Source organism: Budorcas taxicolor, chromosome 23 (genome assembly GCF_023091745.1).
Source record: "Budorcas taxicolor isolate Tak-1 chromosome 23, Takin1.1, whole genome shotgun sequence".
Taxonomy (NCBI): Eukaryota; Metazoa; Chordata; class Mammalia; order Artiodactyla; family Bovidae; genus Budorcas; species Budorcas taxicolor.
The window spans coordinates 17,009,629-17,153,807 of record NC_068932.1 but is presented as its reverse complement, the minus strand read 5'-3'; the positions used below and the strand labels follow the sequence as shown (position 1 = coordinate 17,153,807).

General features: G+C 39.0%; 2 protein-coding genes across 4 annotated transcripts; both read right to left on the bottom strand.

The window, feature by feature from the left end:
* Positions 1–20,364: 20,364 nt before the first annotated feature.
* CCNJ (cyclin J) lies at positions 20,365–35,260 on the bottom strand. 3 transcript variants are annotated; one of them, XM_052661095.1, is made up of 6 exons: positions 35,135–35,260; positions 34,372–34,481; positions 29,135–29,345; positions 21,650–21,949; positions 21,403–21,562; positions 20,365–20,776 (listed from the first exon to the last, which is right to left on the bottom strand). In XM_052661095.1, exons 2-6 carry the CDS (start codon positions 34,438–34,440, stop codon positions 20,365–20,367), a joined length of 1,152 nt encoding a protein of 383 aa, XP_052517055.1. In that variant the 5' UTR covers positions 34,441–34,481; positions 35,135–35,260. The 3 variants fall into 3 exon arrangements, with proteins under 3 accessions (XP_052517055.1, XP_052517057.1, XP_052517056.1); XM_052661097.1 differs by having other exon boundaries at positions 21,403–21,526; XM_052661096.1 differs by lacking the exon at positions 35,135–35,260 and adding an exon at positions 34,594–34,697.
* A 12,142-nt stretch (positions 35,261–47,402) lies between these two features.
* CC2D2B (coiled-coil and C2 domain containing 2B) lies at positions 47,403–138,984 on the bottom strand. The gene is made up of 34 exons (XM_052661168.1): positions 138,943–138,984; positions 136,875–136,935; positions 135,368–135,444; positions 134,921–134,985; positions 133,268–133,364; positions 131,825–132,023; positions 128,675–128,811; positions 128,446–128,574; positions 123,311–123,520; positions 119,013–119,110; positions 113,770–113,910; positions 112,445–112,550; positions 112,130–112,248; positions 109,551–109,728; positions 106,822–106,972; positions 104,651–104,798; positions 100,874–101,012; positions 98,984–99,187; positions 91,312–91,404; positions 87,490–87,581; positions 84,288–84,458; positions 82,787–82,883; positions 81,878–81,987; positions 77,761–77,857; positions 72,730–72,828; positions 71,061–71,243; positions 70,725–70,922; positions 68,911–69,000; positions 65,346–65,459; positions 60,646–60,780; positions 60,152–60,274; positions 52,250–52,308; positions 50,047–50,224; positions 47,403–47,591 (listed from the first exon to the last, which is right to left on the bottom strand). Exons 1-34 carry the CDS (start codon positions 138,982–138,984, stop codon positions 47,403–47,405), a joined length of 4,329 nt encoding a protein of 1,442 aa, XP_052517128.1.
* Positions 138,985–144,179: the final 5,195 nt, after the last annotated feature.

Below are 144,179 nucleotides of genomic sequence, written 5' to 3'. Positions count from 1 at the left end.
CTTCAGAGACTACAGTCTTGCACTCTTGTCCTTTTGTGGCACCTATCCAATAAAACCCAACCCAACATCAGAAATAATAATAATAGCTAACATGACTCTATACAGTCAGCAAAAACAAGGCCAGGAGCTGACTGTGGTTCAGATCATGAACTTCTTATTGCTAAATTCAGACTTAAATTGAAGAAAGTAGGAAAAACCACTAGACCATTCAGGTATGATCTAAATCAAATCCCTTATAATTATACAGTGGAAGTGACAAATAGATTCAAGTGATTAGATCTGATAGACAGAATGTCTGAAGAACTATGGACAGAGGTTTGTAACATTGTACAGGAGACTGTGATCAAAACCATCCCCAAGGAAATTAACAATAACACAATAATAGTGGGAGACTTTAATACCCCACTCACACCTATGGATAGATCAACTAAACAGAAAATTAACAAGGAAACACAAACTTTAAATGATACCATAGACCAGTTAGACCTAATTGATATCTATAGGACATTTCACCACAAAACAATGAATTTCACCTTTTTCTCAAGCACACACGGAACCTTCTCCAGGATAGATCACATCCTGGGCCATAAACCTAGCCTTGGTAAATTCAAAAAAAATTGAAATCATTCCAAGCATCTTTTCTGACCATAATGCAGTAAGATTAGATCTCAATTACAGGAGAAAAACTATTAAAAATTCCAACATATGGACGCTGAACAACATGCTGCTGAATAACCAACAAATCACAGAAGAAATAAAAAAAAGAAATCAAAATATGCATAGAAATGAATGAAAATGAAAACATAACAACCCAAAACCTATGGAACACTGAAAAGCAGTGCTAAGGGGAAACTTCATAGCAATACAGGCATACCTCAAGAAATAAGAAAAAAGTCAAATAAATGATCTAACTCTACACCTAAAGCAACTAAAAAAGGAAGAAATGAAGAATCCCAGGGTTAATAAAAGGAAATAAATCTTAAAAATTAGGGCAGAAATAAATGCAAAAGAAAAAAAGAGACCATAGCAAAAATGAACAAAGCCAAAAGCTGGTTCTTTGAAAGGATAAATAAAACTGACAAACCATTAGCCAGACTCATCAAGAAACAAAGGGAGAAAAATCAAATCAATAAAATTAGAAATGAAAATGGAGAGATCACAACAGACAAAACAGAAATACAAAGGATCAAAAGAGACTACTATCAGCCATTATATACCAATAAAATGGACAACGTGGAAGAAATGGAAAAATTCTTAGAAAATTATAACTTTCGAAAACTGAACCAGGAAGAAATAGAAAATCTTAACAGACTCATCACATGCATGGAAATTGAAACTGTAATCAGAAATCTTTCAGCAAACAAAAGCCCAGGTCCAGATGGCTTCACAGCTGAATTCTACCAAAAATTTCGAGAAGAGCTAACACCTATCCTACTGAAACTCCTCCAGAAAATTGCAGAGGAAGGTAAACTTCCAAACTCATTCTATGAGGCCACCATCACCCTAATAGCAAAACCTGACAAAGATGCCACAAAAAAAAGAAAACTACAGGCCAATATCACTGATGAACATAGATGCAAAAATCCTTAAAAAAAATTCTAGCAATCAGAATCCAACAACACATTAAAAAGATCATACACCATGACCAAGTGGGCTTTATCCCAGGGATGCAAGGATTCCTCAATATCTGCAAATCAATCAATATAATATACCACATTAACAAATTGAAAAATAAAAACCATATGATTATCTCAATAGATGCAGATAATGCCTTTGACAAAATTCAACATCCATTTATGATTAAAAAACTCTCCAGAAAGCAGGAATAGAAGGAACATACCTCAACATAATAAAAGCTATATATGACAAACCCACAGCAAACATTATCCTCAATGGTGAAAATTGAAAGCATTTCCCCTAAAGTCAGGAACAAGACAAGGGTGCCCACTTTCACTACTACTGTTCAACATAGTTCTGGAAGTTTTGGCCACAGCAATCAGAGCAGAAAAAGAAATAAAAGGAATCCAAATTGGAAAAGAAGAAGTAAAACTCTCACTGTTTGCAGATGACATGATCCTCTACATAGAAAACCTTAAAGACTCCACCAGAAAATTACTAGAGCTAATCAATGAATATAGTAAAGTTGCAGGATGCAAAATCAACACACAGATATCCCTTGCATTCCTATACACTAATAATGAAAAAATAGAGAAATTAAGGAAACAATTCCATTCACCATTGCAATGAAAAGAATAAAATACTTAGAAATATATCTATCTAAAGAAACTAAAGACCTATATATAGAAAACTGTAAAACACTGGTGAAAGAAATCAAAGAGGACATTAACAGATAGAGAAATATACCATGTTCATGGATCGGAAGAATCAGTATAGTGAAAATGAATATACTACCCAAAGCAATCTATAGATTCAATGCAATCCCTATCAAGCTACCAACAGTATTCTTCACAGAGCTAGAACAAATAATTTCAAAATTTGTATGGAAATACAAAAAACCTCGAATAGCCAAAGCAATCTTGAGAAAGAAGAATGGAACTGGAGGAATCAACCTGCCTGACTTCAGGCTCTACTACAAAGCCACAGTCATCAAGACAGTATGGTACTGGCACAAAGACAGAAATATAGATCAATGGAACAAAATAGAAAGCCCAGAGATAAATCCATGCACCTATGGACACCTTATCTTTGACAAAGGAGGCAACAATATACAATGGATTAAAGACAATCTCTTTAACAAGTGGTGCTGGGAAAACTGGTCAACCACTTGTAAAAGGATGAAACTAGAACACTTTTTAACACCATACACAAAAATAAACTCAAAATGGATTAAAGATCTACATGTAAGACCAGAAACTATAAAACTCCTAGAGGAGAACATAGGCAAAACACTCTCCGACATAAATCACAGCAGGATTGTCTATGACCCACCTCCCAGAATATTGGAAATAAAAGCAAAAATAAACAAATGGGACCTAATTAAAATTAAAAGCTTCTGCACAACAAAGGAAACTATAAGCAAAATGAAAAGACAGCCTTCAGAATGGGAGAAAATAATAGCAAATGAAGCAACTGACAAACAACTAATCTCAAAAATCTACAAGCAACTCTTACAGCTCAGTTCCAGAAAAATCAATGACCCAATGAAAAAAATGGGCCAAAGAACTAAATAGACATTTCTCCAAAGAAGACATACAGATGGCTAACAAACACATGAAAAGATGCTCAACATCACTCATTATCAGAGAAATGCAAATCAAAACCACAATGAGGTATCATTTCACGCCAGTCAGAATGGCTGCCATCCAAAAGTCTACAAGCAATAAATGCTGGAGAGGGTGTGGAGAAAAGGGAACTCTCTTACACTGTTGGTGGGAATGCAAACTAGTACAGCCACTATGGAGAATAGTGTGGAGATTCCTTCAAAAACTGGAAATAGAACTGCCTTATGACCCAACAATCCCAATGCTGGGCATACACACCAAGGAAACCAGAATTGAAAGCAACACATGTACCCCAATGTTCATCACAGCACTGTTTATAGTAGCCAGGACATGAAAGCAACCTAGATGTCCATCAGCAGATGAATGGATAAGAAAGCTGTGGTACATATACACAATGGAGTATTACTCAGCCATTAAAAATAATTCATTTGAATCAGTTCTAATGAGGTGGATGAAACTGGAGCCTATTATACAGAGTGAAGTAAGCCCGAAAGAAAAACACCAATACAGTATACTAATGCATATATATGAAATTTAGAAAGATGGTAATGATAACCCTGTATACGAGACAGCAAAAGAGACACAGACATACAGAACAGTCTTTTGGACTCTGTGGGAGAGGGAGAGGGTGGGATGATTTGGGAGAATGGCATTGAAACATGTATAATATCATATAAGAGATGAATCGCCAGTCTAGGTTCAATGCAGGATATAGGATGCTTGGGGCTGGTGCACTGGGATGACCCAGAGGTATGGTACGGGGAGGGAAGTGAGAGGGGGATTCAGGATGGGGAACACGTGTACACCCGTGGCAGATTCATGTTGATGTATGGCAAAACCAATACAATATTGTAAAGTAATTAGCCTCCAATTAAAATAAATAAATTTAAATTAAAAACAACAGCAACAACAACAAAAAAATCCCCAAAGGGGAAAAAAGGCAAAATGGTTGTCAGAGGAGTCCTTACAAATAGCTAAGAAAAGAAGAGAAAGGAAAAGAAGAAAATGAAAGATATATTCACCTGAATGCAGAGTTCCAAAAAGTAGCAAGGAGAGATAACAAAGCCTTACTCAGTGATCAATGCAAAGAAATAGAGGAAAAAAATAGAATGGGAAAGACTAGAGATCTCTTCAAGAAAATTAGAGATATCACAGGAACAATTCATGCAAAGATGGGCACAATAAAGGACAGATATAGTATGGACCCAACAGAAACAGAAGATACTAAGAAGAGGTGGCAAGAACACAGAGAACTATACATAAAAGATCTTCATGACCCAGATAACCACGATGGTGTGATCACTCACCTAGAGCCAGACATCCTGGAGTGCAAAGTCAAGTGGGCCTTAAGAAGTATTACTATGAACAAAGCTAGTGGAGGCGATGGAATTCCAGTTGAGCTATTTCAAATCCTAAAAGATGATGCTGTGAAAGTGTTGCACTCAACATGCCAGCAAATTTGGAAAACTCAGCAGTGGTCACAGGACTGGAAAAAGTCAGTTTTCATCCCAATCCCAAAGAAAGGCAATGCCAAAGAATATTCATACTACCGCACAATTGCACTCATCTCACATGCTAGCAAAGTAATGCTCAAAATTCTCCAAGCCAGGCTTCAACAATATGTTAACCAAGAACTTCCAGATGTTCAAGCTGAATTTAGAAAAGGCAAAGGAACCAGATGTCAAATTGTCAACATCCATTGGATCATAGAAAAAGCAAGAGATTGCCAGGAAAACATCTTCTTCTTCTTCATTGACTACACTAAAGCCTTTGACTGTATGGATCACAATAAACTGGAAAATTCTGAAAGAGATGGGAATACCAGACCACCTCACCCGCCTCCTGAGAAATGTGTATGCAAGTCAAGAAGCAACAGTTAGAACCGAACATGGAACAACAGACTGGTTCCAAATTGGAAAAGGAGAATGCCAAGGTTGTATATTGTCACCCTGCATATTTAACTTGTATGGAGAGCACCTCATGCGAAATGCCAGACACGGATGAAGCTCAAGCTGGAGTCAAGATTGACAGGAGAAATATCAATAACCTCAGATATGCAGATGACACCACCCTTATGGCAGAAAGCAAAGAAGAACTAAAGAGCCTCTTGATGAAAGTGAAAGAGGAGAGTGAAGAAGCTGACTTAAAACTCAACATTCAGAAAACGAAGATCATGTTATCTGGTCCCATCACTTCATGGCAAATAGATGGGGAAACAGTGACAGACTTTATTTTCTTGGACTCCAAAATCACAGTGGATGGTGACTGCAGCCTTGAAATTAAAAGACGCTTGCTCCTTGGAAGAAAAGCTATGACCAACCTAGACAACATATTAAAAAGCAGAAACATTATTTTACTGACAAAGTTCCGTCTAGTCAAAGCTTTTTCCTGTAGTCATGTATGGATGTGAGAGTTGGACCATAAAGAAAGCTGAGGTGCTGAAGAATTGATGCTTTTGAACTGTGGTATTGAAGAAGACTCTTGAGAGTCCCTTGGACTGCAAGGAGATCACACCAGTCATTCCTAAAGGAAATCAGTCCTGAATGCTAATTGGAAGGACTGATGCTGAAGCTGAAGCTCCAATACTTTTGGCCACCTGATGGGAAGAACTGACTCATTAGAAAAGACCCTGATGCTGGGAAAGATTGAAGTTAGGAGGAGAAGGGGATGACAGAGGAGGAGATGGTTGAATGGTTATTACCCACTTGATGGACATGAGTTTGAGTATGCTCCGGGAGTTGGTGTTGCACAGGGAAGCCTGGTGTGCTGAAGTCCATGGGGTCACAAAGAGTCAGACACAACTAAGAGACTGAACTGAACTGAATGTGGACTGTGTGCTTACAGTACACAGTATTCCAGATGTTCTTCTAAGTTTAAGGAATTGTCTTTTAAAGTCTTCATGCCTTGTGAGGTAGGTATTTTTATTATTTCCATTTTGCAAATAAGGAAACTAAAGTGAAGTTTCTGTCCACTGAGTAATGTCTCTAGAATATGATGAACCCAAGCAGTTTTCTACTAGAACCCAAGCTCTTAACTACTGCTTTAGACTGTCTTCCAAACCAACTGTCTTCTCCCCCTGAGCCATTTTATGGACAGAGTAGGTTTGGCTAGATGGAGAGTATAGAAAGAACTCATCTTATCCCTGGGTTCAGTAAGTAACTCTCTTGACACTTTTCCAGCTAAGCCAGGAAACACAAAGTTTTCAACCATTTAAAAAAAAGTAAAAATATCCTTAGCTTTCAGGCCTAAGCTTGCCCAGCTCTGCTCTAGATGCTTCACAAGATTTTGCTATGCCCTTAGGTTATAGTGGAGTCACACAGGAATTCGAATCCCAGCTTTAGTACTTACTGGTTACATGGCCTTGGGCATGTATCTCCCCCCTCTCCTTTTTTTTTTTTTTTCCCCTCCCTTTTAAAGGAGATTTCCTGGAAGCCTCAAAGAGTGCTTCCACTTATATTTCATTGGCTGAAACTCAGTGATAGCAGTCTACCTAACTGAAAGGGAGGCTGGGAGGTTAGGCTAGGTGACCATATGTACCCATATCTACCATATGTGAAAACTGGGGTTTTGTTACTGAGGCTGCAGGAGGGTATGGGTGATGGGGTAGAAAACACAATTTGTCATACATTTCTTATCTACAGCCCTGTCTGAATATTCTGAGCCCTGGAATAGGCTGAATAGGTAGAAACATTTTGATGTTTCTACGTTATCCTGAGCTAATGTGTAGCTCCACTTATTATTTAGTTCTGCTGAAGCTGAAGTTCTAATACTTTAAGCCAGACACTGAACTCAGTCACAGCTACCTGCTTGGAAACGTGCCTCATGGAGTAATGATGATAAACTTATGTGAGAGAAACCAGACTTTAAAGTCCAAGTAGTCTCTGTACAGCCTGTGTAAACTCCTGTTAGCATTGACAAAAAGTGTCATCCCCCAAAGTTTTAGGATGCTGCCATTTCAGATTTCTTTTGTCATGTTGGATTTTCCATATTCTTCCAAAGTTCTGGATCAAATTTTAGCTTCACTGGTGGCTTGGCTGGCAAAGTTATGGATAGGATTCTGAGATTAACACATTTCTGGTGATGACAGTGCTTTGGAGAATGAAGTGTAAACATGGACTTTTTCTACCATTATAGTAAAAATTCAAAATAAACAGGTATGATGATCTTAAATATTTTGCATTAGTTTTTCTCCTCTAAATGCTTGTCTCCACAGTACCTGGGCTTTTTTAAAGTTGATAATGATGATATTTGAGTAAATGGTGCCTTGGTTGACCATCTCCAAAGGATTCTTGATAGGCTGAATCTTACTGAAGATCTCTGTCTTAGTATCTGTTATCAAAGTACTTATTTAGATACAAGAGAAAGTCTTCCAAAGTCATAAAAACAATCATGCAGAAATGGTTTCTACAGAGCACTTGGAGTTGTTGCTCAGTTGCTGAGTCATGTCTGACTCTTTGCAGCCCCATAAATTGCAGCATGCCAGGCTCCTCTGTCCTCCACTATCTCCCAGAGTTCACTCAAATTCATGTCCATTGAATCAGTGGTGCTACCTAACCATCTCATCCTCTGCTACCCCCTTCTCCTTTTGCCTTCAGTCTTCAAGCATCAGGGTCTTTTCCAGTGAGTTGGCTCTTTGCATCAGGTGGCCAAAGTATTAGAACTTCAGCTTCAGCAGAACTAAAGAATAAGGGAACCCACACATTAGCTCAGCATAAGGTAGAAACATCAAAATGAAAGATCAGAGGATATTCTTCAACTTAGAAATTCAGGTCACATAGCAAGAGCTCTGGTTATATTGCTGTAGAGCAGATTTCCCCCCCAAACTTAGTTCAGTTCAGTTGCTCAGCGTCCAGCTCTTTGAGACCCCATGGACTGCAGCACACCAGGCTTCCCTGTCTATCAACAACTCCCAGAGCTTGCTCAAACTCATGTCCATCGAGTCAGTGATGCCATCCAACCATCTTATCCTCTGCCATCCCCTTCTCCTCCTGACTTCAATCTTTCCCAGCACCAGGGTCTTTTCCAATGAGTCAGTTCTTCCCATCAGGTGGCCAAAAGTATTGGAGCTTCAGCTTCAGCATCAGTCCTTCCAATGAATATTCAGGGTTGATTTCCTTTAGGATTGACAGGTGTGATCTCCTTGCAGTCCAAGGGACTCTCAAGAGTTTTCTCTAGTGCCACAGTTCAAAAGCATCCACAGAACACACTGCTTTACAGATGCCCAGAAAATAGGTCATTACAAAAGATTATATGTATCACATCAAAAAATTATGGAGTGGGGGCTTCCCTGGTGGTCCAGTGGTTAAGAATCTTCCTTGCAATGCAGGGTACATGCCTTGTCCAGGAAGATCCTACATGCTGCAACTACTCACGCACTCTAGAGCCTGTGCTCCACAATGAAAGAAGCCACCACAAGAAGAAGCCCACAGACCTCAAATAGAGAAAAACCCTCATGAAGCAATGAAGACCGAGGGCAGGCAAAAACTAGAATAAATAGGAATTATTAAAAAATATTAGGGTGGCATGGGGAGTCTTAGGTTATTTGAATTTAGAGGGGTAAAACTTTCTATCTGGATGGAAATGACATGATTTTATACTGTTATGGAACAAAAAGAACATGTTTTATTTACACTATTTATACACTTTGGTTTTGTGTTTCTGACAGTTGGCAAAAACTATTTTGCTTTTGTGGAAATAGTGGGAGCACATGTCTGTCTGTTGGGCTTCCCTGCTGCTGCTGTTGCCAAGTCACTTCAGTTGTGTCCGACTCTGTGTGACCCCATAGATGGCAGCCCACCAGGCTCCCCTGTCCCTGGGATTCTCCAGGCAAGAACACTGGAGTGGGGCACCATTGCCTTCTCCGTGGGCTTCCCTACTTCAAAGCTGTTTTATGCTGAAACGTATCCTCTCCAAAGTGGAAAAGCATCATCTTCTTGAGGGCTTTATTTGATGATGTTATTATCACGTTAACCAGAGACATCTGGGTTTTATGTGTTTTGGGTCACCTAGAGTACCTATAGTTATAGAATGAATTGATTTATTGTGAAGTTGATATATAAATGACTTTTCTTGGATGCCTGCTGATTCTTTGCTGCTAAGTAATGCATCTTTGGACTTTGAGAATGGGATCATATTAAAAAGAAACCTATAGAAATACTTACTAAGGCTTTCATCTATAACTTCTTTGAGGGATAATGAAGCAGTCAGTCTATTTGATCTGAGGGGCTTTTTATTCTCTCTAAAAAGATAGATAAGCAAAATGCATTTTTCCCAGTTGTAAAAGTAATCCATATTTATTATAGAAAGTTAGAACACAGACAAAATTACAAAGGAAAAATAAAAATCATCCATAGGCCCACTCCCCAGCAATAACAATGTTAAACCCTTTGGCAAACATCCTTTGAGATGGTCAAATTAAATTATAATTGTCTTGGAACTAGTTAAACATACCCAGCGGGATACCCTAAAGTGATTTGTGGATAGGGTTGTTGCAGGGGAGAGGGAGGGCTGGCTTAGCCTCACTATTATCCAACAACTGCTCTCACTTCACACTTTGCTGGAAGGAACATCTGTAAAACATGAGTCTTCCTAAATGTACTAATTGCTAATCTTCAGCACATACCCAAGCAATCCTTTCAGTATGTGTTTGTCAATACTTTTTGGAGATATTTGGTTTCTAGGATGACATTTTTGTGATGCCTTGATAATAGGAGCAGTAGAGGCATTATTTCCTTAAAGATATGAACACATTTCCTTCTGCTGTGTGAGAGGTGTGACATTGAAGGATATGGTCCTATCATCTCAGATTATAGCAGCCACTTCCCTGCTTTCTGAAATCCATGAGGTCCATGCCAGAAGCAAAGACATGTAACATTTGCTGAGCCACTTTATTACCTTGGTGTGTCAGAATGGACATTAGTGGTGATGTTTGCTTATTAAAGTCACTCAGTCGTGTCCAATTCTTTGCAACCCCATGAACCCATGGAATTCTCTAGGCCAGAATACTGGAGTGAGTGGCCTTTCCCTTCTCCAGGGGATCTTCCCAGCCCAGGGATCGAACCCAGGTCCCCCGCATTGCAGGCAGATTCTTTACTAGCTGAGCCACAAGGGAAGCTTCCCTAGTGGTTAACCAGTGGCATCAGATATAAGAAATCCAGACTTTTAGCTGTGATTGTCATCCTTCCTGGATGTGATGCTAGCCCAATAACCTAACTACTAGGAATGGAGGTAGGTATAGGAATAATCCATAGACAATACAAGGGCATGGCTGCAATGTGCAGCCCTTTGCCACTTAACTCTGCCCTTTCTACCGTGAGGTGTCCTTCTAATGGCTAAAGGATGTCACCTGCTCTCTTGGGAACCTTCAGGAAAAGAAATGCATGTACAGGAAAAGTACTTTGTTTCTGCATTATATGAGGCATAGTTTTTCAAAGTGCAATCTCAAGACTGTCTGCACCAGAATCCCCTTTATTGCCTTATAAAAATGCAGGGTTCTAGGTGTTTGGTTTTTTTTTAATTTGACCGTGCTGAGTCTTTGTTGCTTTGAGCGGGCTTTCTCTAGTTGCACTGCGCAGGCTTCTCATTGAGATAGCTTGTTGTAGAGCACAGACTCTAGGCTGTGTGGGCCCCAGTGGTTGCAGTGCCCCAAGGCCTGTGGGATCTCAGTTCCTGGACCAAGGATCGAAACCATGTCCCCTGCACTGGCAGGCAGATTTTTAACCACCAGACCACCAAGGAAGTTCCAAAATGCAGGTTCATGATTCCCGTTCACAGTTGTGATAATGTTTTTTAAAGATACTCAGAAGTAAATATGAAAAATGTGTAGGATCTATCTGAAGAAAGCTTTCAAAAATTGTAATAAGAGTCACCAAAGAAGATTTTAGTACCTAGAAAGGTGTACAGTATCTTACTGTGTGAAGGAAGATGTACCCTCAACACTATACACTAAGTTGAAAGAGAATTTTAACTGGTAAAAATATTTGTAATAGATAAAATAGCTAACAGGCTAATTCCTGACTATATGAATAAAATTAGAACAACCAAAGAGAAATCAGCAAAGAAATCAAGCATTTCGTAGGAGAATTATAAGTGGCCAATAAACTTATTCAAAGCTGTTGAACTATATTCAGAATTTCAGAAATGCTAATAAAAATGAGATCATCTGTTATATTTACAAAGATGAAAAATTTGATAATAATACCCATTGTAGGCAAAGTGGTAAAGTATGTATTCATTAGAGCATTTTTTGTTTCAAAACATTGGGAAATGATTAAAATATTTTGTATCCACATGATTCAGTCCCAATAATTTTAAAATATATTTGGATATACTTTAACTTGAATATATGTTAATTTCATAAATCACTGCTGACCCATAATGAAACACAAAACTAAAAAATTACATGTTCATTATGCAAACCATGTAAATATTTATGTGTGTACAGGAAGGATACCCCAAAGAGATTATTAATTATGCTATTTTGCTTTATATTTTTTGTTTTTAAAATTTTCCGTGTTGATCAATCAGGAAAAAAAAAAGCTGTGAACATTAATAAACAAAAAGATACCTCATGTTATCCTGTGAGAACTGGTGTCATGGTAGAATACTCCACACTGATATATCTTGGAGATTGTCCACATTAGTTTATATAGAAAAATAGTTTGTTCTAATATATACAGTTATAATAGTAAAATGAAATCCTTTATTGATGAATATTTAAGTTGTTTATAATCTTTCACTCTTATCAACCATAGTAAAATAAATGATTTGTGCCTAGCTCATTTCACATGTATATAACTCTACCTATAAAGTCCTAGAAGTGGAATTTCTGAGTTAGAATATTTTTGTGTAATTTTGATGCAGATTGTCAAATTGCCCTTCATAGAATTTTATTTAATCAGACACTATCATAAGTCATGTAAGACAAAGCCTATTCCCTTACCAACACTGTCATCAAACTTAATAAGGTTAGAGATCTTTCCTTCAGAGATATTTGTATTTCTTTTTCTGGTGACTGCCTCTTCATGTCTCTCCCTCTTTGCATGTTAAGAAAATTAGTCCTTGCCTAGAGATTAGTTGCAAATACTTGACGCATGTGATTATTTCTCTTTTAACTTTAGCTATGGTGATTTGGGGGTTTCCCACGTGGTGCTAGTGGTCAAGAACCTGCCTGCCAACTCAGGAGATGGAAGACTCGGGTTCAATCCCTGAGTCAGGAAGATCCTCTGCAGAAGGTCACGGTAACCCACTCCAGTATTCTTGCCTGGAGAATCCTTATGGACAGAGGAACGTGGTGGGCTATAGTCAATGGGGTCGCAAGAGTTGGACAGGACTGCAGTGACTTAGCACATAGCACACATGGTGATTTTTGCCATGCTGAAAAAATTTTAATTTATATAGCTAAATTTTATTGCTTTTAGATTCCTTATACATATTTTTTGAGATGGGTATCAGTTTTTTTTTTTTTCCAGGTGGCAACCCACTGACCCAACTCAATTTATTGAATAATCATGTTTTCCTCCACTGATTTCAGGTGCTCTGTTTATCACATTAAATTCAATATATATGTAGGTTTATTTTTGGAATTTCTATTATTTCATTGAATTATCTACCAACTCATTTGCCAGTACTATAGTGTTTTATCTATTGCAAGTTTATGTTTTAATGTACCAGAGGGCTTATCTCCCTTCATTATCCTTTTCCAGAAATTCCCTTTCTTACTTGTTCAGTTCATTAAAAAAAAAAAAAAAGCCTGAGAGATTGTTAAATTTAACTTAAGAATTGACATCGTTATGATGCTGATTCATGTGTCACAAGTATTTTAAAGTTTTCTTCATATCAATCTTGCACATTTCTTGTATTTATTGCTAGGCATTTACCTTTTGGTGGCCATTGTAATTGAGTATATCTTTCATTAAATCTCACTGCTGGTTGTTTGTATACATGAAAGCTATTTTAATTATGTACCTAGACAGTGTACTGAATTCGCTTATTCTCTGTCATAAGTTTCTCAGTTGATGACCTTGGAGTTGCCAGGTGTTTAATCATATCTACAAATAATGCTAATTTTACCTCCTCCTTTCCAATTTTTAAACTATTTTCTATAGTCTGGTTGCAATGCATGCATGCATGTTTTCCATTTTTGTAATTCATTAGTTTCTGTTTTTACTTCATTCCTTCTTGTTTTTGTTTTGTTTACTTGTTATATCTCATACTTTTTCAGTTGGATGTTAATTTTCTTCTGAGCACTGTTCTAGCATTATTCTGATGTTCCTGGTTTCTAGAATTTTCATGATAGCAATTTTGTAGATACTCTGAAATTTTCGTTTGGATTTCTTATTTAATCCAAGAATTGTTTGAGATTTGGGGGGAGGTCCTATTATATATATATTTTGTTCATTTCTCTTTCATGAGAAAAGTCTCATGTTTCCTATCTTTACTTTTTGGAATTGATTGTTTTCTTTATAGATTAATTCAGTCAAATTTTATAGAAGTTCACATTAGACCTTAATATTATCAAAGAAAACTTAGATATAGATAATTATTAGTACACTATTGTACACACAAGAAACCAGTAATGAATCAGTTTCATCTAGCAAGGGAAAAAATGAGAATTTGTGTAGTTTGGAAACCATGGGTTTTATTTGGCGGTAGGGGTGAGCTGCAGATGAGCTGGCACCCAGCAAAAAGACCAGTCAAGGTATTCTGACCTTAGTCACTTTGATGTGTCAAAAAGAACAGTTGCAGCTGTTTAAGGCCTCTTCAGAAGACTGAGTTTTGCTGTTAGCATGGGTGCCAGGCTCTGTCAGTGTCCTTTGTTATACTGTCCATCTTAGTTATGCCAGGTTTGTACCATTTCCCTTCTCAAAAGGCATTTCTTTCTTAAGTTGCTCAGCTGTGTCCAACTCTGCTACCCCATGGACTGTAGTCCCCCAGGCTCCTCTATCCATAGAATTCTCCAGGCAGGAATACTGGTGTTGGTAGCCATTCCGTTCTCCAGGGGATCTTTCTGACCCAGAGATGAAACCCAAATCTCTTGCACTGCAGGGAGATTCTTTACTGTCTGAGCAACCAGAGAAGCCCATGTCAATTAAGTCTACCACAATATGTTAAGATTTTCTATCTTTTGTTTAATTACTGATCTCTCATGGACCAAGATGAATTAGTTTCCTCCTGTTTTATTTTTCCTTATATCCTTTATAGATTTTACTTAATATTGTTGCAAGGTTATTTGATCCAGAGTTCATAACTGTTCACCCTTATTTTGAATTGTAACCTTTAGCATTACAGAATGCCCCCATTCCACCCCATTTCCTGCTGATTTAGGCCTGAATCCAGCCACATCTGTTATTAAGAAGTTGCTGGTTGTTTTTCTCTCTTTACTCATCCTTCTGTCTTCAACTCTTGTGAATCATTTTGTTGTTGTAGGTCTTTCATATGGCATAGATTTGAGTTTTGCTTTGTGATTCAGTCTGAAATTCTTTTTCTCTAAATAGTTGAGTTTAGCTCATTTACGTTTATTAGTTTGATATATTTGCTCTTAGTTATGCCATAGTTATACTCTCCATATTTATACCTTTTAAAGAATTTTACTATAGACTCCTTGCTTTGTCTTTTGTGTGTAGGTTTTTGTGAGGTTTGTATTTTTGTTCCCATGGTTATTTACATTCGTAATACCTTGACTTTATAATATCCTCCATTTACCTATTTATTTAGTCAAACTGCTCTTTTTTGGCCATGCTGCATGGCTTGTGGGAATCTTAGCTCCCTAACCAGGGAGCAAACCTGGGCCACCCGTGTTGGAAGCATGGAGTCCTAAGCACTGGACTGCCAGCGAATTCTGAGCCAGCCTTTCAGCATCTGTAATTCTCTTAAGTGCTGACAGACTGATAAACTAGACTTCATTAAAATCAAAAACTTCTGCTCTGCAAAAGACAATGTCATGAGATTAAGAAGACAAGCCACAGACTGGAAGAAAATATTTGCAAAATACATCTAATAAAGGACTATTCCCCAAGATATACAGCAAACAATCTGACTTAAAAATGGGCTAAAGACCTTGACAGATACTTCATTAAAGATTATATAGTTGTCAGATAAGCACATGAAATGATATTCCACATCAATTGTCATCAGGAAAATGTAAATTAACCCCCACCTATTAGAATGACTAAAATTTGTAGCATTGACAACACCAAATGCTGGCAAGGATATGGAACAGAAGTCATTCATTGCTGGTGGGAACACAAAATGCTAGAGCCACTCTGGAAGAGTTTGGTAGTTTCTTACAAACTAGACATGCTCTTATCCTAAGATTCAGCAGTTTCACTCCTTGGAGCTGAAAACTTATGTCTCTAGTAAAACCTGCACATGGATGTATACAGCAGCTTTGTTCATAATTTCTGAACTTGGAATCAACCACAATGTCCTTTTAAGTGAGTGGATAAATAACTGTGATCCACCCAAACAGTGGAATATTATTCAACACTAAAATGAACTATCAAGCCATGAAAAGACATGAAGGAAACTTAAATACATAATTACTAAGTGAAAGAGAAGGCCACATACTGTATGATCCCAACTATGACATTCCAGAAAATGCAAACTATGGAACAAGAAAAAAAATCAGTGGTTACCTAGGGGTAAGGGGTGGGGATTGCATGAGGAAGAACCAGTGGGTGGAGCACAGACTTCCAGTAGTGAGACTACATGGTGGAACAGATGCTATTACACATTTGTAGGGCTTCCCTGGTGGCTCAGAGGTTAACGCGTCTGCCTCCAACGTGGGAGACCTGGGTTCAGTCCCTGAGTTGGGAAGATCCCCTGGAGAAGGAAATGGCAACCCAGTCCAGTATTCTTGCCTGGAGGATCCCATGGATGGAGGAGCCTGGTAGGCTACAGTCCACGGGGTCGCAGAGTCGGACACGACTGAGTGACTTCACCTTACCTTACCTTACACATTTCTAACTGTGCCATTGCACCTTCATAAATTTACAATGGTGATAGTAGGAATGCGCACCACCAAGAGTAAGCCAAACTGTTCATAATGGGTGACTATGTCGGTTCATCACTTGTAACAAATATACCATTCTAGTGGGGATGTTGATAATGGGGGAGACCGTGCATGTGTAGGGGCAGGAAGAGGTTATCTTCTCAATTTTGCTGTGAACACGAAACTGCTCTTAAAGAGTCATAAAAATTTTTAAAAAGGGGTGGTGGGGTTAGGAAGAGGGTAGAAGGTATCCTTCTCGTAGGAAGCAGGAGCCTGGTTTTGATGCTTTTAACTATTTTTTTCCCTTAATATAAGAGATTTTAAAAACCAAGTTGAGTGATCCCTTAACCAAGATAATTTTAAACTGAGTTGTGGATGATAAACCATTCTAATTCTTCAAGTGGCAAGTTAAATGTAAGCTGCTTGAGGCTAGGGAGATGTATTTCACTATGGGCTTAATAAGCTGAGTTATCGATGAATATAAACTTATCACATGGGACTCAGAATCAGCTTAATGCAAAGCTACCTGCCCCGGTTTGGAATGCTTGTTGCTTTTCTTAAATTCAGCCTTAAAAAACAATGTGTATGTGTATTAACAATGTGAAAACAACAACAAACAATGTATATTAACTGTTGCTAAACCATGCCACTGTGCCAGAGTAAGTGACATTACATAGAACAAATTAAAGAAATACTTTTGATGGATGTAACTTCCTAACCCTGCTAAAAATTTTACTCTTCAAAACAAATTTTATCTGTTAAATTTTAAATTGAATTAAGTAGCAATGATACTTAACTGAACAGACCATTCTCACTCACTGTCAACCCTGTGCCTTCTCACACCTTTGGCCATTTTACACTTTCCTACTTTTGAAATCAGACGTCAAATTTTCTACAGCTTGCATTATTGTTTTGCAAATTATACACTGCAATTCTAACATACTAACAACTATTTTGAGTTCAAAAGGCCAGAAAGGTAGTATCAAATACACTTCTGTGGGCTCTGGTCTCCGCTGTATGGAATACATAATCAATGGATAAATGTTTCCCACCACTATGGTGATATTCTTCATTGGGATAGCTTTTACTTCATAAGTGTAATTATGATTCCAAGTCTGACTTACATGATGACATGATTTAATGAAGCTGCAAATATACAAATTTATATTTAAAACAAAACACCAAAACCACTTTAACGAAAACTAGTTTTATTTTAAAATTAAGTGCATAGCACTCATCTAATTCCATTGGTGTGGACTTTAGCACCATACTTGCTATTTGCAATTAATGTCATAACAGATACATTTTGGTTTGCAGTCTATATATGAGTAGTGTTTAGTGGACTTTGGTAAAGCCCTTTATACATATCATTAATTTCTTCACAGTACACATTTAATGGTGGTCCGGTAATCTCAAAAACCAAAAAACCTGCTTTAAAGACTAATCAATAAATTAAACAAAACAAAACCCACACAACTCCCCCCACCCACAGCCCCCCAAAGCTAGCAGTTGTGAGCTGTATTTATACTGAAACCTAATGTTTTAAAAATAGTACTGGTTTCTCCAACCACCCCATCCCACCCTACCCTGGGTATGCAGCAATAGTAACCAATTATTTATTTTACTCTCTGCCCCCCTCCCCCAAATTAGTCCAGTGTTCTTTAGTTTTTTAAAATACAAACTGGGAAAGTGTTACAGGCTTTTTAAAAAGGCATATTCTTCTATAACAAGAATGACATTTAAACCAATCAGTAAAAGCATTTGACAAGACATTTAAATTACCATAGGCACCAGTTGTTGTTTCAAGTTGGGATCTTTATCCCAATATCTTACATTCATAGTATTATTGAGGTAGTTAAAATACTGAAAATTGGACTCCAGGTTGCTAGGTTCTGAATGTGAATGATATATTCTCTTTTGAACCCACTTTCCCCCAAATAATTCAAGTTCTCTTGAGGTAAGGACTACCAAAATCCAATAAGCAGCCTTCTATAAAGAGAAAAGTGATGATACTTTCAGAAAACAATTTTCATACTTGAAAAATCTGCCATGAGTGAGTGTTCTTACCTGAGTAGTTTTTCATTTTATCTACCAGACTAATAAATCCATAACATGCCCTATGTACTCTAATGATAAAAGTTACCTTTCATTTAAGGAAAGGATATTCTGTAAGAACTCACACTGACAGAAGCCACCTACCCACATTCATCTACTGGAGCCATCTGGATCAATCCATTGCTGTGATGAGTCCCTTCCCTTCCTAACAAAAGCCATTGGCTTGATTATTGAGACTCCTGCTGCATACCCATAACGTCTTTATAATAAGAAGCTCGTCTTCAATGCATATTACGGCAGTCACATACCTGCCATGCAGTTTCCCTTCTATTCAAGTGCTATCTTTAAAAAAAAACACACAAACAAAATGACACACTTTACTAATTTTTCTATCAGAAAGCTTCCCTCCACCAAATCTCTTCTCCCACAGATAAGAGCACAATGTATATAGTTTCAGTTATTACAATGGTTTTTTTTTCTTTTTACTTTTTTCAGTTTATTTCCTCCAAACTCTTTACCTCCAAATTGCCCTTGCTGTAAGGACCTATTGCTGTTTTCACTCATTACCAATATACTGAAATGTCCCAGGGCAGTTCTGGGGCCAGTCCAATGAAAGTCACCTTTGCCTGCTTACACTTGACTGCTGCTGCTGCTGCTAAGTCACTTCAGTCATGTCCGACTCTGTGCAACCCCATAGACGGCAGCCCACCAGGCTCCCCCGTCCCTGGGATTCTCCAGGCAAGAACACTGGAGTGGGTTGCCATTTCCTTCTCCAATGCATGAAAGTGAAAAGTGAAAGTGAAGTCGCTCAGTCGTGCCCGACTCTTAGCGACCCCATGGACTGCAGCCCACCAGGCTCCTCCATCCATGGGATTTTCCAGGCAAGAGTACTGGAGTGGGTTGCCATTGCCTTCTCCGTTAAACTTGACTAGCTGGATTCAAAGGCTGCTTATAAAACCTGTCTTCCATGTAACAAAGTGCTGCTCTAGCACAACCTGAGAACTACCCTGGCCACATTCCACCTCAAAACAAACTTATGGGACTTTATTCTAGTACTGACATTTTACAGTTACACCTTTACTTGAAAAACCTTTTTTAGAATAATATCAAATCTGAGTATAAATCATTGATTGCACTGAGAAATGCAAAACTTGTATGTGTATTATGAATGACAGGAACCACCACTTCATTCATTCTACGCTACAATTATGTTCTCATTTGAAAACACACTCTAGCAGGAGTCTACTAACCTATGTTATTAAGGTAGTCATACTGTAACATTCCCAAAACATGTTGCATTACAGTTAAGTGTTTCCAAGTAGTACAAATTCCCTGAGTTAAATGTGTTTAATTCTAAAGACTTGAGGTTGATCACAGGGGAAAAACAAGAAAAATGTATGACCATGATTTTAAGACATCTATTCCAATCTTAATTTTAGTACATAAATCCAGATACCTATATTATCTGTGATAGGGAGTTATTTAGAATATCTAAAAAAAATTTTTTTAACCACACTGACTGGTATAGCAAAGAAATTCATGAGTTGAAACTTAGTCAGAAATTCATTTGCAGATGCAGATCAAAAATATAAATCAAAACTGGAGACTAAAAAAAAGGATCTCTTCAAAAATTAATACTGTAACTTTCCTTCATAAAAAGAACGTTTGGCAAGTCCACAGATAAACATTAATCTCTGACATAGAAGCCAACATTAGGCCCAGAGCCCACCACAGGTCAAATCTTGAAACAGCAAATTTGGAGTCTGTCCAAATTTTCTGTTGGGTTGAATATTTTTGAAATATTGGGACCATCATTTGGGGCTTTAAAATGTGGCATATAGAAATTTGTTTTAACAGGATTTGACATATACACTGTTAAAGTGTTTGCAGTGTTACCTTAGTCCTCCCAGATATTCACGGTGTGTTGGAAGGGATAGTCAGTCTTCCTGGTGCTGGTATCTGAAGAGCTCTGATGAAATTTGGATCCCTTTCCTTTTGAAGAGAAGTTTTACAAAAAGCTTGCCCCAGAGCTTCAAGTCACAAACAGTCTGGGTCAGGTCTTACCTTCACATAAAATCACCTTTCAAAGCATTGAGTAATGCAAGGATAATGTTCATTTATCTGATAACTCCGGTTATAAGAAACATTCAGACAGGGTTTAACTTCTACCGGTATTGCCAGTGACATCCCAACACCAGTTGGCACATGCCCAAGGCCCTGAACACTAGTTTGGAAGCCAGCAGGACATGTTGGTAGTGTGTAAGATGAGGTGTGTGTAGTAGATACAATCTGCTGACAGCTTGGTTGTTCCGATACAGGATGCCGATACTGCAGTGAGGTCTGATGAGTCTGATGGAGATACTGAGGTTGCTGAAAGTGAACTGCCCGAGAGGGCTGGGAGGCTGTCTGGAACATACTTAGTTGTGCTGGCTGAGGTCCTGCCTGTCCTCTCTGTTTGTTTGCTTCTTTCACATCATTATCATGAGCGCTGCAACATAGAAAGGAAACTTGTTAATAATGTTACTTGAGAAAAATCTGCAAGAAAGTCACACATCACCCCCAACTCCTTAACAGCTGGCTCCTTGGACTGCCCCACTGCCCAGGTAGCAGTCACTGCAACCATAATTTCAACAACAGCACTTACTCTTAGCCTTCTGAAAGTTCCTTCCCATGGTATAACCCTTGAGGACTGGCTGCTAGTGGCTTTGAGGGCTCTCAGCTTGGGAGCTATGTTCACAATGAGCACTTAAATATGACTGCCACTTTGAATTGTGAGGCCACCAAGATATCCCCAAAGATGTGGAAATGGGGACTGGAGCAAGATTTACCTGGATGATCTCACAGCTGTGGACTCACACAAGAGCAGCTCCTTTCCTTATTATGTACCCAGAATCATACTAGCAATGACAGCCTCTACTTGGATAACAACCAAAAGAAACTCCCCTTTCACTCAGTACTCCACTGAGTACTGCTCGCCAGGGGCTTGCTTATGGCAGCAGGAAGCTGTCAGAGCAAGTATCCTAAAAGCTCTCGGCCTTTGAGAACTTGTTTCCAAGGCCCCTTTTACATGAAGAATGTTAATAAGAAATTACAAACAAAAGAACAGAGGCTTACATCAATAGCCGTTCAATGCACTGCACTAGGAAATCCCAGGAGTAAGCAGTAAGACGATGCAGTCTTGGAGGCCACGTTGGAGAAAGACGAAGTATAATCCTTGAAGAAGCCACACATGCTGCAGCTACTAAAGAAGGTGCATAATTTAGAAAGGCATAATCTGTGGAGACATCAAAAATGAACTTAAGCAACAGAATACACAAGTCACAAGCTCACAAGTCACTTACTGGCATCTACAACAACTCACCTTGCAAAGATACTTCCAGGAAGTAATCTGCATACTTGGCCATGTAGAGTTTAGTTTTTTCCAAGCAAATCATTGGCCAGCCATCATGAAGATCTGTTTCATGTACTGCTTCGGAGAGATAATACTCAATGAAATGGGCAGCTGTTGGAAGGCAAAGGTTCCACTGAAAGGTTTCTAATAATAATAGTTCCATATGTAGCAAATTTTGTTTTGTTAATACTAGATTCATATTAGTCATACAACCCAGGCTGTTGAGCTGCTCCAGCTTAGGCACACTATCTTCTTTTTCTTCAAATTTACCTTATATGCAAAGGGAAATAAAAGCAAGAGAAAGAAAATATTAGGCCAAATGATCAAAGTTAAGTCTAGTTACTTAAATGGGACCTGCTATCTTAGTACAAAGATTTAGATCCAAAGACATTTTCTCCCTACTCTGGGTAGATACAACTGTGCTAGAACTCTATGGTTCTCAAATCTTGTTTTCTCTTTCAATGCCTCCGTTCCACACCCTTTACCCTCTCCTAAAAAAAAAAAAAGGAACGTGTAAACATTTTGATCTATGTCCTATTGTGTAAGGAAAACAGTCCTATGTGCCACTGAAAATATAACTTCCATCTCAACAGCTCAATCTTTTCAGAAAATTTCTTTATGAGGGCAGATGATGGTTGGTAAAAAAAACTATTTTAGGACAAAGTTTCAAGTATTTAATGTCATAAAATTATCTGAAATAAAAAATAGCTAAGCTTCAAGAGTTTCATCTCAGCATATTTTCAGCAAAATCTCAGAGAGATATAAATAAAGGAAAAAAACAAACAAGTGACCATCTAACACAAACGTTACCACTCTACAAAAAACCCCTAATCCTCCTCTTCTGAATTAAACCAAAAATCTAGCCAAGTCTGTTATTTAAAAAAGGGGAAAATACTTTATACCACTTTTATATCCCCTTACTCAAGGCAGAATAGGCATAAATATTGAACCTGGTTATCTGAAGGCATTAACTTCTTTCCATGAAACTCACCCATATGTACAGCTGAGGAATAAAATGGCCCCTCTAACTCTGAATGATTTTTCTATTGATTACATATCATCTTGCACTTTAACTTCCTTCAAGTATTTTACTAAATATAAATTATTCATTTTAGGTATTTCTAAAAGTCACGGCTAGAGAAAGTTCAAGTATCAAGTACTATCATGATTCTTCAAATACAGCAATAGAACCAAAAGAATTATCTTCAAGTTTCTTTGGGTTTTTGTTCCATGACTGTCCCAAGAAGAAGGGAAATTAAAACTAAAAGCTTCTACTTCCTAGCCTTATGTTCTTTTTCATATTAAGGTATAAAATCATATTATACTGCAATTATTATAATTTCTCACAATAGTTTTTATACTTGTTCATAATTATAGCTGTTAGAATGTTATATATTACTATATAAAATTTTGTTTTACTATTTTGATATTTATTTCAATGTACTTGTTTTCTTTGGAAATCTTACAATTTTATTTTATTCATTTAAAAACATTTTTTGTAGAAGACCAGAAAGACTGCCAAACCAGAAGAAATCAAACCAGTTTCCCTGTGAAAACTGGGAATGGTTCTCTTTCAGAACCATATATTGAAATTCTGACAACAAATGGTAGTGGCCAGAACCACTCAGCTCAGATGCTCAGTATACTGGAGTCAGAGAGGTCTGTTCAAGTCTGCCAGCCTTAGGGGCTGCGAAAAAACACTGCTAACTACCCTGGTCTTGGCTTAGGGAGGGGGAACTAGGGTAGAAGGTTTGTCTCCTATGCCAGGCACTCTAAGCTCATGACTTTGAGTCTAGGTCCAAAGAGTTTAAAATTTCACTCCCACTCCAGAAATTTTGAACTTTGTTAGATTTAAACCACTCTTAATATTGCTGCAAGTATGAATTGATCAAAAAAACTTACATAATTCAGACTTTTCAATAATCTAGATAATGCTTCCCAGTTCAAATCACATAGATGAATTTCACAAGTTTTGCCAATGGCATTTATTAGCAGAGCTGAAAGCACTACAGTGGTCTTAATGACAGTCATCCAGTATGATCACTGCATAAATATACGAGAGGAACCCACTGTTCTCTATATAACAAACTGGAATTCTTCAGAAGGAGAATGACTTAGGAATTTAGTTCAATCCCTCTGGATGAATCATTAAGGCTTTCAAAGTACTCTATTTGTGTAGCAGCAGCAATACTGGCATTGAACTTCAAAGGAATATTGTAGAAGTTAATGAGTTTAAAGCTCCTTTGAAGAAATTAATATACCACAATTCACTATTTAATTCAAGGATTAAGAAAATATTTCATATTATCTCCTTGAACCTTTCAACACAGAAAGCAAAACTGTATGTGACCAATTTCACAGCTCAAGAAACCAAGTTAGCAAGGTTGGCCAATTAATTTCAGGTCAATTAAGTTGAGTCAAACCCAAAATGGAAGATTTATGCCTGAATTCCCAAATCTGCTTCCAGACCAAAGCTAAATGGGGACTCCTAGAATAGACAGGCTTCTATATTATTAAGGATCCATGGGGTTTCTATATTTATAAAGTACTTGGCTATTAAAAGTATGAAGGTCTTTGCATCTTGATTTGCAAAGTTAAAAATAACTTGCATACTACATAAATAACCATATTTGATATTTAAATTGAGGTTTAGTTTTTTGGGGAAACTTTTCATTATATATAGTAATATACTCAGATGCATGGATGTTAAAAGAATTCAAAATGTGAGACAATGTCATGAGTCCTTGCATTCATGTACAGTTTTTATCGTGCTGAATGCTATGTGCATGACTATTTTAAATCTACTTATCCGTAATACCACATACAGATCACAAAGATCAGTTTCTTCAATTGAAAGGAAATACCAGAAGCCATGTGATTATATTGATAAAGGTCCCTAACAGGAAATAAGGGCACAGGAAATTCACATCTGCTTCCCAGAAAATAAAGAATCAGGGGCCCCAGAAACAAAACAGCAGGTTGTCTTTCCTTTATAGGAAATGCTCAGATCTGCCATGGAAACCAGCACATATTCAAAGTCAGGAGGGAATGGCAGGTATGTGGTAGTAGGGCATGGATCAGATAGATGTCACTGTGATCTCTGCCAACCCACATTTTGTCTTTTATTACTAAGGAGAAAAAAGTCATCCTTAATATTTACTAGGAATTCTCACAAATTTATAAGACTACCAGTCTAATAAGAAAAAAATGGATAAGGAACCAGAAGACAGAATTCATAGAGGGGAAAAAAAAAGGTTCTATTCTCACTAAAAATCGATATATAAATAGAATCATCTGTGACATACAGTTTTTCACGTATCAAATAGTAAAAAGCTTTGTCAACCCAGTACTGGTGAGCAAGAAGAAACAAGCACTTGTCACAAATTTTTGCTATTAAAAGCCTATAATCTCACTTTTGACTTCATCTTGACTTTAAGATCTTTTCTTAGTTACACAAAACCTTGAACAGGCTCCCTGGTGGCTCAGATGGTAAAAAAATCCGCCTGCAATGCAGGAGACCTGGATTTGATCTCTGGGTTGGGAAAATCCCCTAGAGGAAGGCATGGCAACCCACTCCAGTATTCTTTCCTGGAGAACCCCCATGGACAGAGAAGCCTGGCATGCTGCAGTCCATGGGGTCACAAAGAGTCGGAGCAACTAAGCACACACAATACCTTGAGCAGATTATCAAAAGTCTCAGGTTTAAGACCACTTCCATGCTCTCTACAGAGAGCCAAGGGAGCCAGGAGTTAAGAGTGTCAAGGAGTTAAGAGTTTGAGAACTTCCCAGGACAAATCAGTCTCTTCTGGAATGAGTCAAAATCTTTGGGGCTAGGGAGCCAGACTAAAGATTATAGAACACTTATGGAGGAATTAATCATTACAATGCTAACCTTTATGTTTCAATTTCATATATGCTTTTAAACATACTACCCTACTTGATCCTTACAACAAGTTTGTAAGGTTAAGTGTCTTTATTTTCATTTTATAAGAAGTAACCTAAAACTCAAGGGTTGTTGAAATTCATATTACTGACAAATTCAATTCTATATCCATATAGATTTCCCATAATCCCTGCTGTAAAAAATACTACATGCCACTCTCCAGTTTGTAGGCCCTTTCTTCCTCAGTCGTATCTGACTCTTTGCAACCCCATGGACTGTAGTCTGCCAGGCTCCTCTGTCCATGGGATTTTCCAGGCAAGAATACTGGAGTGGGTCGCCATTTCCTTCTCCAGAGGATCTTCCTGACCCAAGGATCGAACCCAGGTCTCCCACGTTGTAGGCAGACACTTTACGGTCTTGAGCCACCAGGGAAGTCTAAACCTAAGACTCAAGGGTTGTTGAAATTCATATTGCTGACAAGAAATTCAATTCTATATCCATACAGATTTCCCATAATCCTTGCTGTAAAAATACTACATGCCACTCTCCAGTTTGTAGGCCCTTTCTTCCTACCTCTAATAGTGTACATCCAAGCAGCTGGATATGCATTAGTACCTGAAACTTACAAGCTGTGCTCCATTTTTAACCAAACTACCAAAGCCTTCCAACCTATTTAATAACTAAAAGACAGCTGTCGCTGAGTCCTGTCAGCTGTAAGTTGTTCTTCACTTTTATACAACAGACTGCCCATCCCAAAGCAGGGAGCAGCTGGGGGAGGGGGACATTCAGAGTTTAATCATTCTGAGACAAGAGAAGCATCATTTGAGTCAAGTTTATGATAACTAACTGGAGACTTGACACTGGAATTCAAATATAAGAAGATATAGTATAAGAATGTAAGAAACAGTAGAAAGAACTCCACAAATTTAAAACATATGTCATATACTAAAAACAGACTACTGGTTTATAAGCATCCTAAGCATTTCTGTTGAAGTAAAGTTAGACTTCACTAACTGGAAGAAGAGATTTCAGTGGGCTACTAAGGGCCAGCATCTTTGATTCCTGACCCCACGGAAGAGCTGATAGCTTGAATTCCGTTTGACCAGCGACTACTTGCGAGGAGCTGAGACCCTAAGGGGCACCTATCTCACATTTTCCCACTCTCCAGTGGATGAAGAACAATGTAAAAGCAATTCTCTCTGAGAGACAATAGGGTGGGGTCAGTAAAACAAAGGGAGGAGGTATCTGACTCGTTTAGTAATAGGTAGTAAACAATTCTCATCTGAACTCAGTAAACACAAATCCTAAAGCCTAGTTCCTAGAAAATAAGTCAAAAGTAACTATATACTACCACAGATTAAGTCAAATAATCATCAATAAAATAAACTGATCACAACCTTAAACTGACAGTTATAGAAAATTTAGAAAGAAGAACTGAAAATACCATTCCAATCAACCTAAAGTGGTGCATAAATAGAAGATCCTTTCCCCAAACTGTATAAACTGCAGAAACCTGGTACCAATGCCAAGCTCTGCATGGTGGCCAGAGTTCCTTTTAGAGTATTCAGCTAGAGACCTTGGTGAACTCTGATTGTAATATGTAGTTTATAAATGTCTAGTTTATAATCCCCAAGTCATTTTGTAAGGTACTAGTAAATTTTAGTCACAAACATAAGTCAGTCTATGAACTGACTATCCATCATTCATAATTTCACAGTCCATAGGCACAGACCAGGTAGGGCCTGGTAGTGATTGAAGGACAGTCATGGCCACAGCAGGCAAAAAATTTTTCATTACTGATCCTAAGATTTCAAAATAACCTAACTTGCATGTTTGGTTTCCTGTGTCTCTCAGCTATAACCGATCCTATAATATACTAATATTGTACAGGATATCAGGAAGCCATTCCGTGTAGATTCTCACACATTTTTGACATGCCAAGTATGGGCTTTTCCAACCCTATGCAAACTACTACATCACAAATCATCATAGTGATGAAACACAGAACTGTACACATGACTGCTTATAAGGATAAGACCTTAATTAAAAGTTAAAGGTTAATTATAAATGTACAAACATTACCTCTGGCTTTCTGGATGGTGGCGAGAGGAGCAGGTGATACGAACAGATCTTAGAGGACAGCAGATTAAAGGAGAAAGACAGATACTCAGGAAATATATAATTCCGGTAAGAATCTGACTCAAGTTACATGGGGACAGAGTTGAAAGAAAAGTCTAGTAAGATGGCTGAGTCCAGATGAACGGTTCTGAATGTTACATTAAGGAGTTTCTACCTTAACCCACGGGTAGTGGGAAGTTATCACTGGGCTGTGTTTATATATAGTCAACCTGGTCCACAAAAGATTTGAAATAGTTTACAAAAAGACCTTCCAGGAGATAAAACAGGGAGCTGAAGTCATCAGAGGAAAAATAAGAACAGAAAAAGAAAAGCAGAAAAGACTAGTATCATAAATGATACCACACAGGCCTGTATTTGGTTTTAGGTTTATTACAGTCAAATGCAAAGGTGTTTTAGAAAGAATTCTGGTGGTAGGGTAGAGAAGGAATGTTTTTTAGATAGCAGTCACATTGGATCCTAAATCCTCAAGTGGGGGCTAGAGGTGAAGGCAGTCGGTATTTCTACATGTCACTTTAAGTGGGACTTAAATTTCCATTATAATGACATGAATAATTAAAAACAAAAAAACACTACATAATGGATTCAACAACAAATACCATCTTTTCAGAATACTAAGAGAAGAAAAATTTCAGTTTCAATGCTTTTACTCACCCTCTTTCTCTTCAGTCAAGATACTAACAATGAAATATGTCACAGGAAGATGTTAAGAGAAAGAGGCACCAAAAGGCCCATTAACAGATTCTACCCTACAGCTTACTATGCAGTTTTGCCTACTGTAAAAGCAAGTGTTTTCACATGTGTAGCTATTGCATGTGAACCTTCAGTTCATTAACCTAAATCACGACTTAGTCAGTAGAAGGTATTCTAACAACACAAGAGTACGATACCTATCAGAGTTTTTCAGCCTAAGCTCCACTGACATTTTGGGCTAGATAATTCTTTGTTGTGTGGGCTGTCCTGTGCGTTGCAGATGTTTAGCTTCCTCCCCGGTTGTAACGACAACCCAAACTGTCTCCACATATTGCCAAATATCCCCCAGTGGGACACAACTGCTCTTGGTTAAGAACCACTGCTTTAAGGCAATGGTTCCTAACTGGGAAGATACATGAGAATCACCTTTGAAATTTTTAAGAAGTTAAAAAATATCCAGGTCCCAGGATGCAGATTTTGAGTCAGTAGATCCGGAATGACCTAGACATCTGTATCAGAATCTTCAGGACATAGGGCTCAGGTACACATGTTTTTGAAAGATTTCAGAGCCACTTTTTAATATGTCTGGTTAAGAACTACTATGCCAAAAAGCACTTTCAACATAAACTTTCCAATACTGGTAAACTGGAATGAAAGGAATTTGGTTTTTCACCGAGTTCTAAGTAAATTTATTTAATTATAAACTAGAATTTTCCAGTCATGTAGATTGTACTCATACTTACTTGCTAGAAGCAGACAGGAAAGTGCAACTAAATGCAGCTGCTGGATAGAGATGTCATAACGATCCATAAACAGGTCCAGCAAATAGACAGCAAGATGTCGGGCAGAAGGGCAGAGTGTGAAACGATTGCTCACAATGGCAATCAAGTCAGCAAAATATCTTCTGAGACTTAGTTGAGGGGACTGGCCTTTGTAGGAAGGCAACTTCAGCTCCTAAATCAAGAAGAACATTTAGTCTAATATAGGCTGTAGAAGAATTATCCCCTCCATGCAAAGATGACACTTTCCCCCCAATATACTAATGTTTCCATTGTCTAAAACATTTTCTTGAGTAAAAAACAAAAATGAAAAAGCTGAGTGGAAGGATAATGAATGGCATTTCAAATTTAGAACTAAACGTTTCTCCTTATTCTTAACCACATCTGACATTACCAGTTATAGGTATTTCTTACATTATGGAATAGATGTATTTTAGCAAGATTTTTAATAATGGAATCCTGTTTTCCCTACCACATATTTTCAGAAAAACATCATTACCAAAATACTAACCAAACCATACATACACATCCCCTAAAGATGCTCAAAGCTTTTAGTTAGAAAGTAATGAATAAATGGACATGCTTCTAGTATAACACATACTGTGTTATACTTGTAGGGATGTTGAAGATCCACTGGTATCTTCTAATCTGGTTTCTCATTTTTTAAAAATAAGAAAATTCCTATACTATCAAAGAATTTCCAGAAAGATGGAAGAGTTCTAAATTCATTTTATGAGCTCAGCACAATGCCACAGTAAACCCAACAGGGATTATAATGGAAGGAAGTAACATGGATATGATCCTAAAAGCACAGGTTAAAAAAAACGCTAAGACTTCATCCAAAAAAAACTTTTATGCATCAAAGGACAGCTTCATCAGAGTGAAAAAGCAACCCACAGAATGGGAGAAAATATTTGCAAATCATATATCTGGTAAAGTGTTAATATCCAGATCATAAAGAACTCTTATACATACAAATCAACAAAATCCAAAACACCTCGAGTGAAAAACGAGCAAAGGACTTGACTAAACATTTCTCCAAAGAAGATGTACAAATGGCCAATAAGCACCTATAATGATGCTCAAAATCACTAATGATTAGGAAAATACAAATCAAAACCATTATGAGATACCATTTCATACCAATTAGAATTGCTACTGTAAAAAAAAAAATCCCCCAAAAGAAAATGGAGAAAACAGAAACTAACAAGTATTGACAAAGATATAGAGTAAATGGAACCCTTGTGTAGTGGTAGGAATATAAAGTTGTATAGCCACTGTGAACAACAGTATTGCAATTCCCCCAAAAAATTAATGTAGATTTACCATGATCCAGCAATTTCACCTTTAGATATATACCCAAAAGAAGTTAAACTGGGGACTCAAACAGATATTTGTGCAACCATATTCAGAGCAGTATTATCCACAAGAGCCAAAAAGTGGAAACAAACAACTCCAGTGTTCATCAACAGATGAACTGATAAACAAAATGTAGTATATACATACAGTGGAATACTATTCAGCCTTAAAAAGAAATAAAATTCTGATATATGCTGCAACATGGATGATTAAATCATCTGGAGATGATTTAAAATATACAAGAGGATGTCTGTAGGATATATGCAATATATGCAAACACTACTCCACTTTACATAAGGGACTTGAGCATCCTCAAATTTCAGTATTTACAGGGATCCTAGAACCAATTCCCGTGGATACTGAGGGATGACTATATAGTTTTTTCAATAATCATTTTTTTTATATTTCATTAATTTTTGCTTATGTTATCAAGAGTGGATACAGAAACTCGTGTATTACTGGTCAGGTTGACAACTCATATAACCTTCTGAAGGGTGATTAGATAATATACATTTCTGAAAATGCAGACTGCAGATACCCTTTAACTTAGCAACACCAGGTCTAGGAATTTATCCTACATATAAGGAGGGCCTTTACAGCACTGTTTTTAGTAGCAAAAGAGTGGAATAAAAAAGCTTAATGTCAAAAACCTGGATGGATCTCCAGGGAATTATTCTGAGTGGGTAAAATGAATCCCCCCAAATCATGTAGTACATAATTCCACTTATGTAACATTCCTAAAATGACAAAATTATAAAAATAAAGAACAGATGAGTGGTTGCCAGAGGTTAAGGGAGAATGATAATGGGAGGAAAGAGGCTGTGCCTATAAAAGGGTAAGATGAAAGATCTTTGTGGTGATAAATGTACAGAAAATGTTTTAGATGTTGACTGTATCGATGTCAATACTATCCTAGCTGTGGTAATGGCACCATAGTTTTGCCAGATGGACAGGGGAACATAGTTGGAAGACACTGGTGGACTTTACGTTAACTTGGCTAAAAGAAGACAAAACAAAAGCAAGAACTCTAAGGGCCACCACTAGGAGATTTTTAAGTGTATCCAATACGTTCTCTTTATATTATTGCAAATGGTAAAGGACATGGGCTTATCATATGGCTGTCAGATTTAGTTCTTTGTCCATGTAGTACAGTTATACACATGAGAAAATGACCTATGCTTCTTTCAGCTTATGAATTTTTTCTAATGTCTATTCCTGATTCCCTAGAATTGAACACTCTTATTCCTGTCTGCTTCTCGGGATCCCATAGAACCAAAGCACAGAAAGATCTAAATATGTCATCTCCATCTCCAATCACAGGTCCTTGTTAGTTCACCACCCTAAATGCCATCCCATTCCCAAACTGGGTTAACTGTCCAGCCGGGATGAAAATTAAGGCATAGAAGGAATACTCACAACTCGGTGGGATATTTTCTTGATGTTTCTCACAAACTTAGCATCGTTTCTATCTGTCATAAAGGCTCCTAAAAATATTTCCCCAAGCATCCTAAGACACTAGTATACACAGCAAAACAATGAGAAGAAAGAGAAGACACAGGGTATTAGAGGACAGCTGCTTTGTTGAGGAAAAAGTGATTGTATTTAATGGAAACAGTATAGCTGGCATTTGGGGTTGAAGAGGATTTTCATTTGCTGTAATTTTTACTCTTCTCTATTCTGACACGACTGAAGCGACTTAGCAGCAGCAGCAGCAGTAGATTCAATGCTGGTCACATCAATTATTCCTCCACAAACCTTGGGTCTAAACAGAATACCTTCCACTGTGCCTAAATGGCAACTGTCCAACAGAAGACCTAAATTCAGATGAAATTAGACTACTTAAAGGCAAGGATCATGTCTATCTCATACTACCCTTTTAATGCCTGACAGCACCTTGTACACTGTAGGCATACAAATATGTTGAATAAATAAGCATATGACTACCCAACTAAATAACCTAATTAATAGCCTGGAATTGACATGTATTCTCTGTGAGAAAAGTTCATTTTAACTTTCCTTGACTTTAGTGTACTACAAAGAGTGGTCTCCCCAGCTTCACAGGTTCAAGTTTTACTGATTAACAAATTCTTTATAAAGTGTGGCCATTGTGTCAAATCACAAGAATGTGGCTTACACAATGCTTAAAGATAAAATAAAGACAACCCACAGTCGCAGGCGGCAGGTGGCCCAACACAACTTTCAGTGGCATTCTTTCAGGCCCTGTTCTAGCTCGTCCACTGATAGTTTGTACATAAGTTTAGTACAGGTTGTGTCTTATTCCTTGCATCCTCCCCAGAGACCAATAAACAAAAACATCAATAAATTTGCTGGAAAAATGCACTTCCAACTTCAGCTAATAAAATTAATTCATCACTCAGGATTAAAATTACACATAAAATAGAAGAATCAAAAACCATGGAAATCACCATGAAAAATCTTAAGTTTCATGTCATTATAAAACATATGTATCATTAAACATCAGATATTAATTTCCCCATACACCAGAGGAATAAAGAACTGACACTTAGAAAACAGGACCATTTAAAACTGAAAGATAATATCTAAATAAGAAACAACAACAACAAAAAAATCAAAAGTATTTCAACAATTTCCAAGGTGGAAAACCTGCAACTCTCTTAACATTCCAAAGAACCATTCCATACTTGAGACTTTTCTATGGTACAATTAGGGAGCTGAGGTGTATTTAATGTGTCTAAGAGACTGAATGTTAGAATTAACAACCAGCATTTAGAAATCTCAAACTTTAGAAAAGGGTACAATTGTAATAGTTTAAGTCAGAATTAGGTTTTCTAATCTATTTAACCTGTTTTTCTTTAAAAAAAAAAAAAAAAAATCAAGATACAAGTCATCCCAGGACCTCTCAACTCCAACAGTCAGCAGCCTTTTTATTAAAGAGTCAGCTGTTTTGCTTCTTTCCAATTTTCTATACATAATAATGGTTCTTTCTATCCACAGTGAAATTAAGTCAAGTTTGAGTTAATTTTGGATCTGGGCTCTTTCTATTAAAGTTATAAAAGACTCAGAAGTGACATGTTAAACAGATGTGACAGCAACAATAAACAAACTTTGCATTGTGCTAGAAAGGTGTATTTCTCCCCCAATATCTTTTAAATACACTAGGTCTACTCCTGTTTGATATTAGCTGAAAGAGCAGCTAACTCCTATCTTAAGGTTTTCTGAACACCCCCCAAGTCTTGGGGTTTCAAAGGAAGAAAATAACAAAATTATCACTTTCTTAGTGTGTACTATCTGCCAATCATTGTTCTGAGCACATCTTAAGTATTACTTCATTTTAATCTTCACAGTCATTTCATAGAGCACGTTCTATTATTAATCATTTTACAGATAAGAAAATTGGGAATCAGAAATTTAAGTAACTTGTCCAAAGTTTCACAGTAAGTTAGCGGAAAGGCTGGGGTATTTACTTTTGTACAAATGTGACATAACAGACAGCTGCATGCAACAGCAGCTATAGAAGAAAGCAGGGTTGCTCTGCCCAATAAAAAGCCAGCACGCATATCTTATAAAATACAATATCAAATCCATGTTCCACCTGGGAACAAGAACATCAGACTGTCCCTTCACATCTTCCCTCTCTCAACTACCACGCCCCACCCACCTCCTCATTCAAGTTTCAGGTTCTTCTGATACACCCCAGGGAAGAAGCCAAGAAGTTAATTAACCTCGAGCAAATAAGCAAACTCGCCTTTTCTGATTTGGAAACTAGTGGTTAAAGACCCTGACCAGGCTTTCCAGGGAGCCGAGATTCATACTAACTGGCTTTGAGGCACCGAACCCAAAGGTCGGGGCATAGCGGTTACCTTGTACCGAAGAGCTTGATGGATGTCGGCAGCCAGCTGTCCCCGCCACCACTGCGCCTCCAGCTCCATGGGATCCGGCGGCGTGCCTGGCTAGACGAGGCAACTTCAGTCTGTAAGACACACCCCAGACGCGGTCACTGCCAGCTCCCTCCACGCGCCCCTCCGCACCCCCCGCCCGAGGGGTGTGACCTCAGGCCACCCAGGGTGACTGTTCATCTTCACCTGACTCGTCCGAAAACCAGCACCGACCAAACCAACTCCCTGACGCCTCACGGAAGGCCCACGCTACCCAGTCAGGAGAAGCCAGCTTGTCTGATGAACTGCCAGACCGGGTGCCAGGCAAAAGGGGACCAACTCGGGCCCGAGTTCCCTAGGCGCGAACCCGGGCGCGTACTCGGAAAAGCTAGACCGGAGGCCCAGCTTCGGGACTCCCCGCGCCCCGGGTTCGAATTCTCCGGCCCCGAGAAGCGAGACTTGACAGCACTCACAGACCCCTTGAGGTAAAAACCTCCCGCCGAGAAGCCCGAAGACGAACGCCAGCCCGGCTCCGGGTGCCCGCTGCAGACGATCGGGCGCGCGCTCCTCCTCCGTAGCCTCCCCGCGGCCCGGCCGGGCCCAGCGCGCACCCAAGCCTCCGCCTCCTCATCCGGAGGAGCGCACGGGATCGCGCGGCCCCAGAAAGGCGAACAAAAGGCCGGGCCGGGCGGCTCCAGTGCCCCGCCACCAACCCAGGCCTGCCGGTTCCCACGGCGGCCTCCCTTACCCGGAACCGCGGCCCTCACAGGCCCAGCCCCGCCGACACGCGGGGAACGCCGGCCCCGCTCATGCTGCGGACAGTCGGCAGCAAAGCGCCGGCCTCAGCTCCGACCCAACGCCAGGGCGCTCGCGCCGCCCATTGTTAAAGGACCGGCAGGCGGCTCCGCGTACAAAGCCAGCGCGGGGGCACATGCGGACCCGCCGCTGCCAATCTCGTCTCGCGATACAGCCGGGTCACCCGGAGTCGTCCAATCGGCGGCCGGGCCGGGCCCAGGTGCAGCGCCCGGCAGTGGCTTGGGGGCCCCCGCGGAACCGGGCAGCATCTCTGGCCGGCCCCGCGGTTCGCTTTACCGGAGAGCCCCAACACCACCTACCGCGAAGCCGGCCTGCGCTGCGGGCAGAGGTCGGAAGAGCGCGCCGGAGAAATTATAATGCGGATCATCCATCCGTTGGCCAATCCGCTCATGCCTCTCACCTGCTGAGAACCTCCGCTTGCTCTCCAGGCGGAGGAGGAAAGTTCCGATGCTTCAGTTTGGCGTTTAAAACCCTCTCAGCAAGGATTGATTCGGCCTCATCTCACGTTACAACAGACCCATACCTCTGAGGGGGCTGCTCAGTAGGCTTATCAGTCCCTCCATATGTGCTTTACCCGTTTCCGAAACCCCTAAAATGCTTTCTCTGTGAAGTTCTGCCTCTTAGGTTCCACATTAAAACTTATTCCTTCCTGTAGAAACCCAAGTAATCTCTTCCCCCGCCTTACTTCCTTTGCTTTAGAAATTCCCAAAGCTTTAAATGAAAGGAGGTAAGCTTGGTGACTCAGTCTGTAAAGAATCTGCCTGCAATGCGGGAGACCTGAGTTGGGAAGATCCCATGGAGGAAGGCATGGCCACCCACTCCACTATCGTTGCCTGGAGAATCCCCATGGACAGAGGAGCCTGGCAGGCTGCAGTCCATGGGGTCGCAAAGAGTCGGACACGACTGAGCGACTCAGCCCAAGATTACCTTTAATAACCTGGCTTGTCGAGTCTGTAGTGGATGTAATTAACCATCTGTGGTGGTAAATCAGGAAAACAACAAAACTATGAAAACACTCTCAACATCAGATAAAACAATATAAGCCCCGAAATGTGATTAGAAAAAAGTCTAGTCAATTGTGCTTTAATCTGTTTAGTGGAATATCAGACCAGAAGTAAATGGTCAACCCGGGATAGTGATCCTCACTTCTGAACATGTTCATCAACCTCTTTAAATATTAAAAAATAGATCACGAAGCCTTAATTCTTTTACTTAGAATCCTTTGCCCCAGAAGATACATGATGAAGATCTACAATTAAGTGATGAATGTAGGTTGCATGAATCTGAGTTTTAGCTATCACAATAACATCTTCAGATACTTAAAGAACAGCTACAAATAGGTACAATATATAAGCCATGTGACACAGGCTACAGGAACCAATGACAAGACAAGGAAAACTCAAGCAGAAGTTGGCAGAGCCCAATCTAGCCCAGCATCATCAGAGGAGAGGCTGTTCTTGGCCCATCTTAGTTCCCTAGACAGGTGATGGCCACATCAGGCTGAAAGCGCCATGCCATTTATGATGGCACTTAAATAGTACCTACCTCCTCTGGCTCCAATTCTTGTGCACTAAGCAACTTTATGACAATAATTTGGCTTCCCAATGACTTAAATGTCCAGAGCCTACTTAAGAACTCTTTCAGAAAAATGGGTCACAGACTGTAATCATCAGTTTAATAAGTAGGCTGTCTCTCATGGTTTCTCCTTTGAAGATGTTATTCATTGGGAGCTATTTGTTCAGAAATCATTCTGTTGGATTTCTGGATATGATGAAAGGACTGGTATGTGTATTGATTTTAGTGTTTGTGTGTGTGTTGAGGGTGGGGGGTGGAAAATATAACCTGCCCAATGTGTCCCTAAAATCCTAAATCCAGGTCTATTATATTTCTTCATTAATTCATTTAGAGCAAGCTGGACACAATTTAGGTATTTGCTTAATTCCTAAATAAAAGTCTGCTCTCTGTATAGAATATATAGAGTTTATATTCCAATAGGGAGAGAATAAATGAACAGCAACAACAAAGTCACATAGTGATAAGTGCTGTGAAGATAAATGAACATAAAAAGAGACTAGGAAATGACAGTGGGTGGGCACTGTTTTATGACAAGTAGGGTATGCAAAGTCCTGAGGGAGGTGAGGGAGCATGCAGATTTCTGGAGGCTGTGTTCTGGGCAGGGGAAACAGTAAATGCAAAGGCTGTAAGAAGAAGATGTGTTTGGAGGGCAGAGGATACCTGGAATGAAGAGGAGATAAATCTCAAAATCAGTGATCAGTAAGGGTATAAGAGGATGGAAGTTAAAATGGCAAAACTTATGAAAATCTAAAAACGAGGGGATATATGGATACATATAGCTGATTCACTTCCCTGTTAGCAGAAACTAACACAACATTGTAAAGCAACTATATTTATATATACTTATTTAAACAATTCACTCATCATTCAAATGAATGCATGCAAACGGTAATATATTCAAACAGTATAAGACTGTATTCAGTGACTATCCGATCTCCCTCTCTGCCTTGATCCCAGTTCTTCATCAAGGCAACATTATTACTATTTGCTTTTGTTTCCTTCCAGGGATATCCAGATATATTTATAACCACGCATGTACATAATCCCAATTACATAATCCAAATTGGTTCCAAATTGGGAAAGGAGTACATCAAGGCTGTATATTGTCACCCTAATTATTTAACTTATATCCAGAGTACACCATGCGAAATGCGGGACTGAATGAAGCACAAGCTGAAATCAAGATTGTTGGGAGAAATATCAATAACCTCAGATATGCAGATGACAACACCCTTATGGCAGAAAGTGAAAAGGAACTAAAGAGCCTCTTGGTGAAAGAAGAGTGAAAAAGCTGACTAAAAGCTCAACATTCAGAAAACGAAGATCATGGTATCCAGTCCCATCACATCATGGCAAATGGATTGGAAAACAATGTAAAGTGACAGACTTTATTTTGGGGGGCTCCAAAATCACTGCAGATGGCCACCATGAAATTAAAAGACGCTTGCTCCTTGGAAGAAAAGTTATGACCAACCTAGACAGCATATTATAAAGCAGAGACATTACTTTGCCAACAAAGGTCCGTCCAGTCAAAGCTATGGTTTTTCCAGTAGTCATGTATGGATGTGAGAGTTGGACTATAAAGAAGCTGAGTGCCAAAGAATTGATGCTTTTGAACTGTGGTGTTGGAGAAGACTCTTGAGAGTCCCTTGGACTGCAAGGAGATCAGTCACTCCTAAAGGAAATCAGTCCTGAATATTCATTGGAAGGACTGACATTGAAGCTGAAACTGCAATACTCTGGCCACCTGATGTGAAGAACTGACTCATCTGAAAAGACCTGATGCTAGGAAAGATTGAAGATGAGAGGAGAAGGGGATGACGGAAGATGAGATGGTTGCATCGTACCACCGACTCGATGGACACGAGTTTGAGCAAGCTCCGGGAGCTGGTGATGGACAGGGAAGCCTGGTGTGCTGCAGTCCATGGGGTTGCAAAGAGTCAGACACAACTAAACGACTTTACTGAACTGATGCACATAATCTCCTTGCTCCATTTTGTCACAAATTGGAACACACTACACTCTGTTATGTACCTAGTTTTTGTCATTCAACACATACTGGTGGACCTTCCATAACGGAACACACAGAATTCCTTTCAATGACTACATCCTATTCCACAAGATGCAAAGTCAGAAGCCCTGGGCTTTGGCTCTTGGCTGTTGATTAGTTATTTCTTACTGGAGTGGCCTTAAGGCAGGGCAGTTCCTTCCTCCTCCAGAAAGTGAACTGAGTGATGACAGAGACTGCTTCTGACTTTACCACTTCAGGTTCTTTGCTCTTGCCATACACATTTTACAGTTCAGTTCAGTTCAGTCCAGTTGCTCAGCCATGTCCGACTCTTTTCAACCCCATGGACTGCAGCACACCAGGCTTCCCTGTCCATTACCAACTCCCAGAGCTTGCTCAAACTCATGTCCATCGAGTTGGTGATGGCATCCAACCATCTCATCCTCTGTCATCCCCTTCTCCTCCCACCTTCAAACTTTCCCAGCATCAGGGTCTTTTCCAATGAATCAGTTCTTCCCATCAGGTTGTGAAAGTATTGGAGCTTCAGCTTCAGCATCAGTCCTTCCAATTAATATTCAGGACTGATCTCCTTTAGGATGGACTGGTTGGATCTCCTTGCAGTCCAAGGGACTCTCAAGAGTCTTCTCCAACACCACAGTTCAAAAGTATCAATTCTTCAGTGCTCAGCTTTTTGTTTATGGTCCAACTCTCACATCCATACATGACTACTGGAAAAACCATAGCTTTGACTGGACGGACCTTTGTTGGCAAAGTAATGTCTCTGCTTTATAATATGCTGTCTAGGTTGGTCATAGCTTTTCTTCCAAGGAGTAAGTGTCTTTTAATTTCATGGCTGCAGTCACCATCTGCAGTGATTTTGGAGCCTCCAAAAATAAAGTCTGTCACTGTTTCCTTTGTTTCCCCATCTGTTTGCCATGAAGTGATGGGGCTGGATGCCATGATCTTCGTTTTCTGAATGTTGAGTTTTAAGGCAACTTTTTCACTCTCTTTCACTTTCATCAAGAGGCTTTTTATTTCCTTGCTTTCTGCTGTAAGGGTGGTGTCATCTGTATATCTGAAGTTATTGATATTTTTCCCGGAAATCTTGATTCCAGCTTGTGCTCCATCCAGCCAAGCACTTCGCGTGATGTACTCTGCATTTAAGTTAAATAATCAGGGTGACAATATACAGCCTTGATGTATCCCTTTCCCTATTTGGAACCAGTCTGATGTTCCATGTCGAGTTCTAACTGTTGCTTCTTGACCTGGATACAGATTTCTCAGGAGGCAGGTCAGGTGGTCTGGTATTCCCATCTCTTGAAGAATTTTCCAGTTTGTTGTAATCCACACAGTCAAAGGCTTTGGTATAGTCAATAAAGCAGTTGTTTGTTTTTTTTTAAACTCTCTTGCTTTTTTGATGAATCAACAGATGTTGGCAGTTTGATCCTCTGGTTCCTCTGGCTTTTCTAAATCCAGCTTGAACATCTGGAAGTTCATAGTTCATGTACTGTTGAAGCCTGGCTTGGAGAATTTTGAGCATTACTTTACTAGCGTGTGAGATGAGTGCAACTGTGTGGTAGTTTGAGCATTCTTTGGCATTGCCTTTCTTTGGGATTGGAATGAAAACTGACCTTTTCCAGTCCTGTGGCCACTGCTGAGTTTTCCAAATTTGCTGGCATATTGAGTGCAGCACTTTCACAGCATCATCTTTCAGGATTTGAAATAGCTTAACTGGAATTCTATCACCTCCGCTAGCTTTGTTTGTAGTGTTATTTCCTAAGGCCCACTTGACTTTGCATTCCAGGATGTCTGGCTCTAGGTGAGTGATCACATCATTGTAGTTATCTGGGTCACTAAGATCTTTTTGTATAGTTCTTCTGTGTATTGTTGCCACCTCTTAATATTTTCTGCTTCATTAGGTCCATACCATTTCTGTCCTTTATTGTGCCCATCTTTGCATGAAATGTTCCCTTGGTATCTCTAATTTTCTTGAAGAGATCTCTAGATCTCTTTGTTTTCCTCTATTTCTTTGCATTGCATTGATCACTGAGGAAGGGTTGCTTATCTCTCCTTGCTATTCTTTGGAACTCTGCATTCAAATGGGAATTTCTTTCCTTTTCTCCTTTGCCTTTAGCTTCTCTTCTTTTCTCAGCTATTTGTAAGGCCTCCTCAAGACAACTGTTTTGCCTTTTTCCATTTCTTTTTCTTGGGGATGGTCTTGATCACTGCCTCTTGTAAATGTCACGAACCTCCGTCCATAGTTCTTCAGGTACTCTACCAGATCTAATCCCTTGAATCTGTTTGTCACTTTCACTGTATAATTGTTAGGGATTTGATTTAGGTCATACCTGAATGGTCTAGTGGTTTTCCCTAGTTTCTTCAATTTAAGTCTGAATTTTGCAATACAGAGTTCATGGTCTGAGACACAGTCAGCTCCTGCTCTTGTTTTTGCTGATTGTATAGCGCTTCTCCATCTTTGGCTGCAAAGAACAGAATCAGTCTGATTTTGGTATTCACCATCTGGTGATGTCCATGTGTAGAGTCTTCTCTTGTGTTGTTCCAAGAGGGTGTTTGCTATGACCAGTGTGTTCTCTTGGTAAAACTGTTAGCCTTTGCACTGCTTCATTTTGTACTCCAAGGCCAAATTTTCCTGTTACTCCAGGTATCTCTTGAATTCCTACTTTTGCATTCCAGTCCCCTATAATGAAAAGGACATCTTTGGGGGGTGTTAGTTCTAGAAGGTCTTATAGGTCTTCATAGAACCATTCAACTTCAGCTTCTTCAGCATTACTGGTTGGGGCATAGATTTGGGTTACTATGATATTGAATGGTTTGCCTTGGAAACGAACAGAGATCATTCTGTCATTTTTGAAACTGTATCCAAGTACTGCATTTCACACTCTTTTGTTGACTATGAGGGCTACTCCATTTCTTCTAAGGGATTCTTGCCCACAGTTGTAGACATAATGTCATCTGAGTTCAATTCACCCATTCCAGTCCATGTTAGTTCACTGATTCCTAAAATGTCGACGTTCACTCTTGCCATCTCCTGTTTGACCACTTCCAATTTACCTTGATTCATGGACCTAACATTCTAGGTTCCTATGTAATATTGTTCTTTATAGCATCAGACTTTACTACCATCACCAGTCACATCCACAACTGGGTGTTGTTTTTGCTTTGGCTCCATCTCGTCATTCTTTCTGGAATTATTTCTCCACTGTTCTCCAGTAGCATATTGGGCAACTACTGATCTGGGAAGTTCATCTTTCAGTGTCCTTTTTGCTTTTTCATACTGTTCATGGGGTTCTCAAGGAAAGAATACTGAAGTGGTTTGCCATTCCCTTCTCCAGTGGACCACGTTTTGTCAGAGCTCTCCACCATGACCCATCAGTCTTGGGTGGCCCTACACAGGCATGGCTAATAGTTTCATTGAGTTAAATAAGGGTGTGGTCCATGTGATCAGTTTAATTAGTTTTCTGTGACTGTGGTTTTCATTCTGTCTGTCCTCTGATGGATAAGGATAAGAGGCTTATGGAAGCTTCCTGATGGGAGAGACTGACTGTAGGGAAAACTGGGTCTTGTTCTGATGGCTGGGGCCATGCTCAGTAAATCTTTAATCCAATTTTCTGTTGATGGGCAGGGCTGTGTTCTCTACTTGTTGTTTGACCTGAGGCCAAACTATAGTGGAGGTAATGAAGATAATGGCGATCTCCTTCAAAAGGTCCCATGCACACACTGCCGCACTCAGTGCCCCCAACCATGCAGCAGGCCATCGCTGACCCACGCCTCTGCTGGAGACTCCTGGACATTCAGGGGCAGGTCTGGGTCAGTCTTTTGTGGGGTCACTGCTCCTTTCTCCTGGGTCCTGGTGTGCACAAGGTTTTGTTTGTGCCCTCAGAGAGTCTGTTTCCATAGTCCTGTGTAAATTCTGGCAGCTCTGTGGTGGGGTTAATGGCTGCCTCCCTCATGAGGGCTTATGCCATACCCAGGTCTGCTGCACCCAGCGCCCCTGCCCCTGCAGCAGGCCACTGTTACTTGATATTCTGCAAAGTTCTCTACAATGAAAGAGGCCCAACACTCCTCATAAAGCTCTGATCATTCAGTTCAGTTCAATTCAGTCACTCAGTTGTGTCTGACTCTTTGTGACCCCATGAACTGCAGCACGCCAGGCCTCCCTGTCCATCACCAACTCCCAGAGTTTACCCAAACTCATGTCCATTGAGTCAGTGATGCCATCTAACCATCTCATCCCCTGCCGTCCCCTTCTCCTGCTCTCAATCTTTCCCAGCATCAGTCTTTTCAAATGAGTCAGCTCTTTGTATCAAGTGGCCAAAGTATTGGAGTTTCAGCTTCAGCATCAGTCCTTCCAATGAACACCCAGGACTGATCTCCTTTAGGATGGAATGGTTGGATCTCCTTGCAGTCCAAGGGACTCTCAAGAGTCTTCTCCAACACCACAATTCAAAAGCATCAATTCTTTGGTGCTCAGCTTTCCTTATAGTCCAACTCTCACATCCATACATGACTACTGGAAAAACCACAGCCTTGACTAGACGGACCTTTGTTGACAAAGTAATGTCTCTGCTTTTTAATATGCTGTCTAACTTGGTCATAACTTTCCTTTTAAGGAGTAAGTCTTTTAATTTCATGGCTGCAGTCACCATCTGCAGTGATTTTGGAGCCCCCAAAAATAAAGTCAGCCACTGTTTCCACTGTTTCCCCATCTATTTGCCATGAAGTGATGGGACCAGATGCCAGGATCTTCGTTTTCTGAATGTTGAGCTTTAAGCCAACTTTTTCTCTCTCCTCTCTCATCAAGAGGCTCTTTAGGTCTTCTTCATCTTCTGCCATAAGAGTGGTGTTATCTGCATATCTGAGGTTACTGATATTTCTCCCGGCAATCTTGATTCCAGCTTGTGCTTCTTCCAGCCCAGTGTTTCTCATGATGTACTCCGATCATTATCCAGGTGTAAATGTTTTAAGTTAAAAGCATAGCAAGGTGGCCTGAGGTTAAGATGGTGTAATAGAAGGACAACGAGCTCACCTCCCCTTATGTACACATTGAAAATACATTGACCTGTGGAGCAATCTCATTGAAAACACCTGAAGAGTGTCAGAAAGTCTCGTATACAATCAAGGCTGTAAAGAAGGGTCCCTACTCAGTTAGGTAAGAAGTGAAGAGAATCAGGACCTGTCCCTCTAGGAGGGGACACAGAAAAGCAGGGGATTACATGGGCTGAGAGAGAGAGAGCTTCCCTGTGGAGGAAACAGATTGAACCACATATTGGGCAACCCAGTCCTTGGGTCTGACACCAGGAAGAGTCTCGTTAGCTGGTATGAAAACCAGTGGACTAACAGGAGGGCTTTAAGAAACCTAGACTCTGCTTGAGAAAAGTGCGCCCATGCTGTTTACTACTGGAAATGGCGAAGGAGGCAGATTGAAACTATCCAGGACCCTGGTCAGTTTCTCATGACCACCTCAGCATGCCAAGCGCCTGCTCTGGCACCTCTACCCCTGGTGCGGCTGCCCACTAGGGCGAAGGCTGCTTGTACTAAGGCGAGTGGGCAGTTGTGGAAAACAGAGCTGGGACCTGGCACTGCATCTGAAAGGGGCTTATATTCCAAAATATAAAAAAGAAAAACTACTACTTTATTCTGTTACTTGATTGATTTGTTATTGCACTTTGAGTAAAATATGAGCTCTTTACCATGACCTATGTGACCTGGTCCTTGTCTGCCTCTCCAGCCTTATGGGCTACTACTCCTTCTTCTCCATGTGAGTCTTTTTCTGGACTGGAGGGCTTTGTAATCATAGGTCGTCTCCTCTGCCTGAAATGCTTTTGCTAAAAGTCTTTGCATGATTGGCTTCCTCTTAACTATGGAAGCCACAGATGCCTAATCCAATAGCCATCCTCCCCTCTTCCTCACCACGAGAACACTGATTTTATTGGGAGAGAAATGGGTCTATTTAAAATACTTGATCTCCAGCCTCTTTTGTGGCTAGGAGTGATGCACTTTTGGCCAGTGGGATGTAAGTAGAAGTTAATGGGCACAGTCTCCTAGAAAACTTTTTAAAAGAGCTAAACCAGCTGCCTCTTCTACCTCCTCCCTCCCTGTCTGCGTTTTCTTAATGAAATGACTGTAAGGTTAGAGCCTCTGTGGTTCCCGGGTCAGCAGACTCAGTATCACCTGGGAACTTGTTAGAAATGCAAATTCTCAGGCCCCACTCCAGATCTCAGGGAATCAGTAACTCTGAAGGTCAGGCCCAGAGAAGTGTGTTTCAACAAACTCTTCAGGTGATTCTTCTGCATGCTGAAGTTTGAGAGCCACTGAGGAAGAAGACAGAAGGTTCCTTAGAGATGGTGGCAAAGATGGATGAAGGCTAATGTACTTCTGACATCACAAAGCTATTGTGCTAGAACTGGGCTGCTTCCTTTGCATTTGATGGTGCTGTAATCCCTATTTGATTATGTTACTGTGATTAGGTTTCTGTTCCTTGCAACTGAATGCAATTCTAATTGATAAATCATCTTTTAAATCTCAGCTCAAAACATTATCTCTGTGGAGATGCCTTCTCCCACTACTCTGCTTATACCCTCCATCCCCATCAAAGTCCTTCTCCATTACACCAACATTTTTCTTTACTTTATAGCACTCATTATACCCTGGAATTATCTCACCTACTTACTGTTTATTTGCTTATTATCTGTTTTCCTTGTAAGAATGTCTTCACACTGTCCTCTAGCACATACTGAAGTGTCTGGTACATAATGGATGCTTTGTAATTATTTGTGGATGAGGTTGCAAAGAGTCAGACACAACTGAGTGACTGAACAACAAAAAAATTTAAAATTATACATTACATCTAATATCATGTACTTTTAAAACAGTCAAATAAAAAAACATGGTTCATTACAATCACATAATTTTTAGGAAAAATTTTTAGTTGAAAAACACATACACCTATTTCAAAATGAATACAATACAGAATATAATGCACACTTGCCTATGAACATTTTCCACCTTACTCTTCAGTGGTCTATCAATTCTAAAACCACAAACAAAATTAACAAAATAGCTATGTAAACATTCAGTATGGCACAGAAATGAATCGCATGAGTTCAGCCTTTATTTGGCAAACTTGTCTTTCCATAGATATCATTTTGTGCTACCCCAGTTGATGTGGGAAACTTGTTAATAAGAAAACCTCCTACAGCATTTAAACACAAACATTCAAATAAAAACAATTCTGATCATTTTCTGATGCATGCCAGAAGACATACATAACAAAGTTTTAACCTTGCAGAAAAAACATTCTCTTTACCTACATACCCTTTTTCTCTAGTAATCTTGAGTTTGGTCTGAGACTAACATCCTGCAAATAAATGAGGTCTTCTCTGGCCTCTGCAGGCATATTGGGAGAGGGGATCTAGGCTGAGGGTTCCCTGAGGATGAACTTGGGGGTTTGCTCTCTGCTTCTCTGAGAGTGATTCAAGGGGCCCCAGTGCTGCTACAGTGGGAGAAGTCAATCTTCTTTTTCCTACTTTAACCTCATAAAATTTCTCTCATAAACCTTTGGAAATCTATCCTTTGATTAAAAAATAAGTTGTTATGTAACATTTACATAAACTATTTGAACACTTTTCTCAATGAAGTACAGAAAAAATACAATAAAGTACAGTGTTTTCTACTTAGATCCCTATCCGTTCTTTCTCGAGGCCCTGGATGGGTCTCTTTGGGGCACCATTGTAAAAGAAAAGCAGCAGAAAGTGCCAGAGGCAGAATGGGGAGCTCCTCATTAAGATAAAGAGGACTCTGAAATTCGGGTAAGACTTTTATCTCCCTTTCTCACAGAATTAGGAAAGAATTTAGGTAGTGTTTCCTGAGAGTCCCTTCTAAATACCTGGAGGTGAAATGATGTTAGGTCAGTAGTATATAAAGAGAAAACTTTGAAGAAGCCCCCAGAAGCTGTCCTTAACCCAACATGGCATATTTCCTTCTTATTCTTAACCAGTGAAATAATCTTTTACCTCATGGGTTTCTATTTGAATAACTCCTGCCTGGAATTCCATCAGAACCATCATCAAAGTTATCAGCCTCACTTTAGTAATGATAGCATTCTGTAAGGCAGGGTTCTCATTCTTAACTGGTTGAGAGAATTGCCTGGGAAGCTTGTTTTAAATAATGTAGGTTCTGGAGCTGTACTCTCAGAGATCCTGATTCAGTAGGTCCTGGATAGGATGTGGGAACTTGCATTTTCAATAGGGCTTTCCAAGTGATTTTGATGGAGGTGGTGGGGCCCCCCAGTTAGAGCAACACTGGCTTTAGAGAGAGGCCAGAATTGCTTCTTTCCCAGAATACACCTACTGTAGACAGTGACCCCAGGTGCCAGACTTTCCGAAGGGTCCTCCTTGCTGTGGTCTCTGATGAGGAGGTCATTTATACTTGTCCCCAGAAACTCAGGCAGTGAGTCTTGTCCCCTACTCTATAAGTGAGCCAGAAATTGGGCTCACGCTTGTCTGGACTTGAAGATAAACAGAAAAATCCCAAGCACCAGGAAAGTCTGTCTCCTGGTTGGGGGCCCACGTACCATCTTCTTCTATCTGTTTCCTTTTCACTGATGTCGAGCTAATGAAGCCAAATAGACCCACACAGATAATATGTTGTTTGGGTAGGGGTGAATGTACACAGCTAGAGCAAATTCTGGCTGTGGAAATTCAGAAGAATGAATTCCAGTTTGATACACAGCATCAATAACTGACTGTACATCAGTGTATGGCATCTGGATAGGAAATCCTGTGACCTGGACCAAAGACAATAATACATAAACCCACATTACAATCATATAGGTGGTTGGGAATTACTGGATGAAAAGAGATTACAGAAGCCTCAAAGAAATGGAAGTCATAAAATAATAATAATAGTTATCATTTTGTGGGTGTTTACCAAGTTCTAGGGGACTTCCTGGTTGGCTCAGCGGTAAAGACTTTGCCTGTGATGCAGAAGACACAGGAGACACCACAGGTTCTATCCCTGGGCTGGGAAAATCCCTTGGAGGAGGGTATGGCAACCCACTCCAGTGTTCTTGCCTTGGAGAATCCCATGCAGAGGAGCCTGGCAGGCTCCAGTTCATAGGGTCACACAGAGTCAGACACAACTGAAGTGACTGAGCATGTACTATGTTCTAGGCACAGTGCTAAATACTTCACATATATAATTAACCCTCAAACAACCCTTTGAGGCAGGTTTTGCTATAACCCCACTTTATAGAGAGAGCAGCGAGCCAGGTCTGTCTAATGCCAGAGTCTACACATTTAACATTCCACATACTTGCACTTTTTCTGCAATGGCAAACTGCCAAGAAGGAAAATTCTTTGTCATATAAATGATTTGAAAGAGCATTTCGGAAGAATTTATTTCACATTGATTTACTTTATATTTATTGATATCTATGACAGGATTGGGCTTCCCTTGTGGCTCAGCTAGTAAAGAATACACCTACAATGGGGGAGACCTGGGTTCAATTCCTGGGTTAGGAAGAGTCCCTGGAGAAGGGAACAGCTACTCAGTCCAGTATTCTGGCCTGGAGAATTCCATGGACAGTATAGTCCATGGGGTGGCAAAGTGTTGGACATGACTGAGGGACTTTCACTTTCATCTCCTCATGACAGGATTAAAGGATATGGGACATGGGTCTCATGTAAAATTATCTATTAAAGAATTTACAAAGGACAATCATAAGCTGCTTTCAAGCCTCAGATTGCTTACTTTTCTGATCTTTAAATCTCTTCACGTGCTCCTCCCTTGTGACTGCATAGTACACTATCCTTCCTTAGCTTACTTAATAAATTACACTGCAATTACATGTTTTCTGATCTAACAAGCCCATTGTCTCTGCGAATGCTCAAGATGTTGTCTGTCTCATTTACTGTCATGACCCCAAGTGAATGGCACAATGACTGCCACATGGAATACAAATAGCAGTTAACATTTAGTAAGTGGTGGGTGCTATGGTTAAGCAACTCACCTAATCCTCACCACAACCACAAAATAGCTAACTAGTTTTATCCTTGTTTATCTTGTGCAATGGGGTAAGAACGTATAGAAAAGTTGGGTAATTTGGCCAAAGTTAGTGAGTGGTTGAGCCAGGATTTGAACCCAAGCCACAGGATTCAGTCTAGATTTATGAATCTGTGTTATTAAACAGCAGATAATTTTACAAAGGAACTCTAAGTTTAAAACCTTGGCTTATACTTAATAATACTTTGCTTATCTATTTACCCCCTAATTCAATTAAAAAGAAAGCAAAACAAAACAACTACCTCGCTATTCATGAATAGTGCCTGTAGACCCCTCCCTGGCAGCCTAAGTATCAACTTTCAACAGATAGCTTCCTTTCCTCTTCCCAAGGCTTTCTCTAGGGGGCATTTTCTGATCTACAGGATGGAAGGGGGAAGGAATATCACTCTTGGGAGGCTAGGGCTTCCAAAAACTACTGCAACAATTCATAGGCAAGAGGAGGTGAGAGGATTCTCAGAACTCAGGGGAAGAAAACAAGGACTTTAAAATACACCAAATGCCTGCCATGTTTGATTATGGACTTGAGTTTGATAGGCCTTTTTACCATCCAGGATGACGTCAAATGTGCTGGTGAATATACGAGAGGAGGTTAAAACAGAAGTCCAGGCTATGATGTATAAATTTGAGAATAATTTGCTTATGGAAGGTAATTAAAGCTTACCTGAAGTCCTCTTGCCCAGAACCAAGGACAGGGAATCCATCCTATTACTACCATCTAGAGATCATTTCTTAGTTTCTTAGTTGCAAGTCATTTCCTTTTGGGCATCTCTTTCCAAAGTTTGTGGTTTGTGTATCATAAAACTGATTCCAAGAAAATGTCATTCAATCTGGTCACAGTACTAGTTATTCACTACATTTGAAAAGTCTTAGTCTAAACATAAGTGGATTTGAAGTGAAAGTTGCTCAGTTGTGCCCGACTCTTTGGGACCCCATGGGCTATACAGTCCATGGAATTCTCCAGTCCAGAATACTGGAGTGGGTAGCCTTTCCTACCAGATCCAGGGGATCTTCCCAACCCAGGGATCGAACCCAGGCCTCCCTCATTGCAGCTGAGCTACAAGGGAAGCCCAATGAGATTAAGATAAAAGATATCTCAGGGGTTTTAAAGATTACTATCATCTGGCAATTAACATCATAGATAAAACAAATGTCATTAATGCATTAAATCATATACAAACCCAATAAAATTGTAGTAGTCTTTCAAATTCACTCTCTTCTTCAGATGAAACAAAGCTTCCAGTACCAAGTTCTAACTTAGGAAGAATCTGTCGTAAAATGAAAGTACACTGTCTATTCCAACGTGTTGGCTGTTTAGGCCGCCATTCCATTATTTTACACTTCAGAGTTCTTTCAATCCTAAGGTAAGAATGCAAAGATCATTTTATGATAAATTACGACTCATTTAATAAATGTGAAAAAAAGTTTTGTTACATTTACTCAAGTATGAGAATAATACTTTGGAGTAATTCCCTGGGGATTTCTTGCATTAGTAAGAATGCAAAGGTCATTTTATGATAAAATGCAACTCATTTAATAAATGTGAAAAAAAAGTTTTGTCGCATTTACTCAAGTATGAGAATGATACTTTGTGGGGATTTCCCTAGTGGTCCAGTGATTAAGAATCTACCGTAATGCAAGGGACGCAGGTTCAATCCCTGGTCAAGGAACTAAGACCTCCCACTGAGTAAAATGCCCAAGCGCTCTGGAGCCCATGTGCTAAAACTAGAGAGGCCATGAGCTGCAACCAAAGACCCCGCATGACCCAACTCACGGTGCAACTAGGACCCCACACAGCCAAATAAAAACAATAAATTTTAAAAATATGTAGTCATTCACAATTTTCAAAAATGATACATTTTTGATGTAGGAGAAAACCAGACCTCTGTGGTGAGGGATATCTGCCATCAACCATATTAATCTGGTTTGAGAGAGATCAGGCTCTTGCTTGGCTTGAGGAAGCAAGATGCTTCCTGGGGTAGCCAGCAATTAGTTCTCAAAGGCACTTCTTTCTTCCAGTTCCCTGTGTGTAGACAGCTGCCTACTAGGTGTGATTTGCTACCGTCTGATTACTGGGTTGGCATTCTTGTTCTCCAAGAGCCTCCTCTGACATAAGATGTCTTGTTTCCAAGAAATGCTCTATAAAAATCCAGGTATCTTATCTGAGGTAATGTTAGTAGGAATGGGGTTATTAGATCAATTAATCCAGCAAGTGGAATTGGGAGGAAATGAGACACTGGACTGATCAGTATGATGATCAGTTTCTCCTGATCTGATCATTTCCCCCAAATGTATGCTCTATGCTGGCAGGGAGTTTCACCTATCTACCCCGCCTCTGAAACAGTGCCTGCTGAGGAACTGTTCCAGGGAGGGAGAAAGTGAAGCCCAGTTGAGCTGGTTGGTGGGAAGCCTTTCCTCTGCAGAGGATTATTGTGTGTTGAGCCTCTCCTTTTGGCTGAGTCTAATAAAGTATTGAGTTTGCAGAGAGTCTCAGTCGTGGCTACACACCAGAATCACCTGTAGGACTCTATCAAAATACTTCACTATCCTCCAGATAGTGGCTCAACAGGTCTGATCCTGGACTCTAGCACCTATATTTAGTTCCAGAAGCAATTCTGATGAAAACTAAAAGTTGGAGACAATTTCCCTAGTGCATTTCTTCCTTTTTTTTGTTTTGTTTTGTTTTTTTTTTTTTGGTTAAGAGCTGGGGAAGAAGAAGGGGAGTAAGAGGTGGGGGTCATGTGCTAGTGAGAAAAGGGAGTGGCAAAATGCTTTCTGTCCTTTTCAGTTTTGATTAGTTGGTAGCAGCTTACATGCCAGCCTGCTGTGTCAGCATGAGTCACTGGAAGTAGTCAGATCTAGAAGCTTCTGACATATCTGGAGTAGGAGCAAAGTCTGCTGCAAAGGCTGTGACACTTCGGGCTTGACTGAGCAACTCCTCAGGGTGTGTGTGTGTGTTTGTGTGTGTGGAGTACGTATATGAGGGTGGCTACCAGGGACAGTACTGATATTTCTACTACCCAGCTCGGATTTTTTACCACACCCTGTTGTTCTTTCAAGAAGTGTTAGCTATTGATTATTACTATAAGGCTCAACAGGTGTGTGTTGAGAACTTCCCAATAGCAGCCCACAGTGTTGTCCAGATGCAACTGTATCTAACTTGGCATGTTTTTTCAAGGAGTATTGTGGATAGCAGAGGGGCTGATTTTTTTATGCAAGGGCCAAGAGGCAGACAACTCAATGGAACTATTAAATCTCCATTTCATGCTTCTGTTGCTGAGTCTAATAGGTATTTTGAGAGACTGGGTTACAGAATTGAAGGGTGGCCGAATGGGAGATTAGGGAGAAAACATGATAATCATAGCATATAAATAGAGATCATACCTGTTCTTTAGATCTTCTACCATGCTCTTATTAGTATCAGAATAAATTATTTCTTCAGGCTGAAATACAGAAAACTGAAAGTGAGAAAAGATTCTGGGGAGGCCATCTGGATATCAGTCACCCCTTGGAGTGCTGATCATAATGGAGAGGGGCAACCTAAACCTGTCTCATGTGGCAGAAACACTCAATAATAGGGGCGCAAAGCTAACACAGATCACAGTGTTTCCTTTGATTTTAATACTACTTCACCAGGGCAGGGAACAGGAAATGGATTTACAAAAGATATTTCTCATGAGACAGCTCTACTGTTTGTTTATTCAAATAAGAACCTGGCATACTTATTCATTCCATCAGACAATCTTTGGAAGCTATACTGGTCTCATCCGCTTATTAACTGTGACCTTGGAGAAATTACTTAACCGCTTTGAGTCTTGGTTACCACATCTTTTAAAGAGGGACAATAAGAGCATCTACTTCCCTGGGGTCATGCAAAGATTTTAAAATAAAGTCATACATGTAAAGCCTGGCACATATTGCTCAATAAGGCCAGATATTACTCTTCTAACATGGTTTATCATCCTCCTCCTTTGTTTCTTTCAGCAGGCAGGAGCCAGGCCTCCATGTTCCCAGGTGTGCATGCACACACATGCAAGCATACACACAGCGTCCATTTCAGTCTCTGCTGTCTTCAAGTCTTTGCTTCAGGCACCCCAGCAACAGCAGAGAGCAAGGCTCTACTGTTTCCCCATGTTGCTCCACTGAGCTGGATTTTCTGGGACAAGGAGCAGACTTCTCCAACCCCCTCCCTCCTACCCAAACACCCTGCAGGGCTCACATAGACAAGAATGGAGGAGTGGGACTGGGTTTAGAGTCTTTACGTTGAATATTTATGAGCTGAGAAATAGAGGCTCTGTAGAGACAGGGACAGATGCTTCCCCCTCATGAGTGTAAGGGAGGAAACATTTGCTAGGACTCCAGGTCTCAGAAAATCTCGGGGGTGATTTGAGGAGGGTCAGTCTATCATGTCCTGATCTAAGTCAGTGGCTCCCAAAATGTGATGCCCCCGCAGCAAAATGTTGCTGAGTCAGCAGCCTCAGACCTACTGACTCGGAAACTATGAGAGTACAGCCTGCTGCTGCTGCTAAGTCACTTCAGTCGTGTCCGACTCTGTGCGACCCCAGAGATGGCAGCCCACCAGGCTCCCCCGTCCCTGGGATTCTCCAGGCAAGAACACTGGAGTGGGTTGCCATTTCCTTCTCCAACGCATGAAAGTGAAAAGTGAAAGTGAAGTCGCTCAGTCGTGTCCGACTCTTCTCGACCCCATGGACTGCAGCCTACCAGGCTCCTCTGCCCACGGGATTTTCCAGGCAAGAGTACTGGAGTGGGGTGCCATCGCCTTCTCTGAGGGTACAGCCTAGCACACTGCTTTCTAACAAGCCCTCCAGAGGGTTACGATGCCTGCCATGGTTGGAGAACCACTAGATTAGAGAATATGCTCAGACACAGTGAATTTGCCCAGAGTAGAACGTGGCAGAAGATGAGATACTGGAGAAAGTAAAGCTTAAAACCCAGCATCATCTTGCAGAGGTCACCAACTATTGCAGACAGGGCAGGTAAAACAAATCCTGACTGCTGTCCTCAATTACTGTCTGCTCCTCCAAAATACTGCCCTGTGCCCCTAACCTGGCAACTCCTGTGGATTAGTTAGACCACCTTCAGGCCTGAAAAAGAGGCCTGGGTTATGTTGACCCAATACGTTTATGGAGTGTTAGTTTATTTCCCATTTGGGCAAAGGCCCCTTTCAGGGAATTCATAACCTTTGAAACTTGAAGAGGACTTCCCTGTAACTCCATTTCACTCTCACAAATTTATGTTCTCAATTGTGATTAACAGGAAAAAAAAACAGCATTCACTACAAATGGTGGTTTATTCTGTTATGTGTGTGACAAGGCAGAAGATCAAGGGCCACTGACCCACAGAGAAGAAATCAGTAAAGATGAAAGTCAAATGCAACTATGAGTTTTCTGTTTAATTACTCAACTTGACAAAAGGTTTAGTTTCCACTCTCAGTCAGAGTCGCTTTTAAAAATACAATTTTGATAACGGCAGCCTTTTCCTTGGTGATGCTGAATGGAGAATAAATGCCCAAATCCTGACCCGGACCTCAGCTCACCTCCACTCACCCTCTGGTAGCAGCCAAGCTGGCCTTTCAGCTCTGTGACAGACACTTGGCCCCGCAGGTCTTCATCTGCCTGCAATGCAGTACACCTGAGTTTGATCCTTGGGTCAGGAAGATCCCCTGGAGAAGGTCATGGCAACCCACTCCAGTATCCTTGCCTGGAGAATCCCATGGACAGAGGAGCCTGGCAGACTACAGTCCATAGGGTTGCAAAGAGTCGGACATGACTAAGCGACTAACACACAAACAGCTGGTCTTCAAGCCTGCTGTTTCTGCTTTGTGCTGGGACTACTCTCTTCACTAATCTTCATCTAGACCAGCTCCTGCTGCTCACCCCTCTCCACTGTACTACTGGTCATCACTTTTTTCCCCAGGAAGCCCCTGAAGCTCCCCTTCCCCTCATGTTTCCTGCTGTGTGCTCCCCAGAGAACATTCATTTCTTCTTAGTGGTATTTCTCTCTCTCTACTCCAAGCGCTTTTTCCTTGTTTCCTCCTCTAGAACACAAGCTCCAAGAACACAGTTGCTGTTCAGTTGCTCAGTTTTGTCCAACTCTTTGCACCCCTGCGGACTGCAGCATGCCAGGCTTTCCTGTCCTTCACCATCTCCCGGAGTTTGCTCGAACTCATGTCAATTGAGTTGATGATGCCATCCAACCATCTCATCCTCTGTCGCCCCCCTTCTCCTCTAGCCCTCAATCTTTCCCAACATCAAACTCTTTTTCCTTGTGGTACCTATACCTAACACAGTGCTGACCCATTGCAGAACTCAATAAATGTGACCTGAATTAATAAGAGAATGATTTAAAGAAACAAAAATTCTCATCTCTGAATATACTGTTCTCTCCCTAGGAGGCTGCAACCAAATGCTTTGGTCACAACTTTGGGATAGGCAAGCAAGGCATTGTGTGGATGCTGTAAATGTGGCTTGCTCAAGAGAGATAAGCACATTTCCCCTTACTTAAAATGACTTTACAGACATATAAATGCTTGCATCTGCAAGGAAAATGTTTAGAAGGATACACAAGAAACTATTGACTGTGGTTATTTCTTAGAGAGTGGGGAAAAAACGCTGAAGAGGGGAGAAACTCTTCATTTTATATACTGTGGTACTGTTTGATTTCTTTTCCCCCACAGCCACCATTCCTTCTTTTCGATATTGTGAACTATGTCAAACATATAGATAAAGCACTGAGAATAATGTAATGAACATCCACCCTACATACCACCTCAGTTCAGTTCAGTCGCTCAGTCGTGACCCCATGAATCACAGCACACCAGGCCTCCCTGTCCATCACCAACTCCCAAAGTTCACTCAGATTCATGTCCATCGAGTCCGTGATGCCATTCAGCCATCTCATCCTCTGTCGTCCCCTTCTCCTCCTGCTCCCAATCCCTCCCAGCATCAGAGTCTTTTCCAATGAGTCAACTCTTTGCATGAGGTGGCCAAAGTACTGGAGTTTCAGCTTCAGCATCATTTCCTCCAAAGAAATCCCAGGGCTGATCTCCTTCAGAATGGACTGGCTGGATTTCCTTGCAGTCCAAGGGACTCTCAAGAGTCTTCTCCAACACCACTGGAAAAACCATAGCCTTGACTAGACGGACCTTAGTCGGCAAAGTAATGTCCCTGCTTTTGAATATACTATCTAGGTTGGTCATAACTTTTCTTCCAAGGAGTAAGCGTCTTTTAATTTCATGGCTGCAGTCACCATCTGCGGTGATTTTGGAGCCAAAAAAAATAAAGTCTGACACTGTTTCCACTGTTTCCCAGTCTATTTCCCATGAAGTGATGGGACCGGAGGCCATGATCTTCATTTTCTGAATGTTGAGCTTTAAGCAAACTTTTTCACTCTCCTCTTTCACTTTCATCAGGAGGCTTTTTAGCTCCTCTTCACTTTCTGCCATAAGGGTGGTGTCATCTGCATATCTGAGGTGATTGATATTTCTCCCGGCAATCTTGATTCCAGCTTGTGTTTCTTCCAGCCCAGCGTTTCTCATGATATACTCTGCATAGAAGTTAAATAAGCAGGGTGACAATATACAGCCTTGACCTACTCCTTTTCCTATTTGGAACCAGTCTGTTGTTCCATGTCCACTTCTAACTGTTGCTTCCTGACCTGCATACAGATTTCTCAAGAGGCAGGTCAGGTGGTCTGGTATTCCCATCTCTTTCAGAATTTTCCACAGTTTATTGTGATCCACACAGTCAAAGGCTTTGGTATAGTCAATAAAGCAGAAATAGATGTTTTTCTGGAACTCTCTTGCTTTTTCCATGATCCAGCAGATGATGGCAATTTGATCTCTGGTTCCTCTGCCTTTTCTAAAACCAGCTTGAACATCAGGAAGTTCACGGTTCACGCATTGCTGAAGCCTGGCTTGGAGAATTTTGAACATTACTTTACTAGCATGTGAGATGAGTGCAACTGTGCAGTAGTTTGAGCATTCTTTGGCATTGCCCTCCTTTGGGATTGGAATGAAAACGGACCTTTTCCAGTCCTGTGGCCACTGCTGAGTTTTCCAAATTTGTTGGCATATTGAGTGCAGCACTTTCACAGCATCATCTTTCAGGATTTGAAATAGCTCAACTGGAATTCCATCACCTCCACTAGCTTTGTTCGTAGTGATGCTTTCTAAGGCCCACTTGATTTCACATTCCAGGATGTCTGGCTCTAGATGAGTGATCACATCATCATGATTATCTGGGTCATGGAGATCTTTTTTGTACAGTTCTTCCGTGTATTCTTGCCACCTCTTCTTAATATCTTCTGCTTCTGTTAGGTCCAGACCATTTCTGTCCTTTATCGAGCCCATCTTTGCATGAAATGTTCCCTTGGTCTCTAATTTTCTTGAAGAGATCTCTAGTCTTTCCCATTCTGTTCTTTTCCTCGATTTTTTTGCATTGATCGCTGAAGAAGGCTTTCTTATCTCTTCTTGCTATTCTTTGGAACTCTGCATTCAGATGCTTATATCTTTCCTTTTCTCCTTTGCTTTTTGCCTCTCTCCTTTTCCCAGCTATATGCAAGGCCTCCCCAGACAGCCATTTTGCTTTTTTGCATTTCTTTTCCATGGGGATGGTCTTGATCCCTGTCTCCTGTACAATGTCACGAACCTCATTCCATAGTTCATCAGGCACTCTGTCTATCAGATCTAGGCCCTTAAATCTATTTCTCACTTCCATTGTATAATCATAAGGGATTTGATTTAGGTCATACCTGAATGGTCTAGCGGTTTTCCCTACTTTCTTGAAGTCTGAATTTGGTAATAAGGAGTTCATGATCTGAGCCACAGTCAGCTCCTGGTCTTGTTTTTGTTGACTGTATAGCGCTTCTCCATCTGTGGCTGCAGAGAGTAAAATCAATCTGATTTTGGTGTTGACCATCTGGTGATGTCCATGTGTAGAGTCTTCTCCTGTGTTGTTGGAAAAGGGTGTTTGCTATGACCAGTCCTCCATTTGTTTTAGATTTTTCAAAAAGATGTAGGAACTTCATTGGTGATCCAGTGGCTAAGACTCTGCCCTCCCAACACAGGGAGGCTGGGATTGATCCCTGGCCAGGGAACTAGATCCCATATGCACAGCCAAATAAATAAATGTTTTTTTTTAAAGATGTAAAACATTACTGATAGACTTAAAGTACTCTATATACTGCTCCCTGATCTCATTTCCCTTTTTTCTCTCTCCAAAGGTAATCTTTACCCTAAATTTGATGTTTATCATTCTCATGCTAGCTTTTATACTATCACTACCTATCTATGGGCTTCCCTGATGGTTCTGATGGTATTCTTTCTGCCTGCCAAGCAGAAAACACTAGTTTGACACCTGGGTTGGAAAGACCACCTGGAATAGGAAATGGTAACCCACTCCAGTATTCTTGCCTGGAGAAATCCATGGACAGAGAAGCCTGCAGGGCTACAGTCCATTGGGTCACAAAGAGTTGGACATGACTGAGCAACTAGCAATTTCACTTATATATCTATATATAAACACATATTTTTCAAACTTCATATATATCTGTCATTTCACATCTTCTTTACTTTGCTCAACATTACATTTTTTATATTCACTCATGTTGATACAACAGCTCTAGGTCAGTGGTTCTCAACTGTGGGAATCACTTGGGGAGCTTTAAGTAACACCAATGTGTGGGCTCTTCACTCAGAGATTCTGATGTCATGGATGTACAGTCAAGTTGAGAGCTACAGTAAATTAGTTCCATATATTTTTTTATTACTGTATAGAAGATTTTGGGTTTCCCTGGTGGCTTAGACAGTAAAGAATCTGCTTGCAGTGCAAGAGACCTGGGTTTGATCCCTGGGTCAGGAAGAGCCCCTGGAGAAGGGAATGGCAACCTACTCCAGTATTCTTTTTTTTTTTTTTTTCACTCCAGTATTCTTGCCTGGAAAATTCCATGGACAGAGGAGCCTGGTGGACTATAGCGTATGGGGTCACAGAGCTGGACATGACTGAGCGACTTACACATACACTCGTATAAGATTTCACAGTATGGGTTCTTGACAACTTATGTGCCCATTTTCTGGTTGATAAATTGTCTCCTTTTTTTTTTTTCCTATTTCAAGCAATTCAGTAATGACCATTGTTGTACTAGTCTCTCTGTGCTAGGGTACATACTTAGAAGCTGAATTGGAGGATCAAAGGTTGAGCTTTTTCAACTTTAGCAACCTTACCATATTGATTTTCAGAGAGTTTATAGCAATTTACACTCCCACTATTTCTCAGCCTGTTTGCCAATATTTGATATGATCACACTTAAAAAAATGTTTCCCAATCTTATACATGTGAAATTATGTTTTGTTTTAAATATTTCCCTCAGTACAAGTGAGGCTGAGCTCTGGAGTTTCTGCTTCTGTGAATTGTCTTCTTCCTATTTTTCCATTGTTCTTTCCCTTATCCCCCCTCTCTTGCTTCCTCTGGGTCATAGCTCCCGGTTTTTGAATTTTGCAACTGCCTGCACATTGATATACCATGGCTGCCAATCCAGAAACGGCTGTTGCAATGGAATTTGGGTGTCTTCCCAAAGTGATACTGAGCACACCACAGAGTCCCTGGCCAAGTCGTCTGGTGGTTAGATTGGTTCCTAATGCTCTGATCTGTACTTTGGTCTCTTACCTCCTGAGCTCCTGCAGCTTACCTTTCTCATCTTCTCTCAAGAGGAGTAAAGTAGGGAAGCTCCATCACAGTCCTGGCTTCAAAAACTGAGACTGGCTCTGGTTCCCTGGATTTCGTGACTCACTTTTAGACTTTGCTCCCATCCTCTTTGGGCCCTGCTCACTGATGGTGCTTCTGTCCTATTTCTATTCCACGAGATACCCATCATGGTTCAGAGCCCAGATAAGCGTTTTGTTTTTCAATTTTTATACTTTATTATTGTCATGGATGTGTAGTAGAAGTGCAAGGTCAAAGTAAGAACTTATTACACCATCTGGACGTTATATTTTCTGTTTCATGATGAACACTTAAAAATTTTTACTCTAAAACCTAAATTCACAATTAAGATGATGCCTTCTTCCAATTCTTCTTTTGCAAGTAGAGGAAAAGGACCAGCGTAGCCCAAAGTCAGGCTGGATGGCAGAGAAAACTGGATTTTATTGATATTGCTAAACCATTCAATAAGCAATCAGCTATATAAATGTAACAAGAGCTATCACAACTCTAAGGTCAGAACCAATGGTAACTTTCATAGAGACACACCTGGAAAAGTGTGATTTACCTGAATGCTTTGTGTTTTTGTTCCTTGATAATTTTTTGGAAGCAATTGTTTCCAGAAACTTTCCTTTGAATAGTCAAAATACATAGCCATTGGTGAATTATTCTGCTGAAGATTAAACCAGACCTATTAAAACATTAACACAGAATCAACGTAGGCCCATGGGAGTACGAAGCCCATAGTGGGTTACAGTCTTTCTACCCAGTGAAGTGGCAGAAACCAAGGACAGCTCTGAGGCAGGAGGTGCAGAGAACTGCAGGGGCATGTGAACACGAGCCTGCTCATTGCTTCTCAGCCCCGGAGGCACTACAGAATCACCTCAAGGAGCTTTGGGGATGGAAGATTTCCCTGGCCCCACACCCCAGGGATTCTAACTGAACGTCTACGGTTCCTTCAGCGTTTCCACATGATTCTAATGTATAGTCAGGGTAGAGAGCCACAAGTTTGACTCCTGAGGAGAGAACTCAAGATCTTCCCTCCTCACCCAATACACTTACGTTTTCACCATCAAACAAACAATCTACACCTTGTAACGGACAAAATGGGTCAAACTGCTTATGACACTGTCCAGTTAATGGATTCCAAAGCAAATATTCATCAGTTTCCTGAGTTAGTACATACGCCACAGGCCCCTGTCCGAAGAAAGAGTTAAAATTATTTCTGGTGGATGATCGATTTAACTCATTTTTGTATTGGAAATTGTAGTGTAAGCATATGCTATCTCTGACTTTTTACAGATAATATTATCAATCACCCTATAGATTCTTTATTCTGTATGATTTATCTATTTATTGGCCATGCTGCACGGCTTGAGGGATCTCCGTTCCCTGACCAGGGACTGAACTCGGGCCACAGCAGCGAAAGCCCAGAATCATAACCACTATGTCATCAGGAAACTCCCTGGTATCTCTGATCTTTTAAAAGCCTTTTTTAGAATATTTACAATTTTTTTGAAAAGGGAAAAGCCAAAGCAATAGAAATCCACAGGCCCAAGCTATCATGAGGGTTCAAATGAGAGAACTTATGAGCCAGTGTTGCCACCCTCATAGCAATAAAATATGTTGTTCTGATGAAATCAGTATATGAAGAACATTTCCTAATAGTTAGTGCTAATGCGTAGGGGTACTTTTGTATAACTCACACAAAGGTGCTATATGGATTAGCCCTGCTTTAAGCAGAATATATTTAGAGATCAAGGGTGAACACCATGTAGAGTTATGGTGTTAGTCCAAGGCTCTGAAAAGCTAGGTGAAGTTAAAAAGCCATCAAATTAATTTTGAGAACAAGATCTAGAATTAGAGGCCAGAGAGAAATTAAACAAAAAACCACTTGAGGAATAAAAGTAGTCACTATGTTACTATTTTGCTCTGCACATACTTTTGAAGTGTAAACCTTTCTTATTTAGCAAAAAATAAAAATCTCAGGTAATGATAATAATAACTGCTTAACATTTATCATTTATGTACCTCAGGTTCTGTACTGCTCATGCTAATTTTACTTAATTTCTCACTTTAATTAATTCCAAATTCTGTGAGGTAGGTATGATTATCATGCCCACCTTTCACATGAAGAATAAGAGGTTAACAACATGTCTAGGGTAACAGTAAATAGCATTATTCCTTTGAGCGGGGGCTTCCCTTGTGGCTCAGCTGGTAAAGAATCCACCTGCAATGTGGGGAGACCTGGGTTCAATCTCTGGGTTGGGAAGATCCCCTGGAGTAGGGAAAGGCTACCCACTCCAGTATTCTAGCCCGGAGAATTCCATGGAATGTATAGTCCATGGGCTCGCAAAGAGTCGGACACAACTGAGCGACTTTCACTTTCACTTTGAGGGGGTAGATAAGTGAGGCTCAGAGAAATAAATAAGGCTGAGATCATACAGCTAGTAAACATTATTAGTGAAGTGAAAGTTGCTCAGTTGTGTCTGACTCTTTGTGACCCTATGGACTGTATGTAGCCCACTAGGCTCCTCTGTCCATGGGATTTCCCAGGTAAAGAGGCTTCACCTCAACCACACAGCCAAGGTGAACTGTATAGGTAAGTGCTGACACCCAGTGTTGACTCACAGGTACAAATACAAATGTTTGTTCAAGTATTGTTCACTGTTTACTGCCATCTAGTGGTGCTCAAAGCTACAGCAGAGCGATCACACGGGGAAGTTAGCATAGATTTTGGACAGGGAAGCCTGGCGTGCTGCAATTCACGGGGTCTCAAAGAGTCGGGAACTGAACTGAACTTTCAGCTAACAAACAGGACACAGAAATAATCAGTTTTGCAAAGGAAATACAGAGAAATAAATGATCGTGACAAAAAAAAATCTGGACGTTTTAAACGCTTACAATATAGTTCATATTATTAAATAGAAATAGAGTCCTAATAAGGCAGCTTTCTGGAGGTTTGATGGGAAATAGATGGGGAAACAGTGTCAGACTTTATTTTTCTGGGTTCCAAAATCACTGCAGATGGTGACTGCAGCCATGAAATTAAAAGACGCTTACTCCTTGGAAGAAAAGTTATGACCAACCTAGATAGCATATTCAAAAGCAGAGACATTACTTTGCTGACTAAGGTCCGTCTAGTCAAGGCTATGGTTTTTCTTGTGGTCATGTATGGATGTGAGAGTTGGACTGTGAAGAAGGCTGAGCGCTAAAGAATTGATGCTTTTGAACTGTGGTGTTGGAGAAGACTCTTGAGGGTCCCTTGGACTGCAAGGAGATCCAACCAGTCCACTCTAAAGCAGATCAACCCAGGGATTTCTTTGGAAGGACTGATGCTGAAGCTGAAACTCCAGTACTTTGGCCACCTCATGCGAAGAGTTGACTCATTGGAGAAGACTCTGATGCTGGGAGGGATTGGGGGCAGGAGGAGAAGGGGACGACAGAGGATGAGATGGCTGAATGGCATCACTGACTCGATGGACGTTGAGTGTGAGTGAACTCCGGGAGATGGTGATGGACAGGGAGGCCTGGCGTGCTGAGACTCATGGGGTCTCAAAGAGTCGGACACGACTGAGCGACTGAACTGAACTGAACAGATAATTAAGCTGTACAAATTAGTGAGTTTCTGGCCCATTTCTTGCACAATTAAAATTTGAGCAGTGAAAAATAGGGAGAGGCACATCTTAATTATCTTAAAATATAATTCTAGGAACATATAAAGATGATGATGGTGATGATGGTTAACAACCACTACAGAACTATTGCTACATCACCTACCCCCATCACTTACTGAGCATTTTCCATAAACCAGATACTGCTCTCAGTGTCATATATTTACCACGTAATTTAGTGTTTCTAGTAACCCCATGTTGTTCAGTCGCTAAGTCATGTCCAGCTCTTTGCGACCCCATGAACTACATGCAGCATGCCGGGTCCCTCTGTCCTCCACTGTCTTCCAGAGTTTGCTCAAACTCATGTCCATTGTATCAGTGACACTATGTAACCACCTCATTCTCTGCCACCCTCTTCTCCTTTTGCCCTCAATCTTCCCCAGCATCAGGTCTTTCCCATGAGTCAGCTCTTCACATCAGGTTGCCGAAGTATGGGAGCTTCAGCTTTCGCATCATTCCTTCCAGTTAATATTCAGGGTTGGTGTCTTTTAAGATTGACTAGTTTGATCTCCTTGTAGCCCAAGGGACTCTCAAGAGTCTTCTCCAGCACAATTCAAAAGCAAGAGTTCTTCTGCACTCAGTATTCTTTATGGTCCAACTCTCACATCTGTACATAACTACTGGAAAAACCATAGCTTTGACTATACAGACCTTTGTCGGCAAAGCAATATCTCTGCTTTTTAACACACTGTCTAGGTCTCTCGTAGCTTTCCTTCTAAGAAGCAAGCATCTTTTAATTTCATGGCTGCAGTCACTGTCCATAATGATTTTGGAGTCCAAGGAAGAAAATCTGTCACTGCTTCCACTTTTTCCCCATCTATCTGCCATGAAGTAATGGGTCTGGATGCCATGATCTTAGTTTTTTAACATTGAATTTCAGGTCAGCTTTTTCACTCTTCTCTTTCAGCATCATCAAGAGGCTCTTTAGTTCCTCTTCACTTTCTGCCATTAGAGTGGCATCATTTGCATATCTGAGGTTATTGCTATTTCTCCCAGTAATCTTGAATCCAGCTTGTGATTCATCCACTCCGGCATTTTGCATGAGGTACTCACACACAGAAGTTAAATAAGCAGGGGGACAATATACAGCCATGTCATATTTCTTTCCCAGTTTTGACCAGTCAATTGTTCCACGTCCAGTTCTAATGCTGCTTCTTGACCCGCATACAGGTTTCTCAGGAAACAGGTAAAGTGGTCTTGTATTCCCATCTCTTTCAGAATTTTCCACATTTTGTTGTGATCCACACAGGCAAAGGCTTTAGCATTGTCAATGAAGCAAAGTAGATGTTTTCCTGGAACTCCCTTGCTTTCTCCATGATCCAACAAATGTTGGCAATTTGATCTCTGGTTCCTCTGCCTCTTTGAAACCTAGCTTGTACATTTGGAAGTTCTCAGTTCACATAATGCTGAAGCATAGCTGAAGGATTTTGAGCATAACCTTGCTAGCATGTGAAATGAGCACAATTCTACAGGAGTTTGAACATTCTTTGGCATTGTCTCTCTTTGAGATTGGAATGAAAACAGACCTTTTCCAGTCCTGTGGTCATTGCTGGGTTTTCCAAATTTGCTGCCATGAAGTAGCACTATTATTTGTACTACTTTACAAAGAAGAAAAACAAAAGGAAGTCATTCTTTACACTGTGGAAATTTTGATGAAGCAACATTATTCTCCTAAGTAAATATGTTTGCCTATTAAATTTCCTAATTAATTTGTGAAAAAATGGAAACTTGGAGTTGAAGTCTTTAAAACTTGCAACTGAAAGCTAATTAATTTTGTTTGCTGCTGCTGCTGCTAAGTCGCTTCAGTCGTGTCCGACTCTGTGCGACCCCATAGATGGCAGCCCACCAGGATCCCCTGTCCCTGGGATTCTCTAGGCAAGAATACTGGAGTGGGTTGCCATTTCCTTCTCCAATGCATGAAAGTGAAAAAGTCAAAGTGAAGTCGCTCAGTCGTGTCTGACTCTTAGCGACCCCATGGACTGCAGCCTACCAGGCTCCTCCATCCATGGGATTTTCCAGGCAAGAGTACTGGAGTGGGGTGCCATTGCCTTCTCCCAATTTTGTTTAAATATTAAGTCCAACACTTACTTCCAACACTGAGGTTCCTAGAAGGACCAAAGCTTTCTTTCCAAAATACAGGAAGAAATTACAGAGAAGTATGGCATGCTCCTCCTTATTTCCAATAGCTAAACTGATGCAGCGCTAAGGTGAAACAAAAGCAACAAAGACAAAAAAAAAAAAAAAAAAAGGAAGGGAGGGGAGGAGAGAGAGTTGAGTAGTGCAAGCATCGAACAGATTCAGGGCCCCTCCACGCCCTTACACACACATTTTTGCCAGGTCACTAAGATGACTACAAAGCCTAAAACTCTGACACACTTTTCCTGTTAAAACATTAGGGCATTAGAAAGAGAGAACATTAACCTGGAACATAAGGGTCACCTTTATTATGGGACAATTAATGTGGATACTTTGCGACCCAATAATTTTATCATCCAAAATGAGGCAGCTTTTTTGGGGGACAAATACCCTGGGAAAACAGGGCTGAGCACCAAAGAATAAATTGTTTTGAACTGTGGTGCTGGAGAAGACTCTTAAGAGTCCCTTAGACAGCAAGGAGATTAAACCAATCAATCCTAAAGAAAATCAATCCTGAATATTCATTGGAAGGGCCGATTCTGAAGTGAAGCTCCAATATTTTGGCTACCTGATGTGAAGAGCTGACTCACTGGAAGAGACCCTGATGCTGGGAAAGACTGAGGTCAGGAGAAGGGGACAAAAGAGGATGAGATGGTTGGATGGCATCACTGACTCAATGGACGTGCGTTTAAGCAAACTCTAGGAGATGGTGACGGACAGGGAAGCCTGGCGTGCTGCAGTCTGTGGGGTTACAAAGAGTTGAACATGACTCAGTGACTGAATAACAAAATTGGCTAATATTTTAAGGAACTTCACCTGATAGGAAATCACCTGTGTTTGGAGGAAAGGATCCTTTTGTCAATGGAGTCACTCTCTGCCCTGTACCAATATAATGCTCTCAACTTAGAAGAAGAGATCTGAGTTGGAGCCCAATCAAGAAAAGTGATGCAAACTTCCTTAACAGAAAGACCTGAACAGCAGGGGTAAGTGTAATCAAATGCAGAGTGCCTAGTAAGGCAGTTGCAGCAGGAGAGAAAAAGCACAGCACAGGTGGCAGACCAGTGGCCTATGATTTAGCTCCAGTTTATAGGTGTGTTTTGCTTGGCCCCAAAATGCTTTTAAAAATTGGAAGATCACACATACAACTCTGAATTTCTGGATTCTCTTGAAGAATCAAAGGATCCAACAAAATATACGGGCCCACATGTTCATACGGCAATACTGTGTTGCTGCTTAGTAGCAGCTGCAACATGCAGACTCGGCTGCACCATTTAGACTGGACACGTGCTTCCGCTTCCTTAGTCCCAGAGAAAGGGCTGTGGTGGCCAGGGAGCTTGGGGAGGGGGAGCTCAGGAGCTCTCAGAGTGACTATTTACCAGTCAGTCGGGCAGTGTTTCAATGGTTTAACAACAGATGTGGCCACATCAGTACACACTGGCTGGATGTGATGGTGAGGGATAGAGGTTAAGAAGAATGGTAACACGGCTCTTCTGAAAGATACGTGTCATGAACAGGAGAATGAATAGCAGAACATGAGCAGTCTTCAATGTCAGGCTAAGGAGGTTCCCCTGACTGCATCTCATAAGAGGAGGAGGGAATGAATGAGAGTAGGTAACTAACATTGGAAAAGACTATGAAGCTGGGAAAGATGGAAGGCAAAAAGAGAAGACAGCAGCAGAGGATGAGGTAGTTAGCACGATAGCATCACCAGCTCAAAAGACATGAATCTGAGCAAACTCAGGAGATCATGAAGGATAGAGAAGCCTGGTTGCTGCAGTCCAGGGGGTTGCAAAGAATCGGATACAACTTAGCAACCGAACAACAACAACAAGGTAACTAACATACTGCGTTCTAGCTGCCTATCCTTTCAAAAATCCCTCTATGACACAGATGAGCAAAGTGAGGTCTAATGAAGCTGAATAACTTAAGGTATCAGGTATCAGGTGGTTGAAGTAGGATTTGAACCAAGGTTTGTTCAAAGACTGTATGTTGGGTAGAGGAAATAACTCCTGTGATGATTTAATTAGTCATTCACTCAGGGAGTTCCCAAGTCCAGAGTTCATGGCAAAAGGAAGCCTGTGCCGGTGGTGACCTGTTGATTATGAGTACCGTTTGGCTTGGAGGGCACTTGGAAGCACTGGTATTTGCCAGAATGGTTATTTTTATAGTTATTTTTAGCTACTTTAGAGGCTATCTTTCAATATTCTGCAGGATTGTAACACATTCTGATTAGTTTGAAGAGTCTCAGAAGAGTCTAGAGTTAATATACATCTCTTTGAGTTTTACCAGATTTGAACCACTGGGTCCTAAAACAAACTACATGCTTGTGTCTCTCTTATTCTCATTTAGCAGAAGGCAGGGTAACTGACCTATTAAATTAGTCCTGTGCTCTCTAAATCCATTTCAGCTCAAATCCAGCCTCTAAGCATTCTAGATAAGTGCAAATTTACCTTTTCATTCAAGGAGATTAAACTTGGGATGTATATGTATAGTGTGTGGGTATAGGGCCAGTGTATATTTAGTTTAGGCCAACTAAATGTGAGAGTTGGACTGTGAAGAAGGCTGAGCGCCGAAGAATTGATGCGTTTGAACTGTGGTGTTGGAAAAGACTCTTGAGAGTCCCTTGGACTGCAAGGAGATCCAACCAGTCCATTCTGAAGGAGATCAGCCCTGGGATTTCTTTGGAAGGAATGATGCTAAAGCTGAAGCTCCAGTACTTTGGACACCTCATGCGAAGAGTTGACTCATTGGAAAAGACTCTGATGCTGGGAGGGATTGGGGGCAGGAGGAGAAGGGGACGACCCAGGATGAAATGGCTGGATGGGATCATGGACTTGATGGACGTGAGTCTGAGTGAGCTCTGGGAGATGGTGATGGACAGGGAGGCCTGGTGCGCTGCGATTCATGGGGTCACAAAGAGTCGGACACGACTGAGTGACTGAACTGAACTGACTGAACTGAAATATAATTTAAGGTGAAATGGAAAAAGTCTTCTAATTAGGATTGGCAGATTTTGGGGGGAGAGATGGGATGCCTAAAGCAATTTAAATTTCAAATAAATAGTTTTTAGTTTAAATATGTCCCAAATATTGCATGGGAACCAGTCTAAATACAATTTTAATCCAAGTGCCAAGGAAGCTCTTCATTCAGATATGGGAAAACTAGGGAAAGCTTCTGGGAAGTGGTGGTATTTCCCCTAGACTTCTGGGTCTAACCACCTCTATAGCGAACAAGGCATATTTCATATTTCTCTCTGGAGAATGTCATAATGTTGTACTCCTGGAATTCCTGCTGAATCTGAATATTATGAGCTACTTAAAGAGTTGAGCAAGATTTTTGGTCTTTAAGAATTATTTCTATGGGTTGTTATAGAGCTGAATGAAGAGTGTATTAAATTATCAAATGTCTTCAAATTGCATAAGGAAAGCTACTACATAAGTGCATAATATTTTTGAAATGTTTCTTTAAAAGAAAAGCAAACATTATACATTTAAATTTGTAAATTGTAATTGGTTACCTCTGATGTCATCCATATATCAAAACCATCATTTTCATCCAGTGCATCAGGCATAATAGGAATCAAAGATACAAAGTGAGCAACAAGGTCCTAAAATAATATTAACTAAGATTTATTAAGAGCATACTATATGCCCATCACCAAGCATAGTGCTTTACATGCATTATCACCAAATTTAGTATATCCTACAAGCCTTTGAAAAACACACTATTATTAATTTTATTTTACAAAAGAAGAAACAAGCTTAGAGTGCTAAGATAACCTGCCCACACTAACACCCACACTAACACCCACACTAACACACTAACATAATATATGGGTCACACACTAACACAACATATGGGTCTCTGGGAATAAGCCCGTTAGCATGACTCCAGACCATGTATATTAATCATTACATTTCACTATAATAAATTAAAGATTTTAATGCGATACATTACATGTATACTTTAAAATACAACTGTTTAAGAAAATTGGAAAAAACGTGTAGAAGAGTAACAAAAGTTTGATTTTCTTTCAGGTTCAAAATCCATCAGAATTATTTTTATTAATAAAATCCAGTTATAAGTTGCTGAAGCAAGAAGATATTGGTGCAGCCTATTTTTACAAACAACAGAACTTCTGTTGTGGCCTCCTACCCCTATAGGGCTGGAGATAAGGACTCAAGAGTTAACACAGACAGTTCACCAACATTTTCACTGATTTACAGTAGCTACCATATATGCACTACTATGACCTCCTACACTAATCGTGTTTCTGACTTCATGCAGTTAATTAAACATGGCTCACAATTCCTGATAAGCAAAAGAGCTAGGATTTTTTCTACTTTTTTTTAAAAGACAAAGACTGTCTTTAAAAGAAATCTGAGAGCATCATTATCTCCTTGGACTTTTGGTATCAGGAAATAGGAAAAGAAGAAACCCAAAAGCAGAGTGTAATAAAATGTGATCTAAATTAGGACTTTTGATTTTGGCTTCAAGAATTCAGGTGAGAGCTTCATACTGGAAGAATAATATAAATATTCTAAGGAGAGTCAATTGAGTCAATCAGGCCTGAATAAATAAAAGGTATAAATGATGTTTCATAGATGTCCATTAATCAAAGCTTTTTTTTTTCCTTAAAGGGGAGACTAGATTTCTGCTTTCACATTTCCCTTTCTCAAAGTGAAAGAAGCTATCTCCTCTTCTGAGTTCATAATGAACACCTGTATATGTCTCTTTTGTCAGCTGGTAAATAACAGATATGCATAAAGCCACATAAGGTGAGAAGTGTTATGTTGGCAGTTTACAGAGCAAAAGATAATATAGCCTCTTTACAACAAGAAGCAATCCTTAGAAGGACACAATCTCTTTAGAAATACAACTTTCAATTCTGCCTGAAAATCAAAGGAATTTTTCTGCATCGTTTTTCAAAGTCTGACAGAAAGATTTTGAAGTTGGTATGGTCGCATGAAGTGATGTGGCAACAGTGACCTTCAGTACACGTGGGCAGAGTGAAGGGCAACAGGAGGGAATGTTTTCTTCCACCACGCACTCAGGAGCACGCACTGCAACACAGATGGTATCTCTCTCAGGAAACTGTCTCCGAAGATGAAGCGATTTTAATAAGAAAGTTTTACTCAAAGTTAATATTAAACAATAAACCAATTAAAATAAATATAAATTCAGAGTGATCAAAATGTTCTAAAATTTACTGTGGTGATGGCTGCACAACTTGGTGTATATAGTAAAAACCACGGAATTATATACTTTAGAAGGGCAAATTATATGGTTTGTGAATATCTCAATAAAGTTACTAACATAAATATCACTTACAAGTCTTGCATTAGAATCATGAAGAAACATATCCAGGAGTTGTTGAGGTGGATTCAATGCCTTGATGTATCTTATCACTAAGATCTGTATCCCTTCATCATTAAAAACAGTAGTGGTGATTCTTCGTTTAGGAAATAACGCCTTACAAGCTTTTGTAAAAATCCGTGCTCTCTCCAAAATGTCTATTTGATCTGAAAACTAGAATCAAGTTCAAAATATTTCAACTTGCTACCATACTGTTCCCACCAACAAATTGAACCAACATTTATTTTTGTCATCTTTGAAATTAACACTCCTTTGATAGTACATCTGAAAATAATTCAGTGGAAAGCCTACCTTGTCTAGTGCCGGACTACAGATGGCATATGATATTTGAGGTTCAATAGTAGCAAAAATATTTAAGAAGGTACATTCTTTTAAATTCTGTCCATTATAATCTTCTTTAGGAGACACATAAGTCTTACTCCAAGTATACCCAAGCAAAAAGGGTGGAATATTTACTTGAAATGTTCCGCTAATCTGAAAGAGTATATGAACAGAATGGATTCTGCATGATGAAAATAAACATCAGTCAAAGATAGCTCAGTTCAGTCTACTCCATTGCAGGAAATGGGCTTGCATGGGTTCATGCTGATTCGACTAATAGGGACTTGCAAAGAATGATAAAGTTTTCCATGATGGTCTGCTCACAAGCAACCTTGACACCCTGGGTCCCTCTGTAATATGTAGTATGTGGAAAAGGCAGAAGTAAGAAAGGGATGAAATGAGAAAGCAAGTTAACATACCAGAGTGATAGAAACTCAGAGAATCAAATTTAAGCGCAGAGAAAAAAGCTAAAAGACCATGTTACATTTTGCACTGGGTCTGGAAACAAAAAAAATGGAACAGAAGGAGAGATGACCCAAAGTCCACTGGAGGAGGGACCGTGTGTGTATGTGTGTGTATGTTTGTGTGTGTGTGAAGAGATAATTTAAAATAATAACTACTACTACTAACAACATAACTAATATTAATAGTTATTAAGCACCTACTATGTATAAGGCGGAGCACCCCGCTCCAGTACTCTTGCCTGGAAAATCCCATGGGCAGAGGAGTCTGGTAGGCTGCAGTCCATGGGGTTGCGAAGAGTTGGACACTACTGAGCGACTTCACTTTCACTTTTCAATTTCATGCATTGGAGAAGGAAATGGCAACCCACTCCAGTGTTCTTGTCTGGAGAATCCCAGGGACGGGGGAGCCTGGTGGGCTGCCATCTCTGGGGTCGCACAGAGTCTGACACGACTGAAGCGACTTAGCAGCAGCAGCAGCATGTATAAGGCATTCTTCCAAGTGCTTGATATAGATCACATTATTCAATGAGGTAGACACCACTAATCTCCATTTTATAGATAAGGAAATGAGTTCAGAGCATGTGAGGAAGTTGTGACAGGTCACACAACCAATGAGTAGTAGAGCCAGGATTACAATGCAGACGAGTCTACCTTTGAAGCTCACGTTCCTAACTGCTTCTCTATCCTAGCATCTGGCCTGAGACTGAGAAGTAACTGCAGGGATTATAACAGGAAGCCCTATACCTCCAACAACTTAAAATCTCCCTTGCTCTTTATCTGCAGCACCTGTATTTGTAACGTGCTCCCACGTGACATGCTGTGATTGCATAGAATCATGGAATCCATGGTTACGAAGCAATGTCATTATTCAGAAAATGTATGAATCTTGAATTATGTAACTATTATAAACAAATATGAATGTTGCTTTAAGACCTATGGTTAGCTTTCCTTTTCTTCATCAATGAACACTAAAAATATATGAAATAAATTTGTGGGTATCTCCTAGAGATGGCTAAAATCTTCAAATACTCCAACACCTAAGAGGCACTTGCATACAGGATCATTTCAACTGACTTATCAACCTGCCAATCAAAATCTGACTCAAAGAAAACAGTAAGTGTTTCTATTAGCCAGAGACAAAAATTTAGAGTTAGCAAAGAATCATTTTCTATTACCTCAGATTGTTGTAGGAGAGCAGAGAAAGGGAAGACAATGGATCCAAGCCAATTCTTTCTTACATATGAATGAGCACTGCAGCTCTTGAAACAGCGATCCTATTAAAATAAATGTTTTCTATTACTATTCTATATCATGTGATGAATAACTTCACACAAACTTGCAGGTAAGTATAATAAATTCTCTTTCATTTTAAAAAGAAACCAAAGAGTAAATAGAAAAGTTTTTTTCTCACTTTCAAAAGTTTCTTTAAAAGATAATTGACTATTTAAAGCAACAATAATGACCTGTTGCAGAGTTTATGACATACGTAAAAGCAAAATATATGATAAAATAATACTAACACAAAGCATAGGAGTAGAAACGGAAGTGTAATAATATCCTCTCCTTACACTGTATGTGGAGTGGCATAATATTATAGACTGTGATAAGTGCAGTAATATATAATAAAACCTAGAGCAACAATTAAGAAATTAAAAAAGTACAGCTAATAAGCCAATAGTGAAAATAAAGCAGAATAATAAAAGTACTCTATTAATCCAAAAAAGGGAAGAAAAAAAGAATAAAAAACAGATGGGACAAGTAGAAAGCAAATAGGAAGATGGAACCCAGCCAAGTCAATAGTTACACAAAACATAAATACCCATTCATTGAAAGATAGAGGTTGTTAACTGAGTAAAAAAGGAAGACCCAAGACTATACACTGTCTAAAGTAAACTCATTTTACATATAAAGACACAGATTAAAAGAGAAAATAAGAAGAAAAGAAAGAAAAAGATACACCATACATACAAACACCAATGAAAAGAAAGCCAAAGTGACTATATTTATAACATACAAAGTAGATTTAAGAATTAAGAAATGTAGCCAGGGATAAAGAGGAATATTTCATAATAATAGAGCAATCAATTCATGAAGAAGGAATATAATCTTAACAGTGTGTGTGTGTGTGTGTGTGTGTGTGTGTGTGTGTGTGCTAAGTTGCTTCAGTCGTGTCTGACTCTGTGTGACCCAATTGACTGTAGCCCTCCAGGATCCTGTGTCCATGAGGATTCTCCAGGCAAGAATAGTGCAGTGGGTTGCTATGACCTCCTCCAGGGGATCTTCCCTACCAAGGGATGGAACTTGAGTCTCTTATGTCTCCTGCATTAGCAGGCAGGTTCTTTACCCCCAGCGCCACCTGGGAAGCCCTGTAACTCTAATAAAGAGTTATAAAATCAGAGCTAAAAAACATGACACCAAGAGCAATTCATTAAAAAATGCTCAACATCATTGTGTGTTGTTAGTTGCTCAGTCATGTCTGACTGCGACTCGCCAGGCCCCTTTGTCTATGGAATTTTCCAGGCAGGAATACTAGAATGGGTTCCCATTCCCTTCTTCAGGGGATCTCCCCAACCCAGGGATCAAACCCAGGTCTCCTGCATTGCAGGCAGATTCTTTACCATCTGAACCACCAGGGAAGCCATCCAACATCATTAGTCATTCAGTTCAGTTTAGTTCAGTCACTCAGTCATGTCCGACTCTTTGCGACCCCATGAATCGCAGCACGCCAGGCCTCCCTGTTCATCACCATCTCCCGGAGTTCACTCAAACTCACATCTATTGAGTCAGTGATGCCATCCAGCCATCTCATCCTCTGTCGTCCCCTTCTCCTCCTGCCCTCAATCCCTCCCAGCATCAGAGTCTTTGCCAATGAGTCAACTCTTCGCATGAGGTGGCCAAAGTACTGGAGTTTCAGCTTTAGCATCATTCCTTCCAAAGAAATCCCAGGGCTGATCTCCTTCAGAATAGACTGGTTGGATCTCCTTGCAGTCCAAGGGACTCTCAAGAGTCTTCTCCAACACCACAGTTAAAAAGCATCAATTCTTCGGCGCTCAGCTTTCTTCACAGTCCAACTCTCACATCCATACATGACCACAGGAAAAATCATAGCCTTGACTAGACGGACCTTTGTTGGCAAAGTAATGTCTCTGCTTTTGAATATGCTATCTAGGTTCGTCATAACTTTCCTTCCAAGGAGTAAACGTCTTTTAATTTCATGGCTGCAGTCACCATTTGCAGTGATTTTGGAGCCCCCTCCAAAATAAAGTCTGACACTGTTTCCACTGTTTCCCCATCTATTCCCCATGAAGTGATGGGACCAGATACCATGATCTTAGTTTTCTGAATGTTGAGCTTTAAGCCAACTTTTTCACTCTCCTCTTTCACTTTCACCAAGAGGCTTTTTAGTTCCTCTTCATTAGTCATTAGGAAATGCAAATTAAAACTATAATGAGATACAACCACAGGCTTTTTAGAATGGCTAAAATTTTGAAGTCTGACTACATGCTTGTAAGAATGTGAAAGAACTAGAAGTCTCATACAGTGCTGGTAGAAATAAAAAATGGTACAATCACTTTGAAAAAAGTTTGTTTCTTAAGTGTCCACTTACCATATGATCCAGTCATTTCACTCCTATGTATTTACCGCCCCCAAAATTAAAGCATTTGTAGGTAAGACTTCTACACAAATCCTCATGGTAGTTTTATTTATAATAGCCCTCTCACCCCTGCCATAGAAAACCCACTTGTCCATCAACAGGTGAATATTTAAACATACAATACAATGTGTTTTCAACAGACTACCACTATACAATAAAAAGTAATGAACTATTTGATAAATAACACAACATAGACAAATCTAAAAATAATTTTTTTCCCTGAAGGAAAGCTGCCATGCCAAGGAAAAAAAGAGTGAAAACTGTATGATACCATTTCTATAAAATTCCAGAAAATATAAACTACAGTTACTGAAAGCAGATGAATCGTTTCCTGGGGTGGGAGGAAGGAAGGGAAAGATGGAGGTATTCTAACAGGACAGAGGAAAACCTTTGAGAGTGATGCATATATTCATTGCCTTGACTTTGATGATGGTTTCATGTATATATATACATATATGTCAAAATTTGTCAAAATACACACTTTATGTGCAGCTTACTGTATGCCAACTACTTCTCAATAATGCTATTTTTAAAAATTAGAGACAGTGTAGTGGGGTATTGGGCAAAAAAAGGTTTGGCATTTACTGCCAATACCACTAACCCCACTGGCATTTACTCTGTAACTCACTTCACTTTTAGCCATTTACATTTTTCATTTCATCAGCCAAAGTGCTGAAATAGGGGGGAATATGGGAAAGGTGTTAGAGAATAGTTCTTGGGATAGGCATGTTGCTTGTTTGAGTTAAGACTGGCATAGGCAACAAACTGCTCCATAGTACTAGTATATACTTATATCCACTGATTTTTACTTGTAATTAGGGAAGATGAGAGCAGTTGGGTTGAGTTTAGGAATCAAGAAGAAGAGAAAGGACAATGAAGACACGGAAAGGGTTGGTGCACACTGAACCCCACTAGGTCCCTTGTCCTTGGTTTGGCCCCTGATGATTAGGGTCAGTGGCTGGAGAAGCTCTTCTACTGTGAGATTTTGTGTACAAACACTATTGCTTTGAAGTCTAGATACATAATATGTGGTATGGATTCAGAGAAAATAGGCCCGTTCTGCCCATGTTTGTACAGAATCCAGTGCCTCTTGAGTATTCAGAAGTTTGATAGCTTTGGGCTCAAGGATAACTGGAGGGATAACACCCTTGGCACAGATGGTGGCATCATAATCAGGGGCAGTGTCAACAGTGCTGGTGGTGAGATTCTTTTCGGTGGCTTTGAGAGCTTCGGGGGCTGAGTCAAAAGAACACACATACTGACGACTATAGCTAACAGTCATGTCTAAGCACAATTATGAGGACTCCTCGGAGGCTTCCAGAAAATTTTGCGAGGGACTGGTGGAGGTTTTGTGAGTAGAAGGTAGAATAAGAATAAGACCTTAAATTATTGATGTTAATGTGATTTCTTTTAAATCTATAAACTCAAATTTTCTGTTAATATTACAGATATACACTATTAATCTGGGCTGAAGTAAAGAGCTAGGAAAAAAGAAGGGAGATAAAAAGGACAATTCATTGTAGTTTTCCCCATATACTGTCTTGCTTTCTTCTTCATTTTGTGCTTTGCCATCAATCACCTTTCCCTTGCTGTCATAATTATGGGTTATGTTGGCTTACTGCCAAGAAATAATGGCATCAGTTAGATAGCATCACCAGCTCAGTGGACATGAATCTGAACAAACTCTGGGAGATAGTGAAGGACAGGGGAGCTTGGTGTGCTGGAGTCCATGGGGTCACAAAGAGTCGGACACAACTTATTGACTGAACAGCCACCACAACAAAGGTTAACATGGGCCATTTCTTGACTAAGAAAATTCACTGAATGGTCCTCTTGCAGACAGTCCAGTTTAGAAATGTAAAAACCTTGCAAAAGAAAGTGCAATATATTCTGGCTCCCATTTTAATCTGATCTCTCTTTTCTTCTAAGAACAAATACCAGGGAGTTCAGGGTCATAATAGACAATATTGAGATTCTAGTGATCACATGCCAGCTAGGAAGCCATGGTATTCAGTTTCTAAGCCCTGGATGTGTTGCTACCATTTACTTGAATCTGGGAAATCGCTGAAGTTTGAAAAAAGCTACCAGTACACCTGATTCCTGTCTGCAGTTCATAGCCATTGCTTTTGAGATTTACCTACATCTCAGTAAACAATGTAAAGCACCTTAATGTATATACCTTTACCGTAGTATATACATTCAGTATATATCATAGCAAATATGCTTAGTGCAGCAAACCTTGAAAACATGCTAAAGCTTCGCTACCAGGAAGTTCACACGTAGATATAAGGTTCAACTGCAGAAACCTAGTTTCCCCAAATTCATGGTATATTTATCCCTCCTCTTCCTATGTGTGGTTTATGATCTCTGTTTATTTTTGAATTGACTTGTCACATGTCTGATTTTATTTCATGTTGCTCCATATCCCTTTTAGAAATTGTTGTAAATAGACACTGCATCTAAAAGCAAATTAACAAATATGTTCACAGACTTCATTCAGTCTGAACCTAGAATTATTTCAACATTGATTATTATAATTTTTCTACTTTACCTCATGCTTTTCAATAATCATTTCATCAAAAATGTTGATATATATATTATCTTTTATTTTAGATAAACTTGAGAAGTTACAATCATGTCCTGGTAAGCTGTAAATAAGAAAAAATATTCAGATGCTTAATTGATTTTATAAAATCATTATTCATAAAGGACTATAAAATTACCTGTGTTATTTTCTTTTATAAAGTGTAAGCTAAGAAAAGCTATGTGTTTTCAAGATGACTGTTATCTTTCATTAGACTCAATATCAAAAAATCTACAGACAATAAATCCTGGAAAGGATGTAGAGAAAAAGGAACCCTCCTACACTGTTGGTGGGAATGTAAATTGGTATAGCCACTATGGAGAACGGTATGGAGGTTCCTTAAAAATCTAAAAATAGATTTGCCATATGACCCAGCAATCCCACTTATGGGCACATACCCAGGTGTGCGCACACGCGAAGTTTCTTCAGTCATGTCCAACTCTTTGTGACCCTATGGAATGTAACCCACCAGGCTCCTCTGTTAATGAGATTCTCCAGGCAAGAATACTGGAGTGAGTAGCAGTTCAGTTCAGTTCAGTTCTTCAGTAGTGTCCGACTCTTTGCAACTCCATGGACTCCAGCACGCCAGGCCTCCCTGTCCATCACCAACTCCTGGAGTTTACTCAAACTTGTGTCTATTGTGTTGGTGATGCCATCCAACCATCTCATCCTCTGTCGTCCCCTTCTCCTCCTGCCTTCAATCTTTCCCAGCATCAGGGTCTTTTCCAATGAGTCAGTTCTTCGCATCAGGTGGCCAAAGCATTGGAGCTTCAGCTTCATCATCAGTCTTTCCAATGAATATTCAGGATTGATTTCCTCTAGGATGGACTGGTTGGATCTCCTTGCAGTCCAAGGGACTCTCAAGAGTCTTTTCCAACACCACAGTTCAAATGCATCAGTTCTCCAGTGCTCAACTTTCTTTATAGTCCAACTCTCACATCCATACATGACTACTGGAAAAACCATCGCTTTGACTAGACGGACCTTTGTTGGCAAAGTAATGTCTCTGCTTAATATGCTGTCTAGGTTGGTCATAATGTTCCTTCCAAGGAGCAAGCGTCCTTTAATTTCATGGCTGTAGTCACCATCTGTAGTGATTGTGGAGCCCCCCAAAATAAAGTCTCTCACCATTTCCATTGTTTCCCCATCTATTTGCCATGAAGTGATGGGACTGGATGCCATGATCTTAATTTTCTGAATGTTGAGTTTTAAGCCAACTTTTTCACTCTCCTCTTTCACTTTTATCAGGAGGCTCTCTAGTTCTTCTTTGTTTCCTGCCATAAGGGTGGTATCTGTATATCTGAGGTTGTTGGTATTTCTCTCAGAAATCTTGATTTCAACTTGTGCTTCATCCAGCCCGGCATTTTGCATGGTGTACTCTGCATATAAGTTAAATAAGCAGGGTGACAGTATACAGCCTTGACGTAATCCTTTCCCGATTTGGAACCAGTCTGTTGTTCCACGTCCAGTTCTAACTGTTGCTTCTTGACCTGCATACAGATTTCTCAGGAGGTAGGCAAGCTGGTCTGGTATTCCCATGTCTTGAAGAATTTTCCAGTTTGTTGTAATCCACACAGTCAAAAGCTTTGGCATAGTCAATAAAGCAAAATTAGATGTTTTTCTGGAACTCTCTTGCTTTTTCGATGATCCAACGGATGTTGGCAATTTGAACTCTGGTTCCTATGCCTTTTCTAAATCCAGTTTGAACATCTAGAAGTTCATGATTCATGTACAGTTGAAGCCTAGCTTGGAGAATTTTGAGCATTACTTTGATAGTGGGTGAGATGAGTGCAATTGTGTGGTAGTTTGAGCATTCTTTGGCATTGCCTTACTTTGGGATTGGAATGAAAACTGACCTTTTACAGTCCTGTGGCCACTGCTGAGTTTTCCAGATTTGCTGGCATATTGTGTGCAGCACTTTCATAGCATCATGTTTTAGGATCTGAAATAGCTCAACTGGAATTTCATCACCCCCACTAGCTTTGTTCGTAGTGATGCTTTCTAAGGCTCACTTGACTTCGCATTCCAGGATGTCTGGCTTTGGTGAGTGATCACACCATCGTGGTTATCTGGGTCATGAAGATCTTTTTTGTATAGTTCTTCGTGTATTGTTGCCACCTCTTCTTAATAGCTTCTGCTTCTGTTAGGTCCATACCATTTCTGTCCTTTATGGTGCTCATCTTTGCATGAAATGTTCCCTTGGTATCTCTAATTTTCTTGAAAAGATCTCTAATCTTCCCCATTCTATTGTTTTCCTCTATTTCTTTGCATTGATCACTGAGGGAGGTTTTCCTATCTCTCCTTGCTATTCTTGACAAAACCCATGGAACATACAAGGCTTCCCAGGTGACACTAGTGGTAAAAAAATCTACCTGTACTGCAGGAGAGGTGGGAGATGCAGGTTCGACTCCTGCGTCAGGAAGATCACCTGAAGGAGGGCATGGCAACTCACTCCAGTATTCTTCCCTGGAGAAATCCCATGGACAGAGGAGCCTGGTGGGCTATAGTCCACAGGGTCACAAACAGTTGGACATGACTGAAGCAACTGAGTACACACGCATAGAATGTACAACACAAAGAATGAATTGTAATGTAAATTGTGGACTTTGTCTCATAATATGGTCTGTTTCATAAGAAATGTATTACACTGGCACTTAGGGAAGCTGTGTGTGTGTGTGTGTTGAAGGGAGAGGATATGTAAGAATTCTGCTTTCTGCTCAATTTTACTAGGAACCTAAACTCTCTAAAAATGCTAAACTCTATCAGTTTGTTTAAAATGGAAGAAAAAGAAACTCAATATCATTAGAAATCCAGGAATGTAAATTAAATCACAGTAAGAATATCACTTTAGATCCACCAGATTAGAAAAATTAATTGAAAAAATATTAAATATTATTGAATATGTGGCACAATAGGAACTTATATACTGAGAGTGTATATTGGCACAATCACTTTGGGAAAAAAATTGACATTACATAGTAAAGTTGAAGCAATTCCACTCCTGGATATGGATCCTGGAGCAGAGGGTTTCAAAGTGTCTCCTGACTAGTAGCATCAGTAACACCTGGAACTTGTTAGAAATGGAATTATGTATCAGCCCTACTTTAGAGCTATTGAATTAGAAACTATGGAGTTGGGCCCAGCAATTTGTTTAAAGAAGTCATACAGGTGATTTCAGTGCACAAAATAGCCTGAGAACTACTGTCTTAAAAAGAAACTCTTAGATGTGTGTTCCAGATAACAAGTACAAAAATGTTCAGAGCAACACTATTCATAATAGCAAAACACTAAAACCAGGCAAATGTGCATCAACAGGATAAAGAATAAATAAATTATGGCATTTTAACACAGTGGAATACTAAAATGAAGTGAAAATGCAGGAAGAAATAGTTATGAATATGGATAAATCTCTCAAAATAATGAAGAGTAAAGAAACAGGTTGCAAAAGATAATTCAATATATATACAGTTGAAAGGCATCCATAAATAAATAAAACATAGCTAAGGATGAATATCTATGATTTAAAATCATAAAGAAAGAGAAGGAAGGATAAACACAAGGGTGATATGGTTGTTATCTCTGGGGAGATAGGAAGGGGATACAGTTAGGTATTGGCACAGTGGAGCCTTCAAAGTTACTGGTAACACTCCATTTTTAAAGCTAAATGGTAGATACGCAAATATTCATTTTCCCTCAGAACTTATATTTACATGTACATTATATAGGGGCTTCCCTGCTGACTCAAGAATCCTCCTGCAATGCAGGAGCCACAGGAGACGCGAGTTCAATTCTTGAGTCGGGAAGAGCCCCTGGAGAAGGGCAGGGCAACCCATTCCAGTATTCTTGCCTAGAGAATCCCACGGATAGAGGAGCCTCGTGGGCGACAGTTCACAGGGTCGCAAAGAGTCAGACATGACTGAAGCGACTTAGCACACATGCATATATTATCTATGTAAACACACTTCATAATTTAAAAACTTAAAAATTAAGCCTGTATCAATCATTATTTTAAATAAATGGCTCAAGAAAATAATTCTGTTATTGGTTTGTTTTAGAAGTCAAGGAAAAATGGACTCCAACTTACATAAAATCTACTTTAATTTCTTCATTCCAGCATGGATGAGATCCACTGGCAATGCTGGTTTGGTATACAGTGTGCTGAAAAGAAACTTCCACAAAGGGGTGTACAATATCCTGAAACACATGATAAACACTGACTAGGTTTTTGTAATATTTTATATAGTTGATTAAAGGTAGAAATTAGTTACTGGCTGATAACTAGATGGTTTGGTTTTTCTGGTTTTTCAAACAACCATTATGTATTCATTCATTCGTTCAATTAAGATTTCATTCTATTTAATATCAGGTACGATTTTGCTAGGATTCAAAAATACATGGATATCAGTAAAGATTTTTATCTTAAGTCTGTCTGGAGAAAACAAACAGTTAAGCAAACAATGGCAATGAAACATAAGAAATATATTCAGGATATAACAGTTACTCAGGAGAGAGAATGATTAAACTTTTGGGGGTGAGGACAAAGAGAACTTCACAGAGAACACATTGCATGGGCTTGAGCTTTGAAACATTAAATAGTAGTTCATGTGGCCAGTAACACATGCACATTTAGTATGGTGGCCATTCCAGGCAAAGGAAAGGGCAAGAATGGAGGACTTCTAGAACGCAGTAGTGTGATATGATACTGCTGTGGGGTGGAGGGAAATGTGGCTGGCTGATTGGTAGATAAGAACCAGGTAAATACAGATTTTGGTAGACTTTCTAAGGAGCTTGCATTTTATTCTATAGACACTGAGAGCAGGGTAGTAGAGAATGAAATGGTTAGAATTACATTATGTAAACAGCACCATGACTGTGTTATGGAGAGTAAACTAGAAGCCCAAGAGAGTAGCGATGGATAGTCCAGTTAGGGGCCAGTTGCAATTCAGGGAAAACGTAATCAAAACTGAGCTTTAGAGAAGTGTTAAATACTTACCTCATTTAAGAGTTCATCTGAGGTTAATGATTTGATTGTTTCTTTATGTCTGAGGCGAGACATGGATGATATCAAATAAGTGGGCATATCCAAGGACCTTCAGGAAAAACAATATAGGAACATACATTTTAATTAATTTCAGTATTTGTTTTGGTGCGAGTAGGTGTGTTTTTGCTTATGCTTCTGTGCTATGTTGTTGGGTTTCTGCTTATGCTTATAGAGATAGATAAGTCAGTTACCCTGGATCTTACAGTTTGCTTTGGGTCTTCATATCACTACTCTGAAAGGGTAGCTCCTCAGTGCTAAGCTATGGATGGGAACCAGTCTGCAGTAAAGTCTTCACTGATCCTCAGCAAAAAGGGAAAAATAGGGTAGGTAATACTTGGAGCTGTATTATTCCTATTTTTGGTGTTACAGTATTCTTTCTTTTACAGATTAATTATTGCAGAAAGTGAAAGTCACTCAGTCATGTCCAACTCTTTGCAACCCCATGGACTATACAGTCCATGGAATTCTCCAGGCCAGAATACTGGAGTGGGTAGCCTTTCCCTTCTCCAGGGAATCTTCTCAACTCAGGAATTGAACCCAGGTCTCCCCATTGTAGGTGTATTCTTTACTAGCTGAGCCACAAGGGAAGCCCAATAAGCCCAATTATTGCAGAAAATGGTACTAATTTTAAAAGGTCCTTATTTCACAAAACAGCCCTGAAATGTGCATTTGTTTTGAGAATATCAAGTGAATTATAAATAAAATCATATTTACAAAACACAGGCAAAATCTTTAAGAGGTTTTAACTGTAGGTTAGTAGCTAGTAAGCAAAATGTTTCTCATAGATAGAATTCACGGGATAAAACATAAAATAAGCAAGTAGAACACACCTGTGTTAAATGTAGATAGGGATACTCAGTATCCCTTAGGTACCTGGGTATGAAATATTTACAATATATAAATTATATATGAGATTAAATATATGACACTTGATATTGAGGATATACTAAATATTCAGGATGACTTCATTTGACCATTCTGACCCCACATATCCTCTGCCCAAGAAACACCGATAAAACACATCATTCTGAGTGCCTGCAAAAGAGATGGTAAGATCTGATTTTTATAGAAGTCACCTAAAATGACAAGTCCAAAATGGAGCCTATTCTCTCCTGTATTCTACTATTCTACTTCCAACACTGTGAGTGGACAGTATAATTAATTGGCAATAGCTGCTTAAGTTTTCAAAATAGGGAATATGGACAGAAAGCATTTATTGAATAAAGCACCCAAAAATACACATGTTAAAGATACTTTGGGCATCTCAAACTTCTGCAAACTTTTACTACATAGCAATGACGTTAAGTTTGACTATTCAAATGAAGATTTCAACTCTCATTCAGCTTTTGTATGTAGAACATGAATAAAATACAAAGTTTTATTAAAAAGATAGTTTAGAAATTTACATTTAAGACATTTTTTGTAACTCCAAAAATTGGTGCAATTGCCTTACCTATTAACTGTTGTTTTCCTTGTAGGAATATTATAAGCTCTCAGTATTCTGATAAGAATCTTAATATCTCTATCACAGATAGTCTGTGCTGCCACTTTTTTCCTTTCTTTCCTCTGAGGCTTTAACTTTCTTCGTTGTTCAAGAAGTTTACAAACTGCATATGTCAACTGGCTAAAAAGTGGTCAATCAGATTGATATAAAATAACTTAAGATTTGAAAGATAATGATTTTTAAAATTTATTATAAATAAGGTCATTATTCTGAACCATGTTCTCTTTACTGTGTAGGAGAGACAGAGTTGTCTTAGACTCCAGAAAATGATCTTTTTCTGAGTGTAGAAGGGATTCTGTGTTTTAAGAGAGCATCTGATGGCCCCATTCTCTTTGGGTATATGGTCCAAGAAGATATAGGGCATGGAGAGGTAATCCCATGAAACAAGATGTTATTTCAAAAGAGTATTCATTTCTTAGGAATTATTCTCTTGATCATTTCTACACAGTTCTGAGTAGGAGTTAGTTATAAGTGCTGCAACTCCTGGCAACACAAACCTATAGGAACCTACATGGAAACACAAAGTTATATGGAATTATAACTTTATAGTCACACTTGTTTTCCTCTAAAGACTGAAAATAAAAACTTCAGTCTACTCTACAAAGTTATAGTCATCAAAACAGCATGGCACACACAAAAAGCATAGTACTGACACAAAAATAGAAATGCAGATCAATGAAACAGGACAGAAAGCCCAGAAATAGACGCATGTACTTATGGTCAATTAATCTAAGGAGGAAAGACTATATACAATGAAGGCAAGACAGTCTCTTCAGTAAATGGTGCTGGGAAAACTGGACAGCTACATGCAAAAAATGATATTAGAACATTCTTTGACATCATACACAAAAATAAATTCAAAATGAATTAAAGACCTAAATGTAAGACTGCACACTATAACACTCTTAGAGGAAAACATAGGCAGAACACCCTCTGACATAAATTGCACCAACATCTTCTTCAATCCCTCTCTCAGAGTAATGGAAATGGAAAAACAAAAATAAACAAATAAGACCTAATTAAACTCAAAAGTTTTTGCACAGCAGAGGAAACAATAAACTAAATGAAAAGACAGCTCACAGACTGGGGAAAATATTTGCACACGATGTGACCAAGGGATTAGTCTCCAAAATTTATAAACAGCTCATGATGCTTAACATCATCAAAACAAACAACTCTATCAAAAAAGAGGCAGAAGACTTAAACAGACATTTTCACCAAAGAAGACATATAGATGGTCAAGAGGCACATGAAAAGATGTTCAACATTGCTAATTATTAGAGAAATGCAAATCAAAACTGGAAGAAGATATCACCTCACACCAGACAAAATGGCTATCATCAAAAAACCCAGAAACTATAAACATTGGAGAGGGTAGAAAGAGACGAGAACCCTCCTACACTGTTGGTGGGAATGTAAATTTGTGAAGCCACTATGGAGAACAGTATGGAGGCTCCTTAAGAAACTAAAAACAGAGCTACCGTATCATCCTGTAACCTCACTCCTGGGCATGTATCCAGAGAAATACATGGTCTGAAAGGGAACATGCACCCCAGTATTCATTGCAGTGTGTTTACAATAGCCAAGACATGGAAGCAGCCACAATGTCCATATACAGGAGAATGGATTAAGAAGATGTAGCATATATACACATATATATATGTTTCTTAATATATATAATGGAATATTACTCAGCTATTGAAAAGAATGAAATAAGGCCATTTGTAGCAACATGGATGGACTTAGAGACTGTCATACTGAGGAAAGTAAGTCAGAGAAAGAAATGTGGTGTAATATCATTTATATGTGGAATCCAAAAAAACATACAAATGAACTTATTTACAAAACAGAAACAGACTCATAGACTTAGAGAACAAACTTATGGTTACCAGCAGGGAAGGGTTGAGGGGGACAGATAGGGAGTTTGGGGTTGACATGTACACACTGTTATATTTAAAATGGATAAACAACAAGGACCTACTGTACAGCAAAGGGAACTCTGCTCAGTATTCTGTAACAACCTAATTAGGAGGAGAATTTGAAAAAGAATAGGTACACGTATGTGTCTAACTGAATCACTTTGTTGTACACCTGAAACTAACACAACATTGTTAATCACCTGTACTCCAATGTAAAATGAAAAGTTAAAGAATAAGTTTTCATCACTGACACACACACATCACTGCCAGTTCGGTTCAGTCACTCAGTCATGCCTGACTCTTTGCAGTCCCCATGGACTGTAGCACGCCAGGCTTCCCGGTCCATCACCACACACACCACTATTTATGACTACTAAATATGAAATAGATAACTAATAAGGACCTATGTATAGTACAGGGAACTCCACTAAATACTCTGTAATGGCCTATGTGGGAAAAGAATCTAAGAAAGAGTGGATATACGCATGTGTATAACAGATTCACTTTGCTGTACAGCAGAAACTAGCACAACGTTGTAAATCAACTATACCCCAATAAAAATTTTTTTAAATAAGTTTTCATTTAAAAAACATTTGCTCATAGAAGAATTACTTCAAGGTATATTTTAGAATAGAAACACCTCCCCGCAAATATATTTCAGCATCCTAAACCAATTAAAACCTTCCTGTTAATACGAAGAATCTGCAAGTGGCCCCAGAGTGGTTTCCCAGATATGTAACATCCCTAATTCCTGATCCTACCCTTAAATCTCACAGATAAGACAGTATGAGAATTGAGTTCCTTCAGCAAAAGGCTCCCCCGCAGCTGCTTGTGGATCACAGAGTCCTTTTATCAGTCCTTGCTGAGGATTCAGTTTTGAAAGGGGGAGATTATAGGCTTAGTGCTTGGTGCTACCACCAATGATTTTTCCAGAATCAGTCCCAGGACAGGGAGATCTGAGAGCAAAACTAATTTTGGACAAAGGTGTTTTGCTTTCTTTTTTTTCTTGCCACAAGCAGAGGGTTAAAAACTAAAACACTATATAATTGAAAATATAAATCATACAGATATGTCCAAAATGGAATTTTAAAATTATTAAAAATATTTAAACCACTATATTTCATTTTATGCTTTGTAACTGGATTTTGACATTAATATAAAAAGAGAACTCTGAAGGAACTAGCTTATAGCTTTATATTTCAGACTTAAATAATAATAATTTTAATATATACCTTGCAGATATAATTTCTTCATAATCAGCCACAATATCTGATAAGTTAAATTTGCTAACTTTGACAATTCTTCTCATTACCAACCTTCTCATCTACAAAAAATATTTTTAAGAAATGAAGAGTTCATATTTTAAGATTAAGTATACACAATGCTACTGGTATCACTTTTTTTTTGTTGTTACTCTTACTTTTTGTAAGTAAGGAATGGGAAGGGGAATTAGATAAGTGAAAGTATGGTTCTGTTTTCTACCATTATCAAAATCATTCCTAACACTCTCATTATGACCCTCTCATCTCTTTTTCAACCTAACTCAGAGTATTCACATAGATAGAATTAGTCTTCACCAAAGATGATTACCTGTGAATCTGTTTTTACAGAAGTCACTTGTATACATAAAAATCTTAATCCCCAAAGAAATGTCATCGCATTCTGTATGTCCTTTGAGTTCATCCTATTCTGACCTTAAGTCCTCATTCTGTCTGCTTGGTAAGATATTCAGTGCTTCAGCAGAGCCATTCCCCTAAGCCTGTGCTGCTTGCAGAACCCACAGAAATTGGTTCCTCTGAGGACTCTGAAATTCTTTATAGTCTAAGGAAATTCCTCCCTTTCTACTCTGATCCCATCCTTCACATCAGGTGCAGACTTTTAGAAATGAAACCAGGAAGAAGCGTGTCTTGAGGCAAATTTCTGCTTTCCGTCCTGCCACAAATCATCCTGGAGATAATGTAGCCTAGACATTGTGCAATGTGCACGTGTGCTAAGTCGCTTCACTTGTGTCTGACTCTTTACGACCCTACGGACTGTAGCCCACCAGGCTCCTGTGTCCACAGGATTCTCTAGGCAGGAATACTGGAGTGGGTTGCCATGCTCTCCTCCAGGGGATCTTCCCGACCCAGGGATCGAACCTGCATCTCTTACCTTTCCTGCATTGGCAGAAGGGTTCTTTACCACTAGCACCACCTGGGAAGCCCAACCTAGAGACTAGTGATCTGCTTAAATTATATAGGAAAATGAGGTGGTAGGAGAATGGGAAAAACAGAATTCCTAAGAATTACTCTGCTGTGTGTGTGTGTGTGTGTGTGTGTGTGTGTGCATGTTACTTTCTTTGTGACCCCATGGGCTGTAGCTCACCAGGCTCCTCTGTCTATAGAATTTCCCAGGCAAGGATACTGGAGTAGTTTGCCATTCCCTTCTTCAGGGGATCTTCCCAACCCAGGGACTGAACACAGGTCTCCTCCATTACAGACAGGTTCTTTCCCGTCTAAGCCACCAGGGAAGCCTGTATGAGCAACAAACTGCTTGCCTTGAAGGTGAACCACATCCCTCTCCCCTCTGACCTTATTATTGTGCTTGAGCCTTCCCTCCCTTTCCTTCTTTCTTTCCCTTCTCCCACCCTTTCTCTCATTCTCTCTCTCTCTTTTGCTCCACTGGCAGCACACAGACTGAGCTCCTTGCTGTTCCTGCCACAGGCTCCGCATCTTCCTGTCTCAGTTTTCACATGCGGTTCCATCAGCCTGCAATGTTCTCCCACGACAACTCCAACTTTTTGGAGCTCCAACTCCAGCTCCCTCAGCTTTCAGGTCTTTTGTTGGTGATGCCTTCTGGGGGGCTTTCCTTGATTATCTTATTGAAAACTGTACCCCACATCCCAACACACACACACACACCTGTGCCCTTTTCCAACTTGTTAGAGCACATACCACAATCTAATACACTAATATTTTGTTCATTATCTGACTTCTCCCACTAGAATGCCTAGGAGGTCAAGGATTTTAGTCTCTCTTGTTTACTGCTGTAATTCCAATCTCTAGTATAATGCTTGATTAAGAGCAGATGCTCAGTAAGTATTTATTGAGTAAATTAATGGAAGGGACAGATTGAGGAGAGCTGCAGGCCTCTTAGATACAAATATTTCAGCAAAACTTTATCTAGCAATCCATGAGAGTGCTGGGACTTTACTGCTCTAACCCTAGTCTCAGGTACCACTGACCCCAGTAACACAGCAGTGAGTTTAACCCACATAACTCACGATCAGATTTAAACACCCATGGCCCTTTGAGGCCTCCAATGTCAAACCAGGATTCCAGCACCTATAATTAGAGTCAGTATCCTTCAACTTGTAGTGTGAAACTATCTCTGGATAACAAAGACGTCTTCACAAGGAGCTGAAACACAATCACAAAATGTTCTTGACACTCCTTTGCAGGATCCTGCATGAAGCTCCAGAATCCTCAGACACTTGCGCTCTTACCATCTTCCTGATCCTCGCTACCCTCCCTCCTGGGCTTCCTTATCCATCCAAAAGAAGGGCAGGGATGAGTAGGGTATGTGTTCCCTTTTCTTAGAAGAACACCTCTTTATCTCCTAAGACATAAATCTCATTATTAAATGACCTCTCAACTCTTTTTAAAAGAAATATGGAGCTAGTAGGGCTTTCCAGGTGGTGCTAATGGTAAAGAACCCGCCACCCAATGCAGGAGACATGAGAGATGCGGGTTCAACCCCTGGGTCAGGAAGATCCCCTGGAGGAGGGCATGGCAACCCACTAGAGTATTCTTGCCTAGAGTCCCATGGACAGAGGAGCCTGGTGGGCTAAACCCCACAAGGTCACAAAGAGTCGGACACAACTGACATGACTTGGCACACACGCATGGACTTAACAAGGAAGGTGTAGGAGGGGCAAGGGTGAGTGGGGAAAAACACCTGCCAATGATAGACAGGAAGTACTGAAACAGACTATGACAGCTACGGTGGTCGGCATTTCCGCCATGCTCTCAGAGGGACAGAGTATAAACTAGCACAGCACGCGCAGTTTCATCGTTTTACTTCAGAAGAAAAGCAAGGCGGGCATTTTGATGGTCTGCTTTTATAAAACAATAAAGCAGGACTCAGTGCAGAGATAACTGGCCCAAAGACAGATGGGGTGGTCAGAACAGGTCTGCACATACCTGCCTAGGGCTCACCTAGCCACACAAGGTCCCTTCTCTCCTGTCTTTACAAGGTATTTGGTGTGTATCTCTTAGATCTTTCCATGGCTCTCTGCTTTCAAGTTGTCTTGAAAGGCTTCTCTGGTGCTCTATAGCAAGGGCTATCAATTCTACTCTTGCAGAAGTCTTAGAAATCTCCTCAGCCTTTTGGTTTTATTCCTAACCTCATTAACTGCTCAAACATGTCTCAACACTTCCTGAGTGAAGAGCACAGTGCCGGGCATCGTGGATCTATAGATATAGTCCCTGTGCTCTGGAAGCTTAGGGTGGAAGGATGAGGGGTCAGTGGAAAGAAATCAGGAGTGAATTTGATTGAGGGATTCCACCTCAAACTTCGTTTAGGCTTTGGCAGGGTGTTCTGTAAATATCTGAAGCATGTCTTTCTCTACTGTTTCCTGGCCCCTAGCAGGTCCTCCATCCATTGTCTGCTGAACTGCTGTGGTGTGTGGCATTATGAGTTGTTCATAAAACTAGGGAATCCAGCAAAATGCTGGTGTACTTCTCAAAGTGAATTTTCAGGGTCAAGAAGAGATGGGTGTAAACAGAAAAAGTTGGAATATTCTCTAATAATGAGTTTGCTGTCAACTGAAGTAACTGTTGCATCAATAATACACGTCAACTGTGTACATTTACAGATGGTCAATAACTCACTCTGAAAAAGAAGTCTGAACAGAACAGAAAACCCCTTAGTGATCAGAAAGAGGTGAGGAGCAACCAGGTCTGCCCACTTGACTCTCTGGGAAGAGTATATAGTACTATGCTATGCATCCAGCAGACTAGTTTTCACAAAACTAAATTCAAACACACTGACAATATTATTTTGTTGTTGTTTACCTTTTTCAGAAAATTGGCAGAATTAATCCTTTGTGCAGTAATAGAATTCACATCTGAAATGGACATATCCTTTTCTATCTGACTTTCATATTCCTGTAAGTAGAGAAATTAAACTAGTTTCACTCCTTTTTTTTGGCCATGCCATGCAGCATGCAGGATCTTAGTTCCCCAGCCAAGGATCGAAGCTGTGCCCCCTGCCCAGGAAGTGCAGAATTTTAAACCACTGGACCACCAGGATAATATCCTAGTTTCACTTCTTGAATGTAACAAAGTTTAGATATGATATGCTGCAATGAAATATTAACTACTCATTTCAGTTTATCTGTAAGAGATATTGGCAACACAATGGAATTGGGAGGAGAGAATGTTTCTTTAAGATTCTTCCATCTGAGAATTAGCAAAGAACCGTTATATTTTGTTTTATTCTAGGAGGAGTTTCGTTTATCTTTTAAAACTAAGTAATGATTGAGGAAAAAAAAACTGCAATTGAGAAAATGGTAAGAAGATGTAAAGACAACTGAGAACTAGTCTTCATGTGTCCATTTACCTGGTATCATTAGAAACAAAAGAAATGGGAAGTATTAACATTAAAGTATAATGTTCAAGTTGGTGGGCTTTGAAGGTCACAGTCCTAGATTCAAGTTGGCCCTGCCATTTACTGACTGTGTGGTTTGGGGAAAAGTTAATTAACTACTGAAGATCTCAGTTTCCTCTTTGGTAATAATATTACTACTATTAACATGTCACAGGATTGCTGTGAGATTTAACTAAAACAATATTTATAATGTGTGTGGCATGTAGTAAGTAATCAAAATATGTTGACCATAATCAGTAACTTTACATATAGCAGTTGGTATGATTATTTGTCAGGATGCCTCGTTTATATAATTTAAAATAAACCAGCATCTATTACATCTGCATTTCTGGGATGCGTTCCTAAAGCACACAAAAAATCATTTTATATTATAGAGAACATTAAAGACAACACAAAAATTATGAAGTATCTTTAAAGTAGACAAATTATCTGAACGTAATTTGCTTTTCTAATTATCCAAAGAAACCGTGAAATTAATTCTGTTTCAAGTAACCACTTTTACCTAAGGATATATTATATTATATATATGGATGTGAGAGTTGGACCATAAAGAGGGTTGAGCATTGAAAAATTGATGCTTTTGAACTGTGGTGTTAGAGAAGACTCTTGAGAGTCCCTTGCACAGCAAGGAGATCCAACCAGTCAATCCTAAAGGAAATCAATCCTGAATATAAATTGGAAGGACTGATGCTCAAACTAAAGCTCCAATACTTTGGCCACCTGATGTGAAGAGCTGACTCATTAGAAAAGATCTGATGCTGGGAAAAATTGAAGGTAGGAGGAGAAAGGGACAACAGAGGATGAGATGGTTGGATGGCATCACAGACTCAATGGATATGAGTTTGAGCAGACCCCGGGAGATGGTAAAGGACAGGGAGGCCTGGCATGCTGCAGTCCATGGGGTTGCAAAGAGTCGAACATGACTGAGTGAATGAACAACATTATATTATTTCCCAGGTGGCTCAGTGGTAAAGAATTCACCTGCCAATGTAGGAGATGCAGGTTCCATCTCTGGGTCAGGAAGATACCCTGGAGAAAGAAATGGCCACCTAATCCAGCATTCTTGCCTGGGAAATCCCATGGACAGAGGAGCTGGGCAGGCTATAGTCCATGGTGTCACAAAAGAGTCAGACATGACTGAGCGACTAAACAAACAACATATTATATTACTATTTCATATCACTTTATTTTCTTTAAAAAGTATTAAATTATAAGAATTACTTAAATACTCTGGATGTTAATTTTTATTAACTAATATGTAACTTACAAATCTCTTTTCCTAATTTGTGGGGTTTAAATTTTAATATTATCAAGTTAATTATTCCACTTCTTTATAATTTATACTTTTTGTGCTTTGTTTAAGAAATACTTTCCTGTCCAAGATTAAGATATCCATTTGAAGTTTTGCATTTCAAAGCAGAAGTAGAGACACAGATGTAGAGGGCAAATGTATGGATACCAAGGAGGGGAGTGGGGCGGGAGGAGGAATTGGGAGATTGGGATTGACGTATGGATGCTATGGATGCTATGTATGAAATAGATAACTAACGAGACTCTGCTGTATAGTGCCGGGAACTCTACCTGATGCTCTGTTGTCACCTGAATGGGAAGGAAATCCCACAGAGAGGGGATATATGTATACATACAGCTGATTCACTTTGCAGTACAGTAGAAACACAACACTGTAAAGCAACTATACTCCAATAAAAATTAATTTTAAAAATAGAGTTTTGCATTTCATGGGTAATCTTCATTACACATGGTATTTGTTTCTTTTGTGAAGTCTGAATCTAATTTTACATCATTCAAAATGTTCTACAATTCTCTCCATTAAATTTTGTACATGTTTTGTTAAACATATTCCTGTGTATTTAAGAGTTTTTATTGCTACTGTAAGGTGTATCTTTGCTAAATTACATTTTTAGTGGGTTTTCATTGGTGTATAGAATGCTATTTATTTTTTGTCTCTAATTTTTCCTCAAGTTTTTCAAACATACAGAAAATGAGAAAGACTGTTAAAATCTATGTACTTACTCTCTAGATTAAGTAATTAACATTTTGCCACATTTGTTTAATCTTTATTTCTTTTCTTTTTTCGGCTAAAATATCTCAGTGTAAATTATAGCACCATGACACTTCACTCTTAAATAAATACTTCAGCATGAATCTCCAAATACTATGGACACACTCACAGTGCCATAATCACAGACCACAAAATTAACAATTTCCCAATATATCTATAATTCAATTATCAATATACTTAATATTCCAATATCCAAATTTCACCAACTGCTGCTGTTTTTCCACCAATCACTGTTCATATTTTTTCAGATTTTTTCCCATTATAAGTTATTACAAGATATGGATAAAGTTCCCTGTGTTATACAGTAGGAACCTGTTGTTTATTGATTTTCTATATAGTAGCTTGTATCTGCTAATCTCAAATGCCTAATTTACTCCTCCTCCATTTCCTTTCCCCTTTGGTATTGGTAAATTTGTTTTCTATGTCCATGAGTCTTATTTCTGTTTTTAAAATAAGTTCCTTTCTATCTTTTTTTCAGATCCCACATGTAAATGGTATCATATATATTTTTTTCATCTTATTTTACTGAGAACAAGTTTTATATAAGACGGCCAAATGATAGCTTTACCAATTCTAGAAAACTGCTACTGATTACAGCCTGGAAATTCCTAGCAAATCAAGGGATGTACGTGTATGAGCACATAAATGCACAGCTCTTTTTTAAGACTTTGAAATGCATTTCCTAAATTGAAGATGGTATCATTTGTCTTTTTCCTTCTGACTTACGACATGATTATCATGTAGTATGATAATCTCTTGGTCCATCTACGTTGTTGCAAATGGAATTACTTCATTATTTTTTATGGCCGAGTGTATATATACACTACCACATCTTTATCCATTAGATGCATACTTAGGTTCCTTCCATGCCTTGCTATTATAAATACTGCTGCTATGAACATTGGGATGCATGTATCTTTTTGAATTAAGAGTTTTCTCTGGATATATGCCAAGCAGTGCAATTGTTGGATCATATGATAACACTATTTTCAGTTTTTTTAAGGAACTTCCATACTATTCTTCATAGCGACTACACCAATTTACATTCCCATCAACAGTGTATGAAGGTTCCCTTTTCTCCACACCCTCTCTAGCATTTTCTATTTGTAGACTTGTTAATGATGGCTACTCTGATTGGAGTGAGGTGATACTTCATAGTAGTTTTGATTTGCATTTCTCTAACATATAACAGCCATGAAATTAAAAGACGCTTACTCCTTGGAAGGAAAGTTATGACCAACCTAGATAGCATATTCAAAAGCAGAGATATTACTTTGCCAACAAAGGTCTGTCTAGTCAAGGCTGTGGTTTTTCCAGTGGTCATGTATGGTTGTAAGAGTTGGAATGTAAAGAAAGCTGAGCGCCAAAGAATTGATGCTTTTGAACTGTGGTGTTGGAGAAGACTCTTGAGAGTCCCTGGGACTGCAAGGGGATCCACCAGTCCATCCTAAAGGAGATCAGTCCTGGGTGTTCATTGGAAGGACTGATGCTAAAGATGAAACTCCAATACATTGGCCACCTCATGAGAAGAGTTGATTCATTGGAAAAGACCCTGATGCTGGGAGGGATTGGGGGCAGAAGGTGATTACAGAGGATGAGGTGGCTGGATGGCATCACCGACTCGATGGATATGAGTTTGAGTGAACTCCAGGAGTTGGTGATGGACAGGGAGGCCTGGCATGCTGTGATTCATGGGGTCGCAAAGAGTCAGACACAACTGAGTGACTGAACTGAACTGAACATATAACAATATTGAACATCTGTCTCTTGATGTAATTGTTGGCCACCTGTATGTCTTCTTTGGAGAAATGTCTATTTAAGTCTAAATATGATGGCTTTTTAAACAGATCAAAATGTAACAGAAAAATAGTTGCACTTCCTAGCCAGTAGTCCCACATTTCATATTGGTCTGACTGGTTCTTGTGGTGCTATTTAACTTGTTTCTCTATTCCTCATATTTCTCGTAAAAAAACAAAGTCTTAATTTGATTCAGGTAATACATTTTTGACAAGGGTATTTCAAACACGTAGTGCTGTGTATTTCATGTTGTATCACATTAGGAGGCAATAATATTTGCCTGTCCTTTATCAATGTTTTAGTTTCCTATTGCTGCTGGAACAAATTATCACAGATTTAGTGGCTCCAGACAACACAAATTTATTATCTCAGAGTTTTGCAGGTTAGAAGCCTAGATTGTCTCATGATACAAATGGACTTATTTACAGTGGTGTTAGCTATTTATCGGAGAAGGCAGTGGCAACCCACTCCAGTACTCTTGCCTGGAAAGTCCCGTGGGCAGAGGAGCCTGGTAGGCTGCCGTCTATGGGGTCGCTAAGAGTCGGTCACAACTGAGTGACTTCACTTTCACTTTTCACTTTCATGCATTGGAGAAGGAAATGGCAATCCACTTGTGGAGCCTGGTGGGCTGCTGTCTATGGGGTCGCACAGAGTCGGACACGACTGAAGTGACTTAGCAGTAGCTATTTATTCCAGGTTTCACGAGGCTAATACCAAGGTTTAGGCCAGCTGGGTTCTCACCAGCAGACTCTGAGAAGAATCTGCTTCTACGGTCATCTAGATGGTTGGCAGAATCTAATATCTCATGGTTACAGAACTGAGGTCTTGTTTCCTCACGGGCTGTCAGTTCAGGCCCACTCTTAGATCACTCTCCAATCTTCACAGGTGGACCACTAAATCACAGAGCCAGCAACCACATGCTGAGTCCCTCTCATGATTGGAATTCCTCTGATTTCTCCTGCTATTGCAAAAGCGATCTTTCTTTTGCTCTTAGTTGGAAAGTTTTCTCTGCTTGTAAAGGCTCATACAATTAAATTAGGTCCACCCAGATAATCAACCATAATCTCCCCATTTTAAGTAAGGTACATTACATTTTCATAGGTTCTGGGCATTAGGAAGTAGACATCTTTAGGGAGCCATTATTCTGCCTACCGCCCTTAATAAGATTAAGCTGGATCACTAAGCCAAGGTGGTAACAACTAGATTTCTCTATTATAGAGGTACAATTTTCCTTTTAAAATAAAAAAGTAGCTATTTATTCTTAAAAGTGGATGTTATCTTCAGCAAATTTATTACGTGTGCAGGTGACACTAGTGGTAAAGAATCTGCCTGCCAATGCAGGAGACCTAAGAGAATGGGTTCAATCCCTGGGCTGGGAAGATCTCCTGGAGGAGGGCACGGCAACGCACTCCAGTATTCTTGTCTGGAGAATCCCATGGACAGAGGAGCCTGGAGGACTATAGTCCATAAGAGTGCAAAGAGTCAAACATGACTGAAGCTACTTAGCATGGTCAGCATGCACAGTTAGCTGTAGATTCTCTTATGTTTTCCACATAGGCAAATGAATTTCCTGCAAACATGGACAGTTTGTCTCTTCTATTCCAATTCTAATTTTCTTCTTTCCTTTCTTCTTTCTGGCTTAAGGCATTGGCTCTTACTGGTAGAGATGATAGCAGGCATTTTCAAGTTGTTGCGATTAATGGGAAAACTGATGTTTAACTACTAAGTACAATGTTTGTGTGGGAGTCTATGAGGAAACTGATTTCTGATAGTGATCATTATACCAAACAGTTTCAGAGCCACACAGATAATCAGGCACTGAATCAAATCAAGGGATAGTTTATAAGGAACTGGTTTTCCAGAATGTTGGAAAGCTGGAGACAGAGAATTTGCTCACGGACACCTAGGCACTGGCTCTATTTCTTCTCTTGAAGGATGATATAGCCTTATTGACCTTGAATTGGGTTTAAGAACTAGAGGAGTCCAACATTTGTAAACATTCCCTTAAATGGAAGTGCATTTACCATGAACATATTACTTTTTCTGGAGTGGTAATGTAAACCTTGCCTATTTTGTACAGGTTTTTTGGTTTGGTTTGTTTTTTGTTTTGTTCTTAGCTCTTGCAAAATCCTACTCTATGTGGACATGTCACAAGAAGTTTAATATTCCCAAACCCCCACCATAGTACCAGAGTCCAGGAAAAACCAACGCAAAATTTGCTTCACTGTCCTGCCCTGTGCTCTGCCCAACTTCTGTATATTTCTGCATTCCTGGCTAATTAACTCTGAAACTCCCTCTAATTACCCAGTGGGTGTGTAGGTGTCCTCATCTCTCCTCCCATTCCCGCAATTCTACAATTGACCTGAAACACTTCTTTTCAAAGCAGTTTGCATCAGCAGAAAAATCCAAAATACTGAATATTTTAAATCAGTTTAAAGAAGTTCTCTTCTAATTCTAGGATGTGAAAAGCTTTCATCATGAATGAGCACTGAAATTATTAAGTGCCTTTTGGGCATTTATTAAGAGGAGCATATTTTTTCCTTCCTTAATTCTGTTAATGTGGTAAATTATATTAATGGATTCCTTAATCAGATTATCTCCATTACCTAGAAATAAACCCTACAAGATTATGATGTGCAATTATATATTTATATATAACATATTGCTTTTTTTGATTTATTGAAATTTTATTGGGGGGTAATAGAGGGATAAAAAATTAAGAGGTACACACTATTATGTATAAAATGAACTACAAGGATATGTTGTACAACCGAGGGAATATAGTCAGTATTTTATGATAACTACGAGTGAGTGAGAGTCACTCAGTCGTATCCAAGTCTTTGCGACCCCATGGACTGTAGCCTGCCAGGCTCCTCTGTCCATGGGATTCTCCAGGCAAGAGTACTGGTGTGCTGTGCTGTGCAATGGGTTACCATTTCCTTTTCAACCCACTCCAGTATTCTTGCCTGGAGAATAACTATAAATGGAACATAACCTTTAAAAGTTATAAATCACTATACTATACACCTATAAATCTTTTATAAATATTGTACATCAAATATACTTCAAGTAAAAAAAAATTAAGAAGGAAAATTTTTGTCTACAGATAATCAGTTTAAAAAAAATTAAGACAGATTTAAAGCAGCAAAACGTTAACTTATCATAGAAAATGCAATATTCAAATAGAAACCAAGTACCTGGAAGACTAAATCTGGAATCTCTGTATCATAAAGGGGCATTTGCTGCAGAAGGAAAACATCTAATTGACCAGCATTTCTAAGTTGCAATAGCTGGAAACGTTTACTCTTTTTCATTTCCTCTTCAGAAGCAAAGTTAAATTCATCTTGCAACTGTTCAAGACGAAAATACTTTGGGATATCCTGTCCTTTATGTTTTATGTACTGTAAAATACAAATAATGTAAAGTCTTTACTTAAAATAATTTTTTTAAAATTCAAGACCTCAAAACAGTTGAAACTGTGAGAAATGAGAATTGCAATATAAATAGGAAATGGAACAACTCAATCTGTAATAGAAAATCTGAAAAAAATAAATGCAGAATCTAGCCTACATAGATTCTCAACCTTTTCCTGGTTGGTCATGATTTATATAGAAAATGAAAACATGTTACTGTACAATGGGTTAAAAGATGATGCTTTTTATATCCGGTTGCTATATGAGCTGAGAAGTTCAATAGTTTTATGTACAAGTAATCAATTCAGCATGTCAGTTGGGAAGCTATGATCTGAGGAAACTTAACTGCAATAATCTATGCACTGCTTTATTCAATAAATGCAAACGTGAGTACACAGTACATGAGAGGCAAAGTGCTAGTGCCATAAGAGAGACAGAGATTTACTAGCTGTTGTTCCACAGGGTAAGATAAAGCACATGGGCAAACGACTACAGTACAGGCAGAATGATAGATCCATTTGCTGCTGTTCAGTCGTGTCTGACTCTTTTCGATCCCATGGACTGCAGCATGCCAGGCTTCCCTGTCTTTCACCATCTCTAGGAGCTTGCTCAAACTCTGTCTTATAAATAGATCCATAAGTTATTAAAAAAAAAAAAAAAAGAACAGGAAGGCAAGAAAAGAAAAGCCCATATCTAACTGAAGTTGTTGCAGGGAGAAGTCAATTTTGACTCCATGTTGAAACTGTTTCTTTGACTTCCTTTCCGTTGATATTGTTATTATAATCACACATAATGGCCTGCCTCAAAGAACCCTGCCCCTTTGCTGGACTTAAGCTAAACTGCCTTTGTTCATAACCCTCAACACCTGGCTGGCAGGAAGAAAGAAATTAACACATCCCCCTGCCTGAGGCTTGCCATTCCAGGAGATACTTGCAAGATTAAATGGCCTTTTTACTTTGTTTCCTTATGTCCACGCCCCCATCTCTGATCCATAAAAGAAACTGGCATCCGGATGCTGACAAGATGGTAATTTGAGATGTTAGTCTGCCATCTTCTCCATCAGCTGGCTTTCCAAATAAAGCCATATTCCTTGCCTCAACACCTTATCTGCCCGATTCACTGGCCTATCCTGTGCGGAAGCAGAGGGAGCTTGGACTCGGTAACAAGGTTGCCAAGGAAGTATTTACCAGACTTGCAGGGTGGGTAAGATAGCTGATATAGGTGCCCTTCTAAGCAGAGGGAATGGCATGGATAAAAGTATGAAGAAAGCATTTTGGGAGCGCACAGAGCAGTTCAGTTGGCTATGAGCAGGAGTAGGAGAAGTGAATAGAGTCTTTGAGGGAAGGAGGATGTCTTTGAATCATCTTTAAAGTCCTCAGCAATTAATAATATGGCTGGTACTCAGTAGACGTACAACTGATGTCAACCTGGAGATTATTTTGCTGGACGCACCAAGCAAGGGCTGCTAAATAGTGGTGGAGCAGAGTACCAATCATTTTCCCAGCTGTTGAATTTCTAACTGCCTCATAATACTGTAACTGGCTGAAAACTCTGTCTTTTTTTACTTTTAATGACTCTTAGTGCCTAGAAAAATACACTGCAAACTATGGAGGAGCATAAGAGTATAGAGCTTAATAAATATATTTACAGTACAGATATTTTGCTACAACTTACCGTAATAAATTCCATTAAATCAGAACATTCTGGGTTATTTGGGTCAATTCTGACCTCACTGGCCCACTCAAAAAGCTTCTGTGCATTAATAAGCCGTGGAATTTCAGGAACACCTCTTGCATCTACATTCCTTAACACACTAACATAAGGAAAAATATGTTGTGAATTTGTATGTAATATACAGGTGATACATCTGTTATATGGGGTAAAACCAACCCATTACAGTTATTTGAAGATTAAGCTTATCCATCCTCTGCATTTAAGGATAAAACAGAAGGCTCAGATGTGCTATCTTCTCTGGTTCTTCTCACATTCTAACTGTATGATAGTTTTTTGATAAATGTCTACCTCTCCCTTAAGAGACAAAGGTCTTAAGGGTAAAGTCCATAAATATTCCTCTTTGCTATCTAAAATACACAATATAAAAAGAATCTTTCAGTTCAGTCGCTCAGTTGTGTCCAACTCTTTGCGACCCCATGAATCGCAGCACGCCAGGCCTCCCTGTCCATCACGAACTCCCGGAGTTCACTCAGATTCACGTCCATCAAGTCAGTGATGCCATCCAGCCATCTCATCCTCTGTCATCCCCTTCTCCTCCTGCCCCCAATCCCTCCCAGCATCAAAGTCTTTGAATCTTTAGGCTATATCTTTATAGCTGAAACACAATACAGAGTATGTAATACAATTAACTGGGAAGTATGAGTCAGAAGAATATCTTTGTTTGGTCCTATGAGGCCATATCTTTAGAAGTTGGAGAGCTATGAAAGACAGGCTAGAGTGTACTCTTAAGTGCGTTCTTAAGTCGATTCAGTCATGTCCGACTCTGTGCAACCCTATGGACTGCAGCCTGCCAAGCTCCTCTGTCCATGGGATTCTCCAGGCGAGACACTGGAATGGGTTGCCATGCCCTCCTCCAGGGGATCTTCCTGATTGACCTCTCTTATGTCTACCTGCGCTGGCAGGCAGGTTCTTTACCACTAGCACACCTGGGAGTGCAATCTTAGTGACCTCAACTACAGGCAAAGTGCAGAGGAAATTCAACCCTACACAGAAAGGGTTTCTTTTCAGCCATCAATTATCCCAGTTACTTAATCTCTCTCTTCATGGGTAATTCATTTCACCTTGTGGAATTAGAACGCTTCAGACCGAAAGATTTCTAAGATCCTTTCTATGTAGTACTCAAGGAAAATTCCAGTCTATAAACCAGGATTTCAATAATACAGTCTGACTCAGATTCCACAATGTCAGCCCAAACATGGACGCACATTTTACACTGTCCACTTTCCATCAGTATCTATTCATATTTTTTATGATGAATCTGAGAGAGTCCATTGTTGGGTAGGTTGATAAGAAGTCTGGGGTCCCCGAGGAGGAGATAGGGGACTGGGGTTCTCAAAGGGGAGAAAAGAACAAACTTTTTTTTCTACATTCCTTAGTCTTAGTCACATAAAACTTATCCCATTACAGCCTTTTTTTTTTCCCTTTAAGCCCAGAGCTAATGATAACACAACAAAACAACTCATCTTAAACTCTGTACTAAGTAAGCACTATATTCTGGAGCCCAAGTCTTGACACTGTTTCCACTGTTTCCCCATCTATTTTCCATGAAGTGATGGGACCGGATACCATGATCTTCGTTTTCGGAATGTTGAGCTTTAAGCCAACTTTTTCACTCTCCTCTTTCACTTTCATTGAAAGGCTTTTTAGTTCTTCCTCACTGTGTGCTGCAGTCCATGGGGTCACAAAGAGCTGGACATGACTGAGTGACTGACTGATGACAACCCATTTTTCTCCTAAAATGCCCTGGCTCCAGGTTTCTAAGATGACCTGATTTACTTAACAAAACAGGCATATCCATCAAAATTACATTTCTGTGTGTACTGCGATTTCTGTCTCATTCTCTGCTTTGGAAAGATATTTCCTCTTCTCTAGAACCACAGCTATTGTCTTATGTTCTGGTTCAATATCATCCTGACTCTGAAGGAGTTCATGTGCTAACTGCTTCAGTTGTGTCCGACTCTTTGGGACTCCATGGACTGTAGCCCACCAGGCTCCTCTGTCCATGGAATTCTCCAGGCAAGAATACTGGAGTGGGTTGCCATTTCCTCCTCCAGGGGATCTTCCTAACCCAGGGATCAAACCCAAGTCTCTTGCCTTGCCTGTATTGGCAGGTGGCTTCTTTATCTCATATTCTTTCTAATACCTTCTGGCTCTTTTCCTATGAATTTCATCACTTCCTTTTAGAAGATAAGTACTGCCCCCAGTTTTTAAGAACTCCATACTTTGATTCTGTTCTCTCTCTTATTTTCAGCCTCTTCTTAATGTCAAGCTTTTTGATAAGTGATCTACATCCACTTCCTGTTTCTTCAACATCAATTGCTGAGTACTACTGACATTGGTTTAGTTTTTTCTCTAAAACTCTTTATTATTTACCAAGAAGACCACTCGGGAAGAGGTCAAGGCAACCCTCCTTCAAGACTGAAGCAGCTTAGCACTCATGTATGCAAGAAGACCCACTTATGAACTTTTGCTATGATTCTGGCTATATGCCACAAGTTTTGTAGATAGTGTTCTCATTGTTATTTTAAAAATTGTCTCTAACTTCAGTTTTGATTTCCTATTTAATTCACATTATTTATAGGAATATTTTTTAATGTTATTATTTTACTTTAAAAATAGGAATTTTTTAAAAGGAGTTTTAGGATCACAGCAAAATTGGTATAAAGTACAGTTTCCACATACACAGCCTACTTCACTATCAACATCCTGCATCAGAGTTATAATTTATTATGTTTGTTGCCAATAAAAGAGTTGCACTTGTTATAATTCATGGACCTATACTAGCCCATCATTAACACTCAAAATCCATAATTTACACTAAGGTCTACTCTTGGTGTCCTATGTTATACGGATTTTTGTCAAACACATAATGGCATGTATCCACAATTACAGTACCATACAGAGTAGTTTCACTGCCCTAAAAATCCTGTGTGCTCTGCCTATTCATCCCTCCCTTTTCCTAATTCCTGTGAACAATGACATTTTTACTGTCTCCCTAGTTTTGCCTTTTCCATAATGTCATATAGTTGGATCTAGCCTGTTTTTTTTTAAATATGTGTTTAAAAAAAATAAATAAAAATATGTGTTTAAATGGGGAGGGAAAAGGCTATCCTTTTGTTATTATCATTCATTAATTTCTTTAATGATGAGATCTTTTGGCCCTTTATATGTGTCATCTTACTCAAACACAGCACAGTATATAAGCCAGCATTATCACCATTTTTATAGAATTCTACTGTACTTCTAGTAATACTGTTTGTGGATAGGGTCTAGAAGTTAACTCCAATTTCTCTAGGAAGTTGTGGGATATACATGAAATTTCTATATCCGGCAATTTCTTCCAGCAAATTGATAATGCAAAAAATCATTTTTTTTTTTTTACATAATCCAGAATGACTGGGAGAGATAAAGGTCCTAGAAATCAAATCCTTGGGAGTCTTGGCCTTTGCCTACACAGTCTAAGGACTGTGGAACTGCTTCTGTCATCATCCATGTAGCTGTAATCCTAAACATTGAAAAGACACATTCTCTTACACATAAAGACACGTGATTATAAATAAAATAAATATTTTATATATTTACAAACACAAATAAAAATAAAGCAACATCCAAGTAAACTAAACTGTTCCTACCATTTATCTAGAGTTTCCCTTTGGTAGGCTTTGTGTGATGCTTTGCTGAGGACTGGCATTATTTTTCAAGCATAAAGTTTATTACCTGCAGAAAGCAGATCGTAACGACTGTGACAGAGGTGTCAGAGGAACACCCTTTTCATCTAAGGCCCATGACAGAGAATAGCTTAGTTTTCCTGATGTCAAAAGACAAAGTTCTTCAGTCCCATTTTCCTCAAGAAGAAAGGGCACATCTGTTTAAAAACGGCATTAAAAACATATGAATATTTGAGCACATTACAGTTTTTTCCCCTTTTACGTGTTCCTGGAACCCCAGAAATACAAAGTTTATGCTGACTGCAGGCTCTATTCTTACAGCTCTCCCTCAACTCCTACCCAAAATCCCTCAAGGCAGACTGTTTCAAACAGACTACAAACAAGAGGGGAGAGAATTTATCTGAACACATTTTCTAACCATTCTTTCTGGGAGTGGCTGCCAGCAAGGAAAAAACCACTGGCAGCAAAAAAAGGCTTTCCAGTGTGGTTCAGTAGTAAAGAATTTGCCTGCCAATGTAAGATCAGGAGATGTGGGTTTGATCCCCGACAGGAGGTACGGGGGTGGGGAGAAAGATCCCCTGCAGTAGGAAATGGCAACACACTTCAGTATTCTTGCCTGGGAAACTCCATGGTGGGCTGCAGTCCATAGGGTCACAAAGAATCTGACACAACTAGCAACTGAGCATGCATGCGAGCAGAAAAAGAGCTACTGTTTGGCTCCTTTCCTACATTCTTCCATTTTTTCCCTCTCCTCATCTTCTTTCTCAGTCTCCAGAGAGCTCAGTGATATTTCTTGAAACTTCTGCCAAGTACTTAGTGCATCCTAAATATTCCAAGTCTTTTCTCCTGGGTCTCCACAACCTGCTTCTCTGCTTCATCTGGACTTTATCTAAGCAGACTACACCCCTCCCTCATTTTCTCTACTTTCCTTGCTCCTTTGCCTGCTTATTTCCTTCTCTCTCCTCCTTGCTCACTCATTCATACTCCCTTTCTTTTCACCAGATGGACACAGCAATTACAACACCCCAAGGAAGGCGAGAGAGAAGGGAACTGTGGGAGAAGAGCAATGACAGCATTCTGGCAGACATGCTAACTTAAACTGCAGGAGGAGGAAAATCAATTGAAAGACAGTAAAAAAAAAAAAGTCCCTTCTTCTTTCCTCTCTCTCTTATCTCTTCTCTTCTCTCTCCTCTTCCTTCCTCCCCTTTTCAGTTCAAAGATGAATCAACATGTCCTGGAACATCTTCAGGCTTTACTAAAGGTCAGACCATCTGGTGGGCTTCCCTGGTGGCTCAGCTGATAAAGAATCCACCTGCCATGCGGGAGACCCGGGTTCAATCCCTGTAGAACGGAATGGCCTGGAGAATTCCACGGATTGTATAGTCCATGGGGTTGCAAAGAGTCGGACATGACTGAGAGACTTTCACTTCACTTCAAAGGTCAGGTAGGGGCAGAGCAATCTCCCCACTTAGGTGTGGAGCTCACATTATACGAAGCACAGTGCTCTTGTCCCAGATGCCCTAGGAAAAGCAAAGGAGCTTGTCCCAAAGCTTAGATTTCCCAAAGATTTGATTCAAGTCAAAGTTTTAAAAATTGCTTTACTCTCTGGAAGAACTTAATTAGTTTTAACCTAACACTGTAAATACAGGATTCCTTTTTAATGTTTAATAGTGGTAAAGGTCACATAATGTAAAATGTACTATTTTAAAAACATTTAACTGTACATTGGGCTTCCCTGGTGGCTCAGAGGTTAAAGCGTCTGCCCGCAATGAGGGAGACCCGGGTTCAATCCCTGGGTCGGGAAGATCCCCTGGAGAAGGAAATGGCAACCCAGTCCAGTATTCTTGCCTGGGAAATCCCATGGACACAGGAGCCTGGTGGCCTACAGTCCACGGGGTGGCAAAGAGTCGGACACGACTGAGCGACTTCACTTCACTAACTGTACATTTCAGTGGCACTAAGTACACTCACACTGCTGTGCAATTCTCACCATCTCCCGAATTTTTCACCTTCCTAAACTCAATCTCTGTCCCCACTGAACCCTAAATCCTCATTCTCCCTTCCCACCCCATAACCCACCACCTCCAGCCCCTGGCATCTACCAACATATTTTATGACTCTATGAATAGGATTCTTTATTCATATGAATGACCCAGGGTCATTTAGGATATAGAACTCATGAAGGAAATAGGAGGGAAGACATATTTTTAATAAACTTACTGCTTCCCACTTCTCCATATGCAGGTATGACCAGTTTATCAGAGCTAAATTCTAGATATTCCAAAATAGTTTTGCTTTTCAACTCTGTGCTGTTAGGTAAGGGTAAATATAGTTTTGCCAATAAGCACGTCCTTTTACTTATTTCATAAACCTAAATGTAAAAGAAATGATTGATAACTCACTGAAAGTACAAAATAGAAAAAAACTAAAACAAAGATCATCACTAACATAATTCTTTTAAAAATACTAGAATGTAAAATAGGTATTTCTCTAGAGCCTTTGATCCACATGATAAAATTAGGTAATCTTATGTGTTTAAAAGTACAGTGCCTTTCACTGGTTTCAAAGAAAATCAATTGAATAAAAGGATTAGAAATATACTTCTGGGAATTCAGTACATATAACACAATACCCAAAGAAGTTACTTTTGTGTAGCACTTTAAAAGTCCTTTATATTATTTAAACCTGATAAAAATTACAGGAAATGGCCATTACTCTTCCCATTTTATAAATGAAGAAATGAAATCTCTATATGAAACTCTATTAATTTTTATTAAAAGTGACAGAAACTCAGGTTGAATTGCCTAAGAAAAAGGGAGAGTTGTTGGCTCATGGAGTCCAAGGACAGATTAAATAAGCTATGTAGCAGGGAAAGGAGGAAAAGTCCTAGAAGAAGGAATAAGGGAGGCGCTGAGTATGCTGTTCTACAGACATCTACTGATTAGGTCTTATGATTCTGTATGCTGTGTTTTCTACTAGAATTCCATCAATGCCATAACTACAAACCCAAATTTTTTCAATAGGAAAATCTTATTTTGACTTATACTCTGTTATCAGTGTCTCGGGAAACAGTGATATGTGCTCTAAAGAAAAGAAAATCAAGGAGGGTAAATGCCCCTTAAAAGATAAAAAAGAATGTACCAACCAAAAGGACAGTAGATAACCAAGAAGACAGAGAGAAACACAGACAAAGAGACAAGTATTTTTCTGGTCATCTAAATGCTGTTCCTAGAAGAGTGAATTTAAGCCAACACACTGGTCCCTTTGCCAAAGGCATCGCTAATACAGAAAAGTTTGCAGCGGTTATAGCTAATTATAGCTAATGGATTTTAAGTATTTACATCTCTGAAAAAACTTTCTTATTGTAAATTAGTAAACTGGCTAACTAAAAAGAGACAATGAACTGACAAATATATTCAAATGTTCAGTTGGCATTCTGATTTTACACATCAATCTTGCAGACTTGTTTAGGGTATGTCCATGCATTCTCATGGAACTGTCAAATTCACTTTGGAGGCCAGATCCTGGACAGCAGCAGATGTAAAGGTCGAGTATGACACCTGTAATCTCCCAGGAGACGACCTGTCCCCAGTGGCAGCTATCAACACCTGTGTAGTTGAGATGATGTGTTGAGAATGAAAACAGGCATTATAAGTGGAGAAACTGTAATATTAAAAAAGCCTAAGTAGGGAATTGCAAAAATATATGGGGAAAGAATCAAAGAAGAAGTTCAGTTCAGTTTGGCTGAAGTGAAGAAGGAGTAAAGAAAAATAATAATAAAATTAGAAATGTAGGTTTGTATGTGTTCATCAAGGGCATATAGATTTATTTAGCTATTCATGCAGCTGTTAATGGTGTGAATTGTCCCTAGATAGATTCATTTCTTTCTCTGCCTCTTAGTTTGTTAGGATAATGTACTAATTGATGACGATGAAGGATTCAAAATCTACACTTACCTATTTTGGGAGAGGGGGCGATTTTAAACTTCCAAAAGTTAGATTATGATATCACAATTTATTTTAGGTACAATAGTAGGAAAGTGTAGTCAGTATATTTTCAAAATAAAAATTTCAACAATGTACACCCATGGCTGATTCATGTCAATGTATGGCAAAAACCACTACAATATTGTAAAGTAATTAGTCTCCAATTAAAATTAATTAATTTTAAAAATTTCAACAGAGGTACATTTAAAAATGACAGTAACTTAATAGCACAGATGAATAAAATGAATATAGCTTTTGATCAAGGATAGCACAAAGTTATTTTAGGCATTGAAAAATAACTGCTTTAGATTTGTAATAATAATCTCCCCATGTCTCAGACTCCACTCCATGCTCATATAACACAAATCTTTACTCCTCCTAACTTTTCTTTCAGGTTTAGGTTCAAGTTTAACTCTTCCATTAGCCATCAAGACTTGTTGTCTAGACTCCATTACTGTTTCTAATTTGTCTTCATTATCACATTTCCTTCTTTTAGTGCCGGGATTCTTATGAGGGGGTCTTTGAGAAGGGATCAGGGGTCTGCTACATGTGTGTTTCTTCATCAGATTCTTTAAAAAATTTTTTTAAAAGATGAACAAATATATCAAAAGACTGAAATCACCAAGCCAAGGTTGGGGCAATTTGAAGAAATTATTCAACACTAACAATTGCTATACTACTCATAGTTTAAACAACCTTCTTTCACCTCTTGCACCTCACTAATAAATGAGTAATGCTGCATGTCTAGGGTTGGCAAGAATTATAGCAGGAAAGATGTATTTAGAACTGCAAATCAAATAATTTTGTACTTAAAGCATAAAAGACTACTGATGAATTTTAAGTATATTATTTATAAATATTAATATCTTAATATAAAAAGCTTACTTATAATAGTAACTGACAAGAAATTTTTAATTATGTATTGTATAAAATAATGTACAAAATTAAATGACAATGGCGTACCTCCAAGCAAATTGTTTCAGGCCAATATATTAACTGAATATTGAAAATTTGCTGAAACATGACTTTAAAATCAAACTGTAGAGGAGATACTGAAGTGCAAGAAACCTGTTTATCGTTGTATAAGATTTTCATAAAATATTTAAGCTTTTGAATTTTGGCTCTCCTCTTTTGTTCGTACCTAAAAATTACATAAACCTTTAAGAGACCCTTGAAAAGCAAACCAGATTTAAAATATTATTCTTTTCAAAATATACCTCAATATATTAAAATATGGTAATTTTAGAGGACAAATGCTATTTTTAAGCCCAATAACATTTGCCTATCCTTTATCTACAGATAAGAAATTTCGCCTATCAAGAAATTTCCTTAAAAAGATGTTAACTCAAAAACAGAAAAAGAACTAAAATTAAAGTACCATAAATCATTCAACTATTTATTTTACTAAATTAGAACTTAAAGAGATTATAACACACCCATTATAAGATGTTTTATGAGAGGAAAAAACTGAGGGACTTAGGAATGGGGGTGAGGGAGCTTGCATCAAGAATTCAAAAATATTTTCAAACTTTTAAAACTCACACACACACACACACACACACACACATTATGTTCTCAATAACCTCAAGCAGGTGACTCTAAGACAACAGCCTTGCTGTGTCCTGTTAAAGATCTTTGTGAATCTCTTTAGGCTTTAGGTTATATATTCTTTTTTTCTAGGACATTGTTTCTCTGAACCCAAAGATCAGAGGCCAGCCAGAAAGGTTAACTTCTTGGGGCTACTATGACAACACTTGTCGGGGAAAAAATGGATCCATTCAATAATATGAACTCCTAAGGCATCCATTCATTCATTCTCTCAACCAACACTTATTGACTATCTTCTCAGATACAAGTCAATTGACCTAATGATAGTTAAGATTTGACCTTGATTTTCAGAAGGTAAAAGACTAGCTGGAAGATAAGCCATAGGCTGAAACATAAAATTCCCTTCTGTTCTCCACCCTGATCATCCAGCATAGCTGCCCATCTTCTCTATAATCTTCTCAAAGGGGTATGGGACAAAAGATTACTTATTCTTCCTATCTCCCTGGTGGTCTTTTTTTACCTTCCTCCCAATTACCTTTAAAGAAATATTAATAGTTTCATAAAATATGTCCCTTACGTTGCCCTCTGAAAGTAGTTTAAATAATGAGCTTATCTACTGATTATGAGAATCTGTTAATTCGGGATTATATTCATCTTCACGAAATCTTGCCTTTTTGCACCTGTAAACTCTTTTTAATGTTCCCTTAATCCATGTACTCCTTTTATCTCTCTCTTTGACATAAGCATATTATTCTTTTCTAAAGACTCAATTCTTACTCAACTGGACATTTTCAGTGGATAATGACAGCAATGCCCCATGACAGCAATAGCTGTGAAAAGATATAAAGCATTTAATTTCCTTTTGCCTTGACTTCCTCTAAGTTTTAGCTTAGCCTTTCCAGCCCAAATATCTTCTTCCTTCTTTTTCTCCTCTTTATTTCCAACTTCCATTTTATGGCTGTCCTCTTATCCTTATTTAGACGGTCCCTCGATGGACGTGGGTCTGAGCGAACTCCGGCAATTGGTGATGGACAGGGTGGCCTGGCGTGCTGTGATTCATGGGGTCACAAAGAGTTGGACACGACTGAGCGACTGAACTGAACTTTGTGGGCATCTTACACAAGAAATTATCTTGGGCCCCTTCTTGGAAGTAGGTGCAGAACAAATAAAACATGGCTTCACTGGTCTACTTCTCTAGTCAGAAAGAAGGTAATGATCATTTTGCCTTTGTGTTTGCCACTCTTTATGTTCATTTAAAAGTTTAACCACTTATTCATTCATTTAGTGAGCATGAATATTTATTGGACACCCAGTATCTTCCAACACTGCACTAAATGGTGCACATTCACAGTACTCAAAGATGAGCTGGTACCAAATGTTTCATGGGACAGAGATTGGAAAGCTGTACCTAGTTCAGGGCTCTAAGTTGCTACAACCTCTTTAAGGGAGATGAGATCCAAAGGCTTAGAGATGGGAGAAATGGGGATCAGCATGGTATCTGTTATGCATGGATTTCCTAGGAGTAGAAAGAAAACCTTAAAGGTCAAGGAAGAAGTCACAAGTGGGAAAGAAAGAAGCTTGTATTGTCCAAGTAAAAAAATTTTCCAGAGGGTCCTTTCTAATCAGAACATTTTCTATGAAAGCCAGGAGATCCTTCAACAAGCAAGGATGACCATATAATCCTACTTTTCACAGTGGCTTTATAGTCCACCTATTTACACCTGAACAAAAATTACTACCATAGCAAAACAAAAACCAATCATCACACCAAACTGGTTTATGTCCCACCTCAGTCATAAACTAGAAGCTCAATACCCATCTCTAAAATGAGGATAATATCATAGAACTATGGTAGCAATTTAAAGTGCAAATTTATTTTTTAAACTCAGCAATCAGGAAATCTAACATTATTAAAGAAACAATACAGTAACCAGATAACATATAATGAAGAAAAATAATCTGAAAATGCTTAAAATAATTTTGAAGATGCTTACAGTGAACATCTAGATAAGTTTGTTAATTCTTCTGTGAAAGAAAGTTGTGGTATCATAGTAATTGGATTTACTATTTCAACATCCGTTTCTTCAAATTCTGAAGCTAAACATGAGAAGCTCTAGAAACAGAAAAATGAATAATTTATAATGTAAGTTCACTGTTTAGGACAATTATTCTTAAAATTAAACTTTTTTATCTGTCATTTTGTTGGGTAACTATTATAAATATCAAGATTTCCTATTCTATCACTATTCTATCAAACAAATATTATAACCAGTTAGGATGAGTTGAATGTTATTTTGCAGTGTAAATACCTCCTGTTTCTTCCTGTTCTTAAATGCTTTTCCTTCAGTTTTCTTCTCAGTCTCAGACATTTTTGACAATTCTTGTTTTTGTTCATCACATTTATTCATTTTTAACCTAATTAATAAAAAATAATTATTTAAAGCAGAAATATGGAATTATTTGAGTTGTTAGAGATCTTGCCAACACACTACACACATACATCCCAATTTCTTACATTAAATAATTTTACATCCCAAGGAATTTATCAGTATGATACACATACATATATATGCATATAAATATAAAATTTCATAAGCTTGTCCTCAGTTTTCACAGATTTCTCCCTACTTATTAAATACTACCAGGGAAGCCCAGTTAATTTACTGTTAGTATTTTTACACCCTTTCTAAGGATATTAAGAAACCTCTCTGATGAGAATAAGGAACCAATGGGGATGGAAGATATAAATGTAAGGGCATAACCCGTGCTTCCTCTCATTTTTTTTAAATTTTTGGCCACAACAGGTAGCATGTAGGATCTTAGTTCCTCAACCAGGGATTGAACTCACACCCCTTGCATGGTTAAGTGTGGAGTCTTAACCCCTGGACCACCAAGCAAGTGGCAGTCCAAGTGGCCCAAGCAAGTCCCTCTCATATTTCTTAAGCTGTGAACATGAGCATGTGTAAGGGCAAGACACTACAGCAACAGTAAGTGGTAAATCAGTTATACTCCTGGGGGTTTATGCGTAAACAGTAAGGATTTCATGACATTACCACCAATACAGTGACTGCCGCCGCCACCAGCACCACTGACGACGACTACTACTGTGCTACTATCATTTCTCCAGCCATTACCACCACCATCACTGACAACTATTACAACTACTACTGTTACTACTAGCTACCTCAAACACTGTACTTGACAAGTACATGCCAGGCAATGCTCTAAGTACTGAACACATATTAACTCACTTAACACAGCAACCCTACGAAGTAGGGATTACTATTATTCCTCTTCCATTAGTAGTCCAGCAAAACCCCAGGTATCTGGAACACTTTCAGATGGCAGGCGTTTACACTTTTCAGTACAAAGTTTAGTCTTTAAATTTTAATCTTTAAAAAGGAGATTCTTTGATATTATATGCTCTGTTGGGGATGGAAAATGGTGCAGTTGCTCCGGAAAACAGTTGTCTTAAAGCCGTAACTACTGTTTATATACTCAAGACACAAATTCTTTGTTGACTACATCAAGCAGTTGACTGACTTCTGGATTTTTTCCCAGTTTCCGTTAATTCCCAGTGATTAGTGGGCAGCTCCTCAGGAGACCTATAAGAACAAACAGAGCAGCCACTCACCTCTGAAACTGTAACTTTACTGAAGTGCTTGTAAACCCTTGTCGTTGTCGAAGGGATTTTATCTGTTTCCAAGTCCGTAATATACTGTGTAGTAGGGAAAAGTCCTTTTCCTTTTCTAACTCATAGAGTTGTTTTGTATCACTACAACAATAATGTTAGATTAAAAATACATTAGTGAACTGGGCATATACCCAGAGAAAACTAGAATTCAAAAAGACACACGCACCCCAATGTTCACTGCGGTACTATTTACGATAGCCAGGACATGGAAACAGCCTAACTCTATCAACAGAGGAATGGATAAAGCAGATGTGGTACACATATAGAATGGAGTATTACTGTCACAAAAGGAGTGAAATTGGGTCATCTGTAGAGACATGGATGGATTGAGAGACAAAACAAGTCTCACACAGGAACGCATATATTAATATATGGAATTTGAAAAAAATGGTATAGGCAATCTATTTACAAACCAGAAACAGAGATACAGGTGTACAGAACAAACATATGGATACCAAAGGGGAAAGGAGGGTGGGTGGGATGAATTGGGATACTGGAATTGACATACACACACTATTGATACTGTGTATAAAATAGATAACAAGAAACTACTGCATAGCACAGGAAAATCTACTCAGTGCTCTGCAGTGAAGGAAATCCAAGAGAGGGGAGATATATATATATATATATATATATAATCATATATATAATCATATATATATATAATCATATATATAATCATATATATATATATAATCATATATATATATGATTCACTTTTCTGTACAGTAGAAACTAACACAACACTGTAAAGCAACCAAACTCCAATAAAAATGAAAAAAATAAAAAACCACCATGTTAGTGGATTAGAGCTACAAGTCATTACAAATGGCTTCAAACAATTTATTGCACTAACTCTTCTGGGCTCCCCACCTCATTTTTTTTTTTTCATTTCACTCACATCTTCATATAGAGAATGAAATTCCATTTAGAGATTTATGCATCTTTAAGATTTTTCACTATTCAAAAGTACTCTACTAAAATCCACGTATTTCCAGGTTTTCTTGACATTCTGTAGTATATTTATCATACTTTTTTCAGATTAACAATCAGAACTACTGCTTCAAATTTAGAAGTACTTTGCCTGATGGGGTAGTGAGCATACTAGTTGAGTATCAAAGTAACATAATCCAGTCTATATAAAAATGGATTGGTTAACCCATTTAGATATATTTAGGTTTAACTTCACCATTTTCTTTTGTGGTTTCTCCTTGTCTCATGTTTTTCTGTTCCGTTTTCTCTCTCTTTTTTTTTTTGCCTTCTTTTGGATCGGTTGAGTATTTTTTATTATCTCATTTTCCTCTTGATTTGGAAACGACATCTTTTTATTCTCTTCCTTTAGAGGTTATAAGTTAAAATTTAAGTCCTTGATTTACTAAAGTCTTAATCGCCAATGCAAATATCTTTAATTACTCTTACCCTTCTCCATTCTTTACTCCATTCTAAAAATTTTATATTTTAACTGTTTTTTAATTGAAGTATAGTTGATTTATAATATTGTGCCAACCTCTGCTATACTGCAAAGTGACTCAGTTTTACACGTATATACATTCTTTTTAAAATATTCTTTCCCAATATGGTTTATCCCAAGAAATTATATTCAGTTCCCTGTACTATGAAGTAAGACCTTATTGTTTATCCATTCTAAATGCAATGGTTTGCATCTGCCAACCCCGAATTCCCAGCCCCTTCCTCTCCTTCCCCACTTGGCAACACAAGTCTGATCACTATGTCTGTGAGTTTGCTTGTTTTGTAGATAGGTTCATTTTAGATTCCACATAGAAGTGATATCATATGGTATTTGTTTTTCTCTTTCTGACTTACTTCACTCAGTATGACAATCTAGTTTTATCCATGAAACTGCAAATGACATCATTTTTAATGGCTGAGTAGTATTCCATTGTATATATGGACCACATCCTTCCTTATCCATTCATCTGTCGATGGACATTTATTACAGGTTATTTCCATGTTTGGCTATTGTGAATAGTTCTACTATGAACACAGGGGTGCATGCATCTTTTTGAATTATAGCTTTACCCAGGTATATGCCTAGAAGTGGGATTGCTGGATCATGTGGTAATTCTATTTTTAGTTTTCTGAGGAACCTCCATCCTGTTTTCCATAGTGGATACACCAACATATATTTCAACCAACAGGGTAGGAGGATTCCCTTTTTCCATACTCTCCCCACCATTTGTTACTTGCAGACTTTTTAATGATGGCCACTTTGACTGGTATGAGGTGGTACCTCATTGCAGTTTCAATTTTCATTTCTCTAATAATTAGTGATGTTGAGTATTTTTCATGGGCCTACAGGCCATCTATACACTTTCTTTGGAGAAATTTCTATTTAGGTCTTCTGCCCATTTTTTGATTGGGTTGTTTGGTTTTTTGTTATTGAATTGTACAGGCTATTTATATGTTTTGGAGATTAAGCCCTTGTCAGTCACATCATTGGCAAATACTTTCTCTCATTCCATAAATTGTGTTTTGGGGGTTTTTTGGTTTTGTTTTTGTCTGTTTCCTTTGCTGTACAAAAGTCTGTCGTTTGATTAGGGCCTATTTGTTTACTTTTGGTTTTTTATTTCTATTTGCCTTGGGAGCCAGAGCTAAGAAAACATTGGTACAATTTATGTCAGAGAATGTTTTGTCTATGCTCTCTTCTAGGAGTTTTAGGGAAGTCTAAGCCATTTTGTGAACTCTCTAATTTTATGCCCTTAAAACATCATTACATGACTGCTCACTAAGACTTAGCCACATATTTACCACTCTTTTTGCTCCTTAGTCTTTCCTTACTTCCTCAGCGTTCTTTATGTCAATAAGTGTTTTTGGCTTTAAGTTTTAGTTAATCTTATCAGTTCAGTTCAGTTCAGTCGCTCAGTCATGTCCGACTCTTTGCAACCCCATGAATCGCAGCACGCCAGGCCTCCCGGTCCATCACCAACTCCCGGAGTTCACTCAGACTCACATCCATCGAGTCGGTGATGCCATCCAGCCATCTCATCCTCTGTCGTCCCCTTTTCCTCCTGCCCCTTATCCCTCCCAGCATCAGAGTCTTTTCCAATGAGTCAACTCTTCGCGTGAGGTGGCCGAAGTACTGGAGTTTCAGCTTATAAACAACAGTAATTTACTGTTTTGTATATACTGCTGGTTTCTATTCATTCATTCAGCTACTATTTACAGAGATAGTTCACTATATGCCAGTACTTGTACAAGGCATATGTCAACTTCCTCAAGTAACAATGTTTATACTGAACAAGTAACAATGTTTATATGGAACTAGGCTATTCTTCCAGAAGGCAGTGGCACCCCACTCCAGTACTCTTGCCTGGAAAATCCCATGGACGGAGGAGCCTGGTAGGCTGCGGTCCATGGGGTCACTAAGATTTGGACACGACTGGGCGACTTCACTTTCACTTTTCACTTTCATGCATTGGAAAAGGAAATGGCAACCCGCTCCAATGTTCTTGCCTGGAGAATTCCAGGGATGGGGGAGCCTGGTGGGCTGCCGTCTATGGGGTCACACAGAGTCGGACACAACTAAAGTGATTTAGCAGCAGCAGCAGCAGGCTATTCTAGGAAACCCAATTATTTAACTTGCCTCCAATGGTTAAGAATTTGTAGAGCCATTTTAGGTCAACGGACAGGGAGTCAGAGAAATTCTTTAACTATCAAATCACTCAGAGTTGTCATATCTTTGTGCAAGTTTAACTTTCTACCCAATAAGTACCTCCCAGAGAGTTTTCCTGCTTTTGGAGATTCCTAGGCACATAATTATGTACTGTCTTTAAATTATTTTTCCAATTATTTTATACTTTCCTAATTTCTCTTCCTAACTAGTCTATTAGCTAATGATTCCCAAATTGTAGACCATTTTAAAAAATAAGGGTCCTTAACTCTACATACTCATTGAGTATTGCTTTTAGATTAAATTAGTAATATATCTTGTACATATGTGTATGCAGACTAGTTCTCAAACATACAAACACGTGAGATAAACATGATTCAAGTCAATTGAAAGGTATCAGTAAGTTTGTAATAGTTTTTAATCAACATATATTTTTTAAATAAATAGATCATATTAATAAAACCACAACTACTTTCATGTGATACTTCTATTAAATATTTTTACCCAGAAATGTTACAAAAAGTTGGAACCATTTATTTAACTGCCTAAAGACTAGGGATCTTCAGCAGTCTCACTCCTGGGTATATACCAGGAAACAGGAAATCTCTAATTGGAAAAGATATATGCACCCAGTGTTCATAGCAGCAGTACCTACAACAGCCAGAAGATGGAAACAAGCCCCAAGGGTCCAACAGATGATTGGTTTAAGATGTATATATCCCCTCACACACACAAATATGCAATATTACTCAGCCATAAAAAAGAATGAAATATTATAACTTGCAACAACATACGGACCTACAGGGACTTCCCAGGTGGCGCTAGTGGTAAAGAACCTGCCTGCCAATGCAGGAGGAAATAAGAAATGCGGGTTTGATCCCTGGGTCAGGAAGATTGCCTTGAAGAATGGCATAACAACCCACTCTAGTATTCTTGCCTAGAGAATCCCATGGACAGAGGAGCCTAGTGGCTACAGTCCACAGGGTCGCAAAAAATCAGACACGACTGAAGCGACTTAGCAAGCACACATACGTGGACCTAGAGAGTATTTTACTTAGTAAAGCAAGTCAAAAGAGTAAACAAATACTATATAACATCACATATATGTGGAATCTAAAAAATAATACAAATGAATCTGTATATAGAACAGAAACAAACTCAGAGGCATAGAAAAGAAACTTAAGGCTACCAAAGGGGAAAGGAGGGAAGGAGGAACAAATTAGAAGTGTTGGATTAACCCAAACTATTACACATAAAATAGATAAGCAACAAAGACTTACTGCTTAGCACAGGGAGTTATATTTGATAAATCTTATAATGGCAAATATTTGATAAAACTTATAATGGAATATAATCAGAAAATTACAACTGAATCACTTTGCTGTATACCTGAAACTAACAAAATATTGCAAATCAGCTATATTTCAATTTTTAAAATAGTAAGGATATTGTTAGTTTCTCATTTTACATCTTCCACAGCATAGTACAATACTTTGTTTAAACAAGCTCCTTAATAAATGCTTGATGAATACAAGAATGTCCTAAAACCTACCTTATCTGCCAATAATAGTCCTGCAAAGATTCTCTGGTCAGCTGGCTTATTTCCGAATTTTCATTTGCTAATCTGGTAGCATCCATCAGTGCTTTAAGCTAAAACGAAAGAGCTTTTTTGGTACACTTCATCCACCTGTTACTATCACTCCAATTCACCTGTAGGTCTAAGTATGTGCATCAGAAACACAAGTGTATACTTTTTTTGTATTACTGTCTTGTTGTCCAAAATATATTTCATAAAAGTACCTTCAGGCAGAACTGAAAAAGAGCCTCAATATTTGTCTAAGAAATAAACCTTATACCATGCAACTTCTAGGTAGTCATTTGATCAATTAACATAAGGAAATGTCAATCAATCAAGATAGAAGATTGAACACAGGAATCTATTTTATCTTCTACCTAATATCCCATGGTTACAGAAAAGATATCTATCTGTCTTTATCCATATCCACTGCAATCATCACAACCATATCTATATAAGTATTTTATAATTATATCTACATCTATAAAAGAATAAATATATAGCAACATAGGAAAAGAAATCAAATAAAATCAACAAAATGTACTGAAGAAACTATAAAACAAAGAGAACTATTCACAGAGAATATTGACAAAGAAATAAAACCAGGGAAACTGTTCTCTACAACAGGGATAGGCAGAAAAAGCCTATCACAGTTAGGGACAGTCTGTGGGAACTCCAAGACTGGAGTCAATGGATATAAACTTCTACTGCAAGACACAAGAGAAGACCTCAACAACTGTGAAGACATGCTGAATGCCTGGATGAGGAAACCCAATTTTTTAAAGATAAAATTTCTTTCACGATATAATAGCCAGTGGTTCAGATGGTAAAGAAGCTGCCTGCAATGCAAGAGACCCAGGTTCGGTCCCTGGGTCAGAAGATCTCCTGGAGAGGGGAATGGCTACGTACTATTCTTGCCTGGAGAGTTCTACGGACAGAGAAGCCTGGTGGGCTACAGTCCATGGGATTGCAAAGAGTCGGACGTGACTGAGAGACTAACACTTTCATTTTCAAAGCAGCTGCAGTAAAAATGGTAGGGGAATCTTTAAAATAGAAGTTGACAAGCTAATTCTAATGTTCATATGGAAGATTAACTCTATAAGAATATACAAATTTTATTCTAGGAAAAAAACCAATGAGGAGATACTTGTCCTTAGAGAAGTCAGGGTTGTTCATATTGTTGAGCCATCAAATTAACCAACTACAGAACTGCCCTAACTTAGAACTTTTGATACATAAAGTCATACCTTTTCCCTATGGTTTAAAGCAACTGAGAGAGCTCTCTGTGAATTGTAACCAAAGATATGCTAAGTAACCAAAGATATGCTAACTGATAAAAATCTAGGAAATTTAATAAATGAACAACAAAACCTAAAGTCCCCAAAGAAAAAAACTGACAGATTTGACCTCATAAAATTTTAAATATTTCCACGAGATAGGAAAAATGAAGTCAAAAGGCAAGTAACAGAATGGGAAAAAAATATTTAAAACATATTCAAAAGATATACATTTTGTACATGCAATGTGTGTGTATGTACACGTGTAAATAGTTATATGTGTATATATGTTTGTACATATATATATATATATATGAAAACTCTTATAAAGATGAACAAAGCTATACAGAAAACTGGGCAAGTAATATCAACTATTGGTTAGGACTCTGGGAAGTAAGCTCCGTCCTGTACTATCAGTGGAAATTCAAACTGAAAAACTTTCTTGGAAAGGCAATTCATTACTCTCTGATAAAAATTTAAACTTCATGCACCCTTACTCTTGACCAAGAACTTTCACTTCTACAAATCTAGCCTACAGAAGTTTTCACACATGTGCTCAAATACACAGATACACGGATGTTCACTGCTTTATTACTTGTAATCATAAGATGGAAATGACCTAAGAAGTAATTTATGAAGTCATTCATGACCATAAGAAGTGTCAAGAATGAGGAGTGATTGAACATATTAAAACACATGTTTATTATGGGTCTATATATAGAGATATGGGACAAGCTCCAAGACTTGTAATTTTAAATTACAAGTGATTTTAAAGTAATTAAATTACTTTAAAAAAGAAGTAATTTTAAAAAGCCAAGTTGCCAAATAATACATACCAGAAGATCCAATTTCTCTTAAAATCTATCATGGAATATGTATATACAGAGAAACATGGAAAAGAGATCTTTAGTTTAAACCATGAGGTGAAGACTGAAGTGGGACTTTCACAGTATGAAACTTCTACACTGAATCTCTTACAGTGGGAATGAATTCCTGGGTTACTTGTGCAATTTCCCTCCTGTGTAAACTAGAGGGCACAACAGCAGAACTCTGCAAAACTGAGGATCCGTTCCACTCTTTTATACTGTCTACAACACTCCTCCGTGTTCTTTAAGTGGAATTCACATTCACATAACAGGACACTTTGCAGTTTAAGAAATCCCTGGATGTCACTGAGTCTCCTACTACTTTGAACTTGGTTTGAACACACTGAGAACAAGCAGAGCCATATATTTCACACGAAGGGACTAAAAGGATGCAAAAATTATAAATCAATATTTTGGCAGACCAATGGTCACACCCTGCAACTCTTGGTCTTTCTCCCTTCCTCCTACAGTTCTCTTTCATTTTAGAAGGGCATACACATGCCCTATCAAATTTCTCTTTTTACAATTTACCAGGAAACTGGAGAAAATGTTTATGTGCATATTTATTTAAAATAAATAAATGTGCACATTTTTATGTGCACATTTTAAATAAATAAACGTGCACTTTTTATGTGCACATTTAAAATAAAGCAAAGAAAAGTAAAAAACAGCTAAGAAATTACTTTTGGCTCCTAAGAATCATTAACATAATAAAAACTTTGCAAATAATGATCCCTCAATATTATTTTACACAGAAAGCCATGCTACATGAAAAACAAATGAGTTTTTATGTACAGTAACAGGTAGTATTCTAGTGAAACAAAATTGCTATTGCTAGATCAGGATTCAAAGATTACACAACAGTGCTGGAAAACTATTAAATAGACAAATCATATTTTCAATGGCCTACATCTTAGTTTCAGAGTTGGTTCTTTCATTCAAAAAAACAATGGTCATATTAAACTAAAAGTTAGAATATTCAACTTTTGTTTTAGGAAATACTCTGACCTTATTAATTCATAGGCTTCATTTAGGAAGTACTCCCACACATTTGCTACATGAAAACTCAGTCAAATGGATTAAGTCCTATTGTTTCTGCACTTGTACTTTAAAAAGCAAATATATTAAGGTATAATTCATTTCTAGTGTATTGAAATGTCTTGGTGACCCTACTAGGCTTGATTATTTAACTAAATACCTCACTAAATATTTAAGTGTATTAATTAGCTGAATGAGACCTATCAGAATATCTTTTCAGAGAGAACACTAGTTAACAAAATATTCATGTATCAAAAACTCAGCATACAGTCTAAAGGAGAGGTACATATCTATAAAAGTAGTCAGTGGGTATATTTCTTTGATTTCTCCTCAGATTTTATGTACCCTTTATGATGTCATTGGGCTTCCATAAAGAACCTGCCTGCCAAGCAGGAGACATATGCAGGTTTGATCCTGGAGTCTGGAAGATCCCCTGAAGTAACCCACTCCAATAGTCTTGCCTGGAGAATCCCATGGACTGAGGAGCCTGGTGAGCCACAGTCCACAGGGCTGCAAGGAGTCGGACGCGGCTGAAGCTACTTAACAGGCATGCATGCAAGAATTCCATGGACAGAGCAACCTGGCAGGCTATAGTCCACGGGGTCACAAAGAGTTGGACACGACTGAGTGCATGCGCCACACACACAAACACACACGCACGTGTGCACACGCATGCGTGTCATTAGACGATTAGTTGGCTAAATCATTCTCATACTAAACTCTGTAGAAGGTTCAGGATCATTAATATTTTTATCAAAAATACTTTCTTACAAGACTTGAAATAGTCATTTGGTTCTTTTAAATAGTAATCATTTCAAATATTCTTCTTGAGTCATAGGATCAAGAAATACCCATTGATTAGCACACTATTTATAAATGCTAAACATCCTGAAGGATATGTTTGAGTCTGTCTCCCTGGTCAGTTAATTCCTACAGTTTCTTTTCAGAAAAACTGAAATCAAGCTTTCTTTTATTTGGTTAAATAGTTGAAGTGCTAAGGGAATATTCCACCATAACTTGCTCTGTACTAAGTTTTTTTTTTCTTTCAATATTAAAGATTCAGCTCTGTAAACGTAATGAAAACCATGCTTACCTTCTCATAAAGCAGCTGTGGTAAATTCTGTTGCTGCCTGTCCTGAAAACACTCATAAAGTTGGAGCAGCCTAGCACATAATACTTGTTCTTGATTGAAGAGAGGATGATGACTGAATTGCAAACCCACTATATTGAGATCTAATTGGTACATTTCCCTTTGACCTTCCATTTTGTTCCTAATGGAGCTTTCTAAATCAGATTTCACTGCCTTTTAAAGAAAAGTATTCACACAATGTTAATTCAATTCTATTTTTTTAATTACAAGTAACTCCTTATAAAAGTAATGTGCTAACTGTAAGAAAATGAAGACAAAAGCAAAAAAAACAATTGTTTGCTTCTTCTTTCTAAAACTGATTATAGCCCTTGATTTCATATATTTATATTGGAGCATTTTAATCACCTTACTATAAATGGTCATCTACTTTACTACTATGTGCTGACACAGGCTGAACTTTCAAGTTACAAGCCCCCAAGTAATTTCCTAAAGGATCATGATAAAAAAAAATGGTGTTTAGAATTGGTGGGTCAATAGTTCGTTAATGTGATAATCTAATAATCATCTGGAGCTAGACTTAAACCGCAAACTATTATCTCTGCTTCAGTGGCCCTTACAGCATTGAGATTTTTATTTCCCAGTGAGAAACCCCAAATGAACCTTGCCTCCATAGCTGGCTGTGCATAATAAAAACTGTAGAGGAGACAGAAGGGAAAGGCAGGCAGAGGTATTTGTCTGACACCAATTCCAGAATGGAGAAGGCAATGGCACCCCACTCCAGTACTCTTGCCTGGAAAATCCCATGGACAGAGGAGCTGCAGTCCATGGGGTCGCTGAGGGTCGGACACGACTGAGCGACTTCACTTTCACTTTTCACTTTCATGCACTGGAGAAGGAAATGGCAACCCACTCCAGTGTTCTTGCCTGGAGAATCCCAGGGACAGGGGAGCCTGATGGGCGCCGTTTCTGGGTTCGCACAGAGTCAGACACGACTGAAGCGACTTAGCAGCAGCAATTCCAGAATATTACCTGCTAAGGATGGTGCTACAGAATGAATTTTAATACTCAAGTTTACATGCATGGTGAAGTGACATTTTTATATTTATTCCAACTCTAAGAGTCCATGAAACACTGAAATTAGCTTGACTGAAATTAGAAAAGAGCAGAAAGCTCCGATGACAATTATTAATAGCATTTGTAGCAATAAAGTGTTTTTTAATTCAGATACGTACACTGGGTTTTTTAGCCATAATGCTATTGAATAGTTAATAAACTACAGATTAGTGTAGACATAACTTTTACATGCACTTTTGACATTTTTCAAAACCAAAAAATTCATTTGACTTGCTTTACTGTGGTGGTCTAGAAGTGAACCAGCAATATCTCAGAGATATGCCTATGTTCCCAAATATCTATACAAAACAAGCAGAGTAACTAGATAGCAAGACCAAAAATCCAGGGACAAGATTTTAAACAAAATTGCATCTGAAAACATCTCCACCGAATCCAAAATACAAGTGGGTGGAGAAAAACCACTAACAGCAAGATCTGCATAGTATTGCTGACTGTATAAAAGTCGAAAGAAGCAATGAAACATCTGACCATCCTGTTAAGAGAACCTGAAAGAACCAACAGATACTCATCAGAAAGTAAAACAAGCCAATTTTAAAAAAGAAGGTAAAACTCTTACGGGTTTTGTCTACTCAAAGTATGGGTAACAGCAAGGAATTTTGGTAAAAACATCAACACTCATTCATGATTAAAAAAATTTTGTATTTGTCTTAATTTTAAAAGTAGGACAACTAATTAAACCTTAAATGCACTTTTTTATGGTAAAATGGTAAAAGATTTTCTTAGCAGCAAGAAGTTTTGGTGTATTTTTAGAAAATCCTGAAATAAATTTATAAGTGGTATAAAGATATTAAAAACATATTATATGAGGAATTTAAAAAAACTTTTCTAGATTCTCTGAGAAATAAACAGAGACTATGCAGAAGAAAAGAGAGCATATATTATGTAGAAAGAAGATTATCACATGTTAAAGAAAGATAAGGAGACCTCCGAAAGTATAAATCTCTTCAGTTTAGGGAGAAACCTTATTTTCTGTGTAAGCTGAGAAGTATCAGCATTATAAGGAATGAAATGCTCTTGCTGTTAAAATGTTGCAGCTAGTGGAATATGAGGGATGGGATGGGGAGGGAGGTGGGAGCAGGGTTCAGGATGGGGAACACATGTATACCCATGGCTGATTCATGTCAATGTATGGCAAAAACCACTACAATATTGTAAAGTAATTAGCCTCCAACTAAAATAATTAATTTTTTTAAAAAAGAAAGAGATACAGAAAGGCATCTTTTAAGAAAAAGCATTGACTACAAAAGGCATATAATTACTAGAAGAGGAAAAGTAAGATCATGGCACCTGGTCCCATCACTTCATGGGAAACAGATGGGGAAACAATGGAAACAGTGACAGTCTTTATTTCCTGAGGCTCCAAAATCACTGCAGATGGTGACTGCAGCCATGAAATTAAAAGATGCTTGCTCCTTGGAAGAAAATTATGACCAACCTAGACAGCATATTAAAAAGCAGAGACATTACTTTCCCAACAAAGGTCCATCTAGTCAAAACTATGGTTTTTCCAGTAGTCATGTATGGATGTGAGTTGGACTGTAAAGAAAGCTGAATACTGAAGAACTGATGCTTTTGAACAAAGCTAGTGGAGGTGATGGAATTCCAGTTGAGCTATTTCAAATCCTGAAAGATGATGCTGTGAAAGTGCTGCACTCAATATGCCAGCAAATTTGGAAAACTCAGCAGTGGTCAGAGGACTGGAAAAGGTCCGTTTTCATTCCAATCCCAAAGAAAGGCAACGCCAAAGAATGCTCAAACTACCACACAATTGCACTCATCTCACACGCTAGTAAAGTAATGCTCAAAATTCTCCAAGCCAGGCTTCAGCAGTACGTGAACCGTGAACTTCCTGATGTTCAAGCTGGTTTTAGAAAAGGCAGAGGAACCAGAGATCAAATTGCCAACATCCATTGGATCATGGAAAGCAAGAGAGTTCCAGAAAAACATCTATTTCTGCTTTATTGACTATGCCAAAGCCTTTGACTCTGTGGATCACAATAAACTGTGGACAATTCTTCAAGAGATGGGAATACCAGACCACCTGACCTGCCTCTTGAGAAATTGGTATGCAGGTCAGGAAGCAACAGTGAGAACTGGACATGGAACAACAGACTGGTTCCAAATAGGGGAAGGAGTAGGTCAAGGCTGTATATTGTCACCCTGCTTATTTAACTTATACGCAGAGCACATCATGAGAAACGCTGGACTGGAAGAAGCACAAGCTGGAATCAAGATTGCCAGGAGAAATATCAATAACCTCAGATATGCAGGTGACACCACCCTTATGGCAGAAAGTGAAGAGGAACTAAAAAGCTTCTTGATGAAAGTGAAAGAGGAGAGTGAAAAAGTTGGCTTAAAGCTCAACATTCAGAAAATGAAGATCATGGCATCCCGTCCCATCACTTCATGGGAAATAGATGGGGAAACAGTGGAAACAGTGTCAGACTTTATTTTTCTGGGTTCCAAAATCACTGCAGATGGTGACTGCACCCATGAAATTAAAAGACGCTTACTCCTTGGAAGAAAAGTTATGAGCAACCTAGATAGCATATTCAAAAGCAGAGACATTACTTTGCCAGCTAAGGTCTGTCTAGTCAAGGCTATGATTTTTCCAGTAGTCATGTATGGATGTGAGAGTTGGACTGTGAAGAAGGCTGAATGCCGAAGAATTGATGCTTTTGAACTGTGGTGTTGGAGAAGACTCTTGAGAGTCCCTTGGACTGCAAAGAGATCCAACCAGTCCATTCTGAAGGAGATCAACCCTGGGATTTCTTTGGAAGGAATGATGCTAAAGCTGAAACTCCAGTACTTTGGCCACCTCATGCGAAGAGTTGACTCATTGGAGAAGACTCTGATGCTGGGAGGGATTGGGGGCAGGAGGAGAAGGGGACGACAGAGGATGAGATGGCTGGATGGCATCACCGACTCGATGAACACGAGTCTGAGTGAACTCCGGGAGTTGGTGATAGACAGGGAGGCCTGGCGTGCTGCGATTCATGGGGTCGCAAAGAGTCGGACACAACTGAGCGACTGAACTGAACTGTGGTATTGAAGAAGACTCTTGAGATTGCCTTGAACAGCAAGGAGATCAAACCAGTCAATCCTAAAAGAAATTAACTGAGAATATTCACTGAAGGACTGATGCTGAAGCTGAAGTTCCAACACTTTGGCCACCTGATGTGAAAAGCCAACTCATTGGATAAAGTTCTGATGCTGGGAAAGACTGAAAGCAGGAGAAGAGGGACAACAGAAGATGAGATGATTGGATGGCATCATCGACTCAATGGACATGAGTTTTAGTGAACTCTGGGTGATAATTAAAAGCAGGGAAGCCTGGTGTGCTGCAGTCCGTGGGGTTGCAAAGAGTCATACAATTATGTGACTGAACAACAACAAAGGCAAGTGATTGAGCAATTAAGTTTTTGTACATAATTCTTATTTAAATTTTTTATGCCAGATTTTTAATATAACTATTGCTGTCTAAATATTTCTTTTCATTAGGTTAATGAACTGCTAATTTTCATAAGGTGCTCCGAAATACATATAAAATTTGTTCCTTTGATTATAAGTACAATATATATTCATTTCTGAAATCTAGAAGAGAGTATAAGAAAAAAAATAAAAATAAGCCTATGTCCTACTATCCAGAGATAATTAACTCTGATATATTTCCCAGACTTTAATCTATATACACACATATGTCTGTACTTATTCATTGATAAATTCATTCACTCATTATCTGTTTTTATAAAGATAGGATCATATGAAATTTCATGTTCTGCCTTTTTTTAAACTTCACATTCTGAGCTCTCCCCCAGATCATTAAATATTCCTTGAAAACATAATTTTAATGACTATTGAATACTTCATCATAGTTTTGCCTTTACTAGACTTACTAATATCCTCAAAAGGTGAATTAACAAAATAAGTATACAAGTAAATATACAAGTTATAATTTATGTTACAAGAATTCTAAACATAATCACAAATAAACTGTTGGTTACCTTTCTATACATGGTCTTCAGTGCTGGATTTAAAGGTTCCTTGTTTATGTTTAGTCTGAAATTCCATGACCGTCTAATAGGTGAAGGTAATGACATTATTTCTCCACTTTCTTCAAACCAACACTTTCCCTATTAAAAATATTTAAGAATAGAGTAATTAAATATTACACTAAAAACAAATGTCACATACTGCAAGTGAGTGATTTAGCTTATCAGGTAGTGAACTTGCCTCTTCTAGTTTAAGCAGACGATTTTCCATTTTGTTGCAGGTCTTTTTATATATTTCTGGCTTTTTCTGAATATAGAATCCTTCTTCTTCTAAAATGCGTGGCATCATATCTTCTGGCAGTTTAAGCTGGTTGATCACTTAATAATAAAACCTAGATGTTACTTTCAAGTCCAAAACAGTAAACTGGGATTAACCAAACAAGAAGCAAAAGAGGACTATCATATATTCTATCACTAAAGTCTACCATTCTATCTACTACTGTGGGCAGGAATCCCTTAGAAGAAATGGAGTAGCCATCATGGTCAACAAGAGTCCAAAATGCAGTGCCTGGATGCAATCTCAAAAACGACAACAATGATCTCTGTTCGTTTCCAAGGCAAACCATTCAATATCACAGTTATCCAAGTCTATGCCCCAACCAGTAACGCTGAAGAAGCTGAAGTTGAACAGTTCTAGGAAGATCTACAAGACTTTTTAGAACTAAAACCCAAAAAAGATGTCCTTTTCATTATAGGAGACTGGAATGCAAAAGCAGGAAGTTAAGAAACACCTGGAGTAACAGGTAAATTTGGCCTTGGAATATAGAATGAAGCAGGGCAAAAGCTAATAGAGTTTTGCGAAGAGAACGCACTGGTCATAGGAAACACCCTCTTCCGACAACACAAGAGAAGACTCTACACATGGACATCACCAGATGGTCAACACCGAAATCGGACTGATTATATTCTTTGCAGCCAAAGATGGAGAAGCTCTATAGAGTCAGCAAAAACAAGACAGGGAGCTGCCCATGGCTCAGATCATGAACTCCTCATTGCCAAATTCAGACTGAAATTGAAGACAGTGAGGAAAACCACTAGACCATTAGGTATGACCTAAATCAAATCCCTTATGATTATACAGTGGAAGTGAGAAATAGATTTAAGAGACTAGATCAGATAGAGTGCCTGAAGAACTATGGAGGTTTGTGACATTGTACAGGAGACAGGGATCAAGACCATCCCCAAGAAAAAGAAATGCAAAAAAAGCAAAATGGCTGTCTAAGGAAGCCTTACAAATAGCTGTAGAAAGAAGAAAAGCAAAAAGCAAAGGAGAAAAGGAAAGATATACCCATCTGAATGCAGAGTTCCAAAGAATAGCAAGAAGAGATAAGAAAGGCTTCCTCAGCAATCAATGCAAAGAAATAGAGGAAAACAATAGAATGGGAAAGACTAGAGATCTCTTCAAGAAAATTAGAGATATCAAGGGAACACTTCATGCAAAGATGAGCTCAATAAAGGACGGAAATAGTATGGACCTAACAGAAGCAGAAAATATTAAGAAGAGGTGGCAAGAATACACAGAAGAACTGGACAAAAAAGATCTTCATGACCCAGATATCACGATGGTGTGATCACTCACCTAGAGCCAGACATCCTGGAATGTGAAGTCAAGTGAGCCTTAGGAAGCATCACTATGAACAAAGCTAGTGGAGGTGATGGAATTCCAGTTGAGCTATTTCAAATCCTGAAAGATGATGCTGCACTCAATATGCCAGCAAATTTGGAAAACTCAGCAGCGGCCACAGGACTGGAAAAGGTCCGTTTTCATTCCAATCCCAAAGGAGGGCAATGCCAAAGAATGCTCAAACTACCGCACAATTGCACTCATCTCAAATGCTAGTAAAATAACACTCAAAATTCTCCAAGCCAGGCTTCAGCACTACGTGAACCGTGAACTTCCTGATGTTCAAGCTGGTTTTAGAAAAGGCAGAGGAACCAGAGATCAAATTGCCAACATCTGCTGGATCATGGAAAAAGCAAGAGAGTTCCAGAAAAACGTCTATTTCTGCTTTATTGACTATGCCAAAGCCTTTGACTGTGTGGATCACAATAAACTGTGGAAAATTCTGGAAGAGATGGGGATACCAGACCACCTGACCTGCCTCCTGAGAAACCTGTATGCAGGTCAGGAAGCAACAGTTAGAAGTGGACATGGAACAACAGACTGGTTCCAAATAGGAAAAGGAGTAGGTCAAGGCTGTATATTGTCACCCTGCTTATTTAACTTCTATGCAGAGTACATCATGAGAAATGCTGGACTGGAAGAAGCACAAGCTGGAATCAAGATTGCCAGGAAAAATATCAATAACTTCAGATATGCAGATAACACCACCCTTATGGCAGAAAGTGAAGAACTAAGAGCCTCTTCATGAAAGTGAAAGAGGAGAGTGAAAAAGTTGGCTTAAAGCTCAACATTCAGAAAACTAAAATCATGGCATCTGGTCCCATCACTCCATGGGAGATAGATGGGAAAACAGTGGAAACAGTGTCAGACTTTATTTTTCTGGGTTCCAAAATCACTGCAGATGGTGACTGCAGCCATGAAATTAAAAGACGCTTCCTCTTTTAAGGAAAGTTATGACCAACCTAGACAGCATATTAAAAAGCAGAATCATTACTTTGCCAACAAAGGTCCACGTAGTCGAGGCTATAGTTTTTCCAGTAGTCATAAATGGATGTGAGAGTTGGACTGTGAAGAAATCTGAGCACCGAAGAATTGATGCTTTTGAACTGTGTGTTGGAGAAGACTCTTGAGAGTCCCTTGGACTGCAATGAGGTCCAACCAGTCCATCCTAAAGGAGATCAGTCTGAGTGTCCATCGGAAGAACTTATGTTAAAGCTGAAACTCCAATACTTTGGCCACCTGATGCAAAGAGCTGACTCATTTGAAAAGACCCTGATGCTGGGAAAGATTGGAGGTGTAGGAGAAGGGGACGACAGAGGATGAGATGGTTGGATGGCATCGTGGACTCAATAGACATGAGTTTGAGTAAACTCCAGGAGTTGGTGATGGATAGGGAGGCCTGGCCTGCTGCGGTCCATGGGGTTGCAAAGTTGGACACGACTGAGAGACTGAACTAACTGAAAGTCTACCAGAAAGTCAAATACACAGACACACAGACACACACACGACAACAAATGAGCTCTCTTAACCAATTCCCTTAACCTCAGATAATGCACAAAGAATAAATACAGATAGCTTTCTATAATTTTAGATCATTACTTTTTATCTACCCACCATACAAAGAAACTATTATCCTACACTATCATTCATTAATGACTTGAATACTTTTATCATGAAAAAAATATCATGAAAAAAAATCTCCTTTACCTGGAGAACTACTTGGAACAAAAATATTTGCCTGTTGTTTTTTTATTTGTTCTTGGTCATCTTTATAATCAGCAGCCTTTACTTCAAGTAAATCTGGGAAAATGACTTCTTCCACAAAATCTTCATCTTGGCCCTCAGCAAAGTTCTGTAAATCATCACCAAGTGAAAAATGTTTGTGGTAACTACCATTTACTGATCTCTGTTGAATCCCAAAAGAAACATGATTAATGTGCAGATAAATAAAATGTACTAAAATCCTGCCATGAAGTCTTTCTGATCTATGCCACCTAGTTCAAGTTCAGGCTGAAACCATGTTACAATGAACTTTCATTGAACATTGAAGAACTCACTTAAGGCTTAATATCATAAACTATGATTTTCCTATAGCCCTTCATTGCAATTCTCAACAAAATACTACTGAAAAAGAACTACAATTCAAGTCTCTCCTCTCCTATGGAAGAATGTTCTAAGATATTGGTCTATGATAGTCCAATTGTTGAGAATTTACAGTACATGGCAAAGTCTAGGGACATCAAGCCATGTGGTCTTCAGCCCCATTTTTTTCACCATTCAGAAAGCAGTACTACCTAAGGTAATGTGGAGCAGTCATGTTCTTTTCTGGATGCTATTTAAGAAAAAAAGAAAGAAAAGTAACAATACAAGTAGAAGTCTGTGACAGATGATCAATTATTTCTGAAATATGATATATAAAAGTTTCAAACAATGGAGATATTGAAGTAAACATATTACTAAATGTAAAAACGTACACTTTTATATATCGTATCAGAAATTTTATATGTCTCTTCACACACACAAAAAAGATCACCATTTTAGATGACTATAGTCGTCTAACTTAAAATCTACATATATTGAAAGAAAGAAGGAGACAGGGTATGCGAGTCATGTAAATAAAAATCCCTTAACTTTTGAAAACATACATTTAGGGACAAATAATTAAATAAAAAGAATTAATCACAGAATTCCTTTGAATAGATAACAGTACATGGCTTTGATCAACTTGACAAAATTGAGTAACATGGTTAAGTATCATCTAGGTTCATATCACGTCATCGCATCATCATATTTTCTGTATATATTTCTGTCATGAAATCAAAAAAGATTTTAAAATCAGATATTTTTGTGGCTTTCTTTTTTAAAAAGTCAAACAAGATATGACACTGACACCTCGAGCAAGATTTGAGGTATCTTCACATAGGGGATCTCTTTGAAGATTTCAACCACAAGGCACAAAGAGGGACTCTGTACCTTCCAGAGCTCCCATTACCAAGCTACCTTTACTGCACCCCTGGTAGGGCTTTAAACCTGGCTTCAGAGCTGAGATCTGCCCCGACAGCTGAGTTACACCAAGCTCTCATCTTAAATCCCAGCTTTTTAACCCTTCCTACTAAATCTGCCTATATTTTCAGGAGGAACAAATCCAACCTGCTCTGCAGATTGGCCTATAGCTGAGTCTTCTTCACCACTCAGAATGAAAAATGAAAGACCTTCATCCAGTGGAACTTCAGCCTGTGGGTTAAGCAACAGTTAGCCAGTATTCAGTGTTGAAACGAATATAAATAGACTCTTACTTTTCAATACCATAAAGGAATCTTTTAAATGTATATCACCTATCACTTCTTTCACACGTACATTTAATGGATTGTTTTTAGAGAGATTTGGGAGAAGAATCAATCAATCAATCAATCAATCAATCAAACTGCTAGTTCCTAGGAGTCAAAGAATTTTAAAATATGCAAAATATAAAATCTTATCCTATATATTTGTATCTACAACTTAGCTGACTCATTAACTTTCAACAATACTTATATATAAATTTTCAGGATATACTTTTACTTCCCTTTGTCTCTGCTCTTTGCAAAATCATTTGCTAAAATCCTCAACTTCCTGAGCAGCTATGCCAATTTAGTAGTTTGTAATGGAAATTCTTAGAAGCCAATTTCTCTTCCTTTTCACCTCTTTTCTTGACATTCAGTGAAGTGATGTTGACAAATTCCCTTTTTTTTTTAAACTATTCATAGTTAAATTACATCCAATCTAGGCACACTTTTATTCATTTGTTGAATGAATAACATATATACAAACATCTTTTCCTTAGTCTATTTTTACTTTAATTAAAATAATTTGTACTAAGAATCCAAGAAGGACCCTACAAAGAGGACAAAGATGAATTTCATAAAAACCCAAGAAACGATCATTGCATTTTAAAGTGTGTAGGGTTTAATACTCTCATTGCTTATGGCAAAAATGACTAGTTGTTCATGACTGTCTTTTTTCCTATCTCTAATAACAGAATCTTTTAACTAGATAGCTAGACAATGCACCCATGTTCTTTTAGTGGAAAACCTGTGTGCAATTTGCAGGTCTTGTCTTGCAAGAGATCAGTCTGCAATCCTATGGCTCTCTTCCTCCTGCCTTGCCTTTGGCCAGCAAATGAATACCCTGGAGTTTTGCCACTGGACTCAGGGATGGAAACCAAGTGTTGAAGAGGCAGAACTCTCCTAGCAGCCTGGCATGTGTGCATACAAGTCACTTCAGTACGACTCTTTCTGACCCTAAGGACTGTAGCCTGCCAGGATCCTCTGTCCATGGGATTCTCCAGGTAAGAATACTAGAGTGGATTGCCATGCCCTTCTCCACCTAGCAGCCTGGACTACTTATCTATTATATTAAAGAGGAATATAAAGAAGACATTTTAGTTTGAATCTTTTTGTTAAAGCTGCTTTGCCTTTACTCTAAATAACACAGTTCTTTCAAAATTTGAGTTGTTTTTTCATTTCAAGTTTCAAATATACGATTACACATTGGATTTTAGAACAAAATCTGTAAGTCAGGGATCACCTAAAATATTGTATTATAATTTTTTAGGATAAAAAAGAATGTCAAGTAGAAATAGAGTGACTGAAAACTAGCACAAGAGTGACCAAAATGGTCTAAAATTGGATTACAGTGTTGACTGCATAATTCTGTAAGTTTACTAAAATTCACTGAATCATACACTTAAAATGGGTGAATTTTTGCTCTGTAAAGTACATCTCAATAAAGCTGTTTAAAAAGGTTAAAAAAGAGTTATTCACCTTAGACCACTGATATATCTTATTATCAATGAGCAGTTGAGTTGACGATTTTTCACCTTGATTAATCTGAAACACAATGCAAACAAAATGCAAATGAAGAGTATGGAAAACTTAATTTCTACAGATAGAGATTTAATCATGTTCATAAGTCTTCGGCCCAAAATGGATAAAAACAAAGACTTCTCAATGTTTTTCTTTTTTAAAAAAGTATATACATGTTCTCTCCTGAGATGTCATATATAGTGACCACAAGCAAATCATCTAATTTTTCTTGGCTTTAGGTTTGAAGGGAAAAAAAGCGAGGAAAAGAATCTAAAGCTTTTTGGATTTCAGGAGTTATGTTAAAACTGAATTTTAGCTCTTTTCTGACAAAGAAAAGTTCACCATGATACATGCTGCATTTAAACAGTAAATTTGAAAATGAGAAAGAAAAAAAAATTAGCATTACCTTGGCATTTTTTAGCTTTTCTCTTACTTTGCCCCTCAGACTTTCTATTATGTTTCGATTTTCTTCTACATTCAAAACTGTCAAGAAGCCAACAGAATACAGAGCTCATGACACTTTCTTAAAGTATAACTAAACAGCAATAGAGTCCTTATTAAATAGCTAGCTAACATGCATTTCTTTGGATCATGACAATTATGAAGACCAAATCACTGCCCCATGAAAGTTCAGAATCTAGGAAACAGAGCTTAGAACCTTCCTCCTTTTCATCTGGAATAGTCATGCATGATCAGGACTGAATTTTGCAGTCAGGCTTAAAAAAAAAAAATTGTTGAGAAACCTTTTTTACCTTTTAGGAAAAAGAAATCCATGAAAACAGTAATATTCTATATATAAACTGTAGACAGTCTACAAAATATATAAATATCAAAGCCATTCTATATAAGCTGCTCTATAGTCTACAAAATATATAAAAATCAATACTTCAACGTGACTAAACTGAAGAGGAAGGAATCTGAAAAAAAGAAAGGTAACTCTTCAAGCACTCATTTTTAACCACTTATGTCAGTGTTGAAAATTCGGTGTAATACTGCTGACCCCAATTCCTGCCAGCTCCTACATGAAACAATCCTGTTGAGTATGAAGACTGCTCCAGCTGTCGAGTGCACTCTAAGCCACATATTATTTTTGATTCATCCATCAGATGATCTACCATATGTACTGAGGACAGGAGTCATGCAGTCCTAGGTATAGAAAATGGAGGACCTAATGGTCATTTTGCCTTGTATTTTTCTTTTTCTTTTCCCTGCCTTTGAGTACTTAATGATAAATAAAAAATGGTGGAAATAAATGGTGAGCATAAAACTAAATCAGTATAGGTCATGCGAATCTTCTTCTTTTTCTTTTAACTTTTTGGCCATAAGGCATGTGGGACCTTAGTTTCCCCACCGGGGATCAAACCCATGCACTCTGTAGTTGGAAGTGCAGTATTAACCATTGGACCGCCAGGAAAGTCCCCAAACATCTTCATTCTTAACTGTAGTGTTCTGTGATATAATTTAAAAATTATTAGTTGGTTTGTTTATACTCTATTCCCAGAACTTAGAATGACAGATGGCATATAGTAGGTGTTTAATAAATATGTGCTGGATGAATGAAACAGGGATAAACCATTGTTTATATATCTTTCTTCCTGAGATCTGAAGTTTACTAAAGCATGTTCTAGATCTCTGTATCTTTATGGTTGAACACAGCCTGAATCATGAGGAGATTTTCCATGTTTGCAGAGAAAAAGAGAGGAAACAAAATTTAATTTTATTACATGCACTGACTTTACCATTATTTCCTTGTGCCCACTTGTATTAAATATTATATAGGAAGTTTAGCTTCTGTTTGAACTCATCTTTTAAGGAACTGTGTTCCCAAATGAAACTGTGGGGTAGGATCAGTCATTTATATTAAAAAAAGTAAAGCCCAGCAGCATCAGAGCTGTGGTGTACTTATTGAGAACCTTTCGGGATACGCTCGTCTACATTTTCTTCTACTGCAACGTTATCTGCGTCTTCTGACATCTGCAAGAAAAGAGCGGTAGGGTTACCACGCATCTTTTTGTTCCAGCATTTAATATCTTTTCGTAAGTTCATCAGCCCTTCGAACGCAGAAGGAAATGGCAACCCACTCCAGTATTCTTGCCTGGAGAATCCCAGGGACAGAGGACCCTGGTGGGCTGCTGTCTACGGGGTCGCACAGAGTCGGATACGACTGACGTGACTTAGCAGCAGCAGCCCTTTGAAAGTTACCTCCTTTAAAATGACAATTCATATCTTTTGCCCATTTTCTTAAATTTCACTCATTTATCAGTTGGTATGATCTCTTTATGGCTTCCCAAGTGGCGCTAATGATAAAGACTCCATCTGCCAATGCAGAAGGAACAGATACAGGCTCAGTCCCTGAGTTGGGAAGGTCCTCTGGAGAAGGGCACGGCAACCCACTCCAGTATTCTTGCCTGGAGAATTCGATGGAGAGAGAAACCTGGTGGGTTATAGTCCATAGGGTCGCAAATAGGTGGACACGACTGAAGTGACTTAGCATGCAGGCATGAGCTCTTTACACATAGGAGATTTTTAAATAAGAAATTGCTCTCTGTAATATTTAAAAGGACATTTTAATGATAAAATCCAGTAGTTAGTTCTTAGTGTTCATATATTGCCTACTTCATGTATCTTTTAGGAAGATCAAATGAGATCAAACAAATAAAAATACTTTGAAACTCAACAGCATATCAATGTTAGCTATTACTTGAGTACTCTGTAGCATGTGATAACTTTCTAAAAGCTTTCCAGATCCTTGTCCTCTATCATTTACCTCTCTGGTCACTAACTCCTTGTATGCTTCACTGGTCACACTTCTCTTAATAATTTAAATGTGGGGTACATTCAAAGGCTTTGCAGAATGTATATATTCCCATGACTTCCTAAATGTGTCTCTAACCTTGATTGCTTTCCTGAATACCATATTTCTAGTTGCCTAGTGGTATTTCTAAATGAATATCCTACGATCATCAAAAACTCAACATGTTAAAATCAGCATTTATTTCCTTCACCACTTTTTAAACTTCAATATTCCAAAAGGAAACCATCCGAGCAATGTTAAACTCTTTTTCAGCACAATAAGGATAAGTTTGGTTTTCATTTTAAGTTAAAAAAATAGAATAGCAAAAGACTCTTTAAACAACAACTGTACATGCTAATCAAACTAGTGTGCAGCTGGAGTGGGAGGAGCAAGCAGACACACATTAGATTTATAATCACAGTAAAAACATGGATTCGGGTCAAAAGCCAAAGCAGGGTATTGACATGACCATAGTTACAAGCTTAGTCTATACACTTTCTGAAAGAACTCCAAAATCCACCAGTGGTTTCTATACCACAGTTAAGAATGGCTAAATAAGGTCAATATGAATTAAGATGTTCTGTTCTTATTAAACCTTTAGCATTTTCCTCAACAAAATTAAAAATACTTAAATTCTTGACCAAGGGGACAGCAAACCTTGAAGGTGTGATGGAATATCAATGCCACCAAGTGAGTTATAGAGGTCTCCTTTAATTCCTAATAATATCACCCAACATGCTGGATATACTTTGCTTAACTGCCCATCCCCATTTAGAAGACAGGAATAAAATATGAATCTTAATTGGAATTACTGTAGGTGACATGTAGATGCCAGTCCTAAAAATGTTTCACTTGCTGATTAAAAAAAAGAAAAACATTTTTTTTTTTTAGCAAAGTAGGGAATTGACTGCTGGCTGGCTGAGAGAACAGATAAATAAATATTTAAATAAGGGAACAAATAAATAAGTAAATATATAAATAATTCACCTCTAATACTCTTAATTACATAATTGACAGATCAAACAGTATATCACCCTTAAATTTTCATATTATTTTTTAACATATGAACTGTATGATTTGTATATAAAATCAAATATATCATTTTTTCCAAGATTATCTTACATTTATAATTGAGCTATTTTGTATAATCAAAATCCTTATAAACTCCATTAATACTCCATTAATACCTTTCTAAAAATATCTTCTTTTCTCTTTGAAATCTTTTTCATGATGGTTCTCTCATTTCCACTTTCTAAATAAATAAGAAATATCTTTAAGAATGATATAAGTACTGAGAGAAAACAACTATTTTGATGCATAAGATAAACTTAATGCTATGTAAATTTTTAAATTTAACTAAAAACTAAACAAAGAAACACACTATTGCCTTTAATACTATTTAGTTATTGATTATCTATAATATTTAATCTTTACTGGTACTGGCATATGGAAAAGGTGGAACTTAACCAAAAAATTCTACAATTAAGTGTGAGACAGCATTATTTCACAGTGTTTCACAAAAACTAGCATGAATTCCATGTATTCCATTACCTAAGTTTGAAAATTAGTGTCTTTTAGTTAACTGTGATCTTATTTTCTAAAAGAAAACCTAGGAACCAAGTCTTGACAAAGGATTTTTCTGATCCATCAATCTGTACATGTCTTTGAAAGGCATCAAAATTAAATCCTCCATTGTTCTCAGAACTAAGCCTGAAAATTTCACATCACAACCTGTTTCTGTAGGTCAAGAAAGATTGGGTCTAATTCCCTTGAAACTTCTGGTATTATAATATATATAAAACTGAAAAGGTGACAAAACAAATTATAAAAACTGTAGTATATTTTCAAAGATTATATCCAACACACAATGCAATATAATTTCACTACCCACAAAGTTCATCACAGGATTGATAAAAACGTATTAATCCATATAGCACTGAGAACCATGAGGTCTAGAAACCGGACACAAGTCCTATGATGCTGCATTTTACTTAAACCTGAACATGTATCTTGGTGCCTGTACTTACAGTCCCTGCTGGAGAGAAACTCAAAATGGAGCACCTTTCTGTAAGTGAGGCCAAGAAAGCTTCTGTCCACTTCCCCACTTTAAGCCCTGCTCAACATTCTCCAAAATAAACCTTCAGCTATACTCAGATCAAACTCTTCTTTATATTTCCTGGCATTTCCACTGTTTGATTTTTCCACCTTTCCCTTAATCTAGGGCATTCCACGTTTCAAAGCCTCATTCAAAGGTCACACCTCCGGAATTTTTTTTTTTTCTGACTGTGGTCCTTTTGTGATCTCCACTAGCACTAATAATACCGTATTTTTTGTTCATTACAGCCTACCCTGCAAGCTCACTTTCTGCCTGCTCTAAAGTGAGGACGAGAGCTAGGCACTGAACTCATCTGCCCTCCACCAATCCTAGCAAGTATCCAGCACACAGTAGGGACTCAATAAATAATATGAACCTGGATTTGAAACAAATCAAGCACTGCTCTCGAACGCTGTATGATGAAATGGTTCTCAGCCTTATCAATTCCCAAAGGTGATGACTAATGGATGGGCCAGATCTTGGGGACTACAAGTCTCAGTGGCTCATGCGGGTCTGGACCTGGTAGTCTGGGGACTCCGCGGGTTCTTTCCACAGAGTAGGGCTGCAACCAGACAAAATATTGGACTGTCCTACAGGGAAGGGAAAGGACATTTTATGGGTCATTAAGACATTCACCTGGATGGTCGGTGCCCTTCTGCTATGCCTGGGCGGCGAAGTCAGGACGCGCAGTTCACCACGGACTCTGAGCTGTCACCAACCGCCCCGCACCGCTCGCGACGTCTACACCCCACGCACCCCAAGCCTGCGGAGCTCTTCCTCCTCAGGGCTGGACGGCTAGGCGGTCCAGGAGCATGCGCGATGTGGCCTCTCGGCCAGCCTGGCGGGAGCGCGCGCCGAGCCTGTGTGTTCCGGAATCTTCGGTGCGCTACTTCTGCTCATCTGGCTGTCACGGCTTGAGACTCACCCTCGTCCCAGCCTAGCGTGTCTGGTGGGAGCCGCAGGTTTTGATCACCCGCCGCTGAGCTTGTGTCTCAGTAGCCACAGTTGCCCTGGTGGCTGTTCCGGAAGAGATCTGAAAGCGGGCTGGCCTGGATCGTGACAGCCCCACATCTCTCGTCCCGGTGAAGAATTGTATCCCCAAACCGGTAAGTATTGGCCGCACGCCCCCCGGCCTGCGCAGGCCGGGGGTGACCACCCGAGTCGCCTCTGAGCAGGTGTTCCTGGCGGAGGATGCTCCCCAGCTGGCCGTGGAAGTGCGGTCGCCCACGCCGTCCAGGTGCGCCTGGGAGCCTGCGACCTGCTTCGCTCTGCGCTGCCTCTGCCTTGCCGCGAGGAGAGATTCTTTGAGTTCAGGCGCTTTGGGTGTGGCATCTCAAAAGACCGCCCGGAATATGCAAAGGGCCGGGGGGTCTTTCTCTTTCCGGAGCCTGCTATTAGTGTAACAAATTTATTTTTCAAGCTTAGAATAGGGCATGCTGGACACGCTCACTCATGTCATGTCATCTTTGTTTAATAATAATAATAAACTTTACATTGTCTTATCTTCTTTTCCCAGTGATTGACCGCCGTGTTAAAATAAAGAGTTAAATAAAATGTTCTGTGGTTGGAAATTTGTCCTGGCAAATTCTTGGCGGGGGCATAGGCAGCGGGGATGGAGGAAATTTGCTAGTACGGAAAGCCGCACCGAGGTGCTATCTGTACGCTTTCATTCATTCAAACGTTTAGCAAATGTTTATTAGCTGCTTTCTCTGTAAGGCGTTGTGCTTAGCGCTTTAATTCTAGAGAAACTAGAAAGTGTTTAAAACTTCTAACAAACCTTGTTCATTTAGGGGAGGGGAGATGTGAAAGTAGAGAAACTGCTGCAAAGCTGATGTTCCAGGTTATACTGGTGCATTATGACATAAGTAGAAACAGACCTGCCGTCTATGGGGTCGCACAGAGTCGGGCACGACTGAAGCGACTTAGCAGCAGCAGCAGCAGCAGAAATAGACCTGAAGTTCTACTCACCTAATAATCTGAAATAATGCACACAGATAAACGTGTCCAAACCTTGAAATCATTTGGCCAAACTGTCATTCTGAATAAAATCCTTACTGCGTCTCCCATCTTGATTTTCTAGGGCTCTTCTGTGTAGGAATTTCGGAAAAATGATAGTGGAGAAAGAGAGAAAAAGTCTAGAAATACTTCCTTTAAATAGCAACGTTATGGAGTATGTGGGCATGTGCAAATAATATCTAATCTGTTAGGTACACCTAACTCCTGGAATAAAAAATTAATTAATATAATAATTAATTATAATAATTAATTAATAATGATTATATTAATACAGTGTCTTCTGAGTTCACCAGCTCCTAATCCTGTCCACTTAGTTCTTCAGGTTAAGCTTTGAATACTCCAGAAACTCTTCACATAGGACATCACGATTATGGGCTATTTTTCTTTTCTTTTCCATTTGAGTCTTTGTCTCAGTGTGAACTTGTGCTGTGCTTAGTCGCTCAGTTGTGTTTGACTCTGTGTGACCCCATGGACTGTAACCCACCAGGGTCCTCGGTCCATGGGATTCCCCAGGCAAGAATGCTGGAGTGGGTTGCCATGCCCTCCTCTAGGGAATCTTCCAACCCAGGGACTGAACCCAGGTCTCCCACATTGTAGGTCGATTCTTTACCATCTGAGCCACCAAGGAGTCTCATGAATACTGGAGTGGGTAGCCTATCCCTTCTCCAGAGGATCTTCCTGACCCAGGAATTGAAGCAGGGTCTCCTGTATTGCAGGCAGACTTTTTACCAGCTGAGCTACCAGAGAGGCCCCAGTGTGAACCTAGTTTGGCAGTAAAGACAGCATATTCTATACAGAGTTAACAGATTATGTTTCTTAAAAAGCCAGATAGTAAATATTTTAGGTTTGCTGGCCATATAGCCTCTGTCACAATTACTGAAGTCTACCACTGTAGCCTGAAATCAGCCATAGACAACATAAAGAAATGGGCGAGGTTGTGTTCCAGTAAGGCTTTATTTACAAAAACATATCGCTTAGCTTCCCAACCCCTGTTCTATACAGTCCCCATCTGCTGTGGGTTAATTTTATTTCCTTCCTCAGGGTTGAGACAAAATGAATTTGCACTTTGTCTTATCACAATTTGAGTAATGTGCTGTACCATCACTTGCGATGTAGTCTGTACAAAGGCTTCAGCCAAAGAACCCACTAAACAAATGACCCCAAGCCATTTACGGCAAGTAAGGGATGGTCATACAGATTTAGGAACACTTTTGTACTGAAAAATGTTAACAATTACTGGAGAGGCTGCGTCTGCTAGTGAAGAAGCACTGCCACATTTCCAAGAGAACTGAAGTTGATTAAGGAGACCAACCACATTCACATAACTTTTATTACAGTATATTGCTGTAATGTTCTATTTTTTAATTAGGCACATGAGATTGACAGTAACCAGTAATAAAATAAAAGTTACAGAAATATACTGTAATAAAAGTTATGATTGATTACTGTTGTCAATCTCTTATGTGCCTAATTTATAAATTTTATCATATATATGATATAGGAGAAAACATAGTATATATATAGTTCAGTACTATCCACAGTTTCAGACATCCATTGGGAGTCTTGGAATGTGTTCCCTACAAATAAGCAGGGATTACTGTATCTACTTTGTTTTTACCATTTAATTAAAATTGCCTTCCCAGAGATCACCAACAATCCAGTCAAATCCTGCAGCTTTTCTTTGTTAATGATCTCTGGGATCATTAACCACTCTCCATGTATACTTTGTATTTTTAGTTTTGCACACTATTATTCAAGCTTGTCTCTTAATTTTCTGGTAGCTATCAGTCACCTTAAGTTGTCTTCTTCCTTCTCACTGTAGATATTTTATAGACTCGCTTTGGCTTTGTGCTTTTATTCCTATACTCGATTTTTAAAATCACATTTTCTTTTCAAATCATAAGTATTTGGTAAAGCTTATTTAATAGTTCATAGAAGAATGACTTTTATATTTGTTTTTAGAGACCACATGTGTTTTATTCTACAATGCACTAAAGTCTTTTTTTTTTAGTGCTTAATAGGCAATGGCACCCCACTCCGGTACTCTTGCCTGGAAAACCCCATGGACAGAGGAGCCTGGTAGGCTGCAGTCCTTGGGGTTGCTAAGAGTCGGACATGACTGAGCGACTTCACTTTCACTTTTCAGTTTCATGCATTGGAGAAGGAAATGGCAACCCACTCCAGTGTTCTTGTCTGGAGAATCCCAGGGACAGGGGAGCCTGGTGGGCTGCCGTCTAGGGAGTTGCACAGAGTCGGACACGACTGAAATGACTTAGCAGCAGCAGCAGCAGCAGGCTAAATAAAGGGCTTCCC

Coding starts and splice junctions, on each gene's coding strand:
- CCNJ (XM_052661095.1), bottom strand. CDS start 34,440: ATGGAGCTGGAGGCGCAGTGGTGGCGGGGACAGCTGGCTGCCGACATC. Junction 29,346..34,371: donor ATCAAGCTCTTCGGTACAAG/GTAACCGCTATG, acceptor TTCTTGATTTAG/GAGCTGAAGTTGCCTTCCTA. Junction 21,950..29,134: donor TTCCTGTCTGCTTCTAGCAA/GTAAGTATGAGT, acceptor TTTGCATATAAG/GTAAATTTGAAGAAAAAGAA.
- CC2D2B (XM_052661168.1), bottom strand. CDS start 138,984: ATGAAAAAGATTTCAAAGAGAAAAGAAGATATTTTTAGAAAG. Junction 134,986..135,367: donor AAAAGCTAAAAAATGCCAAG/GTAATGCTAATT, acceptor ATTGTGTTTCAG/ATTAATCAAGGTGAAAAATC. Junction 72,829..77,760: donor TGATTATTGAAAAGCATGAG/GTAAAGTAGAAA, acceptor TTATTTTAATAG/GATCGCTGTTTCAAGAGCTG.